The following is a 139,662-nucleotide window of genomic DNA, read 5'->3' as shown; positions in this document are numbered from 1 at the left end:
AATGCTGTTAATCTTAATTTAAGTTTATGGGATTAACTCTGTTCACCAAAAACTTTGATGTGACCCAGGTCACTCCGTCTCCCGACCATGCCAGTTAAAAGAGCTTTTCCTCCATTTGACAGATGAGTAAACTGAGGCCCATAGAATTAAAAGGTCCTGCACAAGAGCTTGTGTTTTTTTTGTTTTTTTTGTTTTTTTTTTGGTCTGATTCTAAGTCCATGTCCTTTTCTTTAAAAGCAATGACAGCCACACAAAAATTTTTCTTCACTATTTGTTTTAATATACAAGTGATACACGGTCAAGATTTTTTAATGTAGAAAATCAAGTGCCTTGTCCATTGCCGACGGGCATCACTGGAGCCGAGGGACTCAGGCTGGCAGGAAGGAAACCACCCTGCAGCGGTTCTCTGTCACCCACGTGTGATGTCCAGGAACGTTTCAGGAAGAGCAAAGTGCATCCCCCCCATGAGAGCTGCTCTCAGCCCAGGATCAAAGCCTTTATTGTCTGTGTAGGAGGAAGGAGAGAAGGCCCCGGCGCCTCCGCCTCAGCCGCCACTGCCGCCTCCGCCTCCGCCTCCGCCGCCACCGCAGCTCCCACCCGAGGCGGAAAGCCTCACGCCTATGGTCATGCCCGTGTCTGTCCCTGTCAAGCTTCTCCCGCCCAAGCCCAGCTCTCAGGGCTTCGCCAACAGCGTCGCTGCTGCCCCCTCAGCCAGAGACAAGCCAGCCAGCTCGATGTCGGACGACGAGATGCCCGTGCTCGTGAGGATGACCCTCTCTCCCCCACACTCACCCCAAGGGGCTGCCCCCCACCCGCCTGCTGTGAGTTGCTGCTCTGCCCTGCCTGCCTGGGGTGGGGACATCCCTTTGCTTTCTTGGAGATGGGGACAGCTCTGCCAGGGCCCCTGGCCTGAGCTCAGACGTGACTTGGCCTCTCCGGGCTGAGCCCCCCGCGGCCACCTTGGGAATCCCATCCGTGTCCGCACTGCCTGCCACCCAGTAAACACCTGGCACTCTACCAGGCTAATGGTCTGGGTTAGATTCTGAGAGACCCGAAGATGTTCCTAGATTAAACAGAGGTGATAACTCAGCTGGTGATCGCAGTTATTAAAATATGGAAGTACTGTCCCAGATAATAAATAGCTACTGCCCAGGGTCCTGGCCCCTCCCCCAGGACCTCCAGACCTCCCCAGATCCAGCAACCAAAGAGGCAACCCCTGGCACAGCAGGTCCTCCAGGCAGTAGCGCTGGCATCCATTCTGATGGTGAGTCAGCCTTACCACATGCTTAATATCTTCAGTATCACCCCTGTGTAAATAAATACCCTCAGAGGACCGGATTCATTAAGATTCCCAAAGTAATTCCCCTGAGACACCCACCCCCCAATCTCAAGAAAGCAAAGAGATTTGTGTTTCTTATTCACTGTTCTTCTCTTTCTCAAGTTCCGAGCGCATCACCCAAGCAGCTTAGCTTGGCTCTGGGACAGAGATCTCTCTCACTCTCCTTCCCTCTCTCTCTCTCTCTCTCTGTCCCCCTCCCCCTCTCTCCCTCCCTCCACCCCTCCCCGGGGGAGTCTGTAACCCATGTGATTCACTACATCAGATTTGTCCCCTCCCCACAGAGTAGTACACTGAGTCACATTTGTCCTCACAGAATAGGCAGCTGCTGGGATTCCAGGAGACACGAGTGGGGTTGGGCCAGAATAGGGATCAGGAGGATAATTAAGAGAACTAGAAAAATCCAGAAAGAGCCTTTTTGGTTTTCTATGTAATATCAGGGCTCAAAAGAGGAAAGACAGATGGACAACCTCTAGAGGCGAGGATTCTCATCAGCTGGCAGGTCTTGGGGGCCAGCAACAGGCAGAGAGATGAAACGACACAGCCAAGCCCCCTCTTTGCCCAGGGAAGTTCCTCATTTGGTGGGAGGGATGCTGTTTCTACCCTTTGGAAACTCTCAGCCTGAAGCTGGAGAGTAAGGATCGTAGTCACACAGGGGTCAGAGCCTCAGGCAGCAGCCCCGCCCCAGTTCAAGACAGAGCAAGGCAGCAATGCCCTGCGTGTGGCTGGTGGGGGACATACCTGGGGAGCTAAGGTCATTAGGGACTGGGATGAGGCAAGGGAAGTTTGATGCGAGTTTGCTTAGAAGATCGTCAAGAGGGGAGTTCCAAGGCAGAGGTGAACTTGGTTTTGTGGGAAGGGTGAGAGACATACTGTGAGGAGATAAGCCGAAATGGAAGTGTGTAGGTAGGGCTTGAGTAAGTGTGAGCAAGGTCCTGACACTTAATATAAAGAAATCAAAATGTCCAAGTAGGAGCCCTGTGTTTTAATCCCCACTCTGCTCCTAGCCATCTGGGATGCAGCCAGCCGAGACCCTTCCCCTCTCAGAACTTCAGTTTCTCCCTGATCTGGGTTTGGGGGGCAGGGGTGGTGTTGGCCTCCTCAGTGACTGTCATCTCTCTGGGGAGCTTTTAAAACCTCTCGGCGCTTGGCCCTGTCTCCAGCTTGGCTGGAACTCTGTAAATGCTTCCTCCCACCTGACATCCAGGTCTGATATTCCGGGGGCCTTCCCTGGCCCAGGGTCTCAGAGCCTTGCCTGGAGGATGGGAAAGTCCCAGAATAGAGCTGTTGTAACAGAACCCAGAGGCTCGTAGAGAGAGCCCGAAAGGGACCTTTGGCCCTGTGGTCAGAGGTCTGGATCCCAGTGCAGGGTTGAAGTCACTCGGGGTCCTCAGGTGACCACATCCGTTACCCAGGAACCAGGTGTGAAGTGTCAAGATGGCTCCCCAAGTTGGGGGCACGTGCACCTTCTTCCCATTGCTCAGCCCCCTCTCTCCACCTTAGCCTCAGGTGGTGAGGAGCCCCCTGGTGGGGAAAGGAAGCAGGTTGGGGCTCTCTGACCTAAGGAGAGCCCCCCGGGGGCCTGGGGGTCCCCGCTGCCCCTTCCCCTTTCCTCACCTTTCTGCTTCCCTAGACTCCCCTCCTAGGGGCTGGGACGGCACCCCAGAAGATGATGAAGCTGAGGGAGAGGCACGAGGGGCAGCCTGAAGTGCTGAAGGCAGCCGAAGGGGCCCTGAGGGGGAGGAGCCCAGAGCTGAGAGGTGACTGGGGCAGGTCACATGGCCTGGAGGAGGCTGGTCACGTGACCATGGCCGACCCTTCCCATCACCCCCTGCTGCCTCCTACTCAGGCGTCACCCTGAGCACAGGGATTGCCAGGGACCACAGCTGTGACGAGCACTGGCCTGCAGGGCCTGGGAGGGGACCACAGAACTGCCCAGAACTTTTCTGCAGGTATCCTCACAGCCCCTCCCAACCGCACGGCTGCCTCTCCAGCCACACCCAGCTCTCCGTTTTTCTGGGCTGATGCTGGCATACAACCAAGACTGTTTGTGTTTGGCTTGGGCATGCCCTGCTTATCTCTTTCCGTGCGTGTGTTTACTTATTAGTATATCTGTACCCATGTGGCAGATCTTCCTTCCAGAAGATGCTTGGTTCTGCTGGAATAAAATAAACTAACCCTGCTGACAGGAAACCAACCTACAAGAAGGGTTTGCCACAGATAAGCCACCAGTGCTGGGAGCAGTAATGAGGGGTGGTGAGGCGGGGAGGCTCACCAGATCCACTTCTAGGAGAGCACATGAGACGGGCCTCAAAGATCCGCGATGGCTCTCCTCAACCCTAAGGTTACCTTGAAGAAGAGCCCAGTGTGGGTCACTGGCCCTGGGAGCCTTGGCCAAGGCCTGACCCCCTCTTCCTGCCCCACAGCCTCTGCCCAGCTTCCCTGAATAGATTCTTCTGTCGCCGCCTCAGAACATGTGTTATCTGTCCCCGATGTCAGTCCCCGGGGAGCAGTGGGGAATTAAAGGGCCCACTCAGCTGGATTCCACTCACCAGATGGGAATGCAGTGATAAGCAATAAAGAATGTGAATATATTCTTTCTTGCCCACCCACTATTCCTACCACCCCCATCCCTCTCCAGACATGAGGGATTTCCTCCAAAACCAAAGTTTTCTGCCTAATCAAGCCACCAGATCTCGCCTCGTCTGAAGTGGATGTGGCCGTTTCTGAAGGCGGAGGATGCTGGGGTCAGACGAGTGGAAGGGGGGAGGGGTCCCCGTTAGGACAGCAGTCCCCCTTCCCTCAGCCTGTGGAAAGGGCCTGTGGGAAAAGCCCAAGTATTTGAATCGGATCATTCTTCCCATTGTAGGAAATTCCCAAGAAGCATCAGCCAGGCTTGGCCAAAGCTGAGGAAGCCCTCAAGACCGCGCCGGAGAAGAAAAAGTTCCGGCACCGGCCGGAGCCGCTCTTCATCCCGCCTCCGCCCTCCTACACCCCCAACCTCGCGGCCTCGCACTCTGGCGCCACCCTGTACCAGAGCCAGCTGCGCTCCCCGCGCGTCCTGGGCGACCACTTGCTCCTCGACCCCGCCCACGAGCTGCCCCCCTACACGCCCCCGCCCATGCTCAGCCCGGTGCGCCAGGGTTCGGGGCTCTTCAGCAACGTGCTCATCTCCGGCCACGGCGCCGGCGCGCATCCGCAGCTGCCCCTCACGCCCCTCACGCCCACGCCTCGCGTGCTGCTCTGCCGCCCCAGTGAGTCGCCCCTGTCCCCGCCTCCGCTACCTCAGGGGCGGTGCCCCGACTGTGCTGGGTGCTGCCCCAGGAGGCCTCGCGTTCTGTCGTCTCGTTTTCCACAGACCTTGGCGGTGGCTCGATTCTGTGTACCAGGCAATGGGCTGGGGGCTAGAAAGAATACTTCTCAGGGCAAACACAGTCTAGCCGCGGAGACTAACACGTAGAGCGATAATCAGAGTTTCTTTGGGACAGGGAAAAACGAAGGGTGCTGTGGATAACCGTGTAAGACATCCAAAATAAATGTACTAAGTAGGGGCTTCCCTGGTGGCGCAGTGGTTGAGAGCCCACCTGCCGATGCAGGGGACACGGGTTCGTGCCCCGGACTGGGAGGATGCCACATGCCTCGGAGCGGCTGGGCCTGTGAGCCATGGCCGCTGAGCCTGTGCATCCGGATCCTGGGCTCCGCGACGGGAGAGGCCACAACAGTGAGAGGCCCCCGTACCACAAAAAAATAAAAATAAAATAAAAAAATAAATGTATTAAGTAGATGTACAAATGGGATTATATGTAAGACCACACCTTCACATTTTAGCATGCTGTGTAAAGATCAAGCAGGAGAGCTTCCCTGGTGGGGCAGGGCTAAAGAATCCGCCTGCCAATGCAGGGGACATGGGTTCGAGCCGAGGTCCGGGAAGATCCCACATGCCGCGGAGCGCCTAAGCCCATGCACTACAACTACTGAGCCTGCGAACCACAGTTGCTGAGCCCGTGTGCCACAACTACTGAAGCCCACGGGCCTAGAGCCCGTGCTCCGCAACAAGAGAAGCCACCGCCTGCGCACTTCATCAAAGAATGGCCCCCGCTCACCACAACTAGAGAAAGCCCATGCACCACAGGGAAGATCCAATGCAGCTAAAAATAAAAATAAATAAAAAATGTATTAAAAAAAAAGATCAAGCAGGAGAGCCCTGTAGCCAGGATCTCTTTCTGGAGCAAGAATAGTTTCATAGAAATAAGACAAATTAACAGGGGAATTCCCTAGCGGCCCAGCGCTTAGGACTCCACACTTTCACTGCGGAGGGCCTGGGGTCAATCCCCGGTCGAGGAACTAGGCTCCCACAGGCCCCGCACACACAGCCAAAAATTATTTTTAAATAATTTTTAAAATAAATAAAAAGCTTAAGCAGACCAGAGTGGGGCAGCTGGCCACTCCTTACCCTGTGTGAGAAGTGGGGAAACGCTAAGCCACGTTGCTCCACATTCCATCCAACTCCTCGGAGACTGCTGGGGTAACTCTGGCATGGGTTGGGTAGGAGAGGGGCCTTGTCATGACTGTTTAGGTAACTGCTCATTTAGTTTCTTCAGTACCCTTCCCTGTTGACCAGTGACCCCTGGTTTTTGTGCTTCAGACAGCATCGACGGCAGCAACGTGACAGTCACCCCAGGGCCTGGAGAGCAGACTGTTGATGTCGAACCGTAAGGAAAAGCCAATTATTCTTTAGAACAGAAGCCTCAGCCTAGAAAAGGGATGGGGAGCTTTGAGAAGTGTAGCTAGTGCTTCTGGGATCAGAGTGGCCACTGGGCAAGAAGTTGTAGAAAATGTAGGATGGTGGAATTTCTCAAGTACTGTTGTTTCCCTGTAATTGCCAGTATTTCAAGGCCTTTTCTAAAGATTAAACACATTAAAAGCAAGGAGCCTTGTGTTTGGAGAACCAGGCGTCCCCATCTGTGGCTCTGTGAGCCAGTTTGGTTGGGGCCACCTGCCTTCACATCCCCAGTGACATTGAGACATCTGTCTCAGGGTGCCTAGCTCTCCACGAGGCTCCATCCAAATGCCCTTGATCCCCCAGCCCCTCCCTAAGATTCTTAGCTGATCCTCCAAGTGGCCTTGTTGAGTAATTGAGTTGGGGGGTATAATGGAAGAGAAAGCTGGTTATTTTCATGGATAAGCACAGAAGAGGCCAGATGGTAGAGTGGTGAGTAGATTGAGTCAGGAATCAGGAAACCTGGTTCCAGCACCGTTTTGTTATTTGATCTTGATCAAGTTAACCTTTCTAAGCTTTAGTTAATTAATCTGTTGAGTAGGAATAATTATCACTGCCTTGCTTACATCACAGGTCTTGGTGAGGTTCAGATGGGATCATTTGTGTGAAAGTGGTCTGAAAGGACTAAAAAATGGAATAAGCACTTTGTATTTGTCCCATTGGGTTAAGTGGTACCCTCGGCCGTGCTCTGGGCAGCTGTTCCCTTGGAATTAGGACCCTCCCTCTCCCAGTTATAGGGAGCTTTGAAGCCCCAGGCAGGCTTCTCCCTTGCTCCCCACAGCATCTCTCCCCAGTCGTAAAGCTGTTCCTTATCCCAGTGGAAAGGCCATGCCTGGAATCTTCAGATCACACTGTGAGGAAATGCCCCTGCATTCTTCTTGCAGAAGGAACTGGTTTCCTTCTTTTTCAAGTCGCTGACAGTTGCCCTTGGTCTCAAATTGAAGACCACACTGTTGTTTTTCTTCTTGTGATTAAAGACGCATCAACATTGGCTTGAGATTCCAAGCGGAGATCCCAGAACTCCAGGATGTCTCTGCCCTGGCCCAGGACACACACAAGGCCACACTGGTATGGAAGCCCTGGCCAGAGCTGGAAAACCACGACTTCCAGCAAAGAGGTATTGGCAGCATGGGAAGAACTGGGCAGGAAGGGCTGGATCCTCTCCCGGGGGCCTCTGGCTCCAGGATCGGTTTGTCTTTCCGGTGACCCTGAGCTCTTTCTGATGCAGTGGCCTCTCTTTGTTCCCAACAGTGGAGAATCTCCTGAATTTGTGCTGTTCAAGTGCGTTGCCAGGTGGAGGGACCAATTCTGAATTTGCTTTGCACTCTCTCTTCGAGGCCAAAGGTGATGTGATGGTAAGGAACTGTGAAAAGGAGGCTTCCCGGTTCATATGCTTCATGTCAGAATTCTGAAAAGTATTTTACGAAGTTTCTGTGTTGTTTCATGCCCCTCACAACCAACTCTTAAGATGATGACCAGTTGGTGTGCCTCCCATGTTCCTTATCTCAATGAGTAGGCCAGGATTTGAAAGCCTGCAGAAAACCTCCAGTTGGATTTCTGTTTACACATCTGTTCCTAAGTAATAATGATGGCAACATCTGTTTTGGGAAACTAGAATTTCTTTTCAGCAGTCTTGTAATTCACATCGGGGAACAGGTCTGCAGTGATGGAAGTAGAAGGCCTTCCTGAAGCAAGGCTTGGCCTAAAATAACCTGTCTGTCATACTCTGCTCGTCATTCCTCCCTACCTGGAAATCAGCCAGAATTTGACGTTCATAGAACCGTTTGCTCCCCTAACCAAAGTGAAATGTTCGCTGTGCACCATCTGGTGTCATTCTTCCACTTTTGGCACAGTTCTCTGGCATCCCCAAACCAGAACTTTGGTGCCCTTTTCCCAGAATCAGAGCTGACCATTTGCCTGCTCAACCTGGACCCCTGGCTGGAGCACTTCGTCACTAGCCTCAGCTTCCCCTTTAGTAAATACATGATTCTTATACCAGAGCTAACCTCCTGCTTTTTTGATTTTATGAAAATGTGAAAGTAAACAAATGTCCCAATACTACCTTCTCATGAGATTACTGATACCCTTCAAGGGTTCTCTAGAATGTTGGAGAACTCTCCTTGACCTTTTAAGATCAGTGCCGCAGAGCCGTGCTTCTCAAACTGTTAACATTCACGCACATCACCTAGGGAGTCTTGTTAAAATGCAGGCTCTTATTCAGCAATTCTGGAGGCGGGGCCCAAGGTGCTGCATTTCTAACCTGCTCCCAGGGGATACCCGTGCTGCTGGTCCATGGACGACACTTGGAGTAGCAAGATTTGAGATCCCCAAACCATCCACAGCTCAACTCCACCTGCACCACTTTTTTAACAAACTCAGTGAGGCTGAGGGACGTAGATTTGAAAGGGTTATTTAGCAAGGCTCCCTGGAAGGACAGTATGTGGTACAGTTATTACTAATATAGCTGTTGATGTTCAGTTGTAATGAAACATGTGATTTTTCTGCAAAAACAGTTCCAGATCACCCACTCATTTCCTTAGAGACTCAGCCTCCAAACAGAGGAGGCTCCACCGTATCTCTGAAGCTGGGGCCCTCACCAAGGAAGGAGTGGGTTTTGGCTGCCACCTGGGTTTTTGGGACAAGACCAGCTGGCTGCAGGCATGGGTGGAGGAGGTATTAGGATGATGAGTCCTGTTGGGTGCTGACCAGAAGGAAGACCCCAAATCGGGGAGTCTCCTCTGTTTTTCCTTCCAGCCCCCCAACCCCGGGCCCTGCAATGCTGGCTCGTTTTCCCCGTTAGGCAGATGGTCTTCTGAGGACACAAGCCCCGTGACTGACTCTCGCCTTTTCTCTCCCACGGGTCTGCAGGCTGCTCTGGAAATGCTGCTGCTGCGGAAGCCAGTCAGGTTAAAATGTCACCCTTTAGCAAATTACCACTATGCCGGTAGGTTGCCCGGAGCCCTGTGCCCCCTTGCTTCCCAAGAGCGGGCTGTCTGCGTGTTGGTCGTGTCCCCTTTTAATAACAAATAGCACCCATTCTGTCCTCAGCGCCGCTTGTGCTCTCAAGGCCTCTGGGGCGTAGGTGGTGGGGCAGCTGTGTCGGCTGGCTGGTCGCTGTCGGGCATTTGTCTGTCTGGGCCTGCCCCTCCTGGGTGTGCCAAGAGCTGGACGAGGGGACAAGGCCCGCACGTGCAGCAGTGAGATCGGTGCACCCGGAGGAAGAGCCACAGGGGGTAGACCACAGAGGCAACAGCACGCAGTGGCCCCTGGGCTTTGGGATCAGTAGATGTGGGTTCACATCTTGCCTGCACCCCGTGGCCTTCTGCAGCCTTGGTTTCCTCACCTGTAAAGTGGGGCTCATACTCCATCCCTCGCAGGATTTTGTGACGTTTTGAGAGAGTATATGGAGCCCAACGCCTGGTACAGTCTAGTAGCTTTATTGTTCATTGGTTGAACAGTTAATGAGCACTTCCTATGTACAGGAAACTGCCTAGCACTAAGAGGGGGAAGTGACAGTGACAGATGTAGACAGAGTCCTGTCCTGTGCAGTTTGGAGTCTGAGGGGTAGGCAGTTATTAAATGACGGATCACTAATGGCGGGAGAAAGACGTGTACATGCACGTGTATACGTGTGCATGCCCAGATACATGTACACGTACATATACATACGAGTCTCTCTTAGGAGGGGGTGGATTAACGGTGGCGTCACCAGTACGAGGGAAAGAGGACACACCTTGGAGAGTTGAATGGAGTTAGAGTCGTGCAGAGAGAGTGAAACAGGCTGGGGAACCTGCGGTGACAATGAAGTTGGAGTCAACATTTGTATTTCCGTTAACTAGTAGCCCTGTCCATTCTGGGGGTCTCCACGCACCTGCCCGGGTTCTCTGTTTCAGAGAGGGCTGGGTCCTCCAATGCCCCTTGGTTGTTAATCATTTGAAGGTGTCTCTGGTGCCTGGGGGGACCGTGCGTAGATGGGTGCTAAGTACTTCAGTGGCCTTGGGGACCCAGTAAATACCTTTTCCAGTCCTCAGTCTAGGCGGCCAGATGTGGCCTCAGGTGAGGGCTGTTCTGCAGATTCCGGCGTGTTCTCAGGGGGCTCCCTGTGACCCCACCACCGTCTGCCTTGCAGAACGGGCTCCTCTCCCGAGTTGGCCCTCTTGCCTGTCATCACAGGGTGGAAAGGCCTCAGAAGCCACTCACCTGAACACAGCAAGCCCGGGATGCCTGCCTGTGGATCGCTCCCGGCACACAGGCTGCTGCTGGCACTAGGCAAGCACAGAATGGACACATTGGATAAGAAATCCATCATGTAACCCCATGGCCTCAAGGAGCCAGTTTCTTAATACTGTCTCCATCATTTCCTGCTGGGTGTCTGCCCCAAGTGTGGGTAGAAGATGTGGGAGTTCTCTCTAATCTGCCATGGAAACAATTCAATCCTCTTAATTCCCAGCGTCATCTGCTGCCCATTAAACCCTGACGGGCCGTCCAGCCTCCTGGAGCCTGGGTCAGGCTTCTCTGCTTAGCGAGGAGACTTCCCTAGCATCTGCTGTGGCTGCCCTCGGCCCCTGGGGTGACTGGGGTGGGCGGCGCCTCTGGGCTGCTCATCTCCAGCTGTGAGCAGCCTCGTCTGGGCCCCAAATCCCCCCCAGTTCTTCCCAGCATGCCAAGCAGGTATTGTGATCTTTTTAGTGTGTGTCATGACATAAAAGAGACGGGAAAGCTATGGGCTAGAGACCACCTCCACCCCAAACAACACCGAACAACAATCTTAAAATAGTACTAAAAGCTTTGAAACTAGAAGGCCCTAAACTCTGCTAAAATTCAGTGATCTTCGGGAGTTGGGGGTTCCTGGAAAATCCTTTGCCCATCCCTTGCGCCCTTTCCCTATAAGCAGACCAGGAGGCACTCTTGTTGCTTCCAGAATCCTTTTGACCCTTGGAGACAAGAGAGGTGGAGCTGTCCGGTGTGAAGGGTTGGTGTCCCATTAGCTGTGTGTCCCCAAGAAAAGGGTGCTCGCCTAGGTCTGCCAGTAATCTCTCTTCTCCAGGAAGTGATCACAGACTGGGTCCCAGAGAATCTTCTAGAATTATGAGCACAAAGGACAAAGGTCACAGATCTCTGAAGTCTGGCCTGACTCCATCCCCTTGACGGTTCCCTTCCAGAACACAGAGGAGGCCACAGAGTCTACCCCCGTCACGTGCCCCAGCTAACAGCCGTGACTGCCTTCCGCCCTTTTAACCACCCCACCCTCTGACTGGTTCCGGGTGTCGGTGAATCCCACCCCCGTGGCGCCGTCCTGCCTTGGCCTTCGTGCTAAGCCCTGTTTGGGTTGCTCTCCAGCAGGACTGTCAGCTCAGGTCCAGCCTTGCTGGGACACTGTCTTCTGAAATCTCCTCTGCTTCCAGCTCTGCGGCTGTGGCCAGTGTCACTCCCGCCCGACTCCGGCCCTGGAATTGCACCCCAGGCTTCCAGTTGTCTAGAGAGAGGTCAGACCTCCCCGGCCTGTGCCCTGGAGGGAAGGTGGCAAGACTGGTTTCAGGGGTGCAGACTGTGAACTGGGGGAGACAGTGACAGGAGCCTGTGAAAATCACTTCCCTCCTGACCTGCCCTTCCACCCCATCCCATCCCATCCCAAGCAGTTCAGTGAGAAAAGGAAAGAGCGACCAGTGCTGGGGCCCAGGAAAGACATCAGTGTAGGTGGGCAGCTTGCCCAGATCTGGGGGCAGCTTGGCAAGCCCGGAAGAGCCCTGTTAAGATCCTCAGAGGAAGGGGGCTGTCACAGTGGCCCCCAGGCTCTCTAATTCACACCCGGTCCAGACCTCTCTCCACACCCTCCGCCCATAAGTTGCAGCGGTTGTTTGCAGTGGCTCCCAGTCAGCGGTTGGGTTGGGTGGGGAAGGCTTGAGTGTGGGTCTGTCAGGGTGACAAGGATGCCTGGTTGTGATTAGAGAGCTTCCGGCGTCTTTGGTTTTTCCGTTGAGCCGGTAGTTCCTGCAGATGGGCACGGAGTGGAGGGGTGTCAGACCTGGCCCTGGGAGTCTTGGCAAGGGTTCAGCAGAGGCTACTGTGGGCCCCCACCATAGCCCAAGCACTCACTGGGTCATGAGCCCTGACCTGACTCCGGAGATGGGAGAGACCTGGAGGGAATATACCCGTTCAGTCGGGGGGAGGCATGGTCTCTGTCTTGGAAGCTGCCCCAGTTTGGTGAAGAGACAGAATTACGTTCTCCAGAGAATACTTTGTAAGAAGCGCAGCTGTGAAGTCATCTCACAGGCATCCTTAGCCCATGTCGCTAGCTGGAGAGTGATCCCCTGAAGCGCAGGAACGGAGTTAATACTCACTCTGCTGCTTTGCCTGATGTGGCACTTGTGGAGAAGAGGCTAGTGGACAAGCTCAGGTTCTGGATTCAGATCAAGGCCTCCCTGCCTTTGGCCTCCAGAGGGAACTGTGGTATTACCCGGTTCACCTGCACCCCTAAAAATATTACTCAGTCTTCACCCATCATGGAAAACCTTTCACGGAAATGAAGATCTGGTGTAGAAACAGGTCCTCCTTTTTCTACAATGAGCATGTCTTTCTTATGTAACTGCTATAACAACAGCATCGAGAACAGTTTTTAAAAGCTTGAAAGGAAGACGGACAGGCCCCTCTTTAAAACATACTGTGCCCAAACTTTCTCTCACCCCTCCACGTCTCTTTTTAATTGCCTGCATTCGCTATAGATTGTCCCAAATTTCGCCACCATCCAGAGCCTGTTTCCCAGCAACCGAAGCTCAGAACATTTTTCCTCTGGATACTGTTCCAGCACCAGTTTCCTCCAGTTAATTAGGCTCTTTGTAATTAGCCTTAATCGTCTTGTTAGGGACCCCTGCTGATAACAGCCCACTAGCCAGGAATCCCCAGGGAGAATGGATGGGGGTGGGGGGGGGGGTGTCATCAGCCCATCAACCCCAGGGACATGCTGAGTGGACAGCAGGGATCTCAAAGGGGGAGGGCAGGTGAGGAGTTGGGGCAGCCCCCTGCCTCGCTTTTGCATTTTATCCTGGACTTTGTTCAAGAAATAGAATCCAAGAAGGGCTGGCTTAGAAAACCTTGTTCAAGAAGGAGGAAAATGCTCCTGCCAGACAGACCCCAGGAAGAGAGACGCTGAGCCTTGTCGGGATTACAGGAGGATTTCGGGGCAGGGAGGAGAAGGCTGCAAGTTACAGGTAGCCCAGAGTAAGGCTGTGGGTGGGCACACACACGACAGGGAACGCTGCAGGGACCGGCAGGCTTCATGAGTGCCCACAGATGTCAGCAGGGGACAGCGTGTGTCCCACGGCTGCAGGCTGATTTGGGATCTGCCGTCCGAGTGGCCAGATCTGAAGCATTCTCTGTGCACATACTTCGGACTAAACGCTGCCAGTCACAGCATGACCGTCAGGATCCCCAAGTCACAAAAGAGGAAACTGAGACTCAGAGAAGTAAACTTGCAGGGGCCCCAGAAGGAGTGAGTGGCAGAACCAGGTTCGCAGCCTGTGGTCTCCTGCTTAAAGTCACCCCTTTTATCACAGCACAGTGACTTGATTATTTGGGGCAAGCGCATCCAGATATTATGTCTATATACCCGGCTTCAGCCTGGGAATTCAGCCCAAGAGCCCAGGAGTGGATTCTCAGTCCTGTGGGCAATCCCATGATCAGGGTGCAGTGAAGATGGAGCATGAGAAGCGATGGACTTGTCTGGCCCCGCCTCTGCCTCTCAGTTTGTGGACACCCTTGTTGGACAGACACGCACGCACAGCACAGTCGCGTGTGCTAAAGCGCAGACCCTAGGACTACGTAGAGGAGCCATCTCTCACCGTCTGAGCACCTCAGGTCGGGGGCAGCACAGAGAGGAAATTGCGAGGGTGCAACCCACTTCCAGTCCAGGACTGGTGGTGTCGAGTGGACACTCTGGGATTGGGAAGACTAAAGACCCCATCACAGGGCAGCAGCCCTAAACACCACCAAAGAGTTGATGGGGAGAAGGCCTCCTTCCCCCGTGAGGCTTGAGGATCCCCCATAACAGATGGTCCAGGAGGTCACTTCACCTTCTGTGGGGTTACAGCTGGAAGGCCATCTCGGGATGTGTAGGGACATACCTCTCACAAGTAAACCGACCTGGGGACTTAACACTGCGGTTTGGACAGTAATCAGATGACAGGCTTGGCGTGGGGTGGAAGAAAGTGTGTCCACCATAGAGGCTGGGTGCTGGCCTGAGAAGGCTGCGTGGCCCTGTGAGTGTCTCACGGGGGCTTCGAACTGCGCTCTGACTTGGGAAACATAGGATCTGGCTGAGGGTGGAAAGGATTCTCATTCATCTAGTTGGGGGTTTTCATCAGCAAAATATTCCCTAACTTCCTATGTGAGGTGCAACCCAGAGCTGCACAGACTGGACCTGTATCAGGGCAGCACAGCAACCTCCCTATATGCTTGTCCATGGGCTCAGCTAGTGTGACATGTCCACATCATGGTCCTCTTACACCATTGCCTCTCTGATCTCTCTTTGCTGTTTTAATGGATACCTAAAAGGAGCCATGACTCTTCTTTGGTCTTTCAGTTGTTGGTTCAGCCTTTCTGTTTTGCTCTTTCTGTCTCTGCCTCTGGGCAATGGGAGCAAACGGGAGCTGGGACCCGAAGCCCTTAAGTGTTAGACAGAAGTTGAGGAATGGTGATGCCGGTGCTCCAGAGCTCCAAACCCCACCGACGTGCTCTGCTCACATCCACTCCAGCAAAGCCTCTCCAAACCTCTGGCCCCACTTCTCCCTGTTATGGTGGTTTGCACAACCAGAGATGTCCTGGTCTCCAGAACCCGTGGAAGAGGCTTCCTTCTTCCGAGGGTTAATCAGAAAGCTGCTTTCCTTCTAGAATTAAAGAGAGAAACAAACCAAAGAAATCAGGTGGTGGCCCTACTTTTATAGGGGCCTGAAGCAGCCCAGCTGTGGAGAGCATATCCTGCATCTGGAGCCAGAGCTCTCGGCTTAAGGACCCATCAGGGAGTCACACAGAGAAGGTGTTTATTTCAGAAATCTGAGCTGACATCACTGAGTCACATATTTTCTCAAGGACCCAAGGCTGTCTGCCTCCTGCCTGCCTGCCAGGCGTGGTTTCACTTGTTTGAATGATTTGGGCTCAACCTTTTGAGGGAAGAAGCAATTCAGGTTTTCTTACTTTAGCCCCTCCGTCAAGCATAGCAAAATGGAAATCTTGGGCTTGTTCTGGTTGGAAGGAAAAATACTATAGTTTGGGGGATTACAGCTCTGAAAAGTAGAGGCTTATCAAAAGCCCAGCCATGTACCATCCAAAGAATCAGAGATACAGGGAATTCAAAAAATTAGAATGAGGCCGAGTTTCTGCAAACCAGCCACAGTGATTGAGCCCCCAGAAGTAGGACTTGCCTTGGAAATAGGCCAGTACCATTCTCTGTAAACATCTGCATATCCTGCTTTGACAAGAATGTCCAGTTCAGCCAGCAAGGCAAGATGCACCAGCCCGGCACTGCAAGGCCTCTTCTTCATTGGTCTGCAGATTTGTCAGGAACCGGTCCCTCTCACCTCCCAGCCTCATCTGCTTTCCCTTTGCTGGAACCCTGTAGTTGAGTTGTACTGGATTACTGCTTATTTCTTGAACACCTCCATTTCCTCATCTGTAAAATGGGTAGCAGTAATACCAATCTTACAGATTGTCTGTCGAACCAAATGACTACTATCTGTGAAGTACTTTAGAGCCTGGCACATAGTAAGCGCTTATAAGTATTAGGTTTTTTTCCCCTTGTGTCTTGCATGTAGTAAACTCCTAAGAAGTATCTGCCGAATGGATGAATGGATGAATGACATGTGTCCTCTCACTGCTTGCCTCTGACTTTGCACATGCCACTTTCTCTCCCCAGAATTCCCTTCCATCTCCTTCTTGCCTGACTTGCTTCTGTGTCTTTTTAAACCCCGCTCAGGTGTTCTCTCCACCTGGAAGCCTTCCCAGCTGCCCTAACCTGCGCGTGCTGTCCCTCCTTTTGTGCCCTATCGCCACCCGACCCCTCCCTTCATCCTCGCAATCATCACCTTGAACGCAGGGCCTCCTGGTTTTCTCCCCACTAGATTGTGAACATCTTGAGGGTGAAGACTGCTGAATCCAGCACATGTGAGGATCACTTGCTACGTGAATGCTTGCCTTCATCCTAATTACATTAAAAAAACTGTAGCTAAACTCCATTAAGCATTCATGGTTTTCCAGTTACTAAGCTAGACACTTTTTGGGCATTACCTTCTTTAACCTTCACAGAAATCTTAAGAGGTGGAGACAATCAGAATTATTCCCATTTGTAGGTAATAAAACTGAGTCTTAGGCTCAATAACTTGCCAAGGTCAAGGCCACGGCTGAGATCTGAACCCGGGTGTCAGGGCTCCTAACCATTACACTGCACTTCCTATTCAGAAAGGAGTGTGATATGTATTCTATCACATGCTGAACAGTTGTAGTTTGTAACTTAACTAAGTGAACCAGCAACCACAAGTGAGGAGAACTGAGCTGTTTTTTTATGAAATGTGTGTTTTGTTGTAGGTTCGGACAAGTGGACCTCCCTAGAAAGAAAACTGTTTAATAAAGCACTAGCCACTTACAACAAAGACTTTATTTTTGTACAGAAGATGGTAAGTATTCTTTTTCCCATTGCTCACTTGAAACCAAATTTGGGAAGTTGTACACCCAAAGATATATAGAACTATTTGGTTACTGGCTTAAGACTGTCAACAAAGAATGTCTTCCATCTCTTTGCTGGTAAGGATGGTATTTGTTATGGATGGCTTGGCCCTGGTGTTAGGGATGTGGGGGGCAGGAGAATATAGATTATTTGGATGTGGCAGTCGGGGGGAGGGGTATTCTTATCCTTAATTAAAATGTGTAATTTCATGCATTCTGTCAGAATAAATAGACCTGAGACTTCTGGTTCACAATTTATATAAACTATTTCATGTGTATTTGACAGATCTATAGTGGTTTCTGACAGAATTGGGGGGGGGGGGATTGGAGAAGGGAGAATATGAGCCGTCACCCCTAGCAGAGTTTCCTGGTGTGTTGGGCCCCTGATCATAAGGACAGTGTTAATAAAAATAATATGTTACAGGGACTTCCCTGGTGGTCCAGTGGTTAAGACTCCAAGCTTCCACTGCAGGGGGCACAGGTTCGATCCCTGGTCGGGGAACTAAGATCCCGAAAGCTGTGTGGTGCGGCCACATAATAATAATAGTAACAACTATAACATGTTACATATATAGCATTTCACAGCAAAGTAGAGCTCTTTAACAAAGATGAAATAGTGCTTTATCCAGGACATAATAAACATAATAGGCCTTAATTGGCTGAGAGATGGTTTAGGCCAAAAGTTACAATGATTCAGAGTGTTTCAGCAAAATGATGAATGATGGAGCCATACTGAGTTATTAAGATGCTCAGGTCCACAGAGAACAGGGTCCCAGGTGACAGCTGCCATTGGCTCTGGGCTGGGCCTCAGTGTTGTCCCGGGTTCACGTCTCCTGTCTTTAATCCTGGGCCTTGACTGGATGAGAATCAGAATAGGTGGACTTTTTCTCCAACTTGCCTCCGTCTTCAGATCTGAATTCGCACCCGACTTACTTACTCTGCCCTGGAGGCCACTGGACTCTTTGCTGCCCTCTATCCCAGCAGCTCCCAGGCTCCCATCTCTCCTGGGTCACCTTCCCCCGGGACTGATCTGTCCTCAGCCTCATTCCTTAAAGGCCCCGCACCTGATGGATTCATGTGTCGTGCTCACCAGGCAATGCAGGACTTAAAACAAGGGTTCTCTGGGACTCTATCCTCCCTCCCTGGGTGATTCTAATGTAGAAATTCATGATATCAGGTGGACGTGAAGGGGCCACCTTTGAGGAGACCAGACTTCTGAAGGTACTCTTTTCATTCTCACTATGCAGGTGGCCATGTTCCTGCCCCCAAGGGGACAGCCAGCCTTTTTATCTACCTCCAGAAAACCCACATTACTGAACCCCACTTTGAGCTTAGAGCACTATGAACTAAACAAAGGAATGTTTTTCTCTTTAAAACACATTTATCTTTGCCCCTTTGGGGGAGAAGAGGGCAAGGCTTGTTTTCTGCAAACACTAAGCTCTTGTCGTCATAACTTTTGTCTTATATTCCTGTTCGATTACTAAGGAACATTTTTCATAAATAGATTTTGAATGTCAACAAGTTGGAGAGCCAAATACATTCAAGCATTTGAAAAAGCATTTGCTGCTTTATGGGTTAAAAAAGGGAACGAGCTCTCTATGGACGAATGTGAAAAAAATCTCCAAGCTATCTTGCGAAAAAAAGTCAAGATGCAAAGCAGTACATAGAGTGTGCTACCTTTTGTGAGGCAGAATGGTGGGGAGGAATATATTTTCCTGTTTGTTGGTATATATGTAAAGAAATTCTGGAATGACACCCAAGATATGAATAAGAGGGGCCAGCTGTGTTGCAGGGGTATGGGGGGAACAGATGGATGGATGGATGGAGAACGGGTGTGGGGAGGAGACTTTTCACCATGTATATGTTTTTATTCAACTGCATAAACCTAATACCTATTACAAACTTAAACTTGCACAAAAGCTTGCTGCTTTGCACCCTGCCCACTGCTGGAGCTGATCTTGAGGTGCCTTTCCCGGCAGGTGAAGTCCAAGACGGTGGCTCAGTGTGTGGAGTACTACTACACGTGGAAAAAAATCATGAGGCTGGGGAGGAAACACCGGACACGGCTCTCGGAAATCATCGACGATTGTGTGGTGAGTGAAGCTGCCCGGGTGCTGCTGCTTCGGGCCCTGCTCCTGCCCGATGCCCAGGTCCCTAAGTGGCTGGCACTGGTGGGTGACAGGCCAGTTCCCAGGTGAGATTCAGGCCTTGATTTCCTGGGATAATTAGGCGGAGGGAAGGCGGTTTTGGGTTTGACCCGCAGCCCAGTGATCAGTTAAGGAGATGAAGGCTGGCTTGCGTTCCAGGGCAGGTAGGCACCGGGGGAGTTAAACCGTGGTGGTTCCAGCCTTGATGTGGGTGACTTATAAGAGGCACCCCGACATTCTGGGATAGCACTTCCTGATCCTTCCACAGTCACAGATGCTCCTTACCAGAGAACTAACGTGCCTTAGAAAGACCTAAGCGCACTCGGATTTTACACAGCTTCTGTGAAGCATGCCCAAGGAGCAACGTTGACCCCTAGGTGGCGCCAGGAACTCTCAGTTATTGGGGAACTAGTTAGCAGTGTGTAGATTATTCTGATCCTCACATCACCATTTATCCTTGGTACTGATTTCCTTCATTAGCAGACAATCCAAAGTTGTCTGCGTATTAAGATGAAGAACCTACTAAAGACATCACTAGGGACTTCCCTGGTGGCACAGTGGTTAAGAATCCGCCTGCCAGTGCAGGGGACATGGGTTTGAGCCCTGGTCTGGGAAGATCCCATATGCTGCAGAGCAACTACGCCCATGCGCCACAACTACTGAGCCTGCGCTCTAGAGCCCCCGAGCCACAACTGCTGAGCCCACGTGCCACAGCTACTGAAGCCCGCACACTTAGAGCCCATGCTCTGCAACAAGAGAAGCCACTGCAATGAGAAGCCCCCACACTGCAACAAAGAGTAGCCCCTGCTCGCCGCAACTAGAGAAAGCCCGCGCAGCAACAAAGACCCAACGCAGCCAAAAATAAATGTTAATTAATTTAAAAAAAAAAAAAGAAAGAAAGAAGTTTTAAAAAAAGACATCACTAGATTGAAATCTTCTCTGAACGCCTTATGTGTGGCTTTGAAAATTACTACCACTTTTGTCCTTGCAGTTAACTCTCTTCTCTGCATCCACAGCCAAAGGGAAATCTTCTCACATGTTGTGGAAAACACGTATGTGTGTGTAAAAATTACGTCTTACAACAGATTACTAAACTCTCGTCTGCAACCATCAGGAAATGTGTTTGGAATTCATAAATATCGTGAATATTTGTAATTATACTTTCATTCCCAATTGTGTCCCCCATGTAAGTGTTACTAGCACATATGTGGGTTAATCTCTTTCACAGACGTTTACATAGTGCTTCATACATTCCAGGCATTGTACTAGGAGGCACTTTACACATATTGACTTATTTACTCCTTATACCAATTCTATGAGGTAGGAAACTGAGGCACAGAGCCTAGGTAACTTAGCCATGGTCAAAAGGCTGGTGAGTGTGTTGTCTGAGCCTGATTCCCTGGTGTAACACTTAAGAGCAAGCAAATGCAAATCCTCTTAGAGAAGTGTAAAAACACTTGGACTCATTAATGCTTCAAAGCCTAAGTTCCTGACTAAGAATTGATCCTAGCTAAGAAATATATACACATATATAAATTTATATTTGGACCCAAATATCAAAAAAAAAAAAACAGGCATCTGTAGAACAGAATGGTATTGCCATTCTTTTGATCAGAGATGGCAGTATTCTATATTCAGTGTTTCCTATGATGAGTTTTGTTTGACTGCCTTAAGTAGTGATGTCTTATATCTGAATAGCCTTTTTCTCACCTGTGGCTAACGTTTAAAAAAGCAACGTGGCCTCTTCTGGTTCAATCAACTAAAAACAATTGAGTTCCCACTATGTCTGCAGTGCTGTGGGTGACCTGGGGCTGTAAACTGGCCTCTGCCCCCTGCCCCAGGAGCATATATTATAGGTGGGAAGATGTGGCATACACAAGGAGAAAGTTTACCGTGAACCCCAAGAGTCTTTAAAAGTAGTATGAGATGAGGTCCAGAAAGTCTTAGATATGGCCTTTGGGGACTCTGTCTCATCCAGCTCCACCAGTCCTCAGGCAGAAGGTTGAGGCCCAGCGAGGGGAAGGGGCTTGCCCAAGGTCACACAGAGCATTGCTTTCTGAATGAGCAGAATAGACAGTAAATGAGGAAGCCCAAAGAATACTGGCTTGGGAGACCTAGGACCTGGCCCCTACGCTTACTGACCAGTAAAAGGGGACCGATGGTTTAGATGATTTGGAAAGTCCCTTCTGATTCTGGAATGTTCTGGGATCTGTCAGAGTCATGTTTTGGAAGAGAGCAAAATCAGAGGATATGGTTTCCCAAATCAAGTTGATGTCTCTTCAACTTGGGTGTTACCAAGTGCCTAGGACAGTGCCTGACACGATATCAGCACTCAGTAAATGTTTGTTGAATGAATGAGTGAATGTTTTTCCCAGGTAGGAGTCGCTCTGGGTCATGGCAACAATCCCTCTATGAACTCCCTGGGAAGAGAGGGGGTGAACCAGGAGATTCTGAGCGGAGGAGGGCTACTAAGGAAGGTGTGACCACGTTAGGCACAGGCGCCATCTTGGGCCAGCAGTGTCTTGCAGGTGGGTGGAAAGGCCCGAGCCAGCGTGTAGCCTCAGACTGAGGAGGAAAGGTTAAGACGTCACCCCAGGCACCACACCTCCTTGGGCTTATTTGCCAGGAGCCGGTATTAGGCTGGGTCAGGTGCAACCACACCTTGTGACCTGTGAGCTTAATGTGCAGAGATGACTCAGGCCCCCCCAAAAACAAGAAAATCTTGATTCAAGGCCACTGTGGTAGCTCACAACTCCCTTTAGGGCACTGTGAAGACACAGTCAACCTTCTGAGGATAGTTTGCCAAGTGGAGATGAAAAACCGGGACCATGCAAGGACGGGGAAGGTGCAGGAGGCACAGTCCTAGGAGGGGGTCCTGCTCTTGTCCTCTGGGCCTGCCTGGGACACTTGGGTAGCTCTCCTCAATATTTTATTAAAGGGAGTATATTCCCCCCATATGGAGCACAGTCAGGTAGCTCAGGGACTTTTCGAGGGAGACGGCGGGGAAGGAAGGAAGGTGAGGAGTGACTGCTCTTTAGGGGCCAGGAGGTCAGCATAGCACAAGCTCATCCAGCAGGTGACCTGACTTCTGGCCTGAGACCGTCACAGGCCTTTCCACCCTTGCAGGCCGAAGAGGAGGCCAAGGTGGGCTCTGCTGAGGAGGCGAGAGGGAAGTGCTGGCCACAGCTTCCTGTTCCCTGCCCAGGCTCCTGCTTCCACTCAAGGCGAATCTGTGGGTCTGGCTGTGAGCAAAATTCAGCACAGTTCAAGAAACCAGCTGAGGGCTTCCCTGGTGGTGCAGTGGTTGAGAGTCTGCCTGCCGATGCAGGGAACACAGGTCTGTGCCCCGGTCCGGGAAGATCCCACATGCCGTGGAGCGGCTGGGCCCATGAGCCATGGCCGCTGAGCCTGCGCGTCCGGAGCCTCTGCTCCGCAACAGGAGAGGCCACAACAGTGAGAGGCCTGCGTACCGCAAAAAAAAAAAAAAAGAAAGAAAGAAAGAAAGAAAGAAAAAGAAACCAGCTGAGGCAGTTACCTGACTTTGGAAGACAGCGGTCAGGGCTCCGAGGGCACAGCTCCCCCACGGTCCCAGGCCTGAATTGCCTGCAGTGCGATGCACTGACAAGGGGCCTGGGGAACATCCTCCTTCCCACTGACACAGAGAGGCGGCTGGTTCTCAATGGTTTTGAGAGGTTTAGCTCTGTGTTTGAGCTGAAAACCTAAGCCATGTCCAGATGGACAGATGTGCATCTGTGGACATGTGCAGGCAGGCAAGGAGCTAAGGCTGAGGCTTTAGAATCAGATGGTGCAGGGTTTAAATCTCAATTCAATTTCTTTACCAGCTATGTGTTCTGGGGAAAATTAGTTCTCTGGTCAATTTCTCATTTGTTTAAAAAATAAAAATTTGGGGCTTCCCTGGTGGCGCAGTGGTTAAGAGTCCGCCTGCCGATGCAGGGGACACAGGTTCGTGCCCTGGTCTGGGAAGATCCCACATGCTGCGGAGCAGCTGGGCCCGTGAGCCATGGCCGCTGAGCCTGCGCGTCCGGAGCCTGTGCTCGGCAACGGGAGAGGCCACAACAGTGAGAGGCCCGCGTACCGCAAAAAAAAATAAAAAATAAAAATTTGTAGGGAACTCCCTGGTGGTCCAGTGGTTAGGACTCCATGCTTTCACTGCTGAGGTTCTGAGGGCCCAGGTTCAATCCCTGGCTGGGGAACTAAGATCCAGCAAGCTGCATGGTGTGGCCTAAATAAATAAAATTTTTTTTAATGAAAAAAAAATATTGTGCAGGATTTTTGTGAAAACTAGCAGTGTGTGTGTACGTGTGTGTGTGTGTGTGTGTGTGTGTGTGTGTAGTCCCTGATTCACAGCAGGCCTTCAGTATGTTGTCATCACCATCATCATTCATCAGTGACTGTAACACTCAAATTTGTGTCGTTGAAGAAATTTGGGTTGTTGAGCATTTGTGTTTTAACTTATAAACTTCTCGTAATACAAATGCCATTTGCAGGCCTGAGAAATAAAAATCTCCTCAAGAAACTCTTATTTGGACTCAGGGTTTTGAGCACTTTGTGTAATACATAACCATCTCCCTGCTCTGTACTTGCCCACTTTTCTGCCAATTTTGGAATAATGCCAAATGTTTCCTTTCATGATGCATCACGAAATGGCCAACTTGTTGATACAGAGTGCTACATGTTAGGGTTTTGTCCTCTGTCTGTGCATCTCTCGTCACATTGGTGAGCACTTTCACTTGATGATAAATCATTTTGTGAACATGCGTAGATTGCCGTTTGAAGTAAACCTGTCTACGTTCATGAGACGTATATAATCACAGGACAGTATAATTTGATCTGTAATTTAATGGCTCTATGGAACTTTTAAGAGCTGTCAAACAATAGCATGGTGAGAAAATTGTATAAATTTGTATAACAACTTGAAAATTGTATAACAACTGCTGTGGAATAAGTGCCATTGCCATTGAAAGTTACCATGTAATTTACTGTAAATGGTGAGCTGTAGGCCTCCGTCTGCTTAATATCCTGGTACCTGAGACCACAGAGTTCCAGTTCTGTAAAGGAATGGAGCGAACCCGTGGAGTTAGACGTAACATGATTTTACCTGAAATTCTCTGAGGTTGGAAGGTGGTTGATTCATATGAGAATAAGGCCATTTAAGTGATATCAACCTGTATATTCTATACTAGTAAGAGATCTGTAAGCTTATATTCATAAATCACTCTGTAAAATGTATTAAGCCTACATCTGTATTCGTTGAAGTCTTTCAGCAAATGTAATCATTACTGATTAATCCTAATTTACCCACTGGAAACTGGGACCATTTCTTAAGTATACCCTGTTAATACATGGTCTCAAATATGCATATATACCATATTAAATAAGGATAATACTGAAACAGTGAGGAGTGTGCTAAATGCCCGTATTTACTGGGATTATCTTTCTCTCCCATCCCCAGTCCAAACTGGAGAGAGAAAACTGGTGGTTTCTGGATCCTGGGGTACTACTACTCTGAGAAATCTTTATTCTTCTTGGCAATTCCGGCTTGCAGGTTCTAAGAATTGTAGGCTTACCCAGAGTTACATTACTCTCTGGGGTAAACCAAACTGCAGACCATGTGCATGTTTTTTTTTTGTTTTATGTTCTTTTTGGCTGCGTAGGATCTTCGTTGCTGCGCGGGCTTTCTCTAGTTGCGGCGAGCGGGGGCCACCCCTCGCCATGGTGCACGGGCCCCTCATGGCGGTGGCCTCTCTCGTTGCAGACCACGGGCTCTAGGCGCGCGGGCTTCAGTAGTTGTGGCACACAGACTCTAGTTGTGGCTCGTGGGCTCTAGAGCACAGGCTCAGTAGTTGTGACGCACGGGCTTTGCCACTCCACAGCATGTGGAATCTTCCCAGACCAGGGATCAAACCCGCGCCCGCTGCATTGGCAGGCAGACTCTTAACCACTGTGCCACCAGGGAAGTCCCCCAGCCCACATGCTTTAAGCAGTGGGTGTGCAGAGAGCCCAGCAGAGACAGATGACCCATCAGGGTGGAAGGCAGCCGGACATCCCTTTTGTTTCTTCATTTGTAAACTAGGAGGACTGTTTACAGTCTATTCAGTGACACAGCAAACACACTTTGTACACCGCGAAGTGCTGTAAAATAGACGCTAAAATGAGGTTGACATAACACGGAATTCCCATCCCTGGTCCTCAGTCCTTCTAGGCCCGGAGGAGCAAGCATCCCTTACACACACACCCTCGCCCCACCTCACCCCCGTGAGGACTGAGATTGCAGAGTAAGGTAGGTAGTTCACTAAAAGGGCCTCCTAGATCCCTGGCCCCCATCCCCACCCAGCCCAGGTACCTCCTCCAGGCTATTCCGTTAGCTGTCTTGTTAACCTTGACGAAGGTCAGGACCTTCTGCTTAATTCTGCACCTGGTTGCTGTTCTGAAGCAGAGGGAGGGGACACAGTCACAAAGAGGATAATTATTCATAGAAATATTTTTCTTATTATTTTTTATAGAGGGCCCATGATCAGAGACCATGATCAGAGACCAATATATATATATATATATATATATATATATATATATATATATATATATATATAGAGCACATGATAAATAAAAGGGAATATCCCCTTCCATTTCTGCTCCTTTTCAGAGTCACTGTGGTTCAGTCTCTGATCCTATTTTCTGACAAGAACAGAGAAGTGCATCAGAATGCCATGGGTCATGTGCCTTCCACAGGTCAAATCAATATCTCGAGCATCTTGCAAGGAAGTGTGTTAGAAGACCTTTAAAAACAAATCCTGATAGGTCTTTAGTCTCTGTCCAGAGGGGCTCCACAGTGTCATTACTGCTTGAAAACCCTCCTCACTGCTCTGGGGAGGCAGAGCTGCTGCAAGTGGGGTATCCTGCCTGTGTTTTAGTCAGTGTCAAGGTCTGCGGGTCTCAAACAAGGGGGAGAAACTCTACATACAGAAATCTGTATACTCTCTGCCTTGGGATATGTTTTTATAAGTGATAAGGGAACCCAACGTGGGCTGGGGGGACTTCCTTGCCCTCAGAATTCCAAGTGTCCAATGACCAACCTTGTAGAAACCGTATCGCTCCCCAGAGGCCCCTGCCAGCCCTTCGTTATGCACAAAGAAGCCGATGCAGCCCCAGCGACCAGCCCCCTCTCTCTTCTCCTAGCCCCTGGGTTCTGTTCATCACTAAACATGCCATTTGGGGATTTTCCCCCTTTTGCTTTTATTGCCGTAACACCAGACGAGTGAAGAAGATGAAGAGGTACAGGAGGAGGAGGAAGACCCAGAAGAAGACAGGAAATCCACGAGAGAAGAGGAGAGTGAATTGCCCAAGTCTCCAGAGCCACCACCAGGCCCGGTCCTGGCTTCCGCAGAGGGGCCGCCCCTGCAAGCCCTGGGCCAGCCCTCAGGCTCCTTCATCTGTGAAATGCCCAACTGTGGAGCTGTAAGTGTCTCTGCACCCTCCAGGGATCTGGGACTCCTGAGAGCCGTACATACAGCTGTGCCCGGCTTTAAGAGATGATGCACTTTGCAAAAGGTGTACTTTCAGCAGTGAAAGTTTGGCAGAGGGAAGTCCATGTGGCCATGCTTTTCTTTCTTTCATCCATTTACTTATTCATTCAGCCCATAGATATTTCTGGAGTGCGTGTTCTCTGTTAAGCACTGTGCACGTGCTTGGAGGACACAGGTCCGTCCCTGCCCTCAGGGAGCATGTGATTCAGGCTCTGCAATGGACCTTGGTCTCCAGAACTAACACTCCTCGTTACTTGGTGGCCCCGACTCCTCCTGGGCTGTGTCATACAGGTCATGTCCTGGAGACATGCATTTAAATGCAGTGGGAGAGTCCACAGAGAAGGAGTGTCTTTTTATGGCATAATTACAAAGATTTAGCTAAAGTTTATCTTTGTACTTTTGGGGGGAAGCAAACAAGATTTACTAAGCAAATTATTCATGTAAACAGGCTAAAAAGGTGTCTGTGTAATTACCTAACCTCGTACTTTTCAAGTACATTAGAAGGATCATTTAGCTAAAATAAAACCAGTTCACCATTTGATCACTAAAGGATGGCCTTACAGAATCTGTACTAGCCTGATCTAAGGCTCCCTGTGTATTTTAATGGATATGTTTTTTTAATTGTTAACTTTGGACTCTCAGTCCCCCGGGTACCCCACTCATCTGAATTGTTGAGCTTTTCCCAAATCAAGTTTCTAAAAGCTGGGCACACTTGTGCAGGCAAGCTCTAGAGGTATTATGCAAAAACTTAGAATGTTGCTCCTTTCATATGAAGCCCTGTTTTCCCCAAGTTAGTGCTTATCCTTGCTTGTGTGTTACACAGGATAATACTGTTTTCCAGAGTGCATTGAATGCCGCTTATTGAGTCTGTCACTTAGATGAAGAAAGCAACAGTCTTTAAAATAGTTAGATCCTAAAGCAGAAATTCACTTGATTTACATTTAAGAAAAAATGAAAAACTCCTTTTAAATGATACATACATTTTGCGTTAGCTCTGAAGAGAACCTAAGAAATTGCTAGCTTGTTTCTATCTTTGATGTTTAATGAGCTGGACGCTTCACTCCATCATTGCCATATTGTATACAGCACTTCCTTTAGGGGATGATTAAGATGTGACTTTTTATTTATGTTTTACACATCTTTATTGGAGTAGAATTGCTTTACAATGATGTGCTAGTTTCTGCTTTATAACGAAGTGAATCAGCTATATGTATACATATATCCCCATATCTCCTCCCTCTTGCGTCTCCCTCCCACCCTCCCTATCCCACCCCTCTAGGTGGTCACAAAGCACCGAGCTGATCTCCCTGTGTTATGTGGCTGCTTCCCACTAGCTATGAGATGTGACTTTACATGACAGTGTCCTTGGTGAATTTGTTTAGAAATTGGATGTTTCCTCAATTCATAGTTTGGGTGTACAGTAAATTCTTTCCTGAGCGGGAAATCATCTTTTACTTTACCCAATCAAAAATGCTCAGCAAGGTGAATATTTTTTCGTGACTTTAAAAAACAACAGGGAAAAACCATGTTAGTTTAATTCGGTGCCTAACCATGGAGGTTTTGGTTGCTAAATCAGCGCAAGATTTTTTTTTTCCCTGCAAGACTATAAACAGAACTCATGAACTTAACACAGAGTGACCATCTGTGTCTGGACAGTTCAGTGGGTACTCCCACTAGCTGATGCATTTAGCAATCTGGAAGTCAGAGCTCTTGGAATTCAGGGGTGTGGATTACATCCCTTTACAGCAGTGGATCTCTGCCGGGAATGATTTTGTTCCCCATGAACATTTGGCAATGTCCGGAGACATTTTTATCACATCTAGGCAGGCGCTCCTGGCATCTGGTGGGTAGAGAGGCCAGGGTTGCTGCTGAAGACCCTGTGACGCTCAGGACAGCCCCACAGCAAGGAATCATCCAGTCCCAAATGTCAGTAATACTGAGGTTGGGAAACGGTGCATTATGGCAGCCTTCAAAAGACCAGGTCGTTCCCCTTTTTTTCATCCTGCAGTACAATGTCGGGGTCGGAAACGTTACTTCAACACTGGGCTACTGATTGGGGCTTAGAAATAACATATAGAATATATCAGAGCAACTTGTCAGTGTCTTCCAAGCTGTGTCTCTTGGGGTTCGAGGGCTTCCTAGGGGGGAGATAGAGCTGAGCAAATAGATTCAATTTTGGGGGGCTGTCTATTTCAGCCAGAGTACCTCTGCTTTGAGCTTTTGAATAAGACCTGATTTTTTTAAGTATAGAAAGGAAAGGAAAGGAAAAAAGAAAGAAAAGAAAAAAGGGATGGAAGGTAGCTTCTGGCTGTTAAAAAGTTTGAAAGCTGGTCCAAACCCTCTCATTTTACAGATGGAAAAAATAAGGTGTTCAGAGGGGAAATGGCCCAATGGCCTCCCTGTGAGATGGAGGCACTGGATTGAGCCCTAGTCTTTGGTTATAACAGTGATGGGTTTTTTACTGGCACAGCACTTGTGGTTGTGGTATTTGTTCTCTACTTTCTGTGGCATTTGCCCAGAGTTTGCTTCTGTAAAACCCCTATGCCTTGTCATTAGACACTGTTTCGAGTATCACATGTTCTACCAATGAGTAACTAATAACCCTAATTTCCTTTTCAGGACTGTAGATGTCATGTCACTCCCTTTCTTCCCCAGGTGTTCAGCTCCCGACAGGCACTGAATGGCCATGCCCGCATCCACGGTGGCACCAACCAGGTGACCAAAGCTCGGGGTGCTCTTCCCTCTGGAAAGCAGAAGCCTGGCAGTGCCCAGAGCGGGTACTGCTCAGTGAAGAGCTCACCATCTCACAGCACCACCAGCGGCGAGACAGACCCCACCACCATCTTCCCCTGCAAGGAGTGTGGCAAGTAGGTAGAATTGGGCCAGGGACTGAATCTAAGTGTGTGATGAATAATGCCTCTGTAGGGGTTGGGCCAAGGTGGTCTGAGGTGTCTCCAGGTAGAAAAAGAACCCAGACTCTCCAGTTTTTCCTTATTTCATCCTTGGGGTCTACGTGGTGCCTCATGGTGAGTGGACCTTGTCTCTGACTCAGAATACGGTCATTCTGATGTCCTAAAGCCTAATAAGGATGGACATCATCAGAGAGCAAATCTCTAGTGACAAAACTTCACTCTTTTCCAGAAATGATGGATGGAACTCTGATTCCCACCTCTTCCCTTCACACCCAAACCATATTCACTAGTACTGACTGCTCTCTTTGCATCCCTGCCGAGTGATTTGAGAAAGGCTGTAAAACATCTAATCAGGAACTCTCTGTGGCAGAGATGGCTTTCCTACCAATACTGCTCATTCCTGCACCCAGGGCAGACATCACTAATCAATTGCTATTCTTTTTGCTACCACATTAAGATAAGACTCAAATCCTTTCAAATCCTTTAAATCCTAATGCTTCAAGCTGGCACAACCAATTGATCAGAGTTGACTCATGAGGTAAAGTCTGTTTGTCATCTCTGCCGTTTTAAGTGTAATTTAAAACAATGAAAAGGGGAAACTGAGAGTAGGTGGTAATAACAGCATTAAATAACGTTTACTAAGCACTTAATTTTGTTACATACTTCATGTAGATGAGATCATTTAATCCCCACACAGAAACTCCATGTGGCGCAGATACTGTTTTATCCTTGTTTTTACAAATAAGGACTGAACATTAGGTAAATTTACTTGCCCCAGGTCATACCCCCAGTAAAAGCAGAACTGAGATTTGAACCCCTATGTGTTCAAGTACAGAGCCTGGGCTTCTGACCACTGTTCCAGCCTAGTGGTTTGCTTTGTTTGCTTATTTATTTATCACTGATGATGAGATGCACACAGTTCCTTCCCACAGCATCTAGTATAGAATTCCAGTTTACCTCTCGGTGAGTCTGCCTCCAGGAAGGGTTGTCATAAGTGACTTCTTTTAGGAGCCTTGCCGAGTTTCTCTTCCTGTAACCTCCAGTGTCTCAAATGTGCAGTGTTACCTGGAGAGATGCCCACGAGGTAGCTGCTGAAACTCTACCAAGGGAACATCCCTAGTTGTATGAATGAGGCCAACTGGGACCTCTGTTTATAACATTCATCCTCATGGAATATTTCAGGTGTATTTCAGGCATCTTAATAATTCTGTTATTTATCAGTTACTCAGTATTTGCCTGGCACTGTTTTAAAGGATGTTTACGTGTATTGATTAATTTAATCTTAAGCCCGATGAGGTAGGTGCTCTTAGCCGTAGGTCAGTGGCACCTGCCAAAGTGAGTTGGAACTAGCAACTCTCTTCCTGCAGAGATGGGGAGATAGACTTAGGCGTGGGTCCCCTCGTCTGGGCTCCAGTGTCCTTCAGAGCCAGGACATGATATCATCTTCATGTCAGCAAGGAATAAATGAGCCCCTGGATTGATCATCGGGCTTACTTACTTGAAATAGGGAAACCTCCTCAGTAGGACTCCCCTCTACTTGCCCTGGGGTGGGAGAGGCAGGGAAGGAGGGTCTCAACCAGTTTCTTCCCAGAGGAACCAGCATCTTTCCTCCACTCACTCCCCTCCAACAGGCGGCAACTCCTTATTCCACTAGGTGGCGATAAAGGACATTTTAACAACCAGAAATAAGTATTTCGAGCTCTGGTTGTCTTTCAGTGACGTCCATTAAAGATTTTTCTTGTCTTGTTTTTATGTTGCTTGGGACCTTTTCCTACCATAACTCCAGTTAAGATTTTTATGGCAGAAATATTTTGTATGGTTTTCCAGACGAGGAGTAACATCAGGCACGTGTTTGCAGAATCCTTTTTTTAGCTGGTGAAATTATGTTCATTACGTTAGACAGTTTTCAATATGTCCAGTGGTGATTCATCAACTCTGTTCTAAGACAGGGGTCTTAGAAATCAGGGGGTTTTTTTTCCCCTTTATGAGCTCAGGAATAAATATTTATGCCACCCTCCCTCTCTAAAAACAGGCCGTCTCACATCTGGACAAACTTGCTCTGAAAAAGGTCCAGATAGAAATATTTTAGGCTGGGTTTCCCTGGCAGCACAGTGGTTAAGAATCTGCCTGCCAATGCAGGGGACACAGATTCGTTCCCTGGTCTGGGAAGATCCCACATGCCACAGAGCAACTAAGTCCGTGCGCCACAACTACTGAGCCTGCACTCTAGAGCCCGCCAGCCACAACAAGAGAAGCCATTGCAATGAGAAGCCTGCTCACCGCATCGAAGAGTAGAACCCGCTCGCCACAACTAGAGAAAGCCCACGTGCAGCAACGAAGGCCCAACGCAGCCAAAACAACAACAACAACAACAAAAAAAAAACACATAATTCTCAACTTTAAAAAAAAGAAATATTTTAGGCTTTGCAGGTCATTCTGTCTCTGTCACAACTACTCAGATGTGCCATGTTAGTGCAAAAGCATCCATGGATGATACATAAACAAATAAACGTGGCTGCGTTCTGGTAAAACTTTATTTACAAAAGCAGGCAGTGGGCAGGATTTGGCCCAGTGACCATAGTTGGCAGACCCCTTTTCCCAGGATTTCTCAGCCTTGGCACTGATATTTTGGGTCTGATGATTGCTTATTTGGGGAAGAGGGTCTGCCCTCTGTATTGTAGGGTATTCAGCAACATCCCTGGCATCTACCCACCCGATGCCAGAAGTACCACTACCACCACCCAGCTGCGACCATCAAAAATGTCTCCAGACGTTGCCAGATATTCCCTGTGGAGGCAGAATCCCCCCTAGCTGAGAACCACTATTTCATTCTAAAGCAAGCAGGAGGGAACTATGATATATGATGGCCAAAACGAGACGGGATCTTGGGCGAAGAGGAATGGTCAGTGCAGCTCAGAAGTCCAGTACAATGAAGACAGAAGAGGGGCTGTTGGATTTGGCCACACGGTCACTAGCGAACTCAAGCACTTGGACTGAAGTGGAGGAGATGACAGTCCAGTTGGAGAGTGTGGAGGAAAGAGGCGCTGTACATGTGTGCAGGCAGACCCTCTAGAATTTTGACGGGAATGACGGGGACAGGAGGCCAGAGGCAAAGGATGGGTTGTTTTATGTTGGGAACCAACAGAGCTTGGCAGCATGATTTGGGGATTCTCAGGTTGGTCGAGAAGGCTTGGTCAGTGTTGGAGAGAGAAACGGGGAAGATAAGGAGGAAAGAAACGCTTGTGCCCCAGGCCATAGATGGACAGGAAAGCTTTGAGGATTCATCCTCCGCTGTCACAGAGAGAAAGCCCAACACACCGTAAATGTGTTCCTGTCCCCATCCCCTTTCCTTGGAACGCTTGGAGAGAAGAGAGGTCACAGGTCACCAGGGGAGGAGGTCTTGGGAGCTAAGGAGATGGGAACTCTGTCAGAGCCACCCCAAACCAGACAGCAGACCATGCACCTGCTGTTGCCTGTAGGATCCCTTGGATTTCCAAGAACTCAGATCTTCTGAATTTTACATGCTTCTTTTTCTTCATTTTTATAGAGTCTTCTTCAAGATCAAAAGCCGAAATGCACACATGAAAACTCACAGGCAGCAGGAGGAACAGCAGAGGCAGAAAGCCCAGAAGGCGGCTTTTGCGGCCGAAATGGCAGCCACGATTGAGAGGACTACGGGGCCGGTGGGGCCGCCGGGGCTGCTGCCCCTGGACCAGCTGAGTCTGATCAAACCCATCAAGGATGTGGACATCCTCGACGACGACGTCGTCCAGCAGTTAGGAGGCGTCATGGAAGAGGCCGAGGTCGTGGACACCGGTCTCCTCTTGGATGATCAAGATTCAGTTTTGCTTCAGGGTGACACGGAACTCTAAAGCCCTGTGTGTCGCTTGGAGACGGCGAAAACCCACGGTCTCCATCCTCATTCATCAGGAAAGCTGAACTGCCTGCTTGTTTTGTAACCATTTTAAACTACCTGTTTAAAAAGTGGTCGTTTTTTTCAGGTTTAGAAAAAAATCGGGGTTTTTTCCTTTTATTTAAAAACAATTGTTTTGTGGGAGGTTGGGGGGGGAATAAATAATTGGCACAATCCTACTTTAAGATGTGTTTCATCTGGGCTACATTCCCATGAATTCATTCCTGGTTGGGAATGAACCTGACGTTCATGTTCTTTTGCTTTCAGATGCCAACCATCCTGGTAACCTTTTATCCCAAAGCTTGCGTGAGTGAGTGAGTGAGAGTCTCTGTGTGTGTGTGTGTGTGTGTGTGTGTGTGTGTGTGTGTGTGTGTGTAAAGCAGGCTTCTTTCTTTGTGCTGGGGTCGTGGGCCATCCTTTCCCACCAAGAGTCATTTTTATGCTGACCTCATTCCGCAGTTTGCAGTGAACTTGGCGTCTTTGCCAGGAGACCATACTAGGAAGTAGCTTTCCAGTGAGCAAAGGCCGCCCTGTGTTCCACAGCTTTCTTCTAGCACACATGTCATTTGAAGAGTTGACCAAACGTGAAAGTCATTTTTCTCCCTGCCCTGCCTGTCACTCGGCCTGTTTCTGAAAACTGAGTGCTGTGTCATTTCAGGCTTTTCCTCCCTGGCCGTGATTTACTAAGAAGGTGATTCCTGGAGCAAGTGCGTCCTCTTCCCAGTTCCGTGAAGACCGGTTGACTCCAATTCATGGGTTAGCAGGATCCCTTGGATTTCCAAGAACTCAGATCTTCCAAATTTCACATGCTTCTTTTCCAGTTGGCCTGAGCCGACTAGAAATCCGTCTGGAGGAAAATCACCCCAACTATTAAGTTGCCAGGGCTGTTTTCAGGGAGGATGGTGGAAGAGCACAGATTAAAGTCCCTGGAATGCCAAGAGGCCCAAAAACTAGCTCAGAAGAGCTGATTCTTTTTTGCCACACTGTTAATGGTCAGTGGAGTTCTGAAATTACGCTGTGCCACTTGGAAGTACCGTGAAACCTCATTCACTAGGATTCTGCTGTCATTCGCCTGTGCTGGACCGAAGTTTACCTTGACGCTAACTCTGAGGAAAAGGGTTGTCTAACAAATCTGATGGCAAATACAAGGGAAATAGCATTAAAGGCCAACAAAGATGGTTTCAGATACCACTTCAGCTACAGTGTTTACATTCAAACAATGAATGAATTCATTAAAGTCATTTACCAAAGCCCTTCTAGAATTCTCCAAGCTACATACCCCTGCTCTGTCTCCTCCTGTCCCTGCCAGCAGGGTTGCTGTTTGTACTTGAAGGTAATAAACCTGTAATCCTTCAAAAATGGCATCGAGCTCAGGCTTTTGAGCTGAGTCAGACTCCTCCATGGCCTCCATCAGGGCAAATGAGTGCGCGTGCCTTCAGGCTGGGATGCAGCCCCGGCACAGAGCTGACGCTTCTGACGCCCCAGCTCCTGCAGGTGTGGCAGTCCTACCAGGGCACTTTGCTGGCACTGTAATAGTTTGATGTTAAAGAGGATGTCAGCGGAAGCATGAGGATAGGACTGGAGCATCTTTAAGTTGTCTCAGCAAAAGCTTCTAGCACACACTGAAGACCCACAGCAGCCCCACGCAGGCAGTGTCCTCTGAATCTCAGGAAAGCCATGGACAGAAGATCAATACAAAGGTTCTTTTCATTGCCACCATTCGGTTTTCAGAAAAAGAGGTCTTGAAGATTTCCTTTATCTTTTTTTAGGGGGAAAAAAAGTCTTTCATTTGCTGCCATTTCTGACAAATTATTCTATGTTCTGAGTTCAGAACTGCCTGGGGAGGGCATCAGCTTTGTGGCAGAGCTATTCCAGAACCATTCCAACTGTAATATCGGCTGATCCCATCTGTCCCAGTGACTACTTCCCTCCACTTGTGGGTGTCTGAGAGGGATTCTGGAATGGTTCTGCTCTTGGGTCTATGAAAGCTTATCTAGCAAAGGAGCAAACACCCGGAAAAATGTTTATAAAGCAAATGTACTCATTCTGTTTGGAGACTTGCCCGGCTGTTCCAGTTTAAAACATTAAAATAAACTGAGTTGCCAAGGCAAAAATATAATGCACAATTTAATTTTGATTTTCCATGCAGTATAGCATTTGCATTTTTGACTTGAAATAACCAAAGAACTCCTCCTTGATGAGACAGTTCACTTTCCTGAATTAGTATTTTTCTTCACAATATCAACTTAAAGAATTGAATTCATAGTAAAATATTGCACTTATTTTTTTCCTGAAGTGATTCTGCCTGCATGTATGTGTTGTGTTTTAGCTCCTCAGCGCCCCATCTCTCCCCACCCTAAAGAAATTTTCTTCCCAATGGTTTGTCTTCAACACAGTTACTGTTTACTATCAGATAGTTTTTCATTAGTGAATTTAGACCTCTTTGAGAAAGCTTGTATATAAAAAGTTAAAAGATATATTTTATGGAAAAACCCATCTTATTTTCAAATATATTTAACTGCTGTTCTATTTTATTAGAGGAAGGTTGTAAATATTTTCTAGGAGTTCTATTGTAAAGAAAAGTATTTTTGAAAAAAATTAATGTAATAAAAAGGAAAACATTTTTAAATAGTGGTTGTGATTGCTTCCTGTTCTGGCTTCATTGTGTTCTATTCGTAGGAAATGACTTGCATGCCTTCCCATTTTAGGATGTAATTTATTCTGGTTTGCACTATTTTAAGTTGACATCATAATATCTAATGTGCTTCACTGTATTTTCCCCAGAATGCAGGTCCCTTGGTCCATAGCAAAAGCACTATGTATAGCATATTCATACTTTTTTCTTTTGTAACGTGTGTATTTTTAATAAGGATTTTATGTAACATTTTGGCAAAAAGAGGACAGTATTTTCTAGTGAATTTTATAATACATTTTGCTAAAAGTGTTTCTTCCTAGGTCAGTTTTTGTTAAGGCGAACCAAAAGTCTTATTTTCCCAGGGGTTTAAAAAAAAAGTTTGAAGCTTGAAAGCAAAGTTATATTTAAACATCATATGTAACAAATAAATAAAGATGCTTTATAGACTTGTCCTCAAAAGGTTCATTCCTTAAAAACAAAAACAACTGGGGCATTCTAGATTGGTTTTCCCCGAGCGATGAGCATTTTATTTTAATTGCCACAATACTTTTTTTTCAGAAGCAAGCCAGGAGAATTTTACTTAAAAGGTTCCGGTCATTAACCTCCTCAGAAATTTATTACAGTTCTTACAGATAGGCATTCGTCAAACAGAGATGTAACCAAGTAGACACTGTCATATTTATTTGTGAAAACCTGATTCAATATTGCATTAGCTGCTCTGAAAATAAAATGTTATCTTTTTGAGTTTCATTTGGCTTAAACATTCCTTCTTTCTAGCTGCTGAAATGACTTCTCAGTGCTAATTTACCATTAGTTTGTTTCTGGAGACCGGTTTAGAGGGCTGCTGATTAGATTTTTTATATATTTATTTATTTATTTTTGGCTGCATTGGGTCTTCATTGCTGTGCGCGGGCTTTCTCTAGTTGTGGCGAGGAGGGGGCTACTCTTCGTTGCGTTGCACGGGCTTCTCATTGCGGCGGCTTCTCTTGTTGCAGAGCACAGGCTCTAGGTGCACGGGCTTCAGTAGTTGTGGCACGAGGGCTTCAGTAGTTGTGGCACACAGGCTTAGTTGCCCCGTGGCATGTGGGATCTTCCCCGTCCAGGGCTCGAACCTGTGTCCCCTGAATTGGCAGGCAGATTCTTAACCACTGCGCCACCAGGGAAGCCCATGCTAATCAGATTTAATGCTCATATAAATGCCCTCACCTCTACCCTGGAGGCCAAGATGAATATTTCTGCTTCTCAAGCTGTGGATGAGCCACTTGAAGGGTTGATGGCCTCTAACCCGTACTACTCACAATGCAGTTTGGGGGAGCTCAGTATTACACACAGGTTATCTCACAGGGAACCACCAACAAAATCCAGTCCACGCTGGATTTTTTTGTTTGTTTTTTTGTTTTGCGGTACGCGGGCCTCTCACTGTTGTGGCCTCTCCCGTTGCGGAGCACAGGCTCAGTGGCCATGGCTCATGGGCCCAGCCGCTCCGTGGCATGTGGGATCTTCCCGGACCGGGCACGAACCCGTGTCCCCTGCATCAGCAGGAGGACTCTCAACCACTGCGCCACCAGGGAAGCCCCACCCTGGTTTATAGGCCTTGCTAATCTGGATTTCCAAATTCTACAAAGTGTGTTTACTTTTTAATGGTCAACAGCAAAGTTCAGGAGAAATCTGAAATTCTGGATTTCATACAGAATTTGATTTAAGTAGGGCATACCTGTTCAAGACCTTGATCTTCTTTGTTCTTTTGGGGTTTTACACTTTTAATTTGGGCAGTGTTAGTCATGTGCCAAAGAAAATAGCTCTTCCTTTACAAACATTACATTTAGCCAGTGTTGGAAATTTAAATTCTGCTTCCAGGGCCTCAGGTGTCCAATCTGAAGACTTTTCTCCTACTGTCTTAGTTTCATTCATTACTCACGTACCAGGCACTATTCCACGCTGTATTATACACAGGGCAGTTGAGTAGCTAAAGATGACTGTGACATCATTCCTGCCTGCCTGCCAAGGAATTTAATACTTAGAAAAAACATATAGGGGCCTGGGAACAGATCCAGTTCCATCACTGGGAAGAGCAAAGGTCATGCCTTGTTATTATTACTGAACCATCTCACCATCACCCACATATTCACAGCAACTTATAACAGGTGCTCAGCAACTATTTGTTAATTATCTCTCTAATCGTCCAGGTATGCTTATCCGTGTGTGTGTGTGTGTGTGTGTGTGTGTGTGTGTGTGTGTATGTAAATAAAACCTCTTTTGACTTTACCTAAAGTCAATTCTGAATTCCACAGACTCCCAGTCTACCTTCCTCAGCCACAGCCAGCCAGCTGTGGACTGAGGCTGACTTTTAATGTTGGTATAAACAAAACATAATTAGGAAGGCATGTTAAGAAATTGAATAATATATTCCTAAGTGAACCATAGTGATCTTTGGGTCTCAGATATCCCTGTATAAAAGAGCCAAAGGGCTGATTATTTCTTTATATGAGAGAGAATCTTTTGAAAAGAGCTGTCCTCCTCCCACACACCCCCGCAAGGGAAGTGTTTAATGTTTCTGTTTGAGTCGTAAAGGCCAAGCAGCCATACATGCTTCCAAATTTGCATTCCAGCACACATATCCTTAACGTACAACATGGATCTCTCTTTGGGCTGTTTGGGGTCATTACTTCGATTACTTCCTCTGCTTATGTAATTTTATTTTTGGCAGTCTTGCTATTTCTTTTTTTTTCCCCCAACCACTTTATTAAGGTATGATTGATACATAAAAAGCTATACATATTTATTGTATACAACTTGATGAGTTTGGAGATAAGTGTATAACCATGAAATCATCACAATCAAGTGAGAAGATCTGTCTTTTAAAACCGAACAACTGGGGGCTTCCCTGGTGGCGCAGTGGTTGAGAGTCCGCCTGCCGATGCAGGGGACACGGATTCGTGCCCTGATCCGGGAGGATCCCACATGCCGCGGAGCGGCTGGGCCCGTGAGCCATGGCCGCTGAGCCCGCGCGTCCAGAGCCTCTGCTCTGCAGCGGGAGAGGCCACAATGGTGAGAGGCCCGCGTACCGCAAAAAACAAACAAACAAAAAAACAGAACAACCGGTGCAATCAAAGTATGATATAACTTAGAAATGTTTGATGCACACACTTTTATTTTTCCTGGATATAAAGCAAGGTGGACTTGCATCAACTTGATCTCCTGCTCATTTACACTAGTTCAGAGGTTTGAAGGCTTAGTTCGTAGGGAAAAGACCCATAATGGACTGGCCAAGCTTTAGAACACTGTCCAGGCTAATAAACTAAGAATGTTTACATGTCAAAAAAACCCTCCACACTGTCCATGCCCACACACCATACCAAAGGGCTCTGTCCACAGCCCCACTGGTGGCAAAACCCGAGTTTGCCCCTCACAATGACTCCCACCTTACCCCCAGCTAATTGGACCAGGGCCAGCACCTGACCCCAAGCTATTAGGCCCATAGTCCATTTGATGACACATGACATGATTTAGCCCCGGAAAATGAGGGGACCAAATCCAACTCCCACATTTGAGAGTATGAATGGAGAAACTTGGTGAGCCAAAGGCAGCACGCAGAATTCTGAGGGAGCACCAACTATTTGTAAGCAGAGAAAGCCCATCAGTAAAGAGACCATGTTTGGCCTTAGGGGTGGAGAGGGCATCCAGTCCCTAAGGCTGCTTTGAGCCCACTTTTCCAATTGCAGGAGCAGTTCAGGCCATACATGTCTTTAAAAATAAAAAATAAACTCCTTTTCTTGCAGGAGCGTGGGGAAATGGGGACCTCTATGCCTCACATCCAAAAGAGACTACTAAGAGTTCTACTTAGTAGAACTGGACCTTATTACAAAGTCAGCACCAGGGGTGCTGCAGGGGTGGAAAAGTCACTGAACTAGGATTTTGAAGATGGTTATTGGTTCGGCTGTAACTAACTCACCCATATGACTTTGAATGAGTCATTTCAACTCTGAGCCTCAGTATCCTCACCTATTAAATTAGGACAAGATACACGTCTTCTTGTGAGGATCAGATTAGGTGACATAGGGAAAAGTTGTTTGCAAGCTGTTAAGGTCACCGTCACTGGCAGCTGCAGAACCCTCACCCAGATAAGGCTGCTCAAGGGGGCAGAGGCAGGCTGAGGAGCCATCCCAGAGGAGAGACTGATGCTTCAAAAGCAGCAACAGAGTTGGAGAGCTATAGGAAAACTCCACTGGCTAAGAGAGACCGCCAACTCTGAATGTCACAATTGACAGAGGGAGCCTGATTCTGAAAAGGACACCGGGCAGCCTGCCAAGGCTATTGCTGTTACAGCTATCACTATTAAAGTACAAACTCAGGTTGTTTCTCCAGGGCAAGATGAGGTAACAGATCCCGAGTCATGGACCACCTGGCCAGGGAATCGTAAAACTGAGACACTGTGACTCCCCAAACTACAATTCAGAAATGTCACACGGTGATTAATTCCAGTCTCTTTGATCTTCTCCTTTAAAAACCAAAAAGCCCCTAACTCAAATACCAAGTTGGAGTGGATCTGAGGCTTGTCTCCTACTCCCTTGCTTGGCGCCCTGTAATAAATCCTTACTCGGATACGAACTCCCGCTGTCAGTTTTGCTTTCTGCGAGCCACAGGCACACAAGCCTTTTGCTCCGTTATAATAGGAAAAAACATCATTCATCCACTACTCAGAGATAACCAGTGTCAATATATTACTCATATTTTTTCCAAGCATGTGTTTGTTGTGCTTGCATCCAACAAAACAGGAACCGCAAAGGACAAACACGATTTGAAAAAGAAAGCGCTCACAGAACTCGGTAACTAGATACGAGGTGAAACTATTGCAAGACAGCGTACAGGTCAGGTTGCGACCGGAAGGAAGCCGGCTACATTCACAGTCCCACCCTCGGAGCGCGTGGAATCGCGTCTCTATGGTTGTTCCGGTGCCGGAACACAAGGGTACACTCTCTCCTTTTGCAGAACTCTATGGTCGGAGGACTCCTCTGTGACCCCGGAAGCGATCCGGGGTAGCGGAATCGGCAAGATGGCGGCGCGGACGGCGTTTGGGCCCGTTGGACGGCGTCTCTGGCAGGTATGAGGTGCGCTGGGGGGACGCGCTGTGGGGGGGACTAGGCGGTCCTTGGGTAACTGGCCCAAGGACAGTTACCATTACGTCTGGCTGCCACCTGTCATTCTTAACATCTGGAGCTTTCCGCGATATTTATTCCGCACGGCCCGCTGTTTGCAGGAAGGTGGCGAGAAAAGGGCAGATTTTATTTCTAATTCTCTCATAGGATAAAACGTAAGTTAACGAGTCAGGGCAAAGACAGGAACTAGAAAAATCGTAGACTGTCAGAGCTGGAAAGGATATTGAACAGCGAATGTTCCAGGCCCTGCCTTTCACGTTTGCGAAATAAACTGAGGCTCAGAGAAGTCAAGAAGGTTGACCTCGCGAAAATTAGGTGGCACGAGATTTTAGACGCTTCCCACGGAACCAGATTGAGATACTTTACGGATACCCGGGTTTCTGAGATTTAGATGAGAATCGCTGAAGTCAGAGGAGTGGGTTAGATATCCTCTGCTCGGTTCTTTGGAGAAAAAGCAAAACTTTAAGCGGCGGTTCTTAAGTTATTTGGCCTCAGCACCCCTTTCTTTACACTCTAAAAATGGTTGAGGACTCCGAAGAGCTTTGGTTTTTGTGGGGTTTAGCTATCAATTTTTAGCTTATTAGAAAATACAACGGAGAATCTTAAAAGTGCTTGTTCACTTAAAAATAACACTAATAGGGGCTCCCCTGGTGGCGCAGTGGTTGAGAGTTCGCCTGCCAATGCAGGGGACACGGGTTCGTGCCCCGGTCCAGGAAGATCCCACATGCCATGGAGCGGCTGGGCCCGTGAGCCATGGCCTCTGAGCCTGTGCGTCCAGAGCCTGTGCTCCATAATGGGAGAGGTCACAACAGTGAGAGGCCTGCATACAAAAAAAAAAAAAAAAAAAAAAAAAAAAAAATAACACTAATAAACTCATTACATGTTAACATAATTAACGTTTTTATGGGAAACAACCATATTTTCCCAAACAAATTGAGAGAGAAGTGTAGCAATATTTTACGTTTTTGCAAATCTTTTTAATGTCTGGCTTAATAGAAGACAGTTTGGCTCTCATAGCTGCTTCTGCAAGCTGTTTTTATATCACACGTCCTACAGCCTCTGGAAAACTTCACTGTACACTGGTGAGAGAATAGAGTGGGAAAGTTGCAAATTACATCTTACTGTTATTATGAAAATAAGTTTAGTCTCCCGGGCCCCTTCTGAAGGTGTCTCAGGAGCCCCTCAGAAGTCCTTAGACCACACTTTGAGAACCACCGTTATTAAATGAGGCGCTGTTAGTGGTTGAAATTTTGAACTATTTTAAGATGCACTTACCCAGAACAGGCCCCACCCCCTCAAAAAAAAGAAAGCAAAAAAAGAAAGGAAAGCTTAAGAACTTCCTAAGGTTAGTTTGTGGGTGTAGTAGCACTTTAGACTCCAACTTTTTAAAAGCAGGGGGTTTATACTGGGAGAAGATGCCTGGTAAGTGTCATATTCCTTAGACCTGTGGGCCTTCTACACAACTGGATCGAGGGCTTAGGGGTATAAATGTGGGGAGGGAATTTCCTCTGTGATTATGTGTGGAAAATGGCACATACCTCTTACTACCTTGTATTGTGCTTGATTTCCTTTCTTCTTTTTGCTTTTCTCCCTTGATCCAAGAGAGACTGTGAAAGTTTTGATTTGCTTCCATCTTGGATGAAGAGTAGAAGGATAATTAGCTAAGAATAGTTTTTTTTTTTTAAACATAGGTGACCCTCTGTTGTTCTAATTAAGTTTCATTTGTACTAAACTGTTATTCTCATCTTTAAAGTATTTTTCAGGATCCTGTTGAGCTTCCAGTTTCTCAGTTTACACTTTTAAATCTTGGGAAAGCTTAAGAAAAAACGGGTGGCAAATGTGTATTACATACAGTACCATAGGTTTCCTACAACTAGAAATTTTGTTCCACCAGGAGGAGCTGACAGTAAGGATTTGGAAACACTGTATTGTTGCAGTATGAGGCACAGTAGTGGTATATAAGATGGGTGTAAATTCCAATGTGTTTCAACTTACTTATAAAATTAGACGTTTATAAGCTAGTTGTCTCACCCAAGCCAAGAAATAAATATGCTGGAAAAGGTGTATGAAAGCTTCAAAGAAGGGTACTTTAGAATTCTTATTCCAGCTCCATAAATTAAATTATAAAGACGCTTTTTTTTAATGCTTGAAAATATTTAAGTTAAAGAAGTATTATGTTGAAATATATTTAATCTGTAAAAAAAATGGGAAAATGAAGTCACGTGTTTTCTTCCTTGATGTCTGCATATTTAATTCATAGCTGTTAATGTGAGAATTGTTTTTTTTAAAAAGTTCTTGTTCCTGGGCTTCCTTGGTGGTGCAGTGGTTAAGAATCTGCCTGCCAGTGCAGGGGACACGAGTTCGAGCCCTGGTCTGGGAAGATCCCACATGCCGCGGAGCAACTAAGCCCATGTGCCACAACTACTGAGCCTGCGCTCTAGAGCCCGCGAGCCACAACTACTGAGTCCGCATGCCTAGAGCCCATGCTCCGCAACAGGAGGAGCCACCACAATGAGAAGCCCGCCACCGCAACAAAGAGTAGCCCTCGCTTGCCGCAACTAGAGAAAGCCAGTGTGCAGCAACAAAGACCCAATGCAGCCAAAAATAAATAAATTAATTTAAAAAAAAAAAAAGTTCTTGCTCCTGAGCTTTAAAAAATATAGTATCTAGTATTTTGAGAGTCCTTTCTGATTATCAACTCTACCACTGTTCTCTTTTTTTTAAATGAAATCTAACTTGGCAATTTAGTTACCCCAATATCTTCATCTAAAATAATGAGATAGCCTGTTATTTGAAGCATCCTGCATCTTTTGGGTTTTAATGGAAACTATGAATGGTTTGGGAATTGATGTTAATTCTAACACACATCCCCCTGTTTTTAAGGGTTCGAGGAATTTTTCTGTATGCATTTCTAGGAGCAGTACAGCCAAAAATGGTGGCCTTCTTCTGTAAGTATATAATTGGATGTGCTAAATTGAATAAGAAAATGGGCACTTGTGCTGTTTTACTTAGGTTTCTCTTTGTTTCCGCACATAGCAGCACCAATATGAAGTGGGTACAGTTTTCAAACCTACACGTTGATGTTCCCAAGGATTTGACCAAGCCTACGGTATGCACTCCCTATTTCTTGGCATAAGAAGCTACATTAGCAATAAATTTTCCTCATTATTTCATTTGGGGCTGTTTCCCAAACACTTAATGAATAAAAAAATTTATTCTGGAATACTGGCAGGTGCACAGTGCACCTGAGGAAAGTATTCACTGATGTCCCTGAGTGCTCATGGTCGCTTTCAGGCTATTAAGGTAAGAGCTAATCGAATAAAGTATTTACCCCAAACGACTGTGGGGATGAGTAGTCTTTTGCTTTTAGCTCAGCATAGTGTACAGCGTTGTCATAATTAATGATGCTGAACACTTGGTATTATATTATGGAATTTTTTGGTCGTGGTGGTAGGCTTCGTCTTTATTGAACAGTGAACAGTGCTTTATTGTGAGAGAGAGCATTATCACAAGTAGAGAAAATCCAGGAGCAGCTGTGTAACCTTGTTTCCTTTAAGTGAAAGCCGTGATCTCATCAACCCAGTTTTTGTATTATTTGTAGTTTTTTTAAATCCTAAAACTACAAACTATAATTTGTAGTTTTTTAAATTCCAAATGCTTCCAGCCCCACCCCTCAAAAATAATCCCCTTTAACAGTTTGGTACGTATCCTTCTAGACCTTTGTATGCATATAATCATCTGTGCACACCACGAGCACCAAAGTGGAATTGTGTTATACCTAATGGCCTGCTGGTTCAGTGTTTTCACTTCATAGCATATATAAACCCCAGGTCTCCAGCTCAGCTGCCTGCGTAGGCCAGGCCTGTAAGGAACGGTAACAGGGTGGGCACAGTGGCAGGCTGTACCCTTTATAAGCAAGACAGCTGCTACTTACTGTAGCCAGTTGTTGCCATGTGGGAAATTAGACCTAGTGATGTCAGATTGTCTGAATTTTCCAAACTAAATGAAATTCAGATATTTGTGCAAAATCTTTTGATTTTTAATATTTGTAACAGATTCAGAATTATCTTTAAAACCCTGTAGAGACCAGTGATTATACATTTTAGGGCTATATTCCCCTTCTCTTGTCCCTCAACTTAAGAGATAGGATATCAGTGTATTTTCTTCTTCCAACAACCCTATTTGGGGTAATTGAGAGTGATATCTAGCTTCCTGGTTAGTAAGTAGATCTCTTTTCAAGGGCAAAGTAATTTAACTCTGAAACATTGGATTAGTAATATAAATTACTGGTTTGATGGATGAATGAAGTAAAGGTAATTCACGTCTTGGAAGAAAGTCAGAAATGTCAAACCCATCATTTCTAAGATCTTTAAGTATTAGGGTGGAAGAGGTAGAAGTTATTTCTACAGTCAGTGTCATGACATTTTAGTTAGAAATGAGTAATTTTTCTGTTAGAGCAGGCAAAAGAAACATGGACAAACCTAATAAAAAGAATATGAATAGAAATAGCTCGCCTTTGTTTAACAATGTTTTATAACTTATAAGCACTTAAATCCATGCTCTCTTATTTGTTCCCGACAGAAATACCATGAGCTGTAGCACAAGTATTGTCCTATTTATATGTGAGAAAACTAAAGTTCAGTGAGATTATATTACTTGCCCGTTGTTATTCAGCTTTAAGTGGCAGAGTTTAATTCTCAATCCAGCTCTTCTGACCAGGCTACTTTTATTAACAGAACCCCAAATCCTTCCCTGTTGTATATTTGGGGTTTAATAACTATTACGCTTGAAGGTTCCGTTGGTGATTTTGTAGGTTGCTTGAAAATCCTTTTGATTCAAACTGTATTTTAACTGATTCTTAAGGGTCATTGTGGAGTCTGAATGTGGTTGTATCTAGATATTTAAGCTGTGTTAAGATGTTACTCAGCATTTTTCTCCCCACTTATTAGTAAACTCTGAAGTTGTTCAGGTGAGGGTAATACGTTAAATTTTCCAGTTGTAAATATTAGAGGAACCATGACTGAAGCTTTTCTTTTTGATTTTAAAATTGCAGATAACCGTTTCTGATGAACCAGACACGTTATATAAGCGCCTGTCAGTTTTGGTAAAAGGCCATGATAAGGCTGTATTGGACAGTTATGAATATTTTGCGGCGCTTGCTGCTAAAGAGCTTGGTATCTCTGTTAAAGTGTAAGTATGATCTTTCTTAATCTGACCTGTTAGCTGCTATAACACAATCAGTCAGGAAAATGCTGCCAGTCCCAGCTAGGTCTGAGCTCTTCAAATGGGATAAAAACTCATGATGGGGAGAGATTAGGTATGTTATATTATTCTAAGCAGGATCATCCCTTCCTGTCTACCAGCATTTTTAAATACTAGAATGAGTGAAAAGGAAAATGAAGGAATCCTTTCTCTAGAAACTGCATAGACTTAGGAGGCCCGAGAAGCCCTCGTGTCTGGGATCTCCATGGGGCAGGGAGGTAGATTAGGTGAACAAGCAATTCTTTCGGGCCTCTTGGATTTGGTATCTTTGCTATTATATTCACTGTTTCAAATCTGCCTTAAGAAACACCGTTCACCCAATACTTTCATGCATGAGCAAGGCGAGCTTCGTATGGCCTTGAAGTCACTGCAGGGTCAAGTATAACCCCTCCTGTGTTTTGTCAGCTGCTCTTTCTGATGTTGAACGAGGCCCACATGGAGCTTTGCCAGTCTTGCCTTCTAGCAAAACTGAAGGAACTCACACATTTCCCGTAACAGACCATGGTTTTGTGCTTTTCACTGTATCTGTAATACATGGCAGACATTACAACCATGTCCAGCCCACGGTGCTGCGCCTCACAGTTCATGTGTTTAGTCAGTGTGAGACCTCAAGGGTGTGAAAGCCGGAGGCAGGTGTGTGTGCACTTGCATGCCAAGGCTTGTTTTTGGGTCGATGGCAGATGTTCCTGTTGCTGTCTGCAGGTTTATTTTAGCCGGAGCTTCATGACAGTAGTTGTTAGAGATGACAGTCTTGACAAATGGAAGTCTGTAAAATGGTAGTTAACGCCTATAATTGGGCGTGAGCCTGACCTGCAAAATTGTGGAATCATGCTTTGATATCAGTGACTCAGGTTCTAACATCACTTAGCTTAAGTATGTTGCTTCGCCCATTAATTTTCCAGACATGAACCTCCAAGGAAAATAGAGCGATTTACTCTTCTCAAATCAGTGCATATTTTCAAGAAGCACAGGGTTCAGTATGAAATGAGAACACTTTACAGATGTTTAGAGGTGAGTTTATTTCAGACATTCAGGCATTTTTTTGAAATGCCCCAGATTTTACACTAGCACATCATAACTTTCCTTTAACCTTGCCCAGTAGACTTCCTTTCAGTCAGCCCATGCCGGATAGTGGTAGAGAAGGTAAGTGTTTTTTTGTGTTTATAGAAGCAGCGTGATAGGAAAATCAAACTCAAGTAAAGCCATCCTTCAGAGTAGTTCATACCTTAACTCAGTAGTGCACATTATGTTGACTAATTTTTATACAGTAAGCTATCATTGGAATAATTTTGCTTATATTTCAAAAATTCTAGCTACGTTTTCACACAGCTCTAATAATTCTCACATGCTCACTGAACTCTCCATGTCCATGATGGGCAGCATTAAGGTTTTTCATTCGTCAATTATCATTCATTTGTGCAGCCTCCCAGGTCAGCACAGTCTTGTGGTTAAGGGAAAGCATGGGCTTTGGAGTTGGACAGCCAGGTCCAAGTACTGGCATTTACTAGCTGTGTGACCTGTGCCTCAAGTCCTTCATCTTTAAGTTGGAAATAATAACAGTACCTATTTCATACAGTTAGTGTGAGGATTAAATGCGATATTTATCTAAAGCACTTAGAATATTTCATCTCATAGTAAATGATTGGTAAATGTTACTAAAACACGTGCTTGTGCATGTTCTGTATGACAAGCTCTGTACTAGGCATTGAGAGTGTAAATATTAAGACATAGTCCTACCCTTAAACGAAAAAGAAAAATCCAAAATTGTATCCACCTTGCCATGGAGCACACAAAATCTTATACTAACTCTATTTTATAATTTAGTCTTTTGTTTCCTTTTGTTTTGAGTTGTTTTGTGAAACTCTTAACACTGTTTTGATACCATGCTTGCCAGCTGGGTTCCATGGAGCCCTGGCTTTAAGGCATTTAGGAGGAAAGGGGACATTGCGGCTGTGCTCCCCTCATTCAGTTCAACCAGAGGATCTGCACTTGTTTCCTTTTAAATTGGGATTCTGTAAGATTTTACAGATGAAGAAAAGACTCTACTGCTTTTACCAGAAAAAAACAAACAAACAAAAAAAAACTCTCAAAATTTCTGCTTTAACCAGCATAGCATGAATCAATTTCACGTTTGAAATTTTAGTTAGAACATCTCACTGGGAGTACAGCAGATGTCTACTTGGAATATATTCAGCGAAACTTACCTGAAGGAGTTGCCATGGAAGTTACAAAGGTATGACTTGAATTTCTGCCTCTTTGGAGGGAGATGTGTGTTGTTGTGTTATCACACTGCTGCCTGATTCCAGCCCACTGGGTGGAGGGGAGGACCTGGAGGCAGAGTTGCCACAGTGGTTGGGGTCTACACCTGCCGTGCAGGGCGCAGCCCAACAGAATGCTGCCCCCGCAGCCCATGTCCTCCTGGAGCCACCTCTGATGCCTCCCTCCCTCTTAGCAGTTGTCTAGACACGGGTTCCACGTTGATTGGTGGTCCCTGGAGATCACTGAGGAGCAAATAGATTATGGATGTGAGAGTGTTTATCTACTATCGAGTTTTCTTCTCTGTTTCAAAGCCCTACAACAAGATGAGAGGGTAAAAGAAAAAAGTCAAGAGGACTTGAGGGAACAGAATGAATAAATTCAATTTGTGGCTGAAGAGTTAAGTCCACATCATATTATAATTTTGTTTTTCTCTCTTTAGACAAAATTAGAACAGTTACCAGAACACATCAAGAAGCCAATCTGGGAAACAATACCAGAGGAAGAAGAAAGCAAGTCATAAAGTCTCAAAGTGACCACTTGTGCTGGGATGTGAAGTGAGCATGTCAAGTAGAGGGAGTCTCCAGTGAAGACAGTTTCAAGTCACCCTGACTGCTCTCCTGAGGCCGCACGGCCTGATCAGTAGAAAGCAGGGATTGGAAGTTTACGATACACCAGGCTATTGTGCAGGAACCACTTTATCTATTCTTTTATACATGTCATTGTTTCAGTTCGGATTTTAACAAATGTGAGCAAACCGTTTGGACCACTCTGTACCAAAACGGTCAGATTCATGTTTTGTTATTCCACTGTTGTTCAATTATTAGTTTGCACTGATTGTGATTTGTATCATTTCATTCATCTAAAAGTGTTTCAAATATTCCTCACACGCATTTCTTTCTTTGAGGGACCTAGAAGGAAACTTTGGTTAATTTAACACTGAGCAGTTAAAGTTTTTGATATTTACCTCAGTGCAGGCTGACATATGCTAGTTTGGGGGTGGTGACCTCCAGGTTTTACCTCATGTAAGCATTACATTCTTGAAAATTGATATACTTTATAGCAGATCAAGCACATTTGTGGCATGTGCCGAATTCTTCTGTAGCCCGAACCCTTTCAGGGCCGCCTAGAAGGGTCACTATAATGGAATTTGAGCTCTCGAGAAATTACTGTATCGTTTCATTCATCCTGTAATTCATTTATTCAATAAGCTTTTCTTTTGTTGACTTTGCACCCAGCACTATAGTAAATACCAAAAATTGAATAGCAATAACAGCTTTCAAAAATTGTGCAAGGCACAAATAAATACTTTTTCCTTATTAAGTTCCATGCTGATAAGACCTCTTTCTTTTGGTGAATAGCACTCCTTTTGTTTGCGGATGTCTACTTTTCCATAAAATTAAATAGTAGTTAAAAAGCTCTGAAAGAGGCAAGATGACAGTGGGCTGAGGTTGTTGGTGTATCAACCCCAAGGGAGTGATACATTTCCTTTTTACAGCAGAATCCGGCCCATGTCTTTTGTGGTTTCCTTCATATCTTTGGGGTAGTTATGACTTCTCAGTTTTCCACCCTTAAACTGGAGTCCCTGTTCTCTTTTCCCGACCTGCTATCAGGTATGAGTGTTCTGAATGCACACTGCTCATGTATCAGACTTACATTACTGTCATTAACGTGAAAAGAATTACAGCCTTGTGCCCCATGACCTCATTCTGTTTGCAGCTCAGTTGTCTAGTGTGTCATTCACAAATGCCTAAAGCCTGTTTATCCCAGGTATAAGCCTCAGGATTAAGAACTAGTCAATAAAACAAGAGCAGTATAAAATTAACTGTATCTAGCAAAGCAGCCATTGTGACTCATTTTCATTTTGAAAGAAATAATTCTTTAAAAATAAATGTAGACCCGCATCTAATCCTTTTTTGTGCTTGTTTTACAGACAGTGTCAATCACTTTATTATAATAGGATGACTTCTGCATACTCGCCTCCAGTGGCTCTCTTTTAAAGGTGTACATCCACTTCCAGCTGTTTTCAGACTAAAGTAGCCTCTAAACCAGATTATTTAGCACTTCAAATTATATATTAAAATCTTGCTTTAAGGTAAATACAGAGATAAACTACACACACAACAAAAATTAATGGTATTTCCTTGACATAAGTACTTGGCATATTTGAAGCCTACTTGATATAAGCTAGGTAATTTCTTTATTCTGATAGACTGAGAAGGGTCTTTTTGTTTGTTTTTTAATTGGGTCTCCTGAGTAAAATGTATGTTCTGAAAATTAGAATTAATGCCCAAGTCTCAACTTTCTGTTTATGGTGGTGACGGGAGGTAGTGAGAAAAGTAGACCTGATGTCAGGATGGCAGAAGGCAGGTAGGAAGTGAGATGGTTTTTTATTGAGGTGAAGCCCTGAGTTCATTGTTATTTTCTCTGATCTGAAGTATAGTTTCTTTTCATATTAAATAAAATAGTGTAAAGGTCTGTTTTAAATTATTGGTAGACTCTACAGATTAAACTCGTTCAGTGCCTAGTTTTGATGCTTTCAAAGAGAATTATATGTCCTTTGGCCACTTAGATATGCCACAGTAAATACATAAAGCAATTACTTTAAATCAGTCTATTTTTGTAACATTTCTGTTTGTCAGCTGCCCTTCCTCCTTTCTTACACTATTAAATTAGCTTTACTGCAACATTCATGAGTAGCCGAGTAGAGAAAACAGGCCTGAGTCAGATAAGAGTTCAAACCCACTAACTGCTATAAACAGGCAAGGTGTTTGTTTAACCCTCTCAGAGCCTCAGTTTACTCATTAGTAAAATGTAGGAAATAAAACTTATGAAGGTTGGAGTATTGAATTAGGTAACTTGTAAAGCACCTCACACAGTACCAGGCAGATAATAGGCATTCAATAAATACTAGCTGTGTGAATGAAGAACATTGCCTGCCATATCAGTAAACAAAGGATGTTGCAGCCATCAAGCCGTCACGTTACAGCCACCCTGATGGTGCACCCTGAGGAGACTCAGGATGAGAAGCACAGGATACTGCCCCCAGATAGCTGAGGTGCATATCAAAGGAATGATTTCAGTGAGTCCAGACTTGCATCTCCCCATACTTAGAAAAGTGCAGAATTCCTTAACTCGAGACACCTGGCTTTCTTTAATTGTAATCTTTTGATGTTCCGAATACCTGGTCCTTATTGCAAAAACCTCTGTATATCCTGGCTCTCCCCCTTGCCTCTTCAGAGCAGTCTCTCAGAGTTATCTGAGATGCTGTGTCCCGAGCTTAAGCCCTCAGTTTTGTCCACTAAATAAAACATAACTCTCGACTTTTAGATTGTGCTTTTTTTTTTTCAGTTGACAGCTATTACCAGATGGCAGAACAAATTTGATGATACTGCAGACGCTTGTGTGCTGTACTCTTTAAAAACCAGTTGGAAAGGACTTCAGAGTATCTCTAAGGTGAGGATAACACCTTACAGTGGTTGCAAAATTTAATTTAGATGAGAAAACATGTAGCATGCTTATTATGATAACCACCATACATTGTACCAAGCATTTACAGATATCATCTTATTTAATCTTTATAACAACCCAATAAAGTAGTTACTATTATCCCCATTTTATAGGAGAGAAAACTAAGTTTGACTTGCCCACTCAATTGCACTTTCAGTTGACAGATGAAACTGAGACGAAAAGGTGAAACTGATTTGTCTGAGTTCAGGTTAGTGAAGACAGAGCCTCAGAACCTAATTTTTAAAGGCTAGGATGTACTCAAATGCCCACACATTAAATGCAGACTATTCAAACCTAAAATCCAGATTTATTTCCCCTTGCACATTAGCAAAGTGTGCTACTCATTTCCCCTAAGGCTTAGAAGTAAAGAGATTGGGGGAAAATAAAGAATAAAAGATGTAAATGTGTACGAATAAAGGCAAGAAGCATAACCCACAGCGCGATCCCTGTGGTCTCAAGGCTGACATTGGTCCTGACTGTCTGAGGCAGCAACAGGAGAGTTTAAGCTCCAGCAAGGAGGGGCCTATTGGGTTATAGGAACCCTGGCATGGAGACAGTTAACCCTGGGGCTTTGCGCCAGGCCCGTCTCAGGCTCTGCAGACACAGGTTTGCTCACACGCATTTCGTTACCCCTGGAGCGAGGCTTATGGCTGAATGCCTGTGATCCCCAGGGTCCTCTTTGCAAATCCCTGCTCAATTCCTAACCCTGTCCTCCTTAAAGCCTTACTATTGTTACTCACTTCACGCTACCGTTCTCTGTGGGGTCCTAATCCTCTTTAAAACTGATATATTTATACCTCAACAGCTCAGCGGTATTTAAGGGCAGGTCATGGGCAACTGACCCACATGAAAAGCCAATTGAATTTTCGATTCCTCTGCCAGAGGCTAAATCAAGTTCTGTTTCATTCGTACGGCCTCTTGAGCACAGGTGCCCACAGCAGTGGATTGCATATGCTGTCTTCAGGTGTGATGAGATGGGGACAAGTTCGAAAAATCACTGGAGACCTCTTCCGGTGCTAAAATCCCATTATCTTTTCCCATCGACAAATATCTGCTAGGGAATTCCCTGGTGGTCCAGTGGTTAGGACTCCGCTCTTCCACCGCAGGGGGCACAGGTTCCATCCCTGGTCGGGGAACTGAGATCCTGCATGCCGCATAGTGCCGCCAAGGAACCAAAAAAAAAACAGGAAAAAAAATCTGCTAACCCAGGCATTCTCAAAGGAATCAAGAGCTGTTGTCTTGTCAAATTAAGAGTAGCACACATCAATTCAGCTCTGACCATGTGTCAAGCACTTTGCTCAGTTACTCAACAAGTCTTGTTTCTGCCAAGAATTCCTTGTTTGTGCCAAGCACTGTTCTAGGTTTTGGAAATTCTGCAGTGTGTCTGTTGAAGTCCCTCTCCTCATGGACCTTAGATTCTAGTGAGGACGACATGCTAGGGGAAAAAATAATAGTAAGATCATTTCATAAGCAGTCGAGCACTGTGAAGCAAATAAAGTAGAATGATGTCAGAACTACTTCAGTAGCTCTTTGAGGTGAGGTTGGGAAAGTCCTCTCTGAGGAGGGGAGAATGTCAAGAAGGAGGCAGCCATGTGAGGGTCTGGGGAAGAGCATTCCAAGCAGCAGGACCCATCAGTGCTAAGGCCCAGTGAGTGGTGTGTCTGCGGATAGGGCAGAGCAACATGAAGATGAAGTAGGAGGATCCTGTAGTGCGTCACGGCCATGGGAAGGAGTGTGGGTTTTATCCTGAGTTTCATTGGGAAGCCATGGGAGGGTTTGGAGCAGGACAGTGATAGGATCTGATTTACGCTTTAGAACACACTCCTCTGGCTGCTGGGTGTGGACTGGAAGGAGGGAGGTGTTGGGAAGGTGGGAGCAGGAAGGCCAGTTAGGACTGCTGCAGTGGACCAGTGAGAGGACGTGGCCTGGACCAGAGCTGCAGAAATGGAGGGGATGGGAAGTGGTTGGATTCAGAATAGGTTTGGAGGTGGAGCTGATGGAATGACCTACTAATAGATTGAAATGAGATCTAAGAGAAAGAAAGGATGCAGGGATGACTCCTCATTTTTGGCCTAGGCAGCTAGATAAAATGGTGATGCCGTGACTGAGGTTGAGAAGGGTTGAGGAGGGATTTGGGAAGGAAATCAGTACTTTGGCTTTGGCCTTGCTAAGTTTGTGATCTGAGTTGAGCTGTCCAGTAGACAGCTGGGCTCATGAATCTGGAATCTACAAATGGTATGTAATGTTGAGGGTGAATGAGCTCTCTGGGGAGAGCATGTGAGTAGACGGGAGAATGGTACTGAGGACAAGCCTGGGAAGCCCAAGCATGAAGAGATTTGTTTAAAAGGAGGAGGTGCTGGCAAAGGAGATGTGCAGTCAGTGAGATTGGAGTGAAATCAGACACATGTGGGTCCTTGAAACCTAAGGTGTTTGAAGGAAGAACTCACTTGGTGAGCTGTGCTGAATCTGCTGGCAGGTTGAGTAAGAAAAGTAGGTCATTGGTGACCACTGTAAAGCCTTCTCCATGGAATGATGGGGATGAGTATCCAATTGGAGTAAGTTGAGGAGAGAATAAGAAATGGAGAGGATGCAAAATAGGTTCACTTATCTACTGCTACCTTAAAAGTGCCCGACACTTCATGGCTTCGTGACAACATCTACTTTGCATGCAGATCTGCAGTTTGGGAACACTGACTGCTCCATTTGGTATCAGCTAGGGTGCTGGAAGGCCAGGCGTGGAGGCATCTACAGGTTCACTGACTCCCTCAGCCTGGTGGTTGAGGCTGACTGTCAGCTGGAAGCCCTGCGTGTGCTCTGGGCTTCCCCACAATATGGTGGCTGCATTCCCCGGGCAAGTCCCGAGGGAGAGCCAGCCACAAACCCTGTCGCCTTTGATGACCTAGTCTCGGAAGTCACATAGTGTCACTTCTGCCCATTCTCTTCGTTGAGTACCATAAAGTCCCATCCAGCTTGAAGAGAGGGAGAAATAGACTCTTCCCCTTGATGGAAGGAACATGGGAGACCAGACCTACTGCTGTGCCAGTTTCGGAAAATAACATCTTCCACAAGGGGTTTTGTTGTCACAGGAGCCAAAGTTAGGACAGTGGCTGGAGGGGAGTAGGAGTCGGCAGGGCCAGTGGATCCAGTAGGCACAGTACCTAGGGCCCACAATATTTATTTTTCTTTATTTTCTTTTTGGCTGTGTTGGGTCTTCGTTGCTGCATGCGGGCTTTATCTAGTTGCAGTGAGTGGGGGCTACTCTTCGTTGCAGTGTGTGGGCTTCTCATTGCAGTGGCTTCTCGTTGTGGTGCACAGGCTCTAGGTGCGTGGGCTTCAGTAGTTGTGGCACGTGGGCTCAGTAGTTGTGGCTCGCAGGCTCTAGGGTGCAGGCTCAGTAGTTGTGGTGCATGGGCTTAGTTGCTCCGTGGCATGTGGGATCTTCCCGAACCAGGGCTCGAACCCACGTCCCCTGCATCGGCAGGCAGATTCTTAACCACTGCACCACCAGGGAAGTCCCCAGGCCCACAATATTTTTAATTTCTTTTAAGTGTTTTAATTTTCAAAACCAGAAGAAAGAATATAATGCAACCTAGACTGGACTGGATTATATTCATCTTTTTACCAATGAATGATAAAATAGCACTTTTAATATTTTCTTATTTAATATTTAATTATCAATATTAATCTTGTGACCCATGAAGGCAAACGTGGGTAGGCCCAAAAAAGTCACAGTGGGATCCTGAATGTGGGATCAAGGAAGAATTTTTGTTTTGTTTAATCTTGTTTTCATAAAGGTGATATTAAAGCACATCTGCAAACGGGAATGATCCATTAGAGAAGGATAAATGGAGGGTGCAGAAGAGAAAGGGATTACTGTGGACATGAAGTGCTTGAGTAGGCAAAGGGAGGTGACATCTAGAAACCAAGTAGAGGAGCTGGCGGGGAGAAGTGGGGAAGGGACGCTGCATCCATCGAACCGGGAAGAGAGGCCGGGTATGTGAGCACAGGTGCAGAGAGGTGTGTCTGCTATGGGAGGATGAGGTGGTTGTCAGATGCATCTGCTTCTCTGTGAAGTGAAGGATGTGACAAGGTCATCAGTTGAACGTGGGAGCAAGGGGAAGTTTTGCGGGCAGGAAGCGTGGTGGAAGAGTCATCTCGGGGAAAAGGGACTCAAGTCAGCAGAGGAGAGCGTGCAGTACAACTGTCCGGCATTATTTGAAGTGTGTGCGGCCAGTGTGATTTTCTGACTTTTTCCAGCTGTGTTCAGCCTTGGGTGCAGATGAGGTGTTAGTGCCTAATTAAGGGGATAGCTGTAGCCAGGGTCAGGTTTTGCCAAGCGAGTAGAGGGAGAGAGGGGCGCAAAGGTCAAGGTCATGGCAAGGAAATGACAAGAGTTCTGGGCCGTGCGTCAGGATAAGGAGGAAAGTGAGAATGTGACAGTTGTTAAAAAGCATAGTGATAGGGCTTCCCTGGTGGCGCAGTGGTTGAGAGTCCGCCTGCCGATGCAGGGGACATGGGTTCGTGCCCCGGTCCGGGAAAATCCCACATGCCGCAGAGCGCCTGGGCCTGTGAGCCATGGCCGCTGAGCCTGCGCGTCCAGAGCCTGTGCTCTGCGACGGGAGAGGCCACAACAGTGAGAGGCCCGCATACCGCAAAAAAAAAAAAAAAAAAAAAAAAGCATAGTGATAGACGGGTTGGAAGTCTCAGCAGGGCTGGTGAGTTGCTGGAGTGAAGCTGTTAGTGTAAGTGAGTGGAAGGAGAGGCGATGACGGTGTTTGAACGTTTCAGACCATCAGTAGAGAAATTCGTGGTAGCAAGGCCTCCGGTAGACATTCTCAGACTTCACGTGCCGTGGAAGCACCTGGAGAGCTTTTTAAAACACAGACTGTGGCCCCGCAACCCCAAGTTCCAGATTCACTAGGGGAGGAGGGGCCTGAGAATATGCATTTCTAACAGACTCCCAGATGTTGCAGCTGCTGGCCCAGGGACCACAGTGAATGGGGGCCAAGGTGGGGTGGAAGAAAAGCTCTTGGGAACTGGGGAGATAAGAACCTTTGAGGCCAGAGTGGGAGGGACCAGCTGTCCACCTGATGCTTTGGGACGAATGGTGACGTCACCAGTGAATGATGACAATATGGATAAGTATGGACGAGGTGGGAGGGTCAGACGTGGCCTCGGAGGCGCTGGCATTTCTGAGGGAGAAAAGAGGAAAGAGGAAAGGTAGAGGCAACAGCTGAACAAGGAGGAGACCAGCCTTAACCTCCAGACCCAGAGGCACGTGGGATTTGGGAGAAAAACCCATCGGCACTTGAAAGGATGACAGAGGAAGCGGGGTTCCACCTTCAGTGATGGCAAGGAAATTAGAAGAACTTTGAGAGATTAGGGACGTCTGGAGGTGGGGAGCTGAGAGTGAGAGCGAGCGAGAACGAGCGAGCGAGAGAGAGAGAGAGAGAGAGAGAGAGAGAGAGAGACTGGAATGTACAAAGCAATTCAGGAATGAACATCCAGCGGGAGGCAGGCAGTGCTGCGCCTGAGATTATGAGACACACTGGAAGGACTGCCCCTAAAGTCTCAAAAAAATTAGTGCTCCAGGTTTTCTGATTACTTGGAGGTGTCATTTTTATATTCCATTAACATAAGCATGAGTATATAACTGATTCAAAAACAAATTCGCAGGACTTTCCTGGTGGTCCAGTGGTTAAGACTCCACACTTCTAACGCAGGGGATGCAGGTTTGATCCGTGGTTGGGGAGCTAGGATCCTGCATGCCGAGCGGCACGGCTAAAATAAATAAAAATAATTTTCAAAACCAAATTCGCATGAACCTTTAATATAAAAGTAAGAGCCTTCAGAGGTAAGTTAAGCCATGCTCCCAGATCCTTCCCATATGTTTATACTTTGGAGAAAAAGTGGGAAGAGCCCTGCTGATAGGTCTTGGATGAAGGGTGTAGGAGGGAAGTATCTGTACTTTAAACTGGGAGATGGAGAACTTCCAAGACTCAAGGGTGTGATCTGTAAAGGAGCTTCAGATATCGTGCTGGGCACTGAGTTAGCCTGGGGACAGAGGTGCTCACCCAGAGCCCTTCGCATCATATATCCTGCTGCTTCTCATTAGGCCAAGTGAAGGGCGAGCCCCAGCCCACCAGTAATTCTGTTTTATGGGCTAGGAGTTGGCCTTGCTTCCTCTCTGGACTTCAGAGTCTCCTGTATCTCCAAGATGGGCCTCCCTGGAGCAGCATGGTGCCCAACGGAAAGGGACAGGGAGCACGTGTGAGATGGAAGGGTCTCAGCCTGTCTTACCAACTCCCACTCCATCTGCCTACCTCTCAGTGTCCTCCCCTTCTCCCTCTTCAGAATCTGCCCGGCAGCTTAGTTGAGTGGTTGATGAGACTAAAGGGAGGGGTGAGGCTGGGGGAGCTTAGCTGACTGGAGGTCAGACCTTCCAGGGGAATCTTCTAATGATCTTAGGGCGCTTAGCTGGCCTGGTCCCGCCCCCTCGCTGCCAGCCCCCTGCACTGCCCATCCTGTTCTGTTGGCTAGGAGATGATGAAGAGCCTGGCTAAGAGGAGGAAAGGGAGGAAGAGGGCCCTCGCCTAAGGAATCCATTGGCAGAAGCCCGGGAGGAAGCACAGACCCTTGCTCACTGACGTCCCCGGGAGCCAGGATGGGGCAGCAGTTCAGCGGGGAGGAGCCACAGGAGAACGGCGTGCTGGACGTGGCGGAGCTGCAGGAGTGGTACAGGAAGTTCCTGGAGGAGTGCCCCAGCGGCACGCTCTTCTTGCACGAGTTTAAGCGCTTCTTCAAGGTCGCGGGCAACGAGGAGGCCTCCCAGTATGTAGAGGGCATGTTCCGAGCTTTCGACAAGAACGGGGTAAGGCGCCCTGAGGGGGAGGACGGATGGCTCAGGTCTCATCCCGGTGCTAAAGGAGCACCCTCAGTGGGAGCTCAGTTCCCCAGTTCTCCTGCTCTTCCTCTGCTCTTCGTTTCTCTCCATCCTCTCTCGCCTTTTCTGTCTCACTGTTTCCCCAAACTCTTCTCCCCATCATTCCTCTTTCCGTCTTCTCTTCCTCCCATCCACCTCTCCGCTCTCATGTGACTGGCCTTCCTGAGAGCTGAGGGGAGACTCTGCAGAAAGGCGCACGGCCCAGCCCTCTCTGCGTGTATTTATGGACAGGGCTCCGTAGCCGGAGGACCTGGTTTTTCGCACCCACCAGAGCACCCCTCGCTGTAAAGATAAGGGGCTCCAGAGCTGCCCTAAATGGGCGGAGCTATCTTGGAACAGGTCGTGAGCGCCCCCTTGTTGGGGTCCTTCGAATTGAGACCGGTCAGCTCTTCCCAGCCAGAAAGCTGGAGGAGGCTCCTTCCTGGACTTGGAAGTTGGACGGATTATTGCAAAAGCCCCTTTTTACTCTTCAAGCCATAAAAGAGGCCATGAAATCATCCATCCGCAGGGTTTCTTCCAGCCCTTGGATGGCACCAGGAGCTAAGAAGATAATATATTTTGTAAATGCGCACCTGGGAATTGAATTCAAACATTGAAATCCCTTCATTACTTAAGGCCATCCAGTCCAGCGCCTCCGCAGTACTTTAAACCATTAGGTTTGCCTCAAATACCTATTTCAGTTCCCCAAATTGAGGGGGAGGTGGGTTGGACCTAGATAATTAATCTGGAGAAAGCGGTGGGTATCCCACTTCTTTGTAGGGGGAGAGCTTCATTTTCTAGAGAGAGTCACTGGGAACGCTTCTTCGGGTCCCAAACTGACCCTGGTACCGGTCAGTGCACATCTCCTCATCGCCTGTAGGGGGCGGGAGGGCGGGGTCAGCGTCATTCTCTGCAACAGAAACCTCCTTGGAGATGAACCCTATCTCGGGGCCCAGAGTGAGCTTCAGCCTTCTCAAAGCTCCTCTCCACAGGCGCCTCTGAGGCAGCAGCAGCCCTGGGAGGGAACAGGCAGAGGTTGTTATTCCAAATTCAGTGAATTGATTGACCAAAATCATATACTCAGGGGTCCTGAGTTCCAGGCAAGTGCTCCTGCCCAGAAGGCAGTTTGTTGGGTTTTTTTCAGAGAGAAAATAATTTTTCTAAGTGTTGAATGTCACAAGAAAAGTAAATAAATAGATTATATATAGCAAGAGTCACTATCATAGATTTATCAATCTTCCTCAAATTCATTTAAAATTCAGTATAATAACAATTCAAGATCTCAAAGGGATTATGAAGCCCCTGGGAATAATATGGCTGACCTCTTATACCTAATCTCCTCCTATAAATCAGCATATAATATTCATCAATTGTTTTTAAAACAACCTTTTAATTTTGGTATGATTTAAAATTTACAGAAAAATTATAATAGTGCAGTTAATTCCCATGTACAACTTATCCAAATTCTCCAACTGTTTACATTTTGCCTCATTTGCTTTACCATTCTCTCCGTGTAATGTATTATGTATTTATGTATATATACATACACATAATATATACATATATGTGTATATTGTGCATATAAATATACATACATATTTTTTAGAGAAAATTATAGACATCACAACCTTTTACCCAAGTGTTCTAGTGTGTATTTTCTAAGACCAAGGGCATTCTCTTAACCTAATAAGTGATCAAATCAGGAAATTCAACAGTAATAAATTCTGTTATCTAATCGACAATCCATATTCAAGTTTGGTCAATTGTCCTGGTGATATCCATTATAACCTTTTTTTTTTTTTTTTCATTTGATCACACATTGCATTTACTTGTCCTGTCTCTTTCTTAGCCTTTAATTTGGAAACTTTAATCTCAGCTTTTCTTTATCTTATTTGACTCTGACATTTTCAAAGACTGCAGACCAGTGATTTGGGTTCGTCCCGTGTTGCCTCGTGATGAGATTCAGGTTACCCTTCTGGCAGAAATGCCCCAGAAGAGATGCTGTGTCCTCCTGAGTGCATCATGTCAGGGGGCACATGACGTTGGTTTGTCCCATTAGTGGAGTGGTTCACTTCGATCACTTGGATACATGGTGTTCTGCCAGGTTCCACCACTGTAAAGTGACTATTTTTCCTTTGTAATTTATAAGCATCTTATAGGGAGATACTTTGAGACTAAGTAAATTTCCTGTTGCTCATCAAGTGCTTATCCCCTGGGTTTGGCCTCAGCTGATAATTTTGTAACTCCACCGTCCCTTCTCTATTTATTACTTGGCCTCCTGCTGTAAGGAAGAGCATTCCAGGCAGGTGTTTTCAGCTCCTCTGTCAGGGACTGAGCCTTCTTTCTTTTCTTTTCCCACTTTGTGTCTCCAAACCTCCACCCGGCTCCACTTTCCACCTTGGCACAGTCTTTGTATCAGCAAGTCTTGTTTCTAGGCAGTTGGTCTGAGATTTCTGGGGCAAATAAAATCAAAAGAGCTCATAGATCTTGCTCACACATCAAAATCTGAGGTGGTGGAAACAGGGTTTTGGTGGAGGCAAGGAGGTAGGAGTACCTGGTCTCTGCTGCTGCTACGCCCCCTCCTGGTGGTAGTAGTAACACTCGTCTCTGGTGCTTGCCTGTGATACACTGGATGGAAGAAAAGGGAGGATGAAGCTCAAATGTCCTTCGGGATCCTTATGTAAGGAGTGTTGGGGGTCACCAGTGCAGCCCGTTCAGGGAGAAACGACGCAGGTAATCCCACAGAGCAGATCACGTTCCTGTCACTTCTGCTCCAGCTCTTGAGTAGACAGGCATTTCCATCATCTTGGGCCCCTGTGAGTAATTGAAGCTGATGAGAGCTTGTGTGCAGTTCATGAGATTAGCCCCAGCTGGAAGCTTTCCAGAGCTGGTCCGGGGGTAGGTGTTTTTTTAAAAATTTTTTCTATTTCTTTATTTATTTTTATTTTATTTATTTATTCTTGTCTGTGATGGGTCTTCATTGTTGCGTGCGGGCTTTCTCTAGTTGCGGCGAGCAGGGGCTACTCTTTGTTGCGGTGTGCAGGCTTCTCATTGCGGCAGCTTCTCTTGTTGCGGAGCACAGGCTTTAGGCGCGTGGGCTTCAGTAGTTGTGGCACATGGGCTCAGTAGTTGTGGCTCGTGGGTTCTAGAGCACAGGCTCAGTAGTTTGGCGCACGGGCTTGGTTGCTCCGTGGCATGTGGGATCTTCCCTGACCAGGGCTCGAACCCGTGCCCCTTGCCTTGGCAGGCGGATTCTAAACCACTGTGCCACCAGGGAAGTCCCTAGGGTGGGGGGGTTTGAAGTAAACTCGCAGGGGAGATCACTTGTCAGGAAGGGGCTGCTCTACAGTGGGCCTCAGGTAAGGCGAGGGGTCTTTGTGGAAACCGTATCATGGTGAGACAGGATGTTATGAGAACAGAAGGTTCTAGACAAAGAATGTGGGGGAATCTAGAGATCTGGAGAGTAGGGATTTGTCCGTGGTTTTTTGTTTGTTGTTCTCCCCTTGGTGCTAGACACCAGGTTCATTTTGTAGACAGTAATAGACCTTGTATGGAGTAAGACATTTCTCCCAACCTGATGAACTGGCGAAGGCATGTAGCTTGAAAGGCTCTGCCACTTGCTGGGTTGGAATTTCTTGGGCAACTTATTCAACCTCTGAGTCTCTGTTTCCTCATTCATAACACGGGGATGACAGACCTGAGGGAGATGATGTATGTAAAACATGATCCCTACCAGCCTTTTTTTTTTTTTTTGCGGTACGCGGGCCTCTCACTATGGTGGCCTCTCCCGTTGCAGAGCACAGGCTCCAGACACGCAGGCTCAGCAGCCATGGCTCACGGGCCCTGCCGCTCCGCGGCATGTGGGATCCTCCCGGACCAGGGCACGAACCCGCGTCCCCTGAATCGGCAGGCGGACTCAACCACTGCGCCACCAGGGAAGCCCCCTACCAGCCATTTTGCACACATTTTCCTACCCAATTCTTATTTTAAAAGAAACCTAACATCTATTTTTAGTAAGCTTAATAGCAATTACTAATGAAATAGCCTTTTAAAGAACAACCAATTATCACATTGTACACCTTAATCTTACACAGAGTTCCTTAAAAGGCTATTTTGCAATTATTACCTCAGTAGAGCTGGGGAAGAAAAACTGGACACAAGCCAAATAACCTTCAGTGAGCAAACAGAAAGCAAACTAGGGACCATTCATACAATGGTGCACCATGCAGTAATAAAAAGGAAGGAACTGTTGATGCATGCAGTGACTGAGATGAATCTCCAGGGCATTGTGCTGAGTGAAAAAAAGAGTTACACATTATATGATTCTATTTATATACCATTCTCAAAGTGAAAATATTACTGTGATGGAGAACAGATCAGTGGTTGTCAAGTGTTACGGTTGGGGGAAAGATCTGACCCTTTAGAGGTAACACAGGAGAGTTTCTTTGTGTTGAGAGTTATTCGTATCTACACGTGATAAAATTTTGTAGAACAAGTGGGGAGGGGCAACTCAGGGGTAGGGGATTAAGTGGAACAAACTATTACATATGAAGTAAGCTACAAGGATATACTGTACAACACAGGGAATATAGCCAATACTGTATGCTCCAATAAATGGAGCATAATCTTTAAAAATTATCAATCACTGTATTGCACACCTGGAATTTATATAATATTGTACATCAACTATATTTCAATTAAAAAATTCATAGAGGGGCTTCCCTGGTGGCGCAGTGGTTAAGAATTCGCCTGCCAATGCAGGGGGCACAGGTTCGAGCCCTGGTCCGGGAAGATCCTACATGCCGTGGAGCAACGAAGCTTGTGCGCCACAACTACTGAGCCCGCGTGCTGCAACTATTGAAGCCGCGCACTTATAGCCCGTGCTCTGCAACAAGAGAAGCCACCGCAGTAGCCCCTGCTCACCACAACTAGAGAAAGCCCACGCGCAGCAACGAAGACCCAACTCAGCCAAAAAAAAAAAAAAAGACTACTGGTGTGGGGCGAGGAACACCCAGCAACTGCTAAGAATCTACCCTACAGAAATTACCAGAGACATAAGAAAAAATACATATGCACAAAGATGTTCATTGTGTCACATAAAATATCAAACCCATGTTCAGCAAGAGGGACTTCCCAGTATTCCTCTGAAAAAGAAGAAGAAAATGTATGATTTAAAATAATTTTGAAGGCATGGGAAATTTTTAAATAAAAATCCAGGAACTAAAATTATAGCTACAGTCTAACCTCAATTAGGTAAATACATTGTGAGGAGTGTGGAGGACCAGAAGGAATTATATAAAGGATGTTGAATAAAACTCCAGGTAGGCTCATCTTATTTTCTTGGTTTTTCATTAGGCTTTTTCTGTTTCCCTCATTTGGGGCCGTGTTCTTCTGTTGCTCAAACCTTGCCCGCCCAGGCATCCCTTGAACCGGGGCTGAGTGACCTGACCCAGTGGGACAGTGGGGCTTTGGGCCAGCAATGCCATTTCTGATTACAAAGTCATGGGAATGGGCTTCCCTGGTGGCGCAGTGGTTAAGAATACGCCTGCCAATGCAGGGGACACAGGTTCGAGCCCTGGTGCGGGAAGATCCCACGTGCCACGGAGCAACTAAGCCTGTGCACCACAACTACTGACCCTGTGCTCTAGAGCTCGCAAGCCACAACTACTGAAGCCCGCATGCCTAAAGCCCATGTTCCGCAACAAGAGAAGCCACCACAATGAGAAGCCTGCGCACCTCAACGAAGAGCAGCCCCTGCTCGTCGCAATGAGAGAAAGCCCGCGCGCAGCAATGAAGACCCAACACAGCCAAAAATAAATAAATAAAATTTTTAATTTATATTAAAAAAAACAAAGTCATGGGAATGACAGACACTCCTGGGAAAGATGACAATTCCAATTTTTTTGATTTGGAGGGCTGAGATCCTGACCCTGAAATACGTGAGGTCCTGCTTTCTAATTTCCTGTCAAAACTATGTTAGTCTGAAATTCAGACTTAATCATTTCTTCATTGATTCATAAATATTTATGAGACTCTGGGTGGAAGCGGCATTGTGCTAAGCATGGAGGAGGGATAAAAGCAATGTAAACCCCTCTCCTTTCTCCCGGAGCATAGACTGTAGCTAGAGAATGAGACACACGAAACACTTAAGGGTAGAATAGATGGTGGGTGCTGGGAGTGTCGGAAGAGGGAGAGGGAGATCATTGTGGCTGAAGTGGTGTGAGAAGGAAGGCTTCCTGGAGGAGGGGACCCTTGAGTTGAGCCTTGAAGGACAGATAGGAGTGGGTGAGCATGGAGACTGGGAGTAGATCCCAGGGCAGAGAATAACACAAGCACAGATGCAGAGGCACACGGAATGCAAGGAGGAGGCAAAGCCCTGAGTTTACAGGGATGGTGGCCTAGATTAGGGCTCACACCTGCGCTCCACAGAGATAGGGCAGCGGGCGGGAGGGAGCCTCACAGCTCCCACTCCCAATGCAGGACGACACCATCGACTTCCTGGAGTATGTGGCAGCCCTGAACCTTGTGCTGAGGGGCACCCTGGAGCACAAGCTGAAGTGGACCTTCAAGATCTATGACAAGGACCGCAATGGCTTCCTTGACCGCCTGGAGCTGCTGGACATCGTGGAGGTCAGTGTCCGCTCAGGGCGGGGGTGCAGGGCAGGCACCTGGGCATGTGGCCCCGCTGGGCTGTGAGTGCTGGCTGCTGAAGTGGGGGCCCCTGGGGCTGGGGGTGGGAAGGGGCATTGGAATCCTTCAGAGTGTGCTTTCCGACCACAGTGAAATTAAGCTAGAAATCAATTACAAAAAGAGAATGAGAAAATCCCCATGTGTTTGGAAATTAGGCAATCCACTTCCTAGTACTCCGTGAATCAAAACAATAATATCACACATACACACAAAGTATTGTGAACTGAATAATAATGCAAACATAACAAAACTTGTGGAATGCAGCTAAAGCTGGACTTGCAGAAACATCGGTGGCCTTAAAATGTATATACTAGAAAATAAGAGAGGTTGAAAATTCAATGATCCAAGAAGTCATCTCAAGAAATTAGAAAAAAGAGTAAATTAAGGCCAAAGAAAGCAGAAGGAAAGAACTAATAAAAAGCAGAAATTAATGAAACAGAACACAAACGCATAAGGAAAGTCAACAAAAGCAAAAGTTGTTTTTCTGAAAAGACTAACAAAGCTGATTGACTACTAGCAAGGGGTAAAAAAAGTACTACAGCTCAGACTCTGCACGCCACCTGCGTTAGCCTGTTACTCCCCAGAACTGCACTCAGACCCTGCACGCACCTGCGTTAGCCTGTTACTCCCCAGAACTGCACTCAGACCCTGCATGCACCTGCGTTAGCCTGTTACTCCCCAGAACTGCACTCAGGCTCTGCACGCACCTGCGTTAGCCTGTTACTCCCCAGAACTGCACTCCGAGGAGGGGATTGTTGGTCCACTTTACAGATAAGGAGATCGGCCCGTGGAGGTTGTGTGGTTTGCCCAAGTTCATCCACCAGGAGGTGCTGGGCTGCCTGTAACCCCTGAGCCTCCCAGCACCGTTAGCGGGGCCTGCTTTGGGCCAGGCGCTGCACTGGGCACGGGGGACCCAGAAGGCACACCTCTGTCCTCAGAGCCCCAACCAAGGACTAAGGATAACCCTCACATTTGTCTGTCTCTACCCCGTTTCACTTCCAAACGTTGCCTCATTGCCAGAAACAGGGCAAGGGAGACACCTGTGCTTTTCCCTCTCCTGTCATCCTATTTCACACCCATACACACACATCTATAAATATACTAAAATCTCTTTTCCTCTCTGAATCTCCATTTCTTCCTCTGTAGTGTGGAGTTTAGACCATCACTGTGCCGTCCACATCCCTCCTTAAAGGTTTTGGGTGTCAGCTGTGACACTCACAGTGGAAATGCCAAAGGCGTGGGGCAGAGGCAGTGTGTGAAGCCGGGAACTCCTCGGTTCGAATTAGGCCAATGGGACCCTGAGGGAACAATGGGACCCACGGGTCACTTTTAATTTGGTCCCGTGGTCCTCAGATGAACAGACTGAGGGGCAGCGCTGGGGACAAGCTGCCAAGGTATTTGGGTCCTGGGGAGAGGGCAGGGTGTGCAGGGTCTTGTGGATACCGCCGGGTTCTCTCCCACAGTCCATCTACAAGCTGAAGAAAGCCTGCAGGCTGGAGATGGAGGCTGAGTGGCAAGGCAAGCTGCTCACACCTGAGGAGGTCGTGGACAGGATCTTCCTTCTGGTGGATGAGAACGGAGATGGTAATGGGCAGAGAGGATGGTGGGGCGGGTGGCGGGCACAGCACCCATCCTGGATCACCCCACTTTCTATCCATGTGACCTTAGGCGAGGCCCTTCACCTCCTGACAGTGAGATGGGTGTAGAGGGGAATACCTAAACTAACAAGTGTGTCACTAGCATGTGAGGTTTGTAAGAGTGATTAAAACTCCTGTGGGAGTTGCTGATGGAGGCCAGGCAAGCGCAGTGGAAGAAGAGAAGTTTTGGAGTCGGGCAGACCAGGGAGCTACATTTACCCTCTCAGCCTGGTCTCAGTTTCCTCACCTGGAAAATGGGGCTAAGAACGGTTGAAAGGAAAAAATGGGGTCATGTACTTAAGAGCCAGCTACTTGGGCTCTCCTCGCCGTAGCTCAGAGCCAGAGCCCCAGCCCCAGGCTGCACAGGGAGGCGGCTGGCTGGGAACACACCCAGAAGAGCCCTCAAGAGCATTCTGAGGGTACCGCGGGCAGAAGTAAAACTTAAACTCACTTGCAAATAAAGTCCTTTAAAGAAACCCTTGAAGGTTCCAGGTGACTCCTGGAGAATCAGGGAATCGACAAGGCCCAAGCTTAGGCCCTGAGGCCGCAGGCTCATCTGTGTACAAGGTGTAGGCGCACCCAAGCAGAGAAGGCCTCAACTCTCACGCCCACCCCACTTCTTCCATCCCCCTGTGACCGTCTCTCCTACCCCTCGTGCAGGCCAGCTGTCCCTGAGTGAGTTCATTGAAGGCGCCCGTCGTGACAGGTGGGTGATGAAGATGCTGCAGATGGACGTCAATCCCGGTAGCTGGATCTCTCAGCAAAGGCGGAGAAGTGCCATGTTCTGAGGGCTCTGGGGTCCTGGGAGCCCTCCAAGACTCCAGGCTCACCAGGTTTCCAGAGCAGTGGGAGGGTCCCTGGCTCAGCCTGCGTATGCCCACTCGTATCCTGGCTTGGACTTCCCGGCATCCCCTGTGCAGGGGGTGGGGCTGAGTGGGGAAGGGAGGGGCCGTTGGTCTCAAGTGGCCAACAGGACCCGGTCCATTGGGAGGATTCACAGGGTGGTGAAGGGAACAGGCTTCCTCTCCCCCTTCAGCTGCTCCTGGGAAAGCTAGGCCTTGGCTAGGTGGTTGTGGGGTTTCCACAAATTCCTACATGGTTCATAGCTGGAAGCAGGGAAAACTGAGGGGTAGGGGTTCCATAGATGAAATTAGCAATGAGAATGCCCACCCAGTGTGAAACTGACTAGTAGAAGGGTGGGGCTGGCAGGTGTTGTTGACTCTGAAGAAAAGGTAGAAGGGATGGATAATAATCGGGGAGAAGGGATGGATAATAATTACATCACCCCAGGATCCTGAGGAATGTTCATGGGAGGACTCTTGCCTCTTCCTCTACAAGTTGTCCTTGCCAAGGGTGTCAGGAAGGAAACTTGCAACAAGTAAGGCCGTGGTCTTCCTGCCCTTGGAGGGGGTCAGCTGTGCTTAAAGGGGCTGTTTCAGCTCTGCCCTGGTGCTGCTCCCCCAGCCCCTGCTGCCAACCCCTCCCAACCCTCCTCTCCCCCTCCCTACCCCTCATCCCTCACACTCACCTCTCCAACCCCCGCCCCCAGAATGGACCCTCCACAATTCCCCATCACAGGCCCACAAGCCAAATGTGTCTCCTTAAAGGATGGAGAAAACTTTACTCTGTCTCTGGAGAGAACTGGGGCCTGCCAACCTGGGTTCTAGGCCAGGCTTTGCCTCCAACTGCTGTGTGACCCAAGACGGCCATTTCTTTTCCCTAACCTTGGTGTCTCATCTGCACGGTGAGCAGGTTGGGCTAGACAAGCAGTTTTCAGATTATTATTTTTTTAGATGTGGAATTCTTTTGGCCGCACTGCACAGCTTGTAGGATCTTAGTTCCCCGACCTGGGATTGAACCCAGGCCCTCGGCACTGAGAGCGTGGAGTCCTAACAACTGGACCGTGAGGGAATTCTCTAGACGTGGAATTACTTTTGTTATACAAACTCTATGTGCAACCCCAGTACATAAACTAGATTAAAAGGCAGTCACTCTGGGACTTCCCTGGTGGCGCAGTGGTTAAGAATCCGCCTGCCAATGCGGGGGACACGGGTTCGAGCCCTGGTCCGGGAAGATCCCACATGCCGTGGAGCAATTAAACCCGTGCACCACAACTACTGAGCCTGCGCTCTAGAGCTCACGAGCCACAACTACTGAAGCCCACGCGCCTAGAGCCTGTGCTCTGCAACAAGAGAAGCCACCGCAATGAGAAGCCAGCACACCACAACGAAGAGTAGTCCCCGCTTGCCGTAACGAGAGAAAGCCCGCGCGCAGCAACGAAGATCCAACGCAGCCGTAAATAAATAAATAAATAAATAAATTTATTTACTTATTTAAAAAAGAATCCGCCTGCCAATGCAGGGGACATGGGTTCAAGCCTTGGTCCGGCAAGATCCCACATGCCACGGGGCAACTAAGCCCGTGCGCCACAACTACTGAGCAGCGAAGAGTAGCCTCCTCTCGCTACAACTAGAGAAAGCCCGCATGCAGCAACGAAGACCCAACGCAGCCAAACATAAATAAATAAAAGGCAGTCACTCTGGTTGCATGGGGTGCCGAGGAACTCAGAAAAGGAACTCATGTGAATAGATATGTTTGTGTGTTGTATGAAGAATAAAACTAACTTGTAGAGCCTGTGATTTCATGGGCATTATATTCACATAAAGTTTCCTTTAGAAACAAATAAGGTAAAAAAAATAGTTGATTAAAAAATAATAGTAATCCAGCTGGGACACAGATATGCCCCAAATCATGAAGATGGTATGTGAATGAGGTTGGGGATATGTCCCAGTTCTATCCAAATACCCTCCCAGCTTTGACCTCCAGGATTTCCCAAGAGGCAGCCACCAAGAGAAGCAGCAGAAATGTCAACTCCCTTTTTTTCCAGGTTGCCCCAGGCATTGAGCTCCACCTTCCCTCCATGTCTGTGCTCAGGCTGGCGGCCCCCGGCTGACTTCCCAGTCTGAAGTGGTTCACGTGATGGACAGGACGGTGTGAGCGAAACACATCCTCTCCTCCCCGCCCAGGGGGCTCTCTGCAAGCTGGGGATTTACCCCCCTTTCCGCTTGTTTGCTCCTTCCCACCCCTGGATTTTTTTTTTACTCCCTGAACTTCCCCCACACCCCACTGAAGCGAAGACTCAAAGTTCAGAATGATAGAGCATCTTTGAAAGAATGGTCATAACTGCTCCAGCCTATGTCTCTCCCCAGGTTCTTGGACAGGTGTTCCTAAAGTTGGGGTGTGCAAAGAATGGGGATAGAGCCCATCTATAACAGACTGTTCCACTTCCCAACTGGCTGTCAGGTATCACTGCAGCAAGAGGGATTTCGGCTAGATCAGGGATGGTCGGGACACTTGCCATAAACAATTGAGTCATAATCCTGTGGGGAACCCACCATGTGCCACCAAGGGGCCAGCAGGGGAAGAACGAGGGTGTTGTGCAGTCACTTCTGAATAAATATGGATTTCCTCTGGATAAAGGAGCGCTGTCTATAGTATCATATTTTATTATAATGATGCTTGGCCTGTGAGTTCTTTGAAGATGAGAACTGTCGTCTTCTTTGCACGTCTAACATCTAGCATTAATACAAAGTAGGTGTTCGATAAACGCTTGTTGAAGGGAGGAACGAATCAACACAGACCACACAAGTACGCTCTGGGATGCTGGGGGCAGGATGGGTGTGTGATACAGCACCCAGATGGAGGCCGCAGCCACCAGATCTGTGTGATCCCATTAGAGTCCCGGGAAAGCCCACCTCTGCAACAAAGCTTCTCTGTCCAGAAGAGCGTGGAACTGGAGAAGCTCAGTGGAAGAGCTGGTAGAAGCTGGGAGAGGGGCCAGAAGGGGCTGGGGAGGAGCCTGAGGAATGTTGAAGGCTTCCCCCAGCAGGGAGCGGTCACCACCAGCTGAGTCGCACAGAGGGTTCAGGAACCCTCCTTCCCTGTCCCCTGCTCTGAATCCCCACCCCTGCCCCTCTGCTGCCACCATGTGCCCCACGCAGGTGAGCTGAGCCTCTGAGTTCAGAAGACTCCATCTAGTATTAAAACAACGAGACACCAGGCACCACCACACATCCGTCCCCAATACAGAAACAGCAGGGCGGTGGGCTTAGCCAGCTGCTTCCGCTGCCTCACTTTCCCTGCCACCAGCTCCCTCCTCATCCTGCTCTCCATTCTGGAGCCTGCGCACAATGCGGGTAAGGTCCAGGCTTCGGGTTAGCGTGTCCAAGAGCATCTTGTCCTTCTGGACGCCCTCCATGAACTCCTCCAGGGAGAGTTCCCCTGGGGTAGAGAGAAAGGGCATCATGGGCAGGAGGTGTTCACATCTGCTCTCCGGGGCCCAGAGCTGCAGTCTTGTAAGGTGGACAGAACCAAGGCTGGAGGAAGTGGCTGTGAATGGGGCTGGCCAAGGAGCCAGAGACCAAAGTCTGGTGCAGACATCCCCAAAAGCCAGCTCTGTGGCCGGGGCGGAGGCAGGCAGAGGAGGTGGCCAGCAGCGGCCCTTTTGTGCCTCCGTCTCCCCTTCCGCCCTCTCCCCTGGGGACCCTGGTGACAACCCCAGTGACCCCTCTTCTGGGGACCCCCAGCGCGGCCTCACCATCCCCATTGACGTCAATCTTGGAGAACACTGTATCGGTGAACTCCTCTGCGGTCATGGTCGAGTCGCTGCAGGGGTTAATGGTTCGGATGGCCTGGGAGGGAAGAAGAAGTGAGATGACCCGTCCTAATTAGTCTCAGCGGTAGCAGACGGGCAGAGCGAGCACATCAGGCTCCCAACAGCGTGTGTGTGTAAGGTGAGTACAGATCAAGGTGCCTGAGGCCTCAGGCAGAGCTGGGACTGTGCTTCGACATATCTTGGTACAGATGAGGAAACTGAAGCCCAGAGAGCAGAGGAAACCTGGCCCGGGTCACGCAGCTGGTGAAGGCCGAGCCACCCGGGGGAAGTCAGTCCCAATCCTGTCCCCTTCCTAGCACGCTGTTCCGCCATCTTGAGACCCAGCCCCAGGCTCTCAGCTCTGTTTCCGCCCCTGCCCGGCCCTCTGCACCTGGAGTTACCCGGATGATGGTGAGAAGCTCGTCGCGGTCGATGCATCCGTTGCCGTCCACGTCGTAGAGCTTGAAGTACCAGCGCAGCTTCTGTTCCACCTTCCCCTTGAGGACAAGACTCAGCGCCGCCACGTACTCCATGAAGTCGATGTAGCCGTCCTGTGTGAGGGGCACGGCCGCCTGAGCTCCCTCTGCCTGGGCCCCGCCCTCGGAGCACCCGGGGCCCCGGGATACGCTGAGCCCAGGCCCGGACCCGCGCCCCGCCCGCTTGGCGCCCACCGGCTTACGCCCTCCTGGACGCCCGTTATAGCTCACCCTACCTGCCGCAGGATGGTTTATCAAATTTGATAAACCAGTCCCCCCTAGAGTATGAATGGCTTATGCTATCCCTTCACAGGCTGCTTCCCTGTGATCCTCAAACTTCAGCCTTCCAGTTTGGGGGGTGGGGTGTAAGAGTGTGTAGGTGGGAGCAGAGACAAGGACTCCCCAGGGATGGGGGCGTGGTTTGGATGAGCTCTAACTAACCGAGATAAGGGGTACAGGTAGATGGGGAGGCACCGAGCGCCTTTCTCATTCTTCCCTTTATTCTTTGAAACTTACCGAGCACCTACTACGTGCTGTGATAGGCTGAGGATTCAGAACTCCGTAAGATAGAACCCTGTCCCGACGGGAGCGCAATGTTGAGGACGCAGGTTTGAATCCTGGCCTCACCCTCTCAGATATGTGGGATCTGGGACAAAGGATTCAATATGTCCCTGGCCCTCGATTTCCTCATCTGTGATAGTTATAACAGCTGCCACCTGCATGGGGTTGTTGTGGGCTTAAATGGGCGCATGTGTGTAAGGCACTCAACACTGCCTGGCACATAGTAATCACTCAGTAAACGTTAGCTATTGTTATTACCACTATACCATTACTGTTATTATTATTACTATTATTATTATCAAGAGATCATTGTGCCATCATGATGTATATTCAGTGACAGCACATCTGGACAGGACATTATGGACTCACAGAATAGGGGAGCACCCAGGCAAGGGCAGCAGGGAGGCTTCCTGGGGGAGGCGCTGCCCTCATTGAGTCTTGGAGGGATTGGCCAAGGGGGAAGGTGGTGTAAGACATTCCTGCGGGATATTTCCCCAGGACCCTCCAAATGTTCAGCAGCTGGCCCTCTGCCTGGCCCTGCCAGCCCTACCAATAGGGTCAGAGAAGCAGGGAGCACAGGCCTGCTTCTGCCCACCTCCCCCAAGCCAAGTGAAGCTGGGAGAGGGAAGCCTTGTCATGCAGAGAGGCTGAGTACTGTAAGGAAAGGAGCACTGGAGTCAGAGCACATGACTTGGAGTCCAGTCCCTGTTCCTCCACTTACTCACAACCATGACTCTGGAACCAGGAAGTTACTGAGAGGCAGATTTGGGATCGGTATCAAGAACTCTTAGGCAGGGTTGCCCGTGGTGGAATGAGCCTCGTGCAGTAATGACCTCCCTGTCACTGAAAGTGTGCAAGCAGAGGCTGGGGTAATGTTATTAGGGATGTGGCAGAGGTTGGGTATGAAGGCCTCTGAGATCTCCCGATTGTGTGCTGCCCTTTGGCCTTAGGTGAGACCTTAACCACCTGAGCCCCGTGGTAGGCATCACACTCATAGTGAACACCTGCGTAGTGCTTCCCCGTGTTTAAGGGCTTCCCTTATGCCTTAGCTCAATCAGTCCTTGCCCAGCCCTCCTTCCAGGATCGTTGTCAGGATGAGCCAGGCGCCCCTGCAGCTACGCTCAGAGAAGCAAGAAGACTGCTATCGAAGTTTCCTCTGGGCAAGGGGACACAGGGTGAGGGTACTTTTGCTTTTCATTTTTTATCTTTCTATATTGTTGGAAACTTTTACAATGAGCTGTAAGTTTTTGGTAATTAAAATCGTTTTTAATTTTGGAATTTTTTGTAATTTAAAAAAAAAATGGCTAAAAAGGGGCAATGGAAAGGTATGTGCCCTGGTGCCAGAAAGACCTAAACCATGTCTTAGGAGAGGTGTGACCTTGGACAAGTCCCGTAGCCTCTGCAAGTCTCATTTCCTCAGCTCTGAGATGGGAATGACAGTATGCGCTTTTCAAGATTGTGGTCTGGGTTAGATTCAGTAATAAGACTACAGCGATACTTTTTTTTCATGCTTCATATGATGTTTTACTCACTTTACTCATTTAATCTCGCAACCACCCCTGGGTATTTTTGTCCGCATTTTCAGATGAAAAGCTAAAGTTGAAAGAGGTTAGGCCACACACTAGTGAATGACAAAGCCTTTTCTAGAAACTGAAGTCTCCTAAACGCCACCCAGCGCTCAGATGCAGGTATGGAAGACTTACATTGATATGTCTGCACCTGTGTGATTGCCGGGTACAGCCAAGCCCAGGCAAAACTTTGAAGTAAACGAAGCATATGGCGGTTACCCAGGTCACACTCCCCACTCACAGCTATACCCCCAAACCCTGCGCACCCAGTGCAGTACCCTAGGATACAGCTCTCTTCTAATTCAGGGGCTGGCAAACTTTCTCTATAAAGGGCCAAATAGCACATATTTCAGTTTTGACTGTCAGTAAAATAATGGGTGTGGTGTGTTATAATAACAATTCATTTACAAAAATAGACCCATGGGCTATTGTTTGCACTGCCCTGTTTAACTTCTCTCTGTATCAAAACTTCCCAGTGCTGTGTCCCATCTCGTAACTAACCTGCCCTACTGCTTTATGCTGGCAACAGTGGTTGGAAGCAATGTTGCCTGAAGTGTGATTTATCCCATTGCTGTGTACAAGGCACTTTAGATGTTACAAAGATGCTCTTCAGTTTAACAATTAGCAGGTATGTATTTAAATTAGTGTATATTATATAATATAACTATTTCATAAAATTCATAATTTCTCATATAGTCATTCACTCAAATAAAAGTATTGATTGAGCACCTACTGTGTTCCAGGCACTGTTCTAGGTGCAAAGGCTACAGCAATGAACAGGAAAGACAGAAATCCCTGCCTTCATGGAGCTCACATTCCAGCAGGAGAAATTGACAATAAACATAACAACTAAATGTTATTCAGTATCATGTATTAGAAGATGAGACATGCTCTGTGGGAAAAGGGGAGGACTAGGAAATGCTACGGTGGGGGCTAGTCCTAGTTAAATGAGGTTGAAACCAGGAGATCAGGGCAGGTGTCAGTGGGAAGGAGACATTTGAACAAGTCTTGCAGCAGGGGAAGGTGTGAGCCAAGCAGAATTCTGGAGGAAGAGAGTCCTAAGCAGCACCCAGGCCCGAAGGTGGGGATGTGTGTGGAATTGAGGAGGTCAGGTTTGGGACAGTATAGGTGGTGCTTACGTGTGACAAGAGATGGCATATGAATGACTCAGGTTAGGCAAATACAGGGTTGATGGGTTGCCCCTCCCTGGTATCATACATGTAATCTTAGGGGGTCCTTCTGAAGGTTTCCTTAACAGACAAGAAGCTGAGCTATTTCCGTGCATTTGGGTACAAGGTGCTGAGGCTCAACCGTGGACTCTGCCCCCTCCTTTTCGGGAAAGATCACTTCTTCTGGAGCATCTTGGGGGACCAGCCTGATGATGCCATCCCTCTGGGTCTCCATACCTTGGGCTCCAGTACTCTGACCCTGCATCCCTTTCAGGAAAGCCCTTGGGCACCATGGTGCTGCCCTTGAGGCTGGGACTCAAAGCCCATAATCTGCTTTGGCCCCTTGATCCTAAACATTAGTGAGTTTTAAATAGCCTCTGAACCCCGGCTTTCCCTAGGAGCCCTGCCTACAATGATGTTGGGACCCTATGGGCGGTGAGTGGAGCTGGGAAAGCTCTGGGCGACCTCTCCCTGGTGTGCAGTTGGACATATGGCAGCATCACATCCTCACCTTCAAGGGAACACCAGCCGGGGTGGGGACCAGCAGGGGTGGGGAGATGGGTGTGTAGATTTACGTTCTTCTACCACTACATCTTGACTGAATTGCTCCAGATAAATAGAAGGTTTGCTATGAAACACCAAGGAACACCTTAACTAATGCTCCTGACCTCCATGACAGATACAGATGAATAAGCTGAGGCGGAGAGGGGGGGAAATGGGCTCCAGGCCACCCAGCTGATGAAAACTGGGGGCCCAAACTCACAGTGCCCCTCTATCTCATCAGGAAGTCCTTAGCCAGTGCACCCAGGTGATTCCTCGGGGAGACATATAATCTGACAGCTGCGCAGACCTTTAATCCCTCTTGGGATGAACTGAGGTCACCAGGTGTTTGGGAGTTGGAGTAGCCTGGGTTCCCCAGTGACCAGGCAACCCTGACTGTCCCCAGTTCTAGTGTCCACAGGCCATCATGGGATGGGTGACCCAAGTAACATGGGCCTGCCCATCCCAGACCAGCCGGGCTGAAGCTCATCACCCTGCTCTCTGCTCTCCACCCTTCCTCCTCCTGCATCCCGTGAGCATCTAACGGCCTGTGCAGAAGCACCACGTACAGTGCCAAGCACTTAGTAGGTGCTCAATGACTGTCTTGTAAGTGTTCATATTTGTGCTGGAATAAACTGTGCATGTGGAAGAGGCAGAGGAAGCCAATAGGTCTGGCCTCTGGGCGGACTGATCGGGGGCCTCTGTCTTCCCCTGGAGAGTGAGGGCAGGGACGATGGCTGATTCCTTTCTGAACCCCTAGTGCCTGATGCATAGTAGGCGCTCAATGAACGTTAGAAAACTGGAATCCCTGATGGCGACACTCGACCTCCCAGATAAATGAAGTCACTCCTCCAGCCATTCTCACACCTTCTTCTCCCCACCCCCATGCTGGCTGGGGGGGCGTCCCTCCAGCACTCCCCACCCAGACCCCTGCTCACTTTGTTGAAGTCAAAGGTCTCAAACATCTGCTCCACGTACTGGCTGGCCCACGGGCTCAGGTTCTTGAGGCCGAAGAACTGGCGGAACTCGTAGAAGGTGAGCTGGCCGGAGGGGCACTCGGTCATGAACTTCTTGTACCACTGGTGGCACTCGGTGCTGCTCAGCTCCTCCACCGACTTACCGTCTATAATGTTCCCCATCGCTCAGGCCCACGGGAGGCTGATGCCCCCGACGGACTGGTTCTTTTTTCCCTGCTGCTCCTCGCACCCGGGCCTCGCACCTGGGCTTCCTAACACTGGGCCCTCCTCTCCCACAGGCCTGAGTCCCGCAGATCTGAGCGAGGGAGGGCCTGGTGAATCAAAAAGTGCAGGGAAATGATAGGAGGAAACGAGCAGAAGGGAGAAGGTAATGGGGGCTGTGCAAACCTACACCCAAATCCAGGGGCTGCCGGAGAACTCGCGTTAAAAGTCCCCACTAAATCCTGGCAGCCAATGGAGACCTACTCCCTGGGAAGAGGAGTGAAAATAGAACAAAGCTTAGAGGAGCAGAGGCCCAGGATTACAGCCCTGAGCTGGAGGTGAGAGGATTTTCTTACCCAGTATGCAATCCCCTTATCCCTTCCTACCAGGACAGAGTGGGTGGCCAGCCAGCAGCTGTTCTGATCCTGTCACTTCCTCTGCCTTCTCCTCCTATTTTGAATGGGTCCTCAATGTTTCTGGTTCCTGCCCTCAGACACGGCATTGAGGTACCTATGAGAAAGAGCTGGTTTTTCTTCCAGAGCTGGGCCAAATTCGGGCCCTTGGTAGGGCTGCTGTGTATAGTTATCCAGGCTGTGCACTGCTTGGCTGTCACAACCGAGGGGTTCAAGTCACACCACGGATGGCTAACATATGAGAGTGTCTGGGTGATGCAGAGTTTGTGGGCTTCCAAGATGAGTCCTAAGTAGCCAAAGGGAACCCCCTCCTACATAAGACTGTACAAATACCCATAGCCACACACACACACACACACACACACACACACACACACACGCACGCACACACACACACACACACAGGGATCCTGTTCTGACCACACTCTCATATTCCTGGAGGTTGCATCTTTCCCATCCTGGGACGCTTGAATGCAGCCCTCCATCTGACCCTAAACCTGATACCATCACCACCCAGGGGCATGGGGATAGGGGACATTGAGTGTGTGCCTAATGGCCTGGGTGTGTGTGTGTGTGTGTGTGTGTGTGTGTGTGTGTGTGTGTGTGTGAGTGCGAGTGCAGGCACACAGTTGCACGGGTGTGCTCCTACCTGCTGGTCCTAGAAAGCTCCCAGGCCAAGCCTAGGGTTCCATCTATGCAGCAATATCTTTCTCTGACCCCTAGTGGGATGCTCTCCAGCCATAGCATTTAAAGCTTGTTCTTTTCTGGAGCCAACATTTAAGTGCACTTAAGCTAGATGCCACTGGGAAAGCTCAGAGCCAGCACTCGCTCTGTCCTGACCCTTCCCTGTTTCCCTCCCTCCTCTGCTATGTGGAACACCCCATCTTTATTTAAATAAAAAGCAAATTAGAACCCTCAGAGGCAGTTTGGGGATGGAGGCACCAGGAAGATGGTGGTTTTTATGCAATTTTGTGAGAAGAGTGTCAGGTTCTTGATCTTAGGAGCATTTCCTGAGAACTGGACAGAAGGAGGACCAGGGCCTGGAGAAGTTCAGCTCAGAGAGATGGCCCAGCTCTGTAGAGGAAGGCCAGTCACAGCCTTCCAGCCATTAGGGCTCAGTCCTCTGTATCCATAGCTGTGACCACTGGCTGGGCAGAGGGAGGAGCCCAGAGTGATGGGGTCAGTGTGCCTAGATACTCCTCAGCCCCAGAAGCTCTTCCTCAAGTGGACACCCCCTTCCAACAGCTCAGGGCACAGAGGAACCACTGGAAGCAGAACCCTGGACACCTGGAGAGGGATCTCCCTCTTTGACCAAGGTGCTCCAGATGGAATGAGACAAAGTTCCCTGAGAACTAGAGGAGCCTGGGAGGGCTGCTTCTCTGGCCCTGTCTTATGTGGCATCTGCCAGGTATAACTGGAGGTGCGGGTGGGGGCTATGTGCTCTGGGCAGGGTCCGCCTTCTCAGACCTGGTCTTCCCCCAGGAGCAGTTCTCTTCCTTTCTATCATAGAAACCACTAGGTGGCCTCCTTTCCAGTTTTATAACTCTTTTTGCCCATTATCCTGAGAAAGTTCATCCAAAGGGCCCAGAGCTAAGAATGCTCCTTAGAAGACCAGAGAGAGAGAGAAAGACTGAGGCAAGAGTGACATTAATACTGTTGTCCCTGTCACTTGTTGTGTACATGATACCTGTGATGAGAAGGAAACCACCAAAACGTTAACAGGCTCATCTCTGAGTCATGGGATCACCAGTGATTCTTTATTTTTTAATTTTTTTTAAAGATTTCTTTTTATTTATTTGTTTATTTAGTCTGCTCTGGGTCTTAGTTGCAGCACACAGAATTTTGCTTGCGGCATGCGGGATCTAGTTCCCCTGACAAGGGATCGAACCTGGGCCCCCTGCATTGGGAGCGTGGAGTCTTACCCACTGGACCACCAGGGAAGTCTCACCAGTGACTTTTTTTTTAATTAATTAATTATTTATTTATTGGCTGTGTTGGTTCTTCCTTGCTGCCTGTGGGCTTTTCTCTAGTTGCAGCAAGCAGGGGCTAACTCTTCGTTGCGGTTCACGGGCTTCTCACCGCGGTGGCCTCTCCCGTTGCAGAGCACGGACTCTAGGCACACAGGCCTCAGTAGTTGCAGCACATGGGCTCAGTAGTTGTGGCTCAGCGGCTTTGTTGCTCCGTGGCATGTGGGATCTTCCCGGACCAGGGCTCGAACCCGTGTCCCCTGCATTGGCAGGCGGATTCTTAACCACTGCGCCACCAAGGAAGCCCTCACCAGTGATTTTTTTAATCTTTGCTTTTAAAAAAAAAATCTGTATTTAAAAAAATTGTTTATTATGAACATATGTTGCTCACATAACCAGAGGATAGTTATTTTTGAAAAAAGAATCAAATGGGACTGTTTTACTTCTACCTAAAGTGATCAATTTTTGGTGCATTGCGGGGGGAGGGGAGGGCTTGGATCTGCCTACTTTGATCAAGTTTTCCAGAACATGTTTTCTTTTGGGGGGGGGTTGGCTTGGGGGCGGGAGGGCTTCTCCACTGAACTTGCTTGGGGCCCAGGCTGGAATCTGTGTCATTGAAGAGTCCTCTCAGGCCCAGGGTTTGAAACACAGAGGTCAAGGAGGAGATGGCAGCTCATCTTTCCATCTCTCCCTATTTACATCCTCCTCATTCTTTATGTGTGAGCACAAAAGCCAGCTCCTCTGTGAAGCCTTCTGAATCTCTGCAGAATTCGTCTTTCCTGCCTCAGCACACTAACGTCTTGCTTACATGTTATATTAGTTTTCTGTGTCACATAACAAACTACCACAAAGTCAGCAGCTTCAAAATATGTACATTTATTACCTCATAGTTTCTGAGGACCAGGAGTCCAAGCCTGGCTCCATGGGGTCTCTGTCCAGGATCTCACAAGGCTGGAATCAAGGTGTTGTCTGGGCTATGTTTTCATCTGAAGGCTTGACTGGGGAAGAATCCACTTCCACCTCGTTCAGGTTGTTGGTGGAATTCATTCCCTGTGGCTCTAGGACTGAGGGCCCTGGCTTCCTGCTAGATATTGTCTGGAGGGCACTCTCGGGTCCTAGAGGCTGCCTAAAGTTTCTAGAAGCTGCCCACATTTCCTTGTTACATGGGCTCCTCAACACAGATGCTTATTTTGTCAAGCCAGCGAGGGGAATCTCCCTCTAATCTGCTAAAATGGAATTTTATATGATGGAGCCTAATCAAGGGAGTGACACCCATCAGCTTTGCCATATTCTGTAGAGTAGAAGCAAGTCACAGAGGGAGGGGATTGTACAAAGGCAGGACCAACAGGAGGTGGAGACCATTGGACGTCACCTTAGGGTCTATGACAGTCACACTTCTACGATAACAGAGACACAACACTCCTTTCTTTCTGGAATTATAAGCAGCTGTTTATTGCCAGCCTGCCCTCAGGAATCCAGCAAGTTCCCCGGGTAGAGACTACTGTCTTACTCATTTCTCAAAACCTCCCAGCACCTAGTACCACGGATTCCACATAGTTGTGTGCTGGTTATTCGGTTTGCCCCTCCCCACTCCTTCTCCACCTTTCTGGGTCTGCGCTGAGCCCCAGGAGGCTGACTCCCATGGACTGGATCACCTGGGCTCCCCAGCCCTCTGGCTTCAGTCTGGATTCATCCATTGAGAAGTACTGGAAGGAGACTGGAGGATGGAAAGAGACAGAAGCTGGTGTCTGTTCTCCTCCCTCCCTGCTGGGTCACAGTTTGGGCCCCAGTTGTCTTTGACCTTCAGCTACAGTCCCTGCCAGAACGTCTCCAAGCTCCTGTGACAAAACCCCCTCCCTCTACCCCTCAGGCTTAGGGGTCAGAAGGGCCTCCCTCTGTTGCCACCCTCTGGGCATACCACCAGTCCCTTAACTGTGCCCGCTTCTCTGCGAATAGTCCCCTCATTAAACTCTCCCCAGTTACCTTTTTGAGATAACATTTGACTGACAGGGGCTTGAGCTCAATAAAACATTACTGAATGAATGAATGAATGTATGCATGATAAAATAAAGGATTAAAGAGAGCTAACGTAGGATGGAGCTGTTAGGTGTAAGACACCATGCTAAGCTCGATGAATAAGCTCATGACAGCCCTGTGGGGTGGGTGTTGTTATTTCCACGGGAGACGAGAGAAATTAGAGGCAGAAAAATCACATTCTGAGGTTCACAAACATTTTAAGTGGTGGTACCAAAGTTTTTCCTCCTCCTCATCTTGCTTTTAGCCTACGTTTTTAAATCTCTGGGGAAAGCCTGAACGGAGCTAGAGGACCCTGTAAGCCCCTCAGTCCAGCACCTTCCCCTGTGGCCTCTCTGTCTGAGCAATCCCATCAACAGGGAGCTCACTCCCGTTGGTTGTGGGGCGCCATTCCGGACTCCAGCCCAGGATGGGGATGGAATCCCACGGCTTCCCAACCCCAGAGCTCGGTGGCTTTAGCAGTCCTGCTCTCCATCCTTCCCCCAAAGACATGCAGGATTGGGATCCACAGCGAGGCATCCAGGAAGAGGTGAATACACAAGAGGGGCACAGGGGGGCGGAGCGGACAGCTCATGCGGTGGCCCCGTGAGAGAAGTCTGTGGCCTCCCCTGGCTGCCCTGTCCGCAGGACTCCTTCCCGGGACAGATGCCATACCAGAGTCAGAGGATCCACCGGGCTGAATGATGCCAAGGAGAGGAGGCAGGTGGGGCAGGGGCACAGAGGCAGAAGCCGTGCCCAGAAGGGATGGGAGGGGTGGCAAGCCCCTCCAAGGCTGCCCGTCTGCCCACTAGCCACCTCCACAGAAACACAACAGAGCCCTGAGCACAGGTTCTTGGCCTCCTGGGACTATCCCGCCCAGACCGACCTGGGACCTGGGCCGGCTTCTCTGAAGGTTCCCGGGAAGCGTCCATGGAGGCTGCTCTACCAAAGTGAACCTCAAGGCGGCGACCTTCTCCAGGAGAGAGGAGGAGGCGTCAGCTGGGGGAGTGAAGATGCTGGCCCCGCCCCCGCCCAGCGAGGCTGTCGGGTCTGGGAGGGCAGAGGTGATTCTTGTTCATCTTTGTAACTCAAGGACGCAGCCCGCACTAGGTGTTCACCCAGTGTCTGTTGGATGATTGATAGGAGGTATAACTTTTGGTTGTATGTAGACTGAAAACTTGCATGTTATCTCTGCCTCTTTTCAAAAGCGCCCTGAAATGGCAATACATTTCTAAAAGCTATCAAAAGAAATCCACAGAGACCAAGAAAAAGAAGACAGTAGATGAGAGGTTCTAATAAAATTTTGGACAAGAGAAGGCAGATGGACAAGTGGTGTCCTACCAGAGTGCGCAAAGGTGAAAGCCGAGTGCTGTCCAGGAGCAGGAGGGCGTGGAGGCTGGCACAGACACAAAGTCTATTTCTGCCACAGGGCTCCGCGGGCTCCGCGAGGTGGGCGCAGAAGGCGCCCTGGGGGCTGGGGTGCAGGACAGGTGCGGCGGAAATAGGAGGACGGTGGGAAGCTTGTGTCAGGAGCGACTGGCTTCCCGGATGCCCTCCTCAAGGCAGCGGAACTGACATCTCCGGGCATCTATCTCCTGACCCTGGTGGAAGATTATTCTGGAGTTTTGAACTGGAGAGGCCCTAGCCTCTATGTCCAGCTCAGGAAGAGAGAAGAGCCGCTCTGGAAACCGGGACGTTAAGGGAAAGTCTGCTTATGAAAAGTGAGACCCCCCACCGCCCCCCGCAAGCTCCTTCTCACACTGGTTACTTGAATGACAACCAGGCAGGAGAGACTTGGTACAGATGTCGAATGGCCTGCTTCCAGCCTAGGATCACCAGGCATTGGAGGAAAGCTTCTACCTTGAAAGACAGACTACCTCGAACACACAGAAGAAACTGGATTCTTCGCTGTTAGGTGATATTTAGGAGGCCCTCTCGCCCTTTCTCTCCACTTACCATCTTCCTTTTAAGAAGGGTAACCAGGGAAGCCTGGCCGAGCACTGGCTGCTGGTCTGGGTCCTCAGCATCCTGTCCCTTCACCCCACACCAGCCCCAGCCTCTTGTGCTCTAGAAGGATGCCCCACTGAATACACCACGCTACCTAGAAGGAGATGTGAATCCTAGAAATGAAACCAGTTGGATTCACTCAGTGGTGAATTTAACCACTGGCTCTCTGGAAAAAAAGAAACCCCAGTTTATAGGTGTTTGCTGGTTTCCGTGGTGTAAATACTTTCACCACGGCTGATTTCAAGCTACCAGCAGGAAGTCACTGGTTGAGGAGTTGGGCGATGTCCACAGTCAGCTGTCACAGGCTGGTCTGAGCTGGTGCCAGCAGGCCATCGGATCCAGGCCTGCGTGGCAGTGACCAGAGCTCAGTCAGGCCATGAGTCAAGTGCCCTCTGGCTTCATCCCCCTTCTCCATGAACCATGGCCCATGAGCCTACCTCACCTCAGAGTCAGTTCTGCTGGACCAGAGGTGAGACTTGAGATGGGAAATCCATCCCTCGCCAACAAACTACAAGTCAGAAGAGGCGGTTTTATGTAAAACTAGGGCTGGAGAGGAGGCCCCCTGGAGACCGGGTTCGCTCCCTACAGGACTTCCCCATTCTCCAGTGGCTGCTCCAACCCCCTGTCATGGTCAGTTGATGTATCTCTTTCTTGTTGTTGGATGGCTTGCCAAGCCTGGGCCACGGGGAGGGCGTGGCCAGTATGGACTTTGCTTGGGACTCAGGCTCTGGAGGGGAGTTGGGGTTACTCTTGGGGTGAGGTGATGAGACTCAAGTCTTTCCAAGTCTTCAGGCACCTCTGGACATAACGTTGCTTACGACACCCCTGTGGCCTCAGTCTACCCACCCATGGCCACCCATTCAGATGCCAGGGAAAGGCAGGACAAACTTTAATTGCTGCTGAGAAGTGAGACCTCCTTTGCCATTGTTGACAGTGGGCAGGGCACAGCCGTCCTAGCCCAGGCACTTTCTGCTCCTCCAGGAGGGAGCAGCCCTTCCCCTCTGGGACCCGGGATCATGGGGGTGAGGGTGCAGGGTAGGGGGCTTCTGCCTGGCACAGGTCTACGAGCACCACAAGACCGGGTTGGCAGGAGGCACGTCGAAGCGCTTGCGGGTGTGGTCAGTGTCCCGGCGGTACGGGGAGCCGCAGGTAGGCTTCTGCAAGGTGTAGAAGGGGTTCAGGGTGTTGGAGTACTGGGAGGTGTAGAAATTGAGCCTGAACTTGTCCGGGTTCTGCCCCCTGGGGTCCACCACCACCGGCACATAGGCCATCGCCAGAGTCTGTTCACGGTCCTGCTTCCACGACCGGGACAGGGGACAGCGTGGAGTCTTCACCTTTTTGCCTGATGGCATCTTCGGCCCATGGCTGAGTACTGAGGGTTTCTGTGAGTTCTGGGAGGAAGGAAAGAAGGGGAGAGCTGGAGCATGGACACCGGGACTTTGACCGCGAGGGCCAGAGGCAGGAGGGAGGGGACAGGGGCACTGGTCAGAAGCCCACAGAGCTGCCCTGGAGCTCTGCTGGCCCTGGAGCCAGACACCTCCAGGTAGGGAAAGGCCTTCAAGGTCCACTGACCTGACCCTGCTTCTACAGACCTCAGTTTGCTTCTTAAAGACATAGCCCAGCTCAGAGGCTGGGAACCTGGGAGTTATTCCTCAAACTGCCCCCAGCCCCTGCCCCTTCCCCCTGCATCCAGTCTTTTTTTTTTTTTTTTTTTTTTTTTTGGCTACACCACCAGGCTTGCAGGATCTTAGGTCCCCAACCAGGAATTGAACCAACCACTAGGCCACCAGGGAACTCCTTTCCCACGCATCCAGTCTGTCCATCAATGTCCCCCACATCCTCCTCTCCCTGTCCTCTGCCACCGCTCCATCAGGCATTCATCCCCTCTCCCACAGGGTTACTCCAGCTTTCTACCAAGGCTTCTGCTTCCTCATCTCTTGCCTTTTCAGCCTGCACTTCACACTCACACCGAATTAATCTTTCTATATTAATGGCCAGAACGTATGGCTTGTCCTCAAAGCATCTATTGCTCTCTGCTGCCCAGAAAATAAAAGCCAAGGCCCCCAGCCTGGAAGGCAAGATCTGTAAGGACAGGGCTCCCCCAATCCTGTATTCTAGCCACACGGTCTGCCTGTGACTTCCTGGTCACACCTGGTCCTTCCAGGTGTCACGTCTTAGCTCAGGCTGTCCCCCCAGACTAGTGTGCCCTCACTCCCACCCATCAGGGAAACTCTTTCCTGTTCAGCCCTGAGCCCCTTAAAAAGCAGTGCTCTCTTACCCTTACCCTTGACACAGCAGCCTCTAAAATCCTATTCCTTCTCGTACTCCAGACCAAGGCATTGAGTGAGCACTCGATAACTATAGGTTCAACATAATTGGATTCCAGTAAGGGGTTGCTGGCCTTCCAGCCAGCCAGCCCATTCTATTCCAGAACACCTCTCATTGTTACAGAGTGTGTCTCCTACCCAACAATGCCTGCTCTACTTAACCACTCTTGGTTGATTTGGTATGGAGGTCCACCCTCCTAGGAGGGCCCCATGGCCACCTTTATCACATGGTACTGACGTTTATTGGCTCCTCTGTCCACCACACACCTTGGCCATCCTGTGACCGAATCGTCGTACTTACCTTTGAACTCCCCACACAATCTCCCAGCTACTGGATGCCCTTCAGTAGGGATCTTCATAGCCGTGACGGTGCAACCCAAAGGATGAGACACCTGAGTGTCAGGCGGCTCTGTCCCACTCCCCCAGGCTAGAAATCTCAGGGGAACCCATCTTTTCTCTGCTGAGGCCCCAGGGAACTGGAAGGGAATCCCTAGCTGCAGAGCTACTAGAAGCTGAACCCCTGCCTTCTTACAAAAGAAACCCCCTATACCCAAGCCGTAGTGTACATTCTTTTGCATTTAATTTACAAACTGTTTGCCCAACTCAAACTTGCCCAGGGCTTTTCTCCAAGGCAGTCTCTGCTCCCGTAGTTTCCTACCCAGCAGTATATGTGCCCTCAGCTTTGCACTTCAAAATTCTCCCTATCCTTCCAAGCGAGCAGCCCTCATGACACCTCCTCCAGGAAGCCTCAGATACTGCAGTCTCTGCCCCCATCTCACCCTCCTCTGTGCCGTCAGGCCCTCCTCTTGGGATGTGGTCCTTTGCTGGGCTGGGACTAGGGTGAGGCAAGGGTGTACATTTTAAGGAGGTACTCACACTCAGACTCGTGCAAGGGCATGGTGGGTGTTTCCTTACAATATTTTGTGCCCTAGGTGCCGTGCTTGCCTCATCTTAATCCCAAACTGTGGTCCTTCCGGGCTCTTGCTAATGTCCCAACAGCCTGTAAACTGCTCCCAGCGGTCAGGACCACATCCTATTCACCTGTGTCCCTGGGGCTTAACCCAGTGCTGGCACAGAGATAAGCTGGAGAGACGGATGGGTGCACGAGCCATCAGCAGTCTTCCCAGACTCGTCCAGGCTCAGCCTTGGGACGCAGGATTACAAGCAGAGGGGCAAGCACCGGAAATGAGGTATGACAGTGATAATCAACGATCGTTTTTCACCACCATTTATGAGCACTGCGCCAAACTCTTTAAGTGAATCCTCACATTAACCCTTTAAGGAAGGTATATTTTTAGCCCCATTTGTAATTGAGAAAACTGAAATAAGGAGGTTATTCCCATGTTTAGGGTCACGTGGCTGGTAAGGAGCCAGGCTGCAATGGGAACCCAGACCTGGCTGACCCCAGGGACCACACCCTGTTCTCCACAGCGTGTACTGCCATATCCACAGCACTGTGGGGCAGGGCCTGCCAATTCATTTCTGTCCTCATTCTGTCACCTTGCTGAGCCCTTGCCAGGGGTGCTGGGCGGCAGGCGAGCAGTCAAGGCGGCCCCTCCCCAGCCCTCAGGCTCACTGGTGAGAGAGGGCAGCCCAGTGCCTCAGTTTGGCAGGGACACTCTGGGGTTTTGAATGCTGGATTTTTGTTCTGGGTCTGTGGACCCTGCACAGACAGGATGACACACCACGAATGTGAGGTTTATTCTATGAATTATCTCTTAGTGCAGCTGAGGATGTGACAGAAGTTGCTCCATCCTTTCATGCAAAACTATTCCTGAGCTCCTCTTGTAAACCAGGCTCTGGGTGTGGAAGTAACAAAGACACTACACATATGAACACAAATATGAAACCCTGGGCAGCAGGGTTCCTAGGTCTCGGCACCATTGACACTTTGGGCTGGATAAATCTTTGCTGTGGGGCTGTCCTTCAATGAAGGATGTTTAGCATCAGCTCTGGCCTCTTCCCACTAGATGCCAGTAGCCCCCCCTCCCAATTGTGACAGCCAAGAATGTCTCTCCCATTGCCAGTGCCTCCTGAGGGCAGTGAGAATCACTGCTATAGAGTCCATGACAATTTCTTTATCCTCAGTGTTGAGGCTGACAGCCTGGCCCTGCAGAATTTTCCTTACCTGGGTCACAGAAGTGGCTTGGGTTTTTTCCGTGTTAAGCATGATTCTGGGGACTTCCCTGGTGGCGCAGTGGTTAAGAATTTGCCTGCCAATGCAGGGGACATGGGTTCGAGCCCTGATCCAGGAAGATCCCACATGCCATGGAGCAACTAAGCCCCTGCGCCACAACTACTGAGCCTGCATGCTTCAACTACTGAAGCCCGCGCGCCTAGAGCCCATGCTCCGAAACAAGAGAAGCCACCGCAATGAGAACACCGTGCACTGGAACAAAGAGTAGCTCCCGCTCGCCACAACTAGAGAAAGCCCGCACGCAGCAACAAGGACCCAACACAGCGCCCCCCCCCCCCAGCAACAGTCCCTGCTCCCCAGCAGTCTTGGCCACCTGGACCCTGCACCTGAGGCTCGGGAGCTGGTGTGAGAGGTGACAGAGGCATGTGCTTTCAGAAGAGTTGGTCTGGGGGGGATCTTCCTACAGGGGGAAGGGCAACGCTCTTTGCTAACAGGATTGAGAATCTACCAAGTGCTAACCACTGAGCTCTGCAAAAACCCAGAAGAGCCATTTTGAGATGTTGCTCCCATATTTCCAATGCAGAAACTGAGGCTCAGAGGAATCTAAACTTTGCCTAAGTTCACACAGTTAGTGAGTGGCGTGTAAGAACCTTGAAGAAGTCGCACGACTCGTGACCAGTTAGTGCAGGAACCGGGATTTGAACCTTCCCCTCCCTCTCTATCCCAGGCCAGGCCCTGGGTCTCCCGTCAGTTATGCCCCAGCTGCTGCTGCTGCCCCTACACTTGGGGCCCTGGTTAGGGGGACCCAGGACCCCCAGGACATCCAGGGACTAGACCCACACAGAAACCGGGGCAGAGGGACAGCCCCGGGGAAGGGGAGAGGGAGGAGGAAGAGAGAAAGGAGGAGGAGGGGGAGTGGAAGAGGAGGTGGATGGAGGGGGAGGAGGGGGGGAGGGGGGGAGGGGGGAAGGAGGGGAGGCGGGGAGAGGAGGAGGCCCAGGCAGTCCCAGCCTTGCCCTGCGCCTTCCGGGGGCCCAGCCAGGCTCCAGGTGACTAAGCTCAGAGGGCTGAGAACACCCCATCCGGCCAGCCCAGGAGGGAGGGTGGGGCCCGACTGCATATTTTCCAGGTTAACATCTGTTTAACCGTCTCCTCCCCTCTCAGGAGGTCCTCCCTGTCAAATGCACAGCGTGTGTGTGTGTGTGTGTGTGTGTGTGTGTGTGTGTGTGTGTGTGTGTGTGTGTGTGACTTAGAGAAGTGGTTCAAAACTGGGTGTATTCCCGCCTCCCAGGGGACATTTGGCAATGCCGGGAGACATTTTTCGTGGTCACTACTGGGGGGTGCTACTGGTGTCTAGAGGCCAGGACATTGCTAAACATCCCACACTGCACAGGTCAGCACACAGCCACACATCCCCACCCCCGCCCCCACAAAGAATGATCGGCTCACAAGGTCAGTAGTGAGTGCCAAGGTTGAGAAAACGGGTTTAGAGGTTGAAGGAAGATCCCCATCTCCCCTATCTGCTTCCTGCAGCCTTAAGCCTCCCATTCCTCCTGTTCTATGGGGGATGGGGGGTGGGGCAATGAAGCTTAAAGGGTAAGGAGAGGGTCCCACCAGCCCCTTCCCTCCCTTCTGAATCACACTACCCTGTTTCAATTGGGTTTTGAGTTAGAGCCAAAAGAAGGAATCTGACCTCCTCCCTCTATGACTTCCACCAAGGCCTTCTAGATATACAGTGTATATGTTTTCCCCTTATACCAGGATGTAGAATGGGGAAGAGAGAGACTCAAGGGTGCCACTTTCTGAGTAGGGCAAGAAGACCTCATTGTGATATGTCTGTCCGCCCAATTACTTCAGGCCCCCTGCCCATCTGCTGGCCTAGCCCATGCCTGACACTCCACCATTAGCACCTCGCTTTTTCAGGGAAGGCCTGTGCCCTGTGAAAGTGCAAACAGCATTGGGTGAGGCAGCTGGTGAAGGCTCCCAGGGCACCTGGTACTGGAAATGTGCCTGGCCTTTGAAGTTTGAAGGCTGAGCTCAGGACCGGACTCTGCCCTTACAGGTCAGGCATCCTTGGGCAAGTCGCTGAACCTCTTTGAGTTTTACTTGCCTCATCTGCAAAATGGGGCTAATAAGGCTATCTACTGCACCAGTTTGTGGTGGTGGTGGGGGGGGGGGGTGATGAGTCTCGGGAGCTGTAAAAGCAAATGGTAATTATCATCAGCCTCGTCCAGCTCCTACACCCCTCGACACACTCCCCTGAACCTTTATGAGCACATATTTGCCCGTGGTGGGGACAAGGGGGACTTTGAAGGGAGTCAATGGGAAGGCCTAGCGGGGGCCTCAGCTCCCTCGGGAGGCCGCGTAGCAGGCCGGCCTGGAATTTAAATTCCAGCTCCACCACCCACTGGGTACCTGCTCTTCCGCAAATTTTTTTTTTTTTTTTTTTGGCCACACCACACAGAGTGCAGGATCTTGGTTCCCCGACCAGGGATCGAACCCGTGCCCACTGCAGTGGAAGCGCGGAGTCTTAACCACTAGACCACCAGGGAATTCCCCCTGTGCCTGTTTTCCCATCTATGAAGTGGGAATAACAAGAGAATCTATCTCATAGGGTTACCATGAGTTAATGAGATATTCTCGGCAAGGTACCTAGACCTCTTCAGCACTCAGTCAACGTTTGCCAGCATTATTACTTGTCACAAGTTTGCCTAGGAGATGGGGCCGTGCAAACTAACAGTCCAGGAAGCCTCTCGGGGAAGTGAAGGGGCAGGAACCAGAGGAACTGATGGTAGCCCACTCCTGCCTGCCTCCCCCTCCTCCCGGGAGACAGTGACAGCTCCACAGTCGGGGAACAAGAGTCAGGCAGTGTCACTGGCACCTAAGCCTTTTGTAAGAGGCCTTCAGCTCCCAGCCTCACAGGTGGGCCTGGCTGGGGCCTTCATGCTCCTTTCTGCCAATCAAACTTCTTGTGACCTTGGGCTGCCCTAATCCAACACTGTGATGTCATCCTACCTGGGACATCCTTGACCAGGGCCTTCCTTGGTGAAGAGATGGAATTTCTGGTGGCCAGGGGCTCCAGAGGTTTTCAGGGACTCTTGAGAGGGTACTGGGATGCCAAGTTAGGGAGAATTGTATGGGGCTGGGGGCATTGTGACCCCTCTTTGACAACACAATTCCTTCTATCTTCCTAAGGAGATACAGGGGCAGGGCTGAGGGCTGCAGTTTCAAGGTCTGGATGGGTCTTACAACCTTGATACTGACTCACTCTGCACTTCCTTCTTCCCACAATTCCCAGGACCTTTGAGCTGTGGGTAGTGGGGTGAGTGGAGAGAGGAGGAAAGCATCCTAGTTATTCAGGTGCCTCCAGCAGTCCTAATATTCCTCCAGGCACCCTCATGTTTCTCATGATTTCACAAGAAATCACTGACGGGGAATAAATGTACCCAGCCAACTCTCCATTCCCTTTCTTCCTCTCTTTCTATCTGCCTTCTAAAGTACAGAGATGGGGCTTCCCTGGTGGCGCAGTGGTTGGGAGTCCGCCTGCCAATGCAGGGGACACGGGTTTGTGCCCCGGTCCGGGAAGATCCCACATGCCACGGAGTGGCTGGGCCCGTGAGCCATGGCTGCTGAGCCTGCGCGTCCGGAGCCTGTGTTCCACAACGGGAGAGGCCACAACAGTGAGAGGCCCGTGTACCGCAAAAAAAAAAAAAAAAAAAGTACAGAGATGAAGGATGGGTGGATGAATGGATGGATGGATGATGGATGGACACATGAACCCATGGATGGACAGACAAAGGAGTGGGAGAGTAGATGGGCAGGTGGATGGATGTGGGCAGGTGGATAGATGGTGGATGGGCAGACCCTGCTGATTCGAGCCCTGGTCACCTTCTTAGTCTCATCTCTTGTTATCTTTTCCCTCACTCTATGCAGTAGCTACTTTCTTAAACATGCCCTGGGACTTCCCTGGTGGTCCAGTGGGTAAGAGTCTGTGCTCCCAATGCAGGGGGCCCAGGTTCAATCCCTAGTGGGGGAACTAGATCCCGCATGCATGCCGCAACTGAGAGTTCACCTGCCGCAACCAGAAGATCCTGCATGGCAACTGAAGATCCCGCATGCCGCAACGAAGATTGCACGTGCCACAACTAAGACCTGGTGCAGCCTAAATAAATGTATATATACATATTTTTTTTAAATGCCCTGCTCTCTCCCCTCTAAGCCTTTGTATTCAATATTTGCTGTTCCCTTTCCTGGACCACTTCAAACGGGGTTAGGAGATGAAGGGATGGATGGATAGGTGAGTAGACAGGTGGCTGGGTGGGGGTGGCCATGGCTGAGTGGATGGGCAGATGGTCAATGAGTGGATCGATGGTGGGTTGCTGTGGTATAGAGGATGGGATTGCAGGCCCAGGAGCCAGACTTTCTGAGCTTGAATCCTGGCTCTACCATTTCATCAGTTGTGTGACATTGGGCAAGTAATTGACCTCTCTGTACTTCTGTTTGCTCATCTGTAAAATGGTTGGGCTAAAGGTCCCTAACTGATAGAGTTGGGCAGAACACTTAGGACAGTACCTGGCACAGAATGAGCGCTCCATAACTATTAGTTTTTGTTATGTTTGGGTGGGTAATTTCTTTGAGGGGTAGGTGGCTGAATGGGCTGTCCTCTCCCCATCTTCAAAACCTGACCCCTCCCCACACACACCTCCTTAGGGTCCCGTCTCCCCAACACCAGACTTGGTGGGCGCCTTCCAGGAATGTGTCAGAAATGCAGGAGTGCCCTGGGCTTCTCCCTGGGTCAGTAGGGGAGGAAAGGTGGAGGCCCAGGGTGGCAGAGGTCAAGCAAGCTGGCGACTTCCTGCCCTCAGCCCACTGGCTCGGGCTGGGCCCAGGGCTTGTTTCCTTCCTGAAACTGTGTCAGCACTGACTGTCAGGCACGGGGTAGACTTTGGGACCCACAGGCAGATTGGGGGTTGAGGTGGGGATGACTTGTGCGCTCTGCTCAGATTGTGAGAGCCGAGGTAATGACCATCAGGTGTGAGCCCTGATGGTAATGACCCCTAATTTCTGAGGACGCTGGGAGAGGCCAGGAGCGGAGGCAGGCAGGGAGGAAGGGGAGGAAGAGCAGCCCTGCCAGAGCCTCTGTTCGGGGATCTCCAAGGCTCTGGGCAGATGATATCTTGCTTGGGAGAGGGTGGGAACGAGGGGACGGGAGCTTGGAGCAGGGCCTGCTGCGTGGTAGATGCTGTGGTATATTGTTATTATCATTTCTAAGCCGCAGACAGCACTGAATCAGTCCTGTCTCCTGGAAGCCCACCCTTTCTGACTTCTCTGCCACACTCCCAGCGTGAGCTCATTTTATTCCTCATCAAAATTCCTGGAAGGTGGGCTTCCCTGCTGGCGCAGTGGTTGAGAGTCCGCCTGCCGATGCAGGGAACATGGGTTCGTGTCCCGGTCCGGGAAGATCCCACGTGCCGCGGAGCAGCTGGGCCTTTGAGCCATGGCCACTGAGCCTGCGCGTCCGGAGCCTGTGCTCCGCAACAGGAGAGGCCACAACGGTGAGAGGCCCGCGTACCGCAAAAAAAAAAAAAAAAAAAAATTCCTGGAAGGTGAGGACAGTGATCTGTACCCCACAGCGCTCAGTGGGTGTTTGGGAAGGATGGGGAGAGCTAGTGAGACTCAGGGCTGACTTGCGGAGCCCAGGAAGGTCCAGAGACCACCCCCACCCCTTGCCACACACACACCTCTGCTGTTGAGGTGCAGGCACGTGGCTTTCAGGGTCCTGCTACTGCCTCGCAGGCTACTTAGAGGTGGCCTGCTTATTTAAACATCCTCTCTACTCCTCCTTACCTGCTGTGTGATTTGGACAAATTACTTAACCTCTCTGATCCTTACTTGCGTTTCCCTTGTTGGACTTCAAGTACAGGTGGCTGAATTATTCCTACAGCTCACTTCATGGTGCATTATCACCACTGGTCCATGAAGTCCTCCTCTCTTGTTGTATTAATTTTCCCTCTTTATCCCCAGTCTCCAGCCATGCTCTCCACCCACCCCCACCAGAGGCAACCATTCAAATGTGCTTAATGAGTATCTTCTTGTTCATATGTGTTTGCAAAATATATATTGTTTTGTGTGCAAGTAGTGTTCATTTACGTAAGTGGTTTTGTGTGTTTTAGATCTCATTCTGTTGTTTACTTTGATCGCTACATTCTGTTTTTTTAAGATCCATCTGTGTTGCTATCTAGTTACTTGCTTCCAAATGCTGTGGATCCCTTCTCCACCCAGGTGTCTCCAGTTCCCCATCCCCACAAACAGCACTGCGATGACATCACATCCATGTCCCTTTATGGACCAGGGTGAAGGTTTCTTTGGGGCCTACTCCTAAGACAGAATTGACTGGTCATAGAGTATGAGTAGATGTCATTTGAAATCTTTTCTCCATCCATAAAATGGGTGTATTGCCCCTTCCTTGCAGGGCTGACTTGATGGTAGTGGCTTAATGCACGTAATCCACTCGGCCCCTGTGTCTGACACAGAAAAGATGCTCAGTGAATGGCAGTTGCAGCTGCTGATCCTTCCAGGTCTCAGGGACACACACACACACACACACACACACACACACACACACACACACACACACACACGCTGGACCCAGGAGCGGTCGCATGGAAACGCACCCAGGGCTCAAAGTCCCCGTTCAAGTGTTGGTCCCCAGAACAAGTGAGAAGTGTTGCAGGGCTGTGCTGATTCCTAGAGGGTAGGGACTGATCTTGAAGGCTAGACCTCCCACACCAGAGCACAGGACTGGTGCAGAGGAGACAGCCATGCCCAGGAAATGCTTCCTGTATCCCAGTGCTCACCTCACTTTCCTCAGAGACCCCCTATACAGGAGGGCCAGACAGCCTCATATGCTGTTCTGCCTCTGCTCTGCAAGCCAATGAGCACTTTAACGAGATGAGAAACTACACCTGAGTATTGGAGCCTGCCATCCCATTTTACAGATGGAGAGACTGAGGCTCAGGAAGCTTCCATGGTCTCATGGGAGGTTAGGGGCCGAAGAGCCACTAGACTCCACATCTCCACACACCACCACCACCCCCATCCAGTGTTCTTTTAAAAAAGAAAATGTATTCCGTGCTAAATTGTGTTCTTTATTATTTGTAGAATTTTAAGTTAAAACAAATGATCTACCAACAGAGCACATTACTGAAAAGTAAAAATCCCACATGTTAATCCTGGCATTCCCCCTGAGCCATCTCCACAGTCTTGTTTCCTGCTAACCCCTGGCCATTCACAAATACACTTTATCTACCTGTAGTCACAATCTACATGAAATTTTGTTTTCTGCTTTTGTACTTAACAATCTTTTTTTTAAACATAGACACATGATTTCAGATGGTGGGATGTGTTTTACAGTGGGATGTTTCGGTCTGGCCTTCGAGGTAACCTTGTAGACACCTGCCCCACCCTGTCTCCTGGGCCCTGGTGTAATTTTCCTTCTTGAGGTTCTTTGTAGAATTGGTACCGCTCTTGTGCAGACTCTCAGGGCCTCTGTTCTGTCTTTGCTATTCTCTGTTTAGCATCTCCATGCCCAAAGTCAGGGTAGGGAACCGGGGCAGGAGCACGTAGGTACTAAGTCATCGCCACGAGTCAAGACTCTCTGTTGGGTATCTTAACCCTTTATCTCGTTGAACCTCATAAAAACCTGCATTAATAGCCCCTGTTTTACAGATGAACAAACTGAGGCTCAGAGAGGGAGGTGGTAACTCAGCCAAGGTCACACCCTTGCTAAACTGCACAGTCAGGATTCAAACCTATTCCCCAGCAAGGGTCTTTCCCACTATGCCATGGTCCCATCCACAGAGCCTGCGGTTACAAAGGGAAATGAGTCTCTCCCCAGCACCCCCTAACACACCATCCCCTACCCAGGGCTGGACCTTGGATCCTCACACTCTCAGGCACCAGGTAATGACCCTGACCCCCTTCTCAGGATGTAGGATTCCACACCAGCCAGACTTTCTCTCAGCCTGATCACATCTCCTGGCACCTGCCCAGCCCAGAGGAAGGCCGAGGTTGGGGGGATTGAAGCCCACCCTGCCCTGCAGGCTGAAGGGGACAGTTTCAGGAGCTGGTCTGGTAGAAGGTGTCTCCAGCCTGGAACACGGGGCTGGACGAGGTGAGCTGCAGCTCAGTGGCATGTGGGAGTTGGCATGACGGGAGTTTTGACTTTTGCCCCTGCAGAGCTAGCCGCAGAGAACTGGGTCGGGGAATGAGGTGACTCTCAGGGTCTCTCAGCCTGCCTTCGCCCCACTCAGAGTGCACTCCCCCAGCCAGGAGTGTTTGGCTTTGTTGGAGGAGAGACCACAGCTCTAACAAAGGCCTGGCTGGGTCTCTGGGGAGACTGCGCCTGCCAGGCCCTCCCTTATCCCACCCCACTTTCCAGAGCCGGCCAGCAAAGTTGGCTCTTGGAGGCGACTAAGTCATTGCTGAGCCGAGATCTAATCACAGCATGGGGCTTTTGGCTGTTTCTTTTCCTGGGGGAGCAGGTGTGAGGTGTTGTCATGAGATGGAGCGGGGCTACAATGGTCTGGGGGGCTGAGCTGGACAGAGAATCAGGCCCCACGCCTGCTCCAGAGAACTCAGCCTCCAAAGCTGCCCACCCCTCACGCACCAACATGGGAGTGGAATCTGGGTGAAATGGGTGGTGTAAGGGCAGGGAGAGCCCTGCTGTCCAGGCTCAGCAGCCGCAAACCCTTCTGGCGTTCGTGGGTCACTCTCGTTCCCCCCTTTCCTCCAACCCCAACCAAAACTAACCCCAAAAGCAAGGGGACCAGAAGGAGGAGAAATGAACAAACACTTGAGGAGTGGCCCCTGGGTGCCAGGCCCTGTGTTGGCACTTCACATCCTTTATCTTACTTCATCTTCTTAACAACCCTCAGATGGGGGTACTGTTATTACTCCCATGTTACAGATGAGGAAACGGGCTCAGAGTTCTTGTTGTCGTTTTTTCTACTTCCCTATATGCAAGTTGTTTACCAAGCCCTTCCTTTCTTCCTAAGAAATGTCCCACAAACGAACAACTTTACTTTCTGTTTCTACCACCGGCATGGTGTCCACATCCCCTCCTGCTTGAATCAATACCAACTGATTAACCAATTAACCGATCAATTACGCAGCCTCTCTTAGCCCCTCAGCCTACACTTTCTCCTTCTCCTGGCCCTTCATCCAGCTGCTAGATGATCCTTATACACAGCTGTTACCACCAGCCACCCTTGCCTGCTCCGTTGTCTGGTAACCACCGACTCTAGGCCTGAGCTTCTCAAACCTTAACATGCTCTTGAATCACTTGGGGGTCTTGTTAAAGTACAGATCCTCTGCTGGGTACCTTAATGCAACAGATCACTGAATCTCATAATGGCCTTAAATTAATAGCCTGTTTTACAGAAGAACAGGCAGAGACCCAGAGAGGTTACCCAATGTCTGGAATGGAGCCAGAGATCCTACATTTCTAGTAAGATCCCAGATGGTGCAGAGGCTGCTGGTTCGTGGTGGTCCACACTTCTAGACTAAACTCTCCTGCTGAGTTATTTTTTTCTTTAATTTTTACTTTTATAATTTTTTTTTTTTTTGCGGTACGCGGGCCTCTCACTGTTGTGGTCCCTCCCGCTGCGGAGCACAGGCTCCGGACGCGCAGGCCCAGCGGCCATGGCTCATGGGCCCAGCCGCTCCGCGGCATGTGGGATCCCCCTGGACTGGGGCACGAACCCACATCCCCTGCATCGGCAGGCAGAATCCCAACCACTGCACCACCAGGGAAGCCCCTTTTCTTTAATTTTTAAACAGCAAATATATTTACCATGGTTTGAAAATTAGAAACTGTAAAAAGGTGTTCAGTGAAAATTCTCCCTCCCACTCCATTTGCCCAGTTCCCCCCACTTCCCCCCAGTAACTACTTTTACTAGTTTCTCATGTATCTTTCCATAGTTTCTCTGTGCAAATACAAGCAAATATGATCACACTTATCCTGCCCCAAACGGTAACACACACACACACACACACACACACACAAACACACACAGACACGGTTTTGTTAACAGTTTATCAGTTTATCTTGTAGATAACTGGACACAGTCGGCTGACTCATTCATTTCTAGAGTTGCATTATTATTCCATTGTGTGAATATGCCATAATTCATTTAACCAGTCATTGTTAGCTCGACAATCTGGGTTGTTTCCGATTTTACCAGCCGGCCTTTTTAAGCCCATCATACCCTGGCCAACCTTGCTGTGACCTCCCTACCATCCCCCAATTCCCAGCTCCACTATCGTAAGTCCCTGCAAAAGTTTTTGCTCCTCCTACGTGCCCCCCCCGCCCTGATCCTCCAGCCCACCCTGATTGCTCCTCCTTTTGTTAATCTCTCCCTCATCATTTGCCTCCCCACCCTTCATCTCTCCATGTGTCTCTCCCTGTCTCCCCAAATAGACTAAAGCAACTTGAGCTCAGAAACCATGTCTTTGATTTCTCTGGATCTTTCACAGCCCAGAGCTGGGCACACAGTGGTTCTCAAGAATATTAATTATATGGTGGAAGTTGTACATGAATGGAGCCACTGGATGGTGGCTCTGCTGGGGGTGGTTCAGGGTTAAGAGCCCAGCAGCAACCCAAGGTGGGAGGGACCTCGTACCTCAGAGGTCTCCTAGAAGGAAGCCCCTATCTCATGCCTGAGTGTCTTGGGCACTCCCCTCCTCTGAATTCCTATTGTGTGTGTATTAGTGACAGCAGTCACTGTTCTGTACTTGGTCTTCATGGTCCGCCACCTTGAATCATGTAAACCCAGCTTCCTGATGAGACCCTAAGATCCTCCATGGTAGAAATAAGACTTCTATAATTCTCTTCTATCCCCAGTTATCACAAACCCTGAGCACGGCACCAGGCAACTGGGACAGCCTCCACAAATACTCCTTGAATGAACAGGAGTGCCACAGGAGTGGGTGGGGTAGGACAAGGTTGACCACAGGCGTGTCACCAACCAAGAACATTTGTGAAACACGAGTGTTTTTAAAGATGCTCTGTCCCCCAATCTGTTCCTCAGTCCCTCCCCTCCTGGTGGGAAAACAATGACCTCACAGCCACAAGACTTGAGGGCCCTTCTCATCCTGTCCCTTGACCCCGGGGGGACTTTTCAAAAATGTTACTGTCATGAAAAATGAACAAAAGCAGGGGACTTCCCTAAATTAAGAGATTAAAGGAACATGACGAGCAAATGCAATCTGTGAACCTTGATTGGACTGTGGACTGGAAAAAAATCAAAAACTAAAATGACATCTTGGGGGGATAATTGGGAAATTTTTAATGTGGAGTATATTTCAGATGTTAGTGTATCGATGTTAAATTTATTGAGTGTGATAACTATATTGAGGTCATTTAGGAGAATGTCCTTATTCTTAGGCAATGGATACTGAAGTAGTGGTGGGTGTGGGGAGATGTGCCATGGTATCCACACCTTTCAACTGTCAGTAAAAAGAAAATGAAAAATGTGTGTGTGTGTGAGTACAGGTGGTCATTTTACTCGTCTTTCAGATGTTTCAGGATGAAAAGTTGAAGGGAAAATATCTGGTACAAAGAGCAGTGCCACCCCAACTGTCTGGGAGAAAGAGGAGGAGAAATGCAGCGGGGGTTCTGATTGGGTAGCTCAGGGGAAACACTCTATCTGTGACTTGATCGCCCCCCACCCAGCCTTCCACCCCGGCTGCCCAGAAAGCATCCAAATCTACCCCCTTGGACTGACTCTCCCCTACTCTCTGCATCTTTCACACAGTCTCCCGGGTCCTCATCTGATGGGACCTCCCCTGGTGGACAGCCACCCCCAGCCTAGCTAGTATAGGACTTGAAGCAACTTAAAGGTTCACAGCTCATCTCCCTGGAGAATGAACTGAACCTCTGTGGGCTTGACCCACCTGGAGTTTTTAGAAATTACATCCACTTAGAGGATGAAAGGGACCCCTTGTACACCGTTGGTGGGAATGTAGACTGGTGCAGCCACTATGGAAAACAGTACGGAGGGTCCTCAAAAAAATAAAAATAGAACTACTATATGATCCAGCAATTCCACTCCTGGGTATATATCCGAAGAAAATGAAAAAACTAATTCAAAAGATACATGCACCCCAATGTTCACAGCAGCATTATTTACAATAGCCAAGATATGGAGGCAAGCTAAGTGTCTATCAACAGATGAATGGATACAGAAGATATCTCATTTATATATATACATATAAATGTGTATATACATATACACACACACACAATGGAATACTACTCAGCCATAAAAAGAATGAAATCCTACCATCTGCAACAACATGGATGGGCCCAGAGGGTATTATTCTTATTAAAATAAGTCAGACAGAGAAAGCAAATACTGAATGCTAACACTTATTTGTGGAATCTAAAAAATAAACGGAATGAATATAACACAACAGAAACAGACTCACAGATATAGAGAACAAACTAGTGGAGGTGGGGAGAAGGAAGGAAAGAAGGACAAAATAGGGGTAGAGAATTAAGAGGCACAAACTACTATGTATAAAATAAAAAATCTACAAGGACATATTGTGCAGCCTAGGGAATATGGCCAATATTTTATGATAACTTTAAATGGTATATTATCTATATAAATATTAAATCACTATGTTGTACACCTGAAACTAATATAATGTTGTAAGTCAACTATATTTCTAGTTAGATTTGGATGCTTTCTGGGCAGCAGGGGTGGAAGGCTGGGTGGGGGGCGATCCAGTCACAGATAGAGTGTTTCCCCTGAGCTACCCAATCAGAACCCCCGCTGCATTTCTCCTCCTCTTTCTCCCAGACAGTTGGGGTGGCACTGCTCTTTGTACCAGATATTTTCCCTTCAACTTTTCATCCTGAAACATCTGAAAGACAAGTAAAATATATATTCACTTAGCTTCACAGAGAAAAGAAAAAGAATTTGGTGTTTAAAAAAAAAATGCCAAGATTTAGTCATCCTACATGCTCTTTGGAGCTCTGTCAATGAGGATACTTTCCGCCCTAGTCATCAGATCGGGACATTAGTTTTTTGCTTTTTTAGTTTTTTTATTTATTGCTTTTACCTTTTTTTCTTATGGGCATTTCCTTACAGGCATGGAAGATGCCTGGCCCACATTTCTGAGGGCCCCTAGAACCCTTCAGCGCGCGCGCTGTGTCCAGCCACTTCCCCAGTGCTGGGCGCAAGAGTCGTTTCCGAAGTTCCGGATCGACGTGGTCACGCACCTCCTGAGAAGCTGGGAACTGGCCTGCCCCCTCCCTTCCCCGGGGGACGAGGGGTGGAGGAGGGGGGCCGGGAGGCGACCCGGGGGAGGGGGCGGGTCGTCTCCGCGGCTGGGCGTGGGCTGGGCGAGGTCCTGGGCCCACCGGGCCCCGCCAACAATGGCCAGTTGTGGAAGGAGGCGGCAGGAATGCGGCCGGGGGAGTTGGGCGGCGGGCCGGCGGGGCGGCGGCGGCGGCGGCGGCAGCCGCGGGGCGGGGCCGGGTCGCAGCCGCAGCCTCTTACCTGTCCAGGTAGCTCGCATTTCCCGGCGAGCGGCGGCGCCCGCAGCACCTGTCTCCCGGTGGGTGGGCGGGGAGGACGGCGCGGGGCCATGGCCTGGTAGAGGCCCCTGGGGAGACGGTGAGGAGTCCAGTCCGGAGCAGGGCAGGAGGCGGAGGGACGTTCCTCCCCGGCGCCTGCTCGGCCGGCGGCAGCATGAAAAAGAACCCGACGGTGCAGGGCACCTTCAGCAAACTCTTCGGCAAGAAGCACGCCAACCCTCCCGCCAACTCCCTCTACGCCACCAACCCCCCCTGGATTTTCACCCAGGAGGCCCCGGAGGAGGGGACCCGGGACTTCGGTGAGTGTGCCCGGCAGCCGGAGGGCGCAGGGCTGCCGGGCGGTCCCCCCACCCCGGGGGCGACCTCCCTCCCGGGACTCCGGGCGATCCGCGGCCTCCAGGGCGGGAGACGCGGCAGCGCAGAGGGGAAGGAACGCGTTTGAACCTGTGTGCTGGCCGGGCAGGAGCCCCCGGCGAGAGAGGTGTCTCTGGGAAAGGGAAGGAGGGGCCCCTCTCCAGAGCGAGGTCGGAGACCTTTGCGGGGGTCCCCGCATCTGATCTTAGTCCCTCTTCCGAGGTGTTTATTTTCCCTCCTCTGTGGAAGTTATATTTGCCTAATTGTTGCCAGAAAGGCTTCCCGCGGTTTGCAGTGCCCTCCCTCACCCTTCCCCCAGCAGTACTGTTGAGTACAAAGTGTTCCCCTGGATCTGAGGACTTGAGAGTGGTCCTTTCAACCCCCCACTCTTTCCGCTTCCGCCATCCCCCCACCCCCATTTCCCAGCCCTGCTTCGCCTGGCCCGGGGTCACAGGCAGAGAGAGCTGCTATCGGCGTGCCCACACACTTGGCTCTGCCCTGGGGAGGCCCAGGAAAAATCCACAGGAGCCACTGCTAGCAGGATACCAGCCTGTGCCAGACACCAAGTCACTTACTGGGGTCACAGGCTCTTGCCAGGTCAGAGGGAGGCTGAGGAAGCCCCTCCTGACTGCCAGCCGCCCCTGGCCCCTGCGTCAGGGTGGTGTGTCTGCAGGCATCTGAAAACACCATGCCCACCCTGCCTTTAAAGGGGTTCTGCCTGTGGGTCACCTTATCACTGCATCTTTCTGCAGTTTGTACCCTATGTAACTGAGGGGGAATCCAGGGGGTGGGGACAGGAATTCACTTCTTGTGTATGATCTGAGCTTCTGGGCCCAAGGAGGGTCACCCATCACTGCTTTACCTCACGTGCCTTCATTGTCACCCCATTACCTTCACTGATCTTTATGGCCACTGTGTGGGGACCCACAGAGGATGTTACAGCCTCAACCCCTGCTATTGGATTCACTTCAGCACCCAAGTTGTCACAGTTGGGACACAAGGCACCCTGACAGGAGCAGGGCAAACAAGACGTTGCCTCTCTCTGGCCCAAGGATCTCAGACCAGCTGGTGAACAGAGCTGACGGAATGCTGTTTAGCCCTTTCTGAGTCTTTGCTATAAAAGAGTAAGTGCAAAAGGAACAGAGAGAGATGACCTCTGATTGGAACTAGCATGTGAGCTGAGAGGGAAGGGCACCCAGCACTGCGAGAGCAAACAGCAGGAGGAAAGCCTACGAGGGCCAGGGTGGCTTGGAGGCAGGGTTTAGGACCTTAACAAACACACATGTCCTGCCAAGTACAACTCTGTGAGGCCTAAACGCCTCTCCTCGCCTGGGTCCCAAACGTTTATCGACCCCTTCTTAGGTGCAACGTACCGTTCTAAAGTCCTTGTGTTGTTGACTTGTTGAATCCTAGCCTATGATCCTGTTTGACAGATGAGGCAACCAAGGCACAGCGAGGTTAAGTAACACGCCCAAGATCACACAGCTTTAAATGACGGAGCCAGGGTTTTCTCAAGTGTCCAGTTCACTGATTTTTTTAGTAGAGTTATCAAGTTGTGTAACCGTCCGTGCAGTTCAGTTTTGGGACATTTCCATTACCCCACAGTTTCCCCCATGATGCACAGCCAATATTTGAACCCAGGCAGTGGGGCTCCAGAGACCACACTCTTAGCCGGCTTGCAGAGTGGACTTTGTGGAAGGTAATCAAGGGGGAATTTGACTGGAGGGGCATCTGCTTGAGAACACCTCCCCCCTCACCCCCCCCAACTCCTTCCCCAAGGGGAATGCCTTACACACTTCTGTACATTTTTGCCTTACATACTTCTCTACATTTTTGCCTGCACTGAACAGACTGCAGGTGGGGTTCAGTCCCTCCAGTAGAGAGATGCAGGTATGGTGCCCTGTCGCCTCTAGCCAACTGCTGCCTCCACCAGCAGGGCTGGAGCCCAGGGAGGCACCTCCTCCCGTTCCCTAGGGTAGGGCTGAGTCTCCATCTGACTCAGCCTGGTTGCATCACATGGAGGGGTGGGAAGCAATGTGCACCCAGCAGGATGGCTCTCCAGTGTTTCTGGGGTGTTCCTCAGGGTGCCAGTGGGTGTAGCAGAGGTCTTCCTGCTGAACAGGACATGTGCTCGGAGTTGGGGAGGGGAAGGACCAGTGTTGGGGATTCTGGGATGTGATGAAGATCCCAGACCTGTTTTGGAGTCCACCTCTGTTAATAAGTGGGGGCCTAGCCACTCTCTGGGCCAGTTTTTTTCTTCTGTTAAATGGGGCTGGTGTCCAGACTGCTTACAGAATGACTGCTTGAGGTTGGTATATGACAGTGCTTTGAAGAGCATTAAAAGGAAAAACACTAAAACAAGGATTGGCAAATTATGGCCCATGGCCTGTTTTTGTAAATAAAGTTTTATTAGAACACAGTCAGCCATGCCCATCATTTGCATATCATCTGTGGTTGCTTTCATGCTACTAAGGGCAGAGTTGAGTCACAGCAGCAGAGACAGTATGGCTCACAAAGCCAAAAATATTTCCCAGCTGACCCTTTACAGAAAAAATCTGTCGACTCCTGCATGATTTATTATTATCAGGGCATTTCCAACTCTGAGCACTTCCTGCTTCAGTTCCTGTAGCTGAGGCATGTAGAGGCCATGATAAGAGCTCAAAGGGGTTGGGATTAGTTTCATAGGGTCCCTGAGTCTGTGAAATTCTCTGAGATGCTGGCGGTATCCAGCCCTTGGAGAATAGCTGCTAGGATGGAGGGGGAAGAATCAGTGTGGGAGTGTGTAGGGGAATTAAGGAGTAACCACTTGCTCTGTGGCTACAGTCATGTAAAAATCTGTTTGCACAAGGGTAGGCTGGGTGCAGCAGGTAAAATGCAAACAGTCATGTGAAGGTGGTGACAGGTAAATTTTTCTTTACAGGATTTCCCTAACATTTATCCAGTAACTATTAGAAGGGCTTCACTTAATGCAATTGCAATCCTAATTAAGCCTCCTGTGAGCCCACACAAGGGTCTTAAAAGGCTACACAATTGCTTTTAAAGTAGGTGAGAAAGCAGAGATGTGGATCTTTACAAATCTCAGGATAAGGGACTTGCTGCAGCCTGAGACAAGGCTGCTAGTCACTCAGGACTCCTCCCTTGCCTCTTGGGTTAGTTGAGCCAAGCTTCTTTATCTACCACCACCCCACCCCACCAATAGCATGCCCTGATTGCTGGGGGCCCTTCTTTCTTGTTCCTCCAAAATGTAAATCACCTTCCTCCCAACCACCGAGAACACTTATTTAAAATGCAGATCCAGGGGGCCCACCTGGGGTACATGAAGTCAGAATCACTGGACTAGGACCCAGATTCTGGACTTTTCACCAGCTCCTGGGTGATTCTTTTATATGGGGATATTTGAGAATCCTGGGGTTTCCTTCCCCAGATGGAGCTGGGCCATTCTCTTTCCCCTGAGGACTTTTTGCAGTTCTAAATAAATATATAGGGACTGTCCCAGCTCCTTATCCAGGAGAACCCCAGTGCTCCCTAAGGTGGCTACTGGTTCTGGTATTCCTGCTCCTGGGGTCCCGCCCTGGTGTCTCAGGCCAGGCTAACAGGTAGGAAGCCATGAACCCCAGGGGCTGAGCACATATTTCTGGCCAGGGACAGGCTGGCACCAGCCTACCGAAAGGAGAGCTGACCTGTGCATGGCAGGGGTGTGAAGGAGATTTTTGTTTACTCCCGTCCCCTGGAGGTGTGCTGTGGTTTGCTTGCAGCTCAGCACACACACACACACACACACACACACACACTGTGGTTTGCTTGCAGCTCAGCACACACACACACACACACACACACACACACACACACACACACCCTCTACTGTCCCATTATATAAGCTCCTCTTGTTCCTGTAGTTCAGCTCAGAAAGCCAGGCCCTCCCTTGACCACTGCAGACTGGCTACAGGGTGCCCTTTCTCTCCCAGCCAATAAATTAATAACAATAATAACATCATCATTATTATTATCAGTTATTTATTGAAACAGGCAGTGTACTAAAAACTATGTTTTCTCAATTGAGGAAACACTCAGAGGCTCAGATAGGTTGAATGACTCAAAGGCATTTCAGCTCAAGGCAGCTGAAAAATTAAAGTGCATCCAATCACCCGGGACCTTGTCAAGATCAGATTCAGATGCACTTTGAGAAGTTCCCAGGTGAAGTCCGGCAGGTCTACAGGCCATACTTTGGGTAACGTGTCCTAGCGGAGGGCCTGTTTGCTGCACTCCTCCCCCCTCCAGTCCCCAACCCCAAGGCTCCTCCCATTGTGCCCGCCCCCACACTCCGTGGCTCTAGCCCAGCCCAGTGCCACCTTTGGAGTCCCCTCTGCGCTTGGACAAAGGCCTCTCTCTGGCGTACCAGGTCAGACCTGCTGGGGCTTACTGGGACAGACCAGCCTTTTCAGGTTCCTGTCACGTGGCCCTGTTAATTAGCAAGGAAGCCATTTGTGGGTTACATTCACCTGGGGCCCCCTGCTGCGTCCCTGAAAGGCTGGGCTTCCCCTAGTGGCCAAGGATCAGGTAACCCACTTCAGTGGAGTGGAGGTGAGGGTCTGTTTTTGGGTTCTGGGTTACACTGGTCAAGGTAGCAAACTCTCCCAAGCTAGAACACCGCCGCTTTTAAGCACCTGGAATTTGATGAGACCTGTGGCCAGTGCTCCTGGGGCCATTTGGGGGGGGGTCCTGGCAATTTGGGACCCCCACACCGTTACCCCAGCCTTCCTCTCACCTCTGCTAGCTTTTTTGTCTCCCTTGATTTTGGGAGGCTTCTCCCAAAATGATCCCCATTTGACGGGTGGGGAAACCCAGCCTGAGGTGCTACATGGAGGAGCTGGGCTGTGATCCCAGATCTGATTCCAAGATGCATTTGTCTCCTCTAGACCTCACCAACTTTCCAGTCTCACTCTGGAAGAACAGGAGACCAAGGAAAGAGATGCTGAATCCCTGTGTGATTTCCTTGCTGTCCTGGCTGTGACCAGAGGGAATTGGATTCTAGAGTCAGGTTGCCTGGGCTTGAATCCTGGCCCCTTTTACTCACCAGCTGTGGGACCTTGGGCGGGGGACTTAACCTCTCTGAGCCTCAGTTTCCTCATCTGCCAAATGAGGATAATAAGAGTACCTCCCGCACAGGTTTTTTTAAAAACAATTTTATTTATTTATTTATTGGCTGTGTTAGGTCTTCGTTGTGGTGCGCGGGCTTCTCATTGTGGTGGCTTGTTGCAGAACACGGGCTCTAGAGCACATGGGCTTCAGTAGATGCGGCGCATGGGCTCAGTAGTTGTGACTTGTGGGCTCTAGAGCACAGGCTCAGTAGTTGTGGCTCATGGGCTTAGTTGCTCCGTGGCATGTGGGATCTTCCAGGACCAGGGCTCGAACCCGTGTCCCCTGCATTGGCAGGCGGATTCTGAATCACTGCGCCACCAGGGAAGCCCCGCACAGGTTTGTGAAGGGGGATGTAAAGAGCACTTAGAATGGTGCCCAGCTCGTAATATGGCATATCAGGTGTCAGAAAGTTACATTTTTATCATTCATTTCCTCTCTAGTTTGGACCTGTCTAGGATCTGGGGAAAGAGCTCAATAACTGTCTCAGAGCTCAGCCTCCATGGAGATCCATGGGCAGCTTTTGGGCTGGGGGAAGAAGAGCATTTTATCAGGCTTTCAACCCTGACCTTTGTAAGTAAGCGAATGCCAAAGCCCAATGAGAGTTTCCTTCTTTTGGGGAGAAGGAGAAAGGAAGGGCTGGAAGTGAGGCAGCCACTTGTGCCCAGCCCTCAGCTCCCCTAAAGCTGGCTGTTCCCCCCTCCACTTAACAGACACACACACACACACACATACACACACACACACACGCCCTGCCCCAGACTGAGAGAACCAGCTCAGCCTGTTCGGGGAGAGGCAGCAAGCCACGCGCCATGTGTAAGGCACCCCATTATTTGTGCCTGGAGCCCAGCACTGCAAGTTGGGGACCTCGTTTGAGCCCTGGCACCACCACCACTGCTCTGAGACCTTGGACCAGCCCCATCTGTTCTGGGCCTCAGTCTCCCCATCAGCAAAGAGGGCAGCCCCAAGCATCCAGACTCAGAGCTCTCCCTGACAAGAGGGCAAAGGGCCACCCACCTCCCAGTGGCTTCCCCACCATGGGTAGGGTTGTCCAGCCTCCTGTCTGTCTCTGGCTTCATCTCCTCACTGTCCATTCCTTCTTCAAGAGGCCCTCCTTTTTTTTTTTTTTTTTGAGGTATGCGGCCCCTCACTGTTGTGGCCTCTCCCGTTGCGGAGCACAGGCTCCGGACGCGCAGGCTCAGCGGCCATGGCTCACGGGCCCAGCCACTCCGCGGCATGCGGCATGTGGGATCCTCCCGGACCGGGGCACAAACCCGTGTCCCCTGCATCGGCAGGCAGACTCTCAACCACTGCGCCACCAGCAGCAGCAGTGGAAGCCCAAGAGGTCCTCCTTTAATCTCTTCAACTGAGGAGGGGGCTGCTTCCCAGGAAGGCCCATTCTGGTATCCCTGACACTGATCCTAGCAGCATTCATTTACTTCCACAGGAAAATCCCCAAGGTTGGACTCTATTGTCTTTCTGTTTAGTTTTGGACCTTGACCGTGAGGCTCAGAAAGCCCCAGCCCTGACCTTGAACTCTTGGGGGACCCCGCTTATGGTAGTGGCCACACTTGACTCACCTGCTGGTGTACCTTGACCAACTGGGAACTGAGCCCAGGTATGAGGGGCCCAGGGAAAGTCTGTCAGGTTCTAGACACACCTCTTTTTTTTTTTTTCTTGAAATAACATACATTTATTATCTTACGGTTCTGTAGGTCAGAAGTCTGACACTGATCTCACTGGGCTAAAATGAAAGTGTCAGCAACACTGTGTTATTTTCTGGAGGTTCTAGGGAAGAATGTTTTCTCACCTTTTCCAGCTTCTAGAGGCTGCCTGCACTCCCTGGCTCGTGGCCCCTTCCATCTTCAAACACGGCAGTGGCCAGCCAAGTCTTTCTCACATCACACCACTTTGACTCTGCTTCTCTCATCACATTTCCTTCCCCGACTCCCAGCCACACCTCTTAGAATGGGGAAATCAAATTGCATTTCCAAGAGGTGCCCCCTTGGGAGGGAGCCACGCAGGCCTTCCACTTCTGTCTACCACAGCTGCTCGCCTTCCACAGGTATTCCAGAGAACAATCGTATTCTTAGAAAGGGCTCCCCTGCTCAAAACAACCACAAACCAACTGAGACAACAGTGGCTCAGAATCAGGGCTGAGTCGTGGAATCTGTGAGGTGTGTAGAGTGGGAGCATATGGGGGTCAGATGGCCCCGGCTCAGATCTGGCTCTGCCCTAACCCGTGTGGGCCTTGGGCAAGCTGCTTCACCTCCCACCCCTCCCCAGCACTGCTTCTTGGCTACAGCCAAGCTTCCCATACCCTCCAATAGCACCGCTGCCCCTCACACCCCCATCCTCCCGTCCACATCCTATAAATGGCGGGATCAGGATTCCCCACTTGGGAGCAGTGTGTACAGTATAGTGGTTCAGAGGTCAGCCCTGGAGCAGAGACCCCGGCTTCACCACTTACTCTGAGGCTTTGGGCAAGTTATTAGATCTCTCTCTGTGCCTCAGTTTTCTCATCTGTAAAATGGGGATGGTGATCATACCAATTGCAAGGGGCTGTTTTGAGAATTAGATGAATTAATAAGGTATAAGATGCTTAGAAGGGTGCCTGGCCCATTACAAGTGTTCAATAAATTCCACCTAGTCTTTTATTATTACTGCTATTATAGTGATCAACATGCCAGATTGCTTGCTTCTAAAACTCCCAGGCACACAGTAAGAGGGGCCATTCATGTTGTGGCAACTCAGCTGCAGAAAGGACGCTCCCTAGACCCCCACACTGGTGCAGAGATTAAATAAAATAATGAGAGAGAAGGTCTGCTTGGAAGTGTGCCTGTGTTAGTCCCCACCCCACCCCCAGTATAACGTCTTGGTGATCAAAACAGCACTATCTAGAGAATGTCCCAGGAAATCCTGTTGTCAACACACAGACGCTTAGAAGCCAGTGAGAATTGGGTGGGTTTCAGTGGTAGCTGTTGGGGGTGTCCTGTTATTTCTACTTTTCTTGTTTCTGATTGTGCCAAATCTGCACTCTTACAACCCCCCTCTCCCTCCCCACCCACCCTCTGGCATCTTGGTCTCCAGCCTTAGGCATGGAGCCTGGCAGCCACCACTGGGGAATCATGTTTGCCCAGAGTGTACGGGATGGGACGGGGCAGCGCTGGGAACTAGCATTTCTGGAGACATGGGGAAAACTCGTCATTTTGGCCCCTTTGAGAGGTAGAGAATCTGGAATGTGCCAGCCGACTCTCCGCCAGGTAGGGCATCACATAAAGGACTCTGTGTCCCATTTCTGGGGTGCTCCCTAGAGCCTCCATGTCACAGGCAAGGCCCTCTATGTGGGAATCTTTAAACGCTTTTCTCCTAAAGTCATGTGCAAGAGGCAAGGTAACCACCATTCATCCAATGTTCCAGTTAGTAGGATTCTGGTTAGTTGGAATTTTGACCTTTCTTCTCTTTCCCCTCTGGGGAAAGGAAAGTCCCTTGCTATAGAGTCCCTTGCTATAGAGGAAAAGGAAAGTCCCTTGCTATAAAGTCCCTTGCTATAGAGGAAGAGAAAGTCCCTTGGCCCCAGTAAATGGAGAAAGCCCTCCTTGCTCATGGCCCATGTAGTAGGAGGTCCACAGTGACCCCTGCCTGTCAGAGGTGACAGTGTGTGAAATTCTCATCAATGTGTCTTAAGAGTTATGAGGGAGATTGGTTGAGAAAATGTTCTACAATAGTTCCCACTATTGTAGAAACAGCCCAGAGCACAGGTCCAGCAACTAGAGGAAGAGAAAGGTCCTGTATTGTCTTCCTACAGAGGACAGGACCACATTTGCTGGCACTGTCATTGTTCCCATTGTACAGATGGGAAAACTGAGGCCCAGAGAGGTTAAGCCACATGGTGAGTCAGTGGCAGAGCTGGGATTTGTACTAAGTCAGGTGGACCCTACTGTCCTATTTCTGCTCTGTCCTCAAGGGCGCATCAGATGGAGCCATGCCTCCAACCATTGATGGTTTGGGAGCTAAAGAAATCTTGGGTTAGAGGAGTCCAGAAGGTGGGTGCTGGGCCACTGGGTGGCCTAATCTGCTCTGCTTGTTCCAGATTAGAAATTCAAACACTCAAGCGAAAAGCCAGCTTGTTTTCTTCCCTCTCTCAGAGATAAGCTTTAGCTGGGGCCTTGATCAAGCTCTCAGGGCCGCAAAAGGAGGGACTTGTTGTGGGAGTGAAGGCTCAGGACCTGTATGGGGTGGATGAGGAGAGAGAGGACTGCTGGTGGCTGAAAGCTTCAGGAGACCCCAAGAAACCGCCCCTGGAGTCCCTCCCAATCCTGCTTCACTTGGTCCCAAAAGCACACGCCCCACCCGTAGGATCTTGTTATGTAAGAGGTGCTGGGCTGGGTCCAGCAGGGGCCACTGCGGGGCCTGATTAAACTCAGTTTTCCTGATTAAACTCCATTGGCCCCTGTGCCTTTGATCTCCAGCTCATGGTCTCCCCTCACTTGTCTCCCCTAGATGGGATCTATTTTGGAGACAACCGAGTTGACACAGTGAGTGAGTCGGGAACCGCCACACTGAAAGCTCGGCCAAGAGTCCGGCCCCTGCTGACCTTTCTTCCACTGGTGAGTACTGTTCTGCCCTGAGGTCTGTGGGTCTGCTGTGGATGGGCCACCTTGGCTGCCATAGAGGAGGGAGCCCCACCTGCCCTGGCCCGAGTGGTCATCAGCCTCACCCTCTGTCCATTTCCTTCCGTCCTGATGCCAACCCAGGGTGGCTACTGGGAGGAGGCATGGCTCATGGCAGAAAGGCTGGGATTAGGGGTGTCAGCTCCTCTGAGTCGAAACCTAAGGAGAGGTTATGGGGAAGTTGCATGCAGAGGCAATGCAGCAGTGGGTACCTCCAGTTCAGCAGGATTCATATTCCACAATCACCGATGGCTGACTGCTCTGTGCCACGCCCTGCATTGGATTCTGGGATTCAGAGATGATTGAGCCAGCATTGCTCAAGGAACTTCCTGCCCAGTGCAGGGGATGAATCACTAAACAGACTATTAGAATATAGGCCAGAGCAGGAGTGGCCAATCCAGCTAAAGGGTGGTGATCAAGGAAAGCTTCCTGGAAGAGGTGGCACCTGAACTGTCTCAAAGGTCAAATAGCAGTGACCCTTGGGAGAAGGGCATTTGGGACCGATTTGTTTGTGGATCTGGAACTGCCAGAAACCAAAAACTCCCTTCTGGAGCCTGTGGTTGGGCTTTTGTTCTCTAAAGGGAAAGACACTCAAAACAACTGCTCTGTGACTGGGTTTTCAGGGACAGCCTAGACCAGCGCCATCCAATAGAAGTATAATGTGAGCCTCATGTGTAATTTTATAATTTCTAGTAGGTACATGGAAAAGAAATAGGTAAAATTAGTCCAAAGATGATCATTTCAACATTTAATCAATGTATAAAATACTACTGAGGTAGTTTACATTCTTTCTTTCATACTAAGTCTTCAAAATCTGGTGTGCCACATTTAGAGCACACATCTGACTTCTGACTAGCAACATTTCAAGGGCTCAATAGCCACTTGTGGCCAGTGGCTACCGTATGCGACAGCCCAGATTTAGAGCCTAAACTGTCAGCCTCATAAATTCCAGGTTCACTACTGTCTGTGAGACCTGGGTCCCGGTTGAGACAATACAGTCACTGGGGTCACAGCATCCATACCTCAACTGACAAGGCACCTAATCCTGGTCTGAGTTCTCAGGGGCCTGTTAGACCTCATGGCACCCCATGCCTCAGTCTGGGGCACCCACAAGTTCTGTCCAGCACAACCATCTCCCTTGCACCATCACCGATTTTTTCTGGGTTGTCCAAGCTCACCTACCAGACCCCGAGATTCTTTGTGAGAGGGACTGAGTCTTACAGTCTCCTTGCTGCGACCCCAAGGCCTGTATGTGGAGGGCTGAACACACAGACCTCTGGGAATACAACTTTAAGTAATTTATTTTCTGCTTACAAAAGCAATTCACAGACATCACAGACGAATAGAGAGAGTACACCACCACCAACAAAAAGGTATAAAGTAAATGAGTCCACCCCTAACTTTGTTTCCAGAGATGCATAAAACTGTTACAGGGTTATTGCACCCATACATGCAGATGAAATAATTTTGAGATTTTCCATCGCTGGAAGTGAATTCGATTCTCTCCCTTCACCTACTCCCAGCACACATACTCAGAATTACAGTGGTGGGCGCCCAGGGCTGACACACCAGTGCCTGTTCTGGTTGTTAAAATATTTAAATAAATGGCTGTTTCCCCTTGAGTGGCTCTTGCTGTCCTGGCTCCTCCCTCAGATCTGCACCAGCAAGTAAAGGGTTAATGCAGTGCAGCTGAGTTTCTTCTGATGGGCCGGCATCCTGTATCCCTGCTCCCACCCACCCACCCACTTTGGGCCCCTTCAGTGATCAGTGCAGGTCCCTGCCTTTCTGCTCTCCTCCTTTCTGGCTTGGGTCCTCTGGTTTGGATCTGGTCTGGACCAAGCCGAGCATGACTGGGGGTGCTGCACAGGGTTAGGGACTGCTGGCTGGTACTGGCTTGGGAGCAGTCCTTCCGGGCAAGCCTCAGACCCAGTCCCAGGAGATGGGGCTTCTCGCCACCAAACTCACGGCCCCTCACTGGTGAAGGCGAGGGAATGAACACACTGTGAACCCACGACTGAAAGGGGCCTCGTCGGGTCCACACCAGCCTCACTTTACATTGGCAGGAACTGAACCCAGAAAGGGAAGGTCATTCCATGCCGTCGGTGCCGGCTGGGTGGCTTGTGTGGTCCTAGCCAGTGGCAGGGCCGTGAGATCGTGGCTGACACGTGGGGGACACTTACTGTGCGTCAGGCACCATCCCAAGTGCCTCGCGTGTGTTAACAGAGTCATTGGAGCCACCCTCTTGGGAAGATGCTGCTGTGAATCCCCCTTTTACAGGTAGAGAAACTGAAGCACAGGATGGGGCAGTAACTTGCTTAAGGACAGGCAGCTCATAAGTGGCAGAGCTGGGATTTGTAGCCAGGCTCCAGGCTCCGAGTTCTATTCAGGCCGTCCTATCTTCCCCTCCACCCACGGCCTAGAAGCTTTTTTTCTTCCCTCCCAGCACCAGCCCGCAGCACCGCCTGCATCTCCCGTGTCTGCCTCTCTGAACCCCTGCCTGGCAGCCAGGGCTTTCTGGGCACCAGGGCTTTTGCCTCTGTAGGGTCATAGGCCCCTTTGAGAGCATGATGAGGCTGTGAGCCACGTACACGTAATTTTGCTTACAATTCCAACAGAGGGATCTCAGGCCCCTGGAAGCCCACCTATGACGCATCTTAAGATTAGGAACCCTGGGCATGGTGGCCCGTATCCCGGGGACATGTTTTACTCCTGACTCAGGTCGTAAGATACAAAGCAGCCCCGATATCCTTCATCACCGGCTCCTGGGTTGAGGGGAGTCTGACTCCTCTCCCTTAGGCTCTGGGCTGGATCCTTTGCTTTCTTCTAGCTGGGGCAGGAGGCCGGGAGAATGAGAGGCAGGAGGACAGAATTGTGGGTTCACACGTAGACACACGTGCGCACACCCTGACCCCAGCCCCACCGAGTTGGGGCAGGGGTGGGGAGCTGGGTCGAGGCCAAGCCCTGCCTGACACTGTCCTAACCAGCTGGGCCTTGCCCCTCCCTCTCCTCCCTTCCCACACTCAGGGGGCACCTCCCAGGCCAGGCCACCCTGGGGCAGGGGAGGCTCAAGGCAGCGATGCCCACGACAGGCCCATGTTCTTCCTTGAGCGCCGTCCAGGCCGGACCGTCTTCTGGGAGCACTGTGGCTGTCAGTACCTCTCAGGAGCCCGCAGAGGGGCTGGTGCGAGAGGGGAGGGCAAGATGAGGTGGAGAAGGGCCACAGCAGGTGCTACTGGCCCCTTCCTGGAGCTTCCTTGCCCTGTTTGAGGTGAAAGTGCAGAGAACAAAGAAATACTTTTCCAGGCAGCCAGCAGCCGGAGGCCAATTATGAAGAGGACCTTGGGATCCCTCAGTGACTGGGATGGGATCTGCATTGATCCTCAGGTAACTGGCACCAGTGCCCGCTCTGCCACTGGGCTGCAGGGTGGCTGAGGGCCAGGCCCTTCCTCTCCCAGGGCCGCTGGCTCCTCACCCACCAGCGGGGGTTATACTGGATGGTCCACTAGGGTCTCCTCAGCTGTGATCTTCTGTGTTAAAATAACTTGCTAACAGAGGGGCAGGAGGTGGGGTCAGCTCCCTGGAGCCCCCCAGAGACTCCAGGCCCTCTGAAAAGGACATGCTTCAGTCACCAGGGCCACCCCGCTTCCTGCTCTGCCAGCTCTGAGGAACTGGATTAGAATTGCAAACTTCAGAGCTGGGGTAGGGGCGGACCTTAGTGCTCATCAGGACGAGAAAACTGAGGCCCAGGGAGGGGATGGTCCTGCCCAGGCCACACAGATCAAAGGAGGTGGAGACAGGACCCAAGCCCAGGTCTCCTCCTCTCAATCCAGTCCTGTCTCCACCACGTGGGCCTGGGCTGAGTCGGGGAAGGATCCTTTCTCCCCACTTCCTTCTACCTCCAAGGGGGAACCCGGCCCAGAGTTCAAGCCAGAGCCTGTCCCTAGCTTTTGAGAGCTGATCTGGTGGAACAACTGGTGGAAGGAAGGTCATACTTTTCTCTGGGGCTGCCTCTTGCCCTACCCTAGTCTGAGCCCAGCCATCTCCAGGGCGATGCATATGAGGAGTTAAAAATTAAATGCCAACGTGGCAAATATGGGGAAACTGGCTGGACAGGTCCCCTGGGCTGCTGCAGGCGGTGAGAGCTCCCTGGGTCACCCCACCCTCTGAGTCAGGCAGGCCTGGCAGTGCCTGGGGAGGTGTCAGCCTGGGTTCCGGGCAGGAAGCCTGACTGTCTGGACCCTGCCCTCCTTGAAACGCAAAGATGCAGCCCAAGTCAGCCGGATTTCTCCTTCCCACTTTTCCACCCCATCCCCCGCCGTGGGAGCTCATCTCTGAACTCAAGGCCCAGGCTCCCTTTGGGGTTGGGGTTTGAGCTCCTTAGGGTGAGCTGGGAAGGGCAGTCCTTATTGGCTTTCGAGTGATTCGCGTGGCTGACGTTAGCTGGGAGGGCTGTCAGGTGGGGGAAGCTCCATGCGTTCCTGGGGGGTGGGTGTCAGAAGCTTGCAGCCAGTGTACGGATGGAGCACCCTCTCCCCACCATAGCCACCCCCGCCTCTGCCCACCTGGCTCCTCCTCCATGGTGGAGGTCTCAGCCTGAACCTCCAAAGCTCCACCCACACCCTTATCCTTATCCACGCATGGCCACCCCTTGGGCTCAGGGATGTGCACCCCCAGCTTGGGCTGCCCTCAGGACTGACTGGGAAAGAAGCTCTAGACATGGGCTCAGGGCCATTTAAATGGGGGATTCTAGGGACCTTGGTGCCTGGAGCAGGGTCAAGAACGGGGTGTTGTGGGCTCTTAGGGCATGTCCCTTTGATCCCATGGACTCCTTGCCCTAAAGGGAACCAGAGCAGGGCCCTCTGTAGCTCAGAGTCCAGGGCAGGACCCTGAAACGAGGGTCTAAGAGCAATTCTGGGATGGCAGGCTGGTCCAGAGGAAGACGGCCTTGTTGGTGGAATTCTCTGTTCCCCAGGAAGGGGGTATGAGCTGTGGCAGAGGGTGGAGGGCAGGGCGGGGAAGTAATGGGGCTTTTTTTTTCTTTTTTTTGCGGTATGCGGGCCTCTTACTGTTGTGGCCTCTCCCGTTGTGGATCACAGGCTCCGGACGCACAGGCTCAGTGGCCATGGCTCACGGGCCCAGCCGCTCCGCGGCATGTGGGATCTTCCCGGACCAGGGCGCGAACCCGTGTCCCCTGCATCGGCAGGCGGCCACTCAACCACTGCGCCACCAGGGAAGCCCTGGAGCTCTTCTTTTTTAATGCTCACTGGTTCCCAGCTTCAGAGAAGCTGCTGTGTGGGGGTCACACTCTGTACCCTCACGCTGCCCCGCGAAGCCAGGAAACAACTAACCGGCTGGGCTTCACCCCGCTGGGGACACTGGGTGCCTGGAGGGGTTTCCTGTGGCTCTCACTCTGGGGGCCTGTCCCCCTGCTCCCCCAGCCTACAGCAGTGTCCCCAGCCGTGCCTGGCTCTGACTCTGACTCAGGGTCATTTCCCTCACCCCCTGCAGCTCCACACCTCACCCTGAGGTGCCGCAGCCAGGCTACTGGAGGAATCTGGTGAGGAAGTTTGCATTCCACAATGTGTCAGTAAGGCACCGAGCTGGCCTGTGTCCAAGGCAACCGTGTGTGGCCCATTGGCCAAGCTCCTGGTGACCCACCCTTGGGGGTTGCCTGGGTTCTGAAGAATCCCAGGCATGAGCACGTGTGTGTCCCAGTCCCAGGGAGGCCAAGGGGGCAGGGCTGGGCCCCTCGGTGGGGTAAGGCTGTCCCCTGAGCCCTTGGTGGTGCAGCAGGGGGCTAGCAATGGGCTCTGACCCCCTGTAACATTAAGGGGGAGACAACCTCATCCTGAATAGTGAATGCTTTCCTCCCTTCCTCTTTCCTTCCTCCTTCTCTTCAACTCTGAAATGTCTGTGGTTGAAAGGGCAGTAGGAGATTCCCGGCTGCCTGACCCTGACTACGGGGAAGCACCCATGTATCTCTTCAGGTCCAGCTGGGCAGACACGTCCCGGGAGCTGTGCCCAGGCAGAGTGTCCATGGACTCAGGCCACTGCTCACCTACTGAGCTTTGTTAGGGCCTGAGGGCCAGGAGCCCGGGGAAATGTCCTTCCTTGAGTGCTTCTCTGCAGGATCTATCTAGGTGTGGGGTATCACAACAAACCTAAGGGAGGTGGGATCAACCCCATCTTACAGATGAGAAAACTGAGCCTCAAAAGGCGAGAGGGGGGCACACTTCCTGACCACTGACCTTGTGTCCGATTCTGTCTTTGAGATGATGGAGTTAAATTAAGATTGCCCATCTGGGGACTTCCCTGGCTGTCCAGTGGTTAAAACTGTACATTTCCAGTGCAGGTTTGATCCCCGGTGTGGGAACTAAGATCCCACATGCCACGCGGTGTGGTTAAAAAAAAAAAAAAAAAAAAAAATTGCCAATTTGGTCTGCCTGCCTATAAAATCCATGCCATTTCTTCTTGATTACAAGAATTAAAAAAAAAAAACAAAACTACGTACTGTGTGCTTTTTTAAATTATGAAGGAAACAGAAATTCATTGTTAAGAACTGAACATAGAGACAAGTATAAGGAAGAAAATATATATAAATATTCTTGGAACGGCACTTCTGCCCCCAGCCTCCCTGCCAGCTAATCACTGCTGGGTGACTTTTCAATATATGAGGCTGTGAGGGATTTTAAAGGGCTGCTTGACTGAGCTGGGGAGCTGGTTTGCACCCCTCTGTGAGGTGACCAGTGATCTTAGCTTTTGGGTGTTGTCTGGGTGTAGGGACACAGAAGGCCTGAGGCCCAGTTCCATGGGGAATGCCCCATCTGGCAGGGCCAGGGCTGGACTCTACCCCAGGCACTGAGCAAGGGCTGCTCTGTGGCAGCAGTGCCGGGAGTGGCCGTGGCTTCAGTAGTTATGGTGTGCGGGCTCAGTAGTTTTGGCCTGTGGGCTCTAGAGCTCAGGCTCAGTAGTTGTGGCGCACGGGCTTAGTTGCTCTGCGGCATGTGGGATCTTCCCGGACCAGGGCTCGAACCCGTGTCCCCTGCATTGACAGGTGGATTCTTAACCACTGCGACACCAGGGAAGTCCCCAAAATTCTTTAAGAACAAGAAGATGGGTTGTTTGTTGCCCTCAAATGGCCAGAGAGTAATTCTGAGATTGCCCTTGGTAACCCAGGGTCTTGTGGATATTTCTGAAACATCTACCTTGAATCCCCCTTCTTATATATTAAACCATTAAGTCTAGAGAGTTCGCACCATCAGCGAGTAACAACTTGGCTTACTATGTGTCCCGCTTTGGGGGATTCGTGTAAAACATGTCCCTGGGCTCCAAGGAGCAACCACATCTTATTGGAGGAACTGGGGTAATATCTAGAGAGCAAACAGAAGTCCTCCCTATGGGGCTTGGCTATGGGCTGCTCTGAACAGGGTAGGTCAGTGTGGGCTGGTGCAGACAAGGGATGGCTCCTTAGGAATAACAACAAGAGCTAACATTTATTGGGCTTTCACTACATGCCAGGAGCTAAGTGCTTTTTGTGTATTGCATCGCTTAATCCTCACAGCTTCCCTAGAATAGGTAAATTCTATTTTCATCACAGTTGCATAGTCAGGGAACCTGAGAGTTTACGTCACTGGCACAGTCATACAGCTAGTAGGTGGCAGAGCCGGAATTCAAATCCAGACAGTCTGGCTTCAGAGCTTCCCCTTCCCTGCTACCATCTTTCTAGAGGGGCTCAGCTAATCCTTGCAGGATGAGAGACTTAGACTTTAAAGAAGCAAAATACCCAGGGGTGGGAGCTCCACAGACCTGGGTTTGACGGCACTGGTCATACGACTATAGATAACTTACCAAACATTTCTGAGCTTCCGCGGTCTCTGACAAATGGGGATAGCTTCTTCACAGAGTGGTGTGACGGCGATCATATGTTTAGAGCACAGAGCAGTGGGTGGTATTGTTAGAAATGGAGGGTGGGAAGAGGAGCACAGCCTGACCAACACCCAGCGTCAGGGATGAACGTGAACCAGATGTGTGGGTTGGAAGGATCCTGGGGAGGGAGTTGGTCCAGCTGGAATGCAGGATGGCTGTAACAGGTGAGTGGAAATAAACGTTGGCTGGGAAGGATGAGGCCAGGGTGTTGAGGACCTTGAAAGTGACCATAAAATGCTCCACAGCTCCTCCAAAGGACAGGTGTGTGGACGTTGTTGACATATGGAAATGTGTGTTTGGGGAAAAGAAAAAAAGAATGTAAAATAGTATGTACAAACCGACAGCTGTATAAACGCATTATGGTCTCCACCTTCCACAGCTCCAGTTCACCACTTTTTACTTAGGTACTTTTCTGTAAATACCTAATGAAAGCTAAGCGTGAACAGGAGGCCAGGCTGAGGGGTTTGGCTTTTTATCTTGTGGCCATCCCTGGGGAGTCACGCAGAATTTTTTTGTTTGTTCTGTTCTAACTGAGATACAATTTATATACAGTTGATTCTCATTATTTGCGGATTCTGTATCTGCAAATTCGCCTACTTGCTAAAATTTATTTGTAACCCCCCACATCAGTACTCAAGATGCTCTGGACATACGCAGAGTAGTGAAAAATTTGGGTCACCTGATGCACACGGGCCCTGCTGAGGTCGAACAAGACACTTTGCTTTCTTGTTTCAGCCCTCATGCGGTAAATAAGCGTCCTTTTCTATTTAGTGCCATGTTTTTTCATATTTCTTTGCTTTTTGTTGTTGATTTTGCTATTTAAAATGGTCCCCAAGCATAGGGCTGATGTGCCGTCTGACATCCCTACATGCGAGGAGGCTAGGTGAGGTGCCTCTATGTGCGTTATGTAAGCTCCGAAGGTGTGAGTTATGGTGCTGTTGGCCATGAGTTCAGTGTCAGTGAGTCAACAATAGATATTAAATAAGGTCTCTTTAAACAGAAACAGGCATAAAACAAAGTTATGTATTGATCAGCTGATGAAGGTGCCTTGACCAAGGTTTACAGGAACCTAACCCTCGGGCATTTCCCTCGGGCATTTTGATCCAGTTTTTGCTAATTGGGTGTTCGCAGCAACTTTATAGACCCTAACTACCGCGAATAACAAGACTCGACTATATCATAAAATTCACCCTTTTAAACGAGCCCTTTTATATTTTAGTATACTCACAAGGTTGTGCAACCATCACTGTGGATTTTCCAGCAATAAAATGGTCTCACGAGTAGCGATTTAAGAACCATATGTCTTTCCCTGTCCCCTAACTGTTCTGCTCTCTTTCAGGATGCCCAGGAGAACCATGGACTGGCTGTGCCCACCCCCTCTGTCCCAGACAACTTTGCAGACCAACAAATGACAGGTAAGAGGACCCTAAGCTTGGGGCTTGTCCATCTTTCTTTTTTTCCTCCTTAAGCCCAAGCATCTGGTCCCCCCTCCCCAGCTGGTGAGAAAGCTGGAGTCCCCGGGCCTCTTGGCTGCTGGCTGTTGTGGGTGGGAGATGAGGAGAGCCACGGTTGGCTAAGGCCCAGTGGGGGAAGGATGGTGAGGGCCGAGGCCAGAGCAGGAACAAGTTCAGCGTGAGTGGTAGAGAGAACCCCGGAGTCAGGCAGACCTGGCTTCGAGTCCCAGCTCCCCTGTATACTAGCTTCGCTCCCTGGGGCAAATCACGTAACCCCTTGCACCTCCGTATCTTCCAATGAGCCACGGGCAAGACAATTCCAGTTCTGGAAGAGTAAACTAAGTACTGGATGGGATGCAAGTCACTTCTTGTCATACCCTGCTCAAAACCCTCCAGTGACTTCCCTTGTCACCCAGTGGAAGGGTTCTTGCCAGGACCGCCAGAATCTGGCCCTACCTGGCCTCATCTCCTGCTGGCTTTCCCGTCTCCTTGCTGCTCCTTCAATATCCAGGCACATTTCCACCCTCAGGTCTTTGCGCTGCAGTTCCCACTGCCCTGACAGTTCTTTGCCTGCACGTGTGCACAGCTCTCGCCTCCCTCTTTCCCTCTTTTCCTCTTTGCTCCAGTGTCACCTTCTCAGCCAGGTCTTCCCTGACCACCCTAGTCACATTGCACCCCTACCACCCCTCCTGGGTTTCCCGCATATTACTCATCACCTAATGTGGTAGTAATTTACTAATATATTATGTTTATTGTCTGTCCCATTGCCCCATTAAAGCACAAGCTCCACGAGAGCCAGTATTTTGACTATTTTTTGGTTTGTCTTTTACTCAATGTGCTCAATGGGTGCTCAATGGGTGTTGGTTTCCACCCCCCCCTACTCTCTGTATGGCATTTGTTTTGAAGTCAGACAGCTGGGAGGAGCCCTTCAGAGCTGCACATTCCCAGGTTTGTTTCTCTCTGCCCTAGAAATTGAGAGGAGGAGAGGTGAAGGACAGGTACCCCTCAGAGAGAAGTAATCAGGGCATCCTGGTGGCCTGCAGACAATAGGGAGGGGGCAGGGGCTGGGGCCAAGAAGGGAGGGATGTGAGCCGCTGGGGCCAGGGGGGCTCAGCATCTCTCTGGTGCCTCGATCGTCCAGGTCACCTCATTTCCACAGACCCCCATCCATCCTGCAGTCCAGAATCTGTTCCAGAAGTTCTCTATGAGGTGGAAAGCTGGGTTCTTGGTAGATTCAGGATCTTTAGAAAGCAGGAGGTGCTCATGCAAATTTCTCCCTCCCAAACTTTCACCCAGACTTCCTTACTGAGGTCTCCAGGCCCCCACCCCCATCCATGACTTCCTATCTCTGCCACCTTCCCTGTCTGTCTTACGGCTGAATGAAAAGGTAAGCACAGGTGGTAGTAGTCAAAGCAATTACCATTTGTTAAGCACCTACTATGGGCCTAGCACCTGATGAGCTCTTGCCGTGCATTTACATGAATTCTCTTGCTTAATCCTCCAACAGCTTTATGAGGTAGGTGCTGACGTCGTTCCCATTTTTCAGATGATGAAACTGAGGCTCAGCAAGGTTAATGAGTGTGTCTCAGGTTACACATTTAGTAAGTGGAAGAGCCAGGATTTGAACCCTGGCCTTTCTGGCTTTGTACCAGCCAAGGCACCTGTAAGAAACACTTGGTGCCCTTGAAGGGCCTAACTGAAGAGAGTTTAGTAAAGGGATTATATACAGGACTGTGAGCGGGGCAGAGAAGGGTGAGCCTCGGGAGCTTATGGAGATTTAGCACAGGCTCCAGAGGCTGTGCCAGGGACAGGCAGGGGCCCCTCCCCAGAAAGAAGAGGGTCACTCCCAGGAGAGCTCAGGAGACTCGAGACATGGCTGCTCCTCACGTGCTGTTCAAAAGGAAAGACATGACACCGGCCAGCTACTCCCTCAGGAGCCCACCCCGCCCTGCCCTGGGCACTCAGAGATGGGCAAGCCCGGCTGCCTTCTCGCCCTTCTCATCTCTGCCTCTCCCTCCTTGCAGGCAGCAAGCTTATCAATGGCAACCTCCGATTATACAGCTCTGTGGGGGACCTGAGGCCTGGGCAGTATGGCCAAGACTTGCTCATCCCCCCGCCGCCCCCGGGCCCAGCCCCGGCACCACCCTCAGACGCTCCGCAGCCTCAAGAGGAGCCCTCGCCACCACCTCCACCTTCCATGGCTCCCCCGCCTCCCCCGCTGCTGCTGGAACCCCCGTCCCCGCCCAGCATGGCTCCACCTCTGCCCCCAGTAATGGGGGCCCTATCCACTGCACCCCGCCTTCCCTCCCCATCCACACCCACCCCTCCGGACTTCATTCCCCCTGCGCCCCCCCTACCCCTTTTGCCAGCCCCGGCTCCCCCAGCTCCAGTGTCTCCTCGTACACCGGGGACTCACCCCTTCCCCGCTGTGGGTGTCACCAAGTGGAAATCAGAGGTAGCGCTGAGTGACAGGCAGCCAGAGGTCCCCAGAGGCAGCCCCCCCGGGAGCCCTGCTGAGCCCAAGGGGAGCCTCCTGGGACCGGAGACCCACCTCACCTTCCCCAGCTCGCTCAAGGTGCCTCCCCCAACCCCAGTCAGGTCTTCATCCATCTCCTCTCAGGAAGCACAAGGGGCTCTTCCTGAGGAAAGAGAGGCCACCAAGAAGGCCCCCAGTCGACTCCCACTGCCTCCCAGCTTTCACATCCGCCCCGCGTCCCAGGTCTACCCCGACAGGGCCACTGAACCAGACCATCCCGAGGAGCCCAGGGCTACGGCACCAGCCAGTCCGAGGCCGGGCCAGTCCCAGGCCTGGACAAGTGAACAAGCCGAGACTCCACCTGCAGCCTCTCCCCTGCCCCCTCCTCCACTCCCACCCCCTCCCCCGGCACCCCCCCTGCCCCCAGCTGCCCCTCCTTTGCCATCTGCTGAGAAGGCAGCCCCTCCCCCGGCTGGGGTTATGAAAAGACCCAAGTCCAGCTCTCCTGCTCCCAAACCCAAACTTGACCCCCCCAGCCCAGAGGACACAGCCTCTTCAGAGTCCGTGGACTGGTGGGATCCCAGCCAGATGGCAAAGCTGCGGAACGAGCTGTCAGCCTATCTCTGTGGCTCCAGGAGAGAGGACCGGTTTGCCAGTCATAGACCAGGCCCAACTGCATCCTCTCAGGGAAAGGAGAGTCAGAAGGGCCCCAGCCTGCCAGAGAAGGAGGCGCCCCCAAGTGTTCCTGAGGAGAGTCCTTGCAGCCAGCCAGAGAGGAAGGCTGCCACCAGCCTGACCCTCCCTCCTTTGGACTACATCCCCCAAGACTCGCCAACTCCTAGCATCCGGCAAATCCGGAATAAGTTGGAGGCCCAGCTTTCCTCATCAGCAGAGAAGGAAGCCAAGCCCAGCAGAGGGTCTCTGCCTCCCAAACCTCAGCTAGAAGGGGTAAGAATCTTTGAAAACAGGGCTGATAATGGCAAATTCTCCAAGCCCGCGGCCAAGAATCTGCCACCTCTATCCACCACCCCTCTGCCAACCACACCACTCCAGTCCAAGGCCACGCCTGGACCAGCCATACCACCCAGGGCCACACCTGAGCCAGCCACACCTGGACCAGCCACACCACCCAAGGCCACACCTGAGCCAGCCACACCTGGACCAGCCACACCACCCAAGGCCACACCTGAGCCAGCCACACCTGGACCAGCCACACCACCCAAGGCCACACCTGAGCCAGCCACACCTGGACCAGCCACACCACCCAAGGCCACACCTGAGCCAGCCACACCTGGACCAGCCGCACCACCCAAAGCCACACCTGAGCCAGCCACACCTGGACCAGCTGCACCACTCAAGGCCACACCTCTGCCCACCACATCATCCCAACTGATAGCAGAGAAGAACCTAGTCCCAGCTGGGCAGTGGGAGAAGCCAGAACCTCAAGAAGTTGCAGTGCCCTCCAAGCCAGAGGCAGGAGGGTGCTCCTCAGAGACCAGTAAGCCTACACAGGGAGCCCTCTCATCTCCAGCCCTCCCCGCAAAGATATCCCCTGGCCGAGAAGAGGTGCCATTTCTCTATAAGCCCCATCGCAGCCAGAACATCCCCAGCAGAGATGTGGCCGTGGTGACGCCCACCCTGTCCAGAGGAGAGGCTGTAGGGTCATGGGAGCCTGTGGAGGTGAAGGAGCCCCGGAGGCTGCCAGCCAACCCCCCTGCCTCAGCCCAGCCTGCTGAGGAAGTCCTCAGGCATCCAGTGACAGGGCAGGTGGTGGAGCAGGGCTCCCCGATGGCTCTGCTCCTTGCAGCCAGGCAGAGGGCGCAGAAGGGGAGGTCCAGAGGGGCTGCCCTGGGCCAGTCCTCCCTGCCAGGGAGTCTCCGTGGCCACAGCCAGCCCGGGGCAGGCTCTGACACCATCTTCTACAACGACGGCCAGCCCAACTCCTTCACAGTGGTCCCCAAGGTACCCAAGGAGACTGAGAAGGACCCCCAGCTAACCTTGCCAGGACAGCCCAAGGTACCCAGTCAGTGGAAGCCCCAGCCCCGCAGAGACCCAGAGGGCACGGAGCCCAGCCGCGGGTACAGCTGGACAAAGACGGAGCCGCAGGCCCCCGTGGCTTGGGAAAGACCAGTGCCCTCCAGCCTCCCCCAGGGCCGCCTGCTGCCCAAGTCCTCCTCTTCCCCTCCTTCTCCTTCCCACAAGAGGGAGGAGGAGTTCAACCTTGAGGTCATCCCACCGCCACCAGAATTCAGCAATTACCCTGAGCCCTCGCCCCGCGCCCTGCAGTATCTGGGGCGCCGGGGCTCCCCTCACCAGAACAACTTCTCAGACTTGGGGCAGCTCGCGGACGCGGGCCCCGCTCACGGCTCCTCGCGCTTTTCCGCCAGTGCGGGCCCCACCGGGGCCGCCATGGGCCTGGACCGTTTCTCGGGCGGGGGCCGTTCGCTTATCAAGAAGCGCATGTACGTCGTCGGGGAGACCCACCGCAGCCCCAGGCTGCCCCGGGGCAGCACTGGCCGCAGCCCGACCTCCCCTAGCTGCTTCGGGCCACATCCCAGAGGGCCTTTCGCAGCGCCCGGAGGCCTGGAGATGCGGCGCGTCAACTCGACGGGCCGCGCGCCCCTCGCCGGCCTGCACGCGCGGAATATGCCCCTGGAGGGCGGCCCCCGCGGAGAGGCCAAGTACAAAGCGCCCGGCGGCGGCGACTGCGGCTGCGCCCCGGCTACCCGCAGGTGAGTTGCGGGCCAGGGTGATGGCGGGAGCCTGGGCTGGGAAGCCAGGGGAGAGGGAGGCTCTCCCCTGGACCACGGGGGAGCTGGCCAGGCCACGGCCATCAGTCTGGGACATTTGGTTTTCTCCCCTCTGGCTCTCAGGGCAGAGAGAAGGGGGAGGGAGGCACACTTCGCCTGGAGAGGGCGCCTTTCGCGCTTCCTTTATCTGCTTCCTTATATCCCGTTATCTCCTTTGTTTTCTCTTTCCCTCTCCTCCTGCTTTCCCCACCAGCTCCCTCTTCTCTCTCCTCTCTCCCACTCCCTGGAGCCCCAGCGCGGGGTGGGGGGAGACCTGAGTGGTCCTTGGGTGCTGGGATTTCCCATCCTGCAGAGACGCGTCCAGAGCCAGGCTAGGAGGGACGGGTTCTGAGCAGAAGGGTATGAGGCATGTACTCTGGCATCAGGGCCTAGACAGGAGGGAAGCCCTGTGTCTGGTGAGTCAATACTGGGGTCCCACTCTGGGGATGGTGAGCCCTGAGCTTGTGGGGCAGCTCCATCGCACTGAGCCACGTCCTTCCTCTTGTGCCCTGGGGGAGATGGAAGGGGTGTTGGTTAACCAGATATTAACCTCATCTCTCTCCTGCTCCCCACCAGGTCTCCCCACGGCAACCCCCACTACGGAAGCTCCATCAACACATTCACCGTGAGGCCTGGGACCCACCATCCCATCTCCTATGCCTACTCGGGGGCCCATCGGAAGGCCCCATCCTGAGCCCAGGGTTTTCTCAGTTCCTCTCCAAGGGGTTGGATCCAGGCACTTGTTTTTGTGGGGGTGGGAGGGATGCAGCAGGTGTTAAGTAGCCTCACTGAGACACAGAGGAGTCTGTTTCCCAAAGACAGACAGGGGGACAATGAGTGAAGCAGTGGGCCCAGTAAGATTGAACTTCTGTTTCCCAAAGCACTGGTGTGGCTGTGGACTGTCTGCAGATGGGGGTGGGAGGGGGAAGGAGGGAGGAGAGGAGGGACCTTTAAGGAGCTGGAGCCTGAGTTTTCACTGTCTGGTACTATTTGCTTTAGCAAGGCTTATTGAAAGCAGTTTTCCAAGCAAGCCTACTGAGCAGGTTCTAAAAGCAAGGGCTGGAGCGCTTACTCAGAAGGGAACCCATCAGGATGGCTGTGACTGCTGGTCAGGCCCTCATGAAGGGCTGAGGCCCAGCCCTATCTGGGTTGGGGGTGCAGGGTGCTACAGGTTGACCTCCTCAGCCTCCACCAGTCCACCAGTTGCCACTCCCAGAGGCGACACCTGGGGTTCCTAGCATAGAAGCCACATTGAGGTGTGAGCAGGAATATGCATACATAACATGTAGAGAAGGTACTGGAACAAAGTGCTTTGCATTGACCAAGGGTGGGGATAGGGGTACTGGTGGTTCATTTCTCCCTGGCCCTGAGCTACAGGAAGGCCTAGAGAGAGAAGACGTGGCAGGTTTGGGATGGAAGACAGAGGATTAAGGCTTGCTTTTCTATTCAGACCCAGGCAGCCATGATTTGGGGGATCGGGCCCAAGGAGCCAGAAAGCCTGGGGCTTGACACCAAAGGCCTTACCTGGCCAGGTCCTGTATGGGGTTTGGAGGGGCCTCATTCCCGACCACCCCTCCCAACCCCAATACTACAGGTCTCCAATATTACTGAGGCCTTAGAATGTGTAACCAAGATGCCAGAAGGCCTTGTAGAATAGAAGGTGACAGAGATGGGAATAGAGGTCTGAGAGGAGTTTGCTCCAAGTATGGAACGTGTTTTGGAAAGTCAAGAGTGGCAGGACTGGGCCAGTTCAGAGCAGGGGAGCCCTATCGGTAGGGTGACCATTTGTACTTTGCTGGGAAGTCTGGGTTTATGCCTGTTTTCCAGTGAGTGAGAACCCCTTCCAGTTTCAAAAAAGTCCTGGTTTAGATAATATATGCTCACCAGACATATCAGGAAATAATATTCTTTGGTCAATCTTCTGTCTTCAGGTCTTGGTGGGCCGAATTCCTGGGGCCAGGCCAAGGAAGGCTACCTGGGTAAGGAGGAGGGGCAGGGGGTGCCCACCTCAGAGGAGCAGGCTGGTAGGGGCAGCCAGGAAGCAGTTCCCTTTGGGGGCACGATGATGGACCTCTATGATTTGTGCTAACCAGCCAGGGTACCAGGGTGTGGGGATAGCAGATGACCACTTCAGGGAAAGAGAGTGCAGGGGTGGGTGGGCACCCTGATGGGGCAGGATCCGGTTACCTGTGTCTAAGAAGCGAACCCCACCCCAGTGCCAGCACTGGCTCTATATATATGTATGTATTTTCCCTGTACAATGTTTTATAAAAGAGTTCACTAATTTATCTGCTGTGTTAAGGCTTGAGGGGTGGGGTGTGGATTCCCAACTATATCTTGCTCTGGAGTGGGCAGGGAAGGACTGATTCGCTCTTGGCTTGGGAAATAAACAGGCCAGTTTGGATGGCCTCCAGCTCTGTGGCTATGGATTGATGACTGGGAGCTACTGGGATATGATCAGAGGTTGGGGGAACTCGGCAGGGGAAGGCTGAGCACAGGGTGGTGGCTGAACTGGAGCCAGTACGCTGGACCCAACTCTCTCTCTGACCCTTAGGTCTTCTCATTCTCCAAGTCCTTCAAGGGGAAGGAGCAGAGCTGAAGTCTGGTGATAACAAACTGTGCCCTTAAGCAAGTCTCTGACTCTCTGAACCTCGGTTTCTTCTTCTGTACAGTGAGCGTGATAACCTACCTCATAAGGCTGTTGTGAAGACTAGAGACAGTCATGCGTTCATTTAACAAGGATTTGAGTGACTACTAGATGGCAGGCACTGTGCTTAGCACGGATATACAGCCATCAACACACTGACATGCCTCCTGCCCATGGCAAGACAGTAGTCTCGTGGAGGAGAGAGGATGGAAGGAACGCACAGAAACAGCCTCTATTATAATAAGTGGTAGGAAGGGAAGGAACAGACACTACGAGAATAACTAGAGGGTGGGAGAGAGAGGTGGATTTACTTTGGCTGGTCAGGGGAGGCCTCTTGAAGGGGTGACGTTTATGCCGATTTAGGCCAAGCATCCAGCACGTGTCTGGTACTCAGGAGTCGCTCAGGAAGCTCCATCTTTGGGTGATGACTACCTTACGTTTGCATGTGGCCCTTCACGGTTTTCCGTAAAGCTTTGACGTGGCATCTTTAAATTTCCCGGAAGAGGAAACTGAGAACCAGAGGTCACCTCAAGACAGTGTGAGGGAGAGAGTGCGTTCCTTGTGTTTCCTGTGTCTGAGCCTTTTGTGGGGGGTTGTTGGGAAAGGGAGGCTGGGAGGACGACTCACTTATTCAGCAACTTGTGCTTCCAGGAAGGGCCTCCCTCTCCCATCCTGGGGCTCCCTGTTCTGTCTCTCAGCGTCCCCTGCCCTGTACTGCGAGGCCCTCATCTGGTAACAGTGAGGACAGGGGCCCTGCCTCTGGCTGCTCCTCCACCCCCAGCCCCACCCCTGTTCCCTCCTAACTCTTCTTTCCCCTCGCCTGACAAGGAAGGGGCAGCGGGAGCGGAGGGTTGGGGCATCAGGGTCCCACATCTGGCCTTGCCTCTGACAAGCTGTGTGACCTTGGGTCTCGGCTAACTCATCTCAAAAGTGATGGGGAGGGCTTCCCTGGTGGCGCAGTGGTTGAGAGTCTGCCTGCCGATGCAGGGGACATGGGTTCGTGCCCCGGTCCAGGAAGATCCCACGTGCCGCGGAGCGGCTGGGCCCGTGAGCCATGGCCGCTGAGCCTGCGCGTCCGGAGCCTGTGCTCCGCAACAGGAGAGGCCACAACAGTGAGAGGCCTGCGTACCACACACACAAAAAAAAAACTGACGAGAGCCATGGATCCTCACCCCGGAAAGATACCCCACATGCATTTTTACACATTATTTCAGGCACTCCACAGACCACCACCCCCCCAAACTGGGCTCCGTGGACTTCACACTGAGCACTCCTGACGCAACGGTGGTCATGGTAACCACCAATGCTTCATTTTGACAGTTTGGAAAGTTCGTTCCTTCCCTCGTTTACTCACAACAGTCCTCTGAAATGTGTTGGCCTTGTAATACTCTTAATTCCACGTTGCTGATGAGAAAATTAAGGCTCCAAGAAGAAAGGTGAATTGCTCAGAATAGCCCACCTGACTCCAAACTCTGCTTCCTCACAGCTGCCTCCCTTCTAGCTGTATCCATTCCCACCCATTCATTCCTCTCCCAATCACACCGCCCCTGAACTTTATACCTTTCTATCAGGGCAGGGATGCAGGAAGGCCTGAGGAGGGAAAAGCTAATACAAAAAGTTAATGGGGGTAGGTGGCACAGGTGTTCCTGGATCAAGTTGGTTGCACCTTGGTTTCTGGAGCCTCCTCACTGCTCCCTGGACATGGCCCAAGCCCCAGTGGCTAGAACCCCTCTCTGAGGCCCAGCCCAAAGCAGTGGGGGCAGGTCCTGGGGCCTGCAGTCAGCAATACTTGAAGGGTCCTCTTCTCCCAAAAGGAGCACAGCTTTCTCCAGGGCTGGGCTTCATTGAAACAGAGAGGCTTCCTCCCACTCCTGCAGGAAGCTGCATGGGAGAGGTGCCTTCCACCTGGGAGGCGTAAGGGAGGAGCTTCCTAAGTGCTCAGATGTCAGGCGGGCCTGCCCCTGCCTGCTCACCCACCACCTGCCTACCCTCAGTGGCTGTGGCCGCTTTCATCTCTGCAGCTCGAAGGCGATGCTGTCTTTGCACCATGAGTCAGTTGCCCAGGATGGGCGGCCACTGATTCCAGGCAGAGGAGCTGGGCTTCTTCCCTCTGACGGCACAGGGATGGCCAGCTGCTGCAGACCCGCAGTTGGGGCCTCGGGGGATGTTTTTGGCCAGGAAGGTGAGAAACGGTAAGCTTCTGGGAGAGGCGCGGTGACCAGGGCAACGCATTGCGAATGCTCCCTCTTTACCTGGATGATCCTGTGCTCCCTGCCCAATTCTCAGAGCTCTAGAAGCTTCATTAACACTTGGCACAGAAGAGCCACTCCTCCCTCCCCTCCTTGAGAACCATTCTCTGAGCTTCTACAGAACGTGCTCTGATGTCTCCTGTCCTCCAGCCTGGCTCCCTTTCTCCGCCCAGTCTTCCTTCTCCATAGTTTCCTTTTCAGGAGACTGAGTTTCACCCCCGTCTCACCTGTACCTGAGCTCCCCATTTCTAACTTGAAAGTGCCCTCCCGGCCATTTCCACGTGGATCCCTGCCAGCCACTCAGATTCATCCTCGCCTCTCCCCTTACTTCCCTCTCACAGGATCCTGAGGCCAGAGTAGCCAGACTGATGGCCTCACTCCTCTGCCCCCTCTGCTTCCTCAAGGCTGACTCGCTCTTCAAGCCCAGCATAAATCAGCTCCTGTGGGAAGCCCACCCCAGCCCCGAGCTGCTTGGAGACCCCTCCCTCCTCCACACAGCTGCAGCCACTTACCGCGGCTGGCTTTTTCTCATCCTTCAGGCGCAGCCGGACATCCCTCACCCCCTCTGCCACATCAGCTCCTGTTAAAGGCCCCCAGTCCCCCTCGCGTGGTGTTACTTGCTCCACATCTCCCTCCCTCAGCAGCTCGTATGCGCCACAACTCATGGGCTGCCTGTCTTATTCATCACAGCATCCCCAGCCTCTAGAGCTGCTTCTGGCACCAGCAGGTACTAATATGTGTTTGCTGAATGACTACCTGTTAGTATTTAATCAAATGCTGTCACACACTATTTAAGTTCCTTGAGGGCAAAGGCCATGTCTCCCTTGGACGCGTGACCACATAACCCTCTTGTTTCTAGAGGTGTGTGACCTGATCTAATGCCGAGGTTCCTGTGTGACACAGAGTTATGGTTTTAGGGATGGGCCTCTTGCATTTCATCATAAAGGCGTCAAGATGCCTTGAAGAGGCTCCTGCCTGATGGGCTGAGACTCGATGCCCTCTAAGGGGAGACACGAGGGACTTCCCTGGAGGTCCAGTGGTTTGGACTCGGCGCTATCACTGGCGTAGACCCGGGTTCAATCCCTGGTCAGGGAACTAAGATCCTGCAAGCCATTCAGTGTGGCCAAAAAAAGATAATAAGGGGAGACACAAGGAGCTGGGCAGTGATGGTACCAGGTGCGGCCCATCTGGTCCTTACAGGACTAGGCGTGGGGGCCTCGGACAGCCCTCGTATCATCAGGTCAGGTCCACTTCCCCCTGTGCCACCCGCAGCTGCCAGTGCCAGACAGCCCAGCGACCTGCACTCCACATTTGCTCCTCTTCTGATCTCCTTCCATCCTCAGCACCCTCCTTGGGCTCTCCAGCCTGTTCCTGTGCTACTGGGGCCACTGGAAATGTTTCTGTCAAATGTGGATCACACAATGAGAAGGAACAGCACAGCTGGGGGCCAGGGTGGCAGAAGCCAGTTAGGACCAACCTGTTCACTGTCCCGCCCACCTGGAGAGCCCTCCCTCAGGAGAAAGCCTTATGGTTCTAGGGGTTTTTTAAATTAATTAATTATTTTTTTTTGGCTGCATTGGATCTTTGTTGCTGCCCACGGGCTTTCTCTAGTTTTGGAGAGCAGGGGCTACTCCGTTGCGGTGTGCTGGCTTCTCATTGCAGTGGCTTCTCTTGTTGCGCAGCACGGGCTCTAGGCACTCAGGCCTCAGTAGTTGTGGCACACGGGCTCGGTAGTTGTGGCTCACGGGCTCTACAGCACAGGCTCAGGCTCAGTAGTTGTGGTGCACGGGCTTAGTTGCTCTGCAGCATGTGGGATCTTCCCGGACCAGGGCTCGAACCCGTGTCCCCTGCGTTGGCAGGTGGATTCTTAACCACTGCGCCACCAGGGAAGCCCCTGGGGTTTTTGTTGTTGTTGTTAAACAGCGAGCTCCCTGCACAGGGTTCTCAGGGCCTAGGAGGGATCTACGCACGGAGTGGGGACCCAGCAGACTTGCTGTTTTTAATTCCTCCCACTTTAGTGTGGGAGCACGCGTTCAGTGCTGCTCTCAGGGGTGGGATGCCACTGGCACCCCAACTGCAGGATGCTCCCTTCTCATTCCTGAAAACTGTATTTCTTCAATCTTGTCTTCTCCAGACTGAGCCTCTGGTCTCCTTTAAGATTTCCTCACAGCAGCGGTCGATCTCCTGCCACTTCTTGTCACTCTCGTTTGTTTCCTGAGCCACTCAGAAAGGGTTTGGTAGTCTCCTGCTTCCTCCCTCTCTGTTTGTCTGTCTCTTTCCTACCCTATCTGTGATCTTCCTGCCCTTTGGCTCAAAACTTTCCAGAATTTGTTCCAAATATCTGAGGTAGCACAAACCTCTATCAATTCAATCCCACAGTTCAGTGAGGCAGGGGGCACCCAGTGCAAGGCCAGGAGCCAGGCAAGAGGCTCACAGTCAAGTGCAGGAGACACACACACACACACACACACACACACACACACACACACACACACGTAACTGGAATATAAGGCAGGAGAATTCAAAGTTCTCCCACCCAGGGGAGCCGGGTGGTCAAACAGAGCAGGTGACCACATGGGACACAGCACTGTGGTTGGCCCTCCTTGCTGGCCTGTGACCAGGTCATCAAGGCTGCCCTGAGCCCTGTGACCCTGGAGGGAGTGCATGCACAAGCGTGCAGAGGAAGGGGGGCTGCTGTCTGTTTGCCTGTTTCTCCTACAGCGTCTGACACTCAAACCCTTGGGAAAGGGTACCTGTTATCGCTGACACAAACACACACACTGCTGATATCTTTGGTGACCTCTTGGCCATTTAAAGCTGCCCTTGACATTCACTTTAACCTGATTTCTCCAGGGACAGTGGAGGAGAGTGAGGAAAGGACGTCTGTGTCACTTGCCTTGGTGTCGAGCACTGCTGTCCTTGCCCCATGGGTCTAGCCTGAATCCCTTGTGTGAATCTCGTGTGTGCGCGCGAGACAGGTTGTAACCAGCAGGTGGCACTCTACTCATAGGTGCCTGACCTCAAGCCCAGGAGGTGGAGTTCAGGTTCAGATTCTGCTGAGGTTGACAGGGGTCCCTTTAGGATCCTGGCACGGAGCTAAGTGCTGCCCCGTCTGCCAGTATTTCTCAGAATAGAGCGTGCATCAGAAATCACTGGAGGACTTTTTTGAAAACACAGATCCCTGGGTCTCGTTCCCAGAGCTCCTGATTCAGTGAGTTCGCAGTGGGTCCTCAGAATTCACATTTCTAACAAGTCCCCAGATGCGGCTGCCAGTCCTGATGACTCAAGGACCGAACTTTGAGAACTGCTGCTGTGCAGTATCCCATTTAATCACCCCACCCCTCTCTGGGCAGGCAGCATCCAGGTACCAGTGAAGAAGCTAAATTCCCGACAGGCCAAGCGACTTGGCCTAGGCCACAGAGCTGGAGAATGGGGAAGAGCCAACCAGCACGGGCTGCTCTGCCCTCTGCCTCAAGGGCACGGTGGCTGGGGTGGCTATGAGCCCCTCTCCTGCGAAGGCAGTAAGAGGAGCGAGCAGGGTAGGGGTAAGCAGGGTACTGAGAGGAGGCACGGGGTGCTGCTAGGCTGGCTGTCACTCCTGGTGTCCGCAGTGTAGAAGCACTATTGCTTCTATTGGAATCTAGCCTCACAATACTGGCCAATGAGCGCTCACACCGTGGACGCCCTGCTGCTGCCCTGACACCCCTCCCTTTTCAGGACTGAAGGTGTGGCTCCCGCAGCGGCTGACTGCGCTCACCTGGGTCCTTTCCTGGACCGTCCTTTCCATGCAACTGCTTTTTTTTTGAATTTTATTTTATTTTTTTATACAGCAGGTTCTTATTAGTTGTCCATTTTATACATATTAGTGTATATATGTCAATCCCAATCTCCCAATTCATCCCACCCCCCACCCCCACCCCATGCGGCTGCTCTTTCCATGAGACAGCCAGCTCACCCAAGGTCATGCCTGCTCCCTGGGGGTGGCCCACATTCGCCGACGGTCCCTCCTTCCAACTCAGGGCAACTCTGAAGATGCCTCATAGCTCCAGGGCTCCCCAGGGCGGCCCAGCTTCTCCCTCTGTCCCGCCACCTCCCCTCCTTACCCCACAGGTGTGCATCCTGAAGGCTCTCCCCAGACACGTCCTGCACACAAATCTCAGTCTCCCGGGAACCCATCCTGCCACAACTTGTTATGTACCAGGCACTGTTCCGAGCATTCACGCATATAATTTCAAGGAACCCTCCCAACAACCCAGGATGTAGGTATTTTTATTATCCCCAGTTTATGGATGAGAAAACAGAGGGAAAGGCAAGTAACTTGCCCAAGGTCACAGAGCTAGCAAGCTGCACAGCCAGGATTCCTATGCAAGCTCTGAAGTGTTACACACACTGTCTTCTAGAACATTCCTGTGGTCTAGCCGTGAAGGAATTAAACAAAGGAAACAGTTGAAGAAGATATATTCTGATTTGAGAGGGAAAAATAATCTCTACTATTCCCAATTCTTTTCCACAGGCCTCTCACTGGTGCCTGAACACACAGCCCTGGTACCTAATTTTAACTCAGTGGTTCTTATGGGGGTGGGGACCTTTGGCAATGTCTGGAGACATTTTTTTGTCAGACCTGGGAGGCTCCTAAGGGCATTTAGCAGGTGGAGGTCACAATTACTACCAAATGTCCTACAACAAGCAAAGCCAGCCCAAAATGTCAGTAGTACTGAGGTTGAGAAACCCTGTAATCTGGCTTTAGAGCCTGGTCCCTCAGCTGCTTTTACTTTTAAGGACTCCCAGCGTGATGACTACTAGGGAGCAGGCTTTGGTGAAGGTGGTCAGAGATGTCTGAGCATGGGGGTGGAAAGAGGCTGTGGAAGGCACACCTGCTTGCACATCTGTCCAGTTAGTAGGCACGTGCAGTGAAATCACAGAGGCACAAAGTTACTCATCGCATCGACACTTGAAAGAACAGAAGGCTGGACACTACCTAAGTGTCCATCCACCAGGAGCAGGTTAAATAAATAAGCTACAGTAAAGCCATACAATGGGACACGATGCAGCCATAAAACAGAAGAAGCTTCTTATTATTAGCATGGAACTATCACCAAATATACTCTGAGAAGTGGGAAATAAAAAACATGGATAGTTTATACATGGGTATTATCTACCATTATATAAAAAGGGAAGAAAGTATATACGGGCATTTGTGTTTAATGCATAGACTATTTCTGGGAAAATACATAAGATAATATTGATATCAACATACTGGAGGCCTCCAAGGAGGAGAACTGAGAGTCTGGGAGAGAGGGGAGGAGGGGGATGCTTAGTTATTACTTATATCTTTTTCTGTCTTTTAAATGTTATACTGTGTACATATATTATCTATTCAAAATTAAATAACTTTTTTTTTTTTTTTTTTGCGGTACGCGGGCCTCTCACTGTTGTGGCCTCTCCCGTTGCGGAGCACAGGCTCCGGACGCGCAGGCTCAGCGGCCGTGGCTCACGGGCCCAGCCGCTCCGCGGCATGTGGTATCTTCCCGGACCGGGGTACGAACCCGTGTCCCCTGCATCGGCGGGCGGACTCTCAACCACTGCGCCACCAGGGAAGCCCAAAATTAAATAACTTTTTAGTAAAGTAGGAAAAAAAAAAAACCGTAATAAAATGGAGATGACGGTGAGCCTCCTGCTCCAAGAGGAAGAAAAATACCTTGAACTTGATTCCAGGAGTGACAGTGCCCATGGGAAATCTTTACCCTCAGGCCAGCTGCTCCCCACTTGTACCCAGGCACTGTCAGGTGATGTTCAGAGAATTAGAAACTTGTTTCAGTACAAGCCTGGGTAAAACCGAAGAATGATAGACCCCACTATCAGTGGCTGAAGAAAATTCATAAATGAACGCCTAACAAAATCCAAAAGAAATACCACTACAATTTGGGGCCCCAGGGCTCTTTCGTGATGACATAACTGACAAGGCTCGGGTCATTCCTCTTGTCCCCATACAAACACTTCTAAGAGCCTCTGAGGATGCCGGCCCTTCTATTTAAAAGCTTCTCAAATCATCAGCAACTCACCTGGGTAAAGGAGCTGGGCCAGGGCCCCTTCCAGCCCTGGACCCCACCAGTCCAAATGACCCCTTTCCTGGGGCAACCCTGGTACAGAGCCGGCAGACGCGCTCCAAAACCCAACCTGCCCAGCGGGGGTTCAATCTGAGGGCCAATACCACGGAGGGGGCTTCCGCCATCTTTTAAAGGAGAAGGCTGGTGACCGCTGACACCAAAGTAGCCTCACAAGAGAAGACCAGACCGCAACAGGAGGGCACAGGGGCCTCAGGGGCTGTGCTGGGGCAGTCACTGGGTCACCTGCCCTTCCGCCTCCCCTCAAGCCATCTCCGCCCTCCCCTGTCCTTACCTGTTTCAGAAGCTTCACTTACTCACCACTCCCCATTCAGACCTCAGCACAGCCTTTATCCCTCAAGTCCTCAAGTCCTCAACTCGACCCTCTATTGACAGTGGTTCCTCCGTCTTGGTAAGTGGTGTTAAACAGGTTCCAGTGTTTATCTGTCTCCCTGATGAACACCCCAGGGGGAGGGATACACCTCAGGGGGAGGGAGTTATCCGTGTTTGTGTTTCCTCCTCTCCCCTTGGTACTGGTACAGGGCTCAGTCTGCAGGGAGTAGTCACTCTCGGCCTTGTTGGCTCTCCTGTGGGGAGAGGAGGAAACTCACTTCCCCCCAGTTCCAACTCACTGAGGAGACTCACTTCCCCCCAGTTCCATCACGTTTGCTAAGTGCCAGACTATGTGAAAATTACTGAAGAGAAATGGTGTCCCTCCGGCCAGAATGCCACCCAGGAGCTCGAATGACCCTTTGATAAGCTAAGTCAACTGCTGTCACTCCCTGGCTACCCATCTCTCTCTCTGAAGAGCACCTAAAGCCTGACTCAGGCCCAGGAGGCTCTGCACTGACTGGGCCCTGCTCCTCCCCGGCCCCCTCTCCCACCGCTCTCCAGGGTCGAGGAGCCCACACCCTGCCTCAGAGCTCCCGTGCTGGCTCTTCCCTCTCCCTGGAATGCTTTTCCATGCAGCTGGTCCCATCGATGCACGCGGGGCCCTGCTCCAACAGCTCTCCTTCCCCACCCTTTCTAAATGGCACCCTTTCAGTACCCAGCCCCTCCAGATCCGCTCACTCACCACTTCTCCATCCGGCGCAGGGCCCTGGGAGGCTGGCCGCTCTGCCTGCAGGGACAGGCCCCACGCCCTCTGGCTTCTGTTCAGCAGAGAACAGGCAGGATCCCGGAAGGTGGGAGGGGGCAGGAGGCCAGGGCATTAATCCCCGTACTGGCTCTCTCCCTGCAGGGTGGCTGCCGCCCACTGGCCCCTCAATGGCCACAGCCTCAGCTCTTAGCAGAAGCAGAAGGGTCTCACCTCGGCTTCTCTCCAGGTTCTAGTAACTGCTCACTCCCCTCCCTCTCAGTCACCCAGGTCTGGCTACCTATGCTGTGCTCCCCTATACCTGGCCCACACCCTTGGAGGTGACCCTTTTATTAAATTTTCCTCACATTACCCAGCTTGGATATACCGTGGCTTTTCTTTCAGGCCCCCAATTCACCAGCCATTACATGCCTATGGTCTGTGAGCTGCCCGGCCCCCAAAGAGACAGAAGGTCTAGAGAAGATAGTGGCTTAGTTATCCTCCGCTGCCTCCCGCCGTCTGACTCGGCGCCTGCGTACAGTAGCTCAATAAGTATCTGTCGAATGAGTGAATGAAGAAGGGAGGGATTGAGGTCATCTGGAGAGAGGATGTAGAGGCTGGAAGGACAGGCAAGGTCTTAGGAGGCGATGCGGAGGAAGCGCACAAATGGAGGCACAGGAGGCAGTGGGGATGAGGATGCCGCCTACCCTCAAGGCATAAAAACCTGTTTCTGTCCTTCGCGCTTCCACG

The 139,662-nt window shown here is 50.3% G+C and overlaps 6 protein-coding genes across 22 annotated transcripts in view; 4 read left to right on the top strand and 2 right to left on the bottom strand.

The window, feature by feature from the left end:
* The window catches only part of TRERF1 (transcriptional regulating factor 1), a 250,496-nt gene extending 213,782 nt beyond the window's left edge, over positions 1-36,714 (top strand). For 10 of the 15 annotated variants that reach the window (XM_032648293.1, XM_032648289.1, XM_032648287.1 and 7 more), the window contains 11 exons: positions 513-821; positions 4,206-4,590; positions 5,982-6,048; positions 7,094-7,233; positions 7,368-7,471; positions 8,985-9,060; positions 16,692-16,780; positions 18,809-18,922; positions 26,249-26,452; positions 29,140-29,387; positions 32,980-36,714. In XM_032648293.1, the coding sequence (XP_032504184.1) occupies positions 513-821; positions 4,206-4,590; positions 5,982-6,048; positions 7,094-7,233; positions 7,368-7,471; positions 8,985-9,060; positions 16,692-16,780; positions 18,809-18,922; positions 26,249-26,452; positions 29,140-29,387; positions 32,980-33,304 (2,061 nt within the window). In that variant the 3' untranslated portion in view covers positions 33,305-36,714. The remainder of the gene's footprint in view (positions 1-512; positions 822-4,205; positions 4,591-5,981; positions 6,049-7,093; positions 7,234-7,367; positions 7,472-8,984; positions 9,061-16,691; positions 16,781-18,808; positions 18,923-26,248; positions 26,453-29,139; positions 29,388-32,979) is intronic. The other 5 variants (XM_032648297.1, XM_032648296.1, XM_032648298.1 and 2 more) reach the window with 5 other exon arrangements.
* Positions 36,715-41,006: 4,292 nt separating this feature from the next.
* MRPS10 (mitochondrial ribosomal protein S10) lies at positions 41,007-50,550 on the top strand. 2 transcript variants are annotated; one of them, XM_032649610.1, is made up of 7 exons: positions 41,007-41,081; positions 44,020-44,084; positions 44,176-44,245; positions 46,190-46,326; positions 47,301-47,409; positions 48,542-48,631; positions 49,097-50,550. In XM_032649610.1, exons 1-7 carry the CDS (start codon positions 41,034-41,036, stop codon positions 49,175-49,177), a joined length of 600 nt encoding a protein of 199 aa, XP_032505501.1. In that variant the 5' UTR covers positions 41,007-41,033; the 3' UTR covers positions 49,178-50,550. The 2 variants fall into 2 exon arrangements, with proteins under 2 accessions (XP_032505501.1, XP_032505499.1); XM_032649608.1 differs by having other exon boundaries at positions 44,173-44,245.
* Positions 50,551-58,736: 8,186 nt separating this feature from the next.
* GUCA1B (guanylate cyclase activator 1B) lies at positions 58,737-68,643 on the top strand. Its single transcript, XM_032650110.1, has 4 exons — positions 58,737-59,035; positions 65,567-65,716; positions 67,240-67,360; positions 68,074-68,643. Exons 1-4 carry the CDS (start codon positions 58,829-58,831, stop codon positions 68,199-68,201), a joined length of 606 nt encoding a protein of 201 aa, XP_032506001.1. The 5' UTR covers positions 58,737-58,828; the 3' UTR covers positions 68,202-68,643.
* A 2,791-nt stretch (positions 68,644-71,434) lies between these two features.
* On the bottom strand, positions 71,435-77,740 carry GUCA1A (guanylate cyclase activator 1A). Its single transcript, XM_032650280.1, has 4 exons — positions 77,320-77,740; positions 72,469-72,618; positions 72,011-72,104; positions 71,435-71,694 (listed from the first exon to the last, which is right to left on the bottom strand). Exons 1-4 carry the CDS (start codon positions 77,518-77,520, stop codon positions 71,522-71,524), a joined length of 618 nt encoding a protein of 205 aa, XP_032506171.1. The 5' UTR covers positions 77,521-77,740; the 3' UTR covers positions 71,435-71,521.
* Positions 77,741-84,832: 7,092 nt separating this feature from the next.
* Positions 84,833-102,081, bottom strand: LOC116762495 (uncharacterized protein 114841037). 2 transcript variants are annotated; one of them, XM_032649506.1, is made up of 2 exons: positions 91,439-91,517; positions 84,833-85,350 (listed from the first exon to the last, which is right to left on the bottom strand). In XM_032649506.1, the coding sequence occupies exons 1-2, from the start codon at positions 91,445-91,447 to the stop codon at positions 85,021-85,023; spliced, it is 339 nt and encodes a 112-aa protein (XP_032505397.1). In that variant the 5' UTR covers positions 91,448-91,517; the 3' UTR covers positions 84,833-85,020. The 2 variants fall into 2 exon arrangements, with proteins under 2 accessions (XP_032505397.1, XP_032505398.1); XM_032649507.1 differs by lacking the exon at positions 91,439-91,517 and adding an exon at positions 101,992-102,081 and having other exon boundaries at positions 85,021-85,350.
* C11H6orf132 (chromosome 11 C6orf132 homolog) lies at positions 101,525-129,470 on the top strand. Its single transcript, XM_032649505.1, has 5 exons — positions 101,525-102,328; positions 112,023-112,129; positions 121,458-121,533; positions 123,597-126,780; positions 127,414-129,470. Exons 1-5 carry the CDS (start codon positions 102,184-102,186, stop codon positions 127,529-127,531), a joined length of 3,630 nt encoding a protein of 1,209 aa, XP_032505396.1. The 5' UTR covers positions 101,525-102,183; the 3' UTR covers positions 127,532-129,470.
* Positions 129,471-139,662: the final 10,192 nt, after the last annotated feature.

The sequence above is a fragment of the Phocoena sinus genome, chromosome 11 (assembly GCF_008692025.1).
Source record: "Phocoena sinus isolate mPhoSin1 chromosome 11, mPhoSin1.pri, whole genome shotgun sequence".
Lineage (NCBI taxonomy): Eukaryota > Metazoa > Chordata > Mammalia > Artiodactyla > Phocoenidae > Phocoena > Phocoena sinus.
Note: the sequence above shows the minus strand (reverse complement) of the source record. Positions and strands in the feature narration are given on the sequence as shown.

Bases quoted from the DNA above. Each gene is read 5' to 3' on its own strand.
- GUCA1B (XM_032650110.1), top strand. From the start codon at position 58,829: ATGGGGCAGCAGTTCAGCGGGGAGGAGCCACAGGAGAACGGCGTGCTG. The intron at 59,036-65,566 runs GTAAGGCGCCCT...CTCCCAATGCAG, and splicing joins GAGCTTTCGACAAGAACGGG to GACGACACCATCGACTTCCT. The intron at 67,361-68,073 runs GTAATGGGCAGA...CCCCTCGTGCAG, and splicing joins GGTGGATGAGAACGGAGATG to GCCAGCTGTCCCTGAGTGAG.
- MRPS10 (XM_032649608.1), top strand. From the start codon at position 41,034: ATGGCGGCGCGGACGGCGTTTGGGCCCGTTGGACGGCGTCTCTGGCAG. The intron at 44,085-44,172 runs GTAAGTATATAA...TTCCGCACATAG, and splicing joins AAAAATGGTGGCCTTCTTCT to CAGCACCAATATGAAGTGGG. The intron at 48,632-49,096 runs GTATGACTTGAA...TTCTCTCTTTAG, and splicing joins TTGCCATGGAAGTTACAAAG to ACAAAATTAGAACAGTTACC.
- LOC116762495 (XM_032649507.1), bottom strand. From the start codon at position 102,081: ATGGCCCCGCGCCGTCCTCCCCGCCCACCCACCGGGAGACAGGTGCTG. The intron at 85,351-101,991 runs GTAAGAGGCTGC...CCTTCCTCCCAG, and splicing joins AATGCGAGCTACCTGGACAG to AACTCACAGAAACCCTCAGT.
- C11H6orf132 (XM_032649505.1), top strand. From the start codon at position 102,184: ATGAAAAAGAACCCGACGGTGCAGGGCACCTTCAGCAAACTCTTCGGC. The intron at 112,130-121,457 runs GTGAGTACTGTT...GCTCTCTTTCAG, and splicing joins TGCTGACCTTTCTTCCACTG to GATGCCCAGGAGAACCATGG. The intron at 121,534-123,596 runs GTAAGAGGACCC...CCCTCCTTGCAG, and splicing joins TGCAGACCAACAAATGACAG to GCAGCAAGCTTATCAATGGC.
- GUCA1A (XM_032650280.1), bottom strand. From the start codon at position 77,520: ATGGGGAACATTATAGACGGTAAGTCGGTGGAGGAGCTGAGCAGCACC. The intron at 72,619-77,319 runs GTGAGCAGGGGT...CCCCTCACACAG, and splicing joins AGACCTTTGACTTCAACAAA to GACGGCTACATCGACTTCAT. The intron at 72,105-72,468 runs GTAACTCCAGGT...CTTCCCTCCCAG, and splicing joins AGCTTCTCACCATCATCCGG to GCCATCCGAACCATTAACCC.